General features: G+C 37.2%; 1 protein-coding gene across 1 annotated transcript; it reads left to right on the top strand.

Moving 5' to 3' along the window:
• The first annotated feature begins 34,501 nt into the window (after positions 1–34,501).
• LOC120529551 (anoctamin-9) lies at positions 34,502–131,388 on the top strand. Its single transcript, XM_039753449.1, has 24 exons — positions 34,502–34,856; positions 54,473–54,526; positions 58,649–58,744; positions 60,241–60,347; positions 60,671–60,720; positions 77,266–77,324; positions 77,430–77,509; positions 84,591–84,725; positions 84,890–84,986; positions 85,388–85,448; positions 87,089–87,171; positions 100,341–100,445; positions 101,258–101,422; positions 109,017–109,053; positions 109,711–109,822; positions 109,911–109,968; positions 113,835–113,932; positions 114,598–114,737; positions 116,640–116,792; positions 117,704–117,851; positions 118,560–118,667; positions 123,440–123,533; positions 124,013–124,125; positions 131,052–131,388. The coding sequence occupies exons 1-24, from the start codon at positions 34,806–34,808 to the stop codon at positions 131,080–131,082; spliced, it is 2,235 nt and encodes a 744-aa protein (XP_039609383.1). The 5' UTR covers positions 34,502–34,805; the 3' UTR covers positions 131,083–131,388.
• The last annotated feature ends 7,941 nt before the right edge of the window (positions 131,389–139,329 follow it).

Here is a 139,329-nt window from a genome sequence, read left to right as displayed (position 1 = left end):
TAAAAGACTTGGCATCCTTTTGTTCCTAAGACATTGCCCTGTCGATATTTGTATAGATATCCAACTTCATATTGAGATCTGATGTATCTAATGTGTTTCTTTAAAGTGTTCCTTTAATTTTTGTGAGCAGTGTATATATAAAATTAATTTGTATGGAACATTTAATTCTTATTTCAGAAAGTTTCCAATGAATGTAGATTACACTTTTTTAAATAGTAGATGGTCTTATTAAAGCTTCTGAATCTATATAATTCACTAAGGGCACGCAAGACGCATGCAAGACAGTTCTGACTGAGAGCCACTCCCTCCAACTGTATGGGATACGCACAACAGGGCCACGCCCGCCAACTCTAACACCATGGGGTACGCATGACACAGCCCCACCCGCCAACTGTAACCCTCCTCCCGCATCCACCGTCGTACTCGAGGCATGTGCACTGCCTGCTCATGTGCCCGCACGCAACAACTCACCAAACACAGCCTCAGTCGCTTTCGTCTGTGCTACAGTCCACATGCACCTCTGAGCCACGTTGACTTTAAATTGTTCTTTTCAGTTCTGGCTGCTTTTCTATATATATAATCGACCGAGTCACCCGACCATGGGGTACGCATGACAGAGCCCCGACCGCCCACTCTAACCCTCCTCCCGCGTCATTGGGAACGCACGACAGAGCCCCGCCCGCCAACTCTAACCCTCCTTATACGTCCACTCTCGCTCTCGAATCATGTGCACTGCTTTCTCATGTCCCCACCCCCAACACGTCACCAAACACATCCTCACTCGCTTTAGTCTGTGCTACAGTCCACTTGCAGCTGTGAGCCACGTTGACTGTTCACGTTGATAATTATGCGGCGTATGTTATGCCGCAGGTTGGCTAGTATAAGTGAATTTAACATGGATAAAATTTGCTACCAAAGAACTTTACTATTCTGATAAACACTTTACTGTCCATCAGAGCAGTTAAGTGTGATCTGTATAGTCTAAGGGTGTCTAACAACCATAGTTGCAGTGGTTTGTATACCTGGTATGGGACAGCCAGAAAATGTGATTTTGGTGAGAACTTTCTTATAAGTGCAATTTAAAATGGTAGTTTCCATCATAACAAGAGACCAAGTTAAAGACCGAGTTTTAACGTTGACCTTTCACCTCAATCGATAGGATGAGATTTGAAAAAATAATAATCAGACCTATGAAAAATTGCATTTTTATGTTCATAAGTTTGGCTAATGAGCTAAGTTAATTTTTTATATACATTGCATATTATTTTTTTAAGTCAAAGTAGCAAATCAGCAGTGACCCATAAAACACCAAACAGAAATTCATGTGGATATAATGAAGTGGAGAAGGCAGGTCATCACAAGTATGTATTTCTTATATATCTTAATTTCCCAGCTGGCTGCTTACAGCAGCATAATATAAAACACAGAAACCAAAGGTGTATTTCCAAGTCTGATGTTTTTACTCAGTCTCTCCTAATATACTCTTCAATGAAAAATTCCATCACAAAAGATGGATGAGTGTTAAGTACATTGCCAAGGAAACCTTTACCTTGCCACAGAGAACTCCAGGGTCATTTAGATACAGAAAGAAGTTTCCCAGTGGATTGTTACTGCTTCAGTGGATTTCCACATGGAAGTGAAGATAATATGTCTCTTAAGGGTTATAACATTATATCCTGGCAGAAGCAAGTATAGAATGAAAGCTTCAGAAGTTATGTCAAGAAGAGATGAGAACACAGGCCAAAATGTATCGAAAAGGGCCTGTGCTGCTTTGGAACACAAAGGTGACATAAAGAGTCTGATGCCATTTTGGATTTGTAATGAAAATGAATGGGAAGATAATTAAGTTTTTAGAGCAACAAAAATGTTTTGGTGTGTTCAGTCACATGACCGGTAAGATCATGCCACCATGCTATTAGTAATAAGTAATGGACACTGTGCAATAGACAGTAAACAAAAGGGTAGGGTTTGCACGGAAATATAAAAGTAAAGGCAGGTTTCAGTGAAGATTTTTGGGGCAAGCTGGAGCAGTATATAGAAAATAAAAGGGATTAAAGGTAGGTGAAAATCTTTGAAGATGTACATCTTTGTGCTGACAGAAAAAATGAATGAGGGAGTAAAGAATGAAGCAGCCTCCTGCAATAAGAACATATCACCTAAGAGGGTATTTAATAAATTAATTCTCTGAAGCAAACCCAGCATTTCTCAAGCCAAAAGAGTGATCAAAAACACATTTTTTTCACTACCTTGTTTCTTTATAATATTTTCTACAAAGCTCAGAGGCAGTTTAATGAGCACATCTGTCATTTATAACATGACCTTTATGATTCTGTGGGTCACACATCATCATAGTGACTAGACACACCAAACTAGAATACCCACGAATAATATAGAAAAGAGAAAAAAGCTTAGATACTTATTTTATTTTTTTGTTTCAATATGTATTTTGTTTATAAATTGAAGTTAAAATTTATCATGGCACCAGAGAGTGATAATATATTGCATGTCGATTAGACACACAAGGACAGACTACTCTGTATTCTATTACTTTGACTAGTAAATAAGTGACATGTACCAGTTTAGAATAATTCTCAAATCAAATTCTGTAGAATGTTAGGTTTAAAATGTATAAGAAGTGGCACGTGGTGCAGTGGTTATCATTACTGCCTCATAGATCCAGCATACTGGAAATGAATCCTCCAGCAAACATGTCTGCATTGGGATGATTTCTGATTCTGGTGTGGCTCCATATGTTATTATAGGTGGACACTATGAAGGACTGGTCAGGTTTCTGCCTAGTGCTACCAGAGTAGACAGTGACACCCAGCAACACTTGATATGGCTTAAGTAAGTTTGAGAATATTGTGTAAATGAATTAGGCCAAGAATTAATTTTGCATTTTCTCAATATTTGCAATAATAATAATAATAAAGGGTTATGAGGGGTTGTTTGAGCTTTGTAGAAAGTTGAAGGAGAGGGGCTGTGAATTTATATACCTTTAATGTGCAGCATTGTGCTCATCTAAACAGCTTCAGTGGTGGTCAAATGAGAGCAGCAGAGTTGACTTGGATACACTTAAGTAGGAAATAAAAAGATATGATTAAGATTTAAGTGGAGAAAAATAAAAAAGATAAAAGAGAAATTAGCTAATATACAAATAAGTTTAAGGGAAATAGAACTGATTCAAATGAAGTGATTTTATACGCGTAACATTTTCACAAATTACAGGCAGAACTGCTAATGTCTCCAACACAAGAAGAATCCTCCACTTGAACCCAGAGCAACAACAATGCAACAACTCTACGCAATGTCAGGCATCATCTTTAAAGGCTTGGTATCGTAAAGTTATTTATCTTTGCCAAAATAAATTAGAACTCAAAATAACCAATAATCCGCCAGCCTTTCAATGTTATATGTTCGTCTGTCTTGTAGTAATGTGTTTATGTCCTGTCTTTTATTTATATATATATATTTTTTTTATATGTATTATATATATATGTATGTGTGTGTGTACTATATCTACTGTATGTACAGTGGTGTGAAAAACTATTTGCCCCCTTCCTGATTTCTTATTCTTTTGCATGTTTATCACACAAAATGTTTCTGATCATCAAGCACATTTAACCATTAGTCAAATATAACACAAGTAAACACAAAATGCAGTTTTTAAATGATGGTTTTATTATTTAGGGAGAAAAAAAATCCAAACCTACATGGCCCTGTGTGAAAAAGTAATTGCCCCCTTGTTAAAAAATAACCTAACTGTGGTGTATCACACCTGAGTTCAATTTCGTAGCCACCCCAGGCCTGATTACTGCCACACCTGTTTCAATCAAGAAATCACTTAAATAGGAGCTGCCTGACACAGAGAAGTAGACCAAAAGCACCTCAAAAGCTAGACATCATGCCAAGATCCAAAGAAATTCAGGAACAAATGAGAACAGAAGTAATTGAGATCTATCAGTCTGGTAAAGGTTATAAAGCCATTTCTAAAGCTTTGGGACTCCAGCGAATCACAGTGAGAGCCATTATCCACAAATGGCAAAAACATGGAACAGTGGTGAACCTTCCCAGCAGTGGCCGGCCGACCAAAATTACCCCAAGAGCGCAGAGACGACTCATCCGAGAGGTCACAAAGACCCCAGGACAACATCTAAAGAACTGCAGGCCTCACTTGCCTCAATTAAGGTCAGTGTTCACGACTCCACCATAAGAAAGAGACTGGGCAAAAACGAGATTTCCAAGACGCAAACCACTGCTAAGCAAAAAGAACATTAGGGCTCGTCTCAATTTTGCTAAGAAACATCTCAATGATTGCCAAGACTTTTGGGAAAATACCTTGTGGACTGATGAGACAAAAGTTGAACTTTTTGGAAGGCAAATGTCCCGTTACATCTGCCGTAAAAGGAACACAGCATTTCAGAAAAAGAATATCATACCAACAGTAAAATATGGTGGTGGTAGTGTGATGGTCTGGGGTTGTTTTGCTGCTTCAGGACCTGGAAGGCTTGCTGTGATAGATGGAACCATGAATTCTACTGTCTACCAAAAAATCCTGAAGGAGAATATCCGGCCATCTGTTCGTCAACTCAAGCTGAAGCGATCTTGGGTGCTGCAACAGGACAATGACCCAAAACACACCAGCAAATCCACCTCTGAATGGCTGAAGAAAAACAAAATGAAGACTTTGGAGTGGCCTAGTCAAAGTCCTGACCTGAATCCAATTGAGATGCTATGGCATGACCTTAAAAAGGCGGTTCATGCTAGAAAACCCTCAAATAAAGCTGAATTACAACAATTCTGCAAAGATGAGTGGGCCAAAATTCCTCCAGAGCGCTGTAAAAGACTCATTGCAAGTTATCGCAAACGCTTGATTGCAGTTATTGCTGCTAAGGGTGGCCCAACCAGTTATTAGGTTCAGGGGGCAATTACTTTTTCACACAGGGCCATGTAGGTTTGGATTTTTTTTTACCCTAAATAATAAAAACCATCATCTAAAAACTGCATTTTGTGTTTACTTGTGTTATATTTGACTAATGGTTAAATGTGTTTGATGATCAGAAACATTTTGTGTGACAAACATGCAAAAGAATTAGAAATCAGGAAGGGGACAAATAGTTTTTCACACCACTGTATATATACTGTATATAATATACAGTTATCATATTTCTGTAATACTTGTGTTTATCAATAAATTGCATTATTCTGTTTCTTAAAACAAGCGTGCTTAGTTACCTTGATACAAGTCTAAAGGCTGGAGACCTGCATCCTACAATAGAGAAAGGTAAGGTAAAGAAAGTACCAAATTTATACTGAATTTTTGGATTGTTACCATCATTGATGAAGGCTAACCTCCTGATTCATTTCAGCAAAATAATTATAATTGAATACAATCAGTCTTCATTTTAAAAAATTAAAAGACTTTCCACTTCAGTACAAGAATCAAAGCAAGAAAGACAGAAAACAGATTAGTGGAAAAAATAAAATAAAGAAAACCAGAGATTCTTTTCAGTGTTCAAGCAATAATGGTAGTTATTGGGTTATATCCACAGTCTTAGAAGATAAATGCTTATGCTCTGTCCTGCTGGCTTAGTCATTGTGCTGATGGTGTCATCTGGCACATCCTTACCAAGCTGTGGTCTTGCAACCCATGAATGCATCAATAACTACAGGTGCTCAAAATAGCACCACCTATACCGAAAACAACATGGTACTGCAGGACAATATGTTTCATTTTCAACCTTCTTAAAAATCCATTTGATTTAAAAAACAATGTGACAACCAAATTCATTTTCAACTCTCCTAAAAACACACCAAATTTAATAAATAATGTGACAACCAAATTCTTCTAAAACCAAGTCTCCATTATTTTTAGAGGCTAAGGACAAATTGTATAAAATTACAACCCCAGACTGTGACCACCATCAGTCACAAAAGCAACATGGTGTATAATTGGTTACAGAAAAAGTTAAAAGTAGTAGATAAAGAATTGCAAGATTACTAACCATCACAACCTGCAAGGTCTTTCTCAGTTGATGGATCACACTGTGATATTTCTTGCCACTTGTTCCAATCCCAGGCTGCTTCAGGCCATAATTATCAATCAGAAACCTGACATATGGTGTGATGTACCTGTGTGGCAAATTGAAAGGCCAATCTGTTGCTGCACACGTGTAATGGGAGCATCTGCACAGCACTGCTAAGACAAGCATGATGACACCAGCACCTGGGGAAGTGCAGTTGCTGACATCCTCTCGTTTCACCTATAGAGCAGAGTACGAGTCCTACAACGGATGCTGACATCACTTCCAGCCCGGTCCAAGAGATCCAGATCTTCTTTCCTGTATTGAAAGACACTTGATGTCCATGATCTTCTTCTGGACATTTCTTTTCATCTTGGCTTCTTTTGCATTAAACAGAGTCCTGATTATTCCCCAACAATGGTATATCCATGTTGTTATTTTGTTATAGTATTTTTTTAAAGAACAAACAGATTCTGCTTTAGAGATTGTTCCTTCATCTGTAAGACTCTGAATTAGTTTAAAACTCATTTTGCATAATGCATGTTCAATTAGGTCCATCGATGTGCTATGTGATAAACATAACAGGGTCCTAAATTTTGCCTAATTAGACTCCAGCTATAAAACACATCTCCTGACTACTTTATAAATAGTTCGACAATTACCAGAACATGCAGAAGTTCTGTTTGGGTGGAAGGTCCCATTTTCTTACAAACAGTCCTTCATAATCCAGAGAAACTAATTGTGTTGTCATCTTTTAAAAACACAAGAGCAAGTTTTGATGACATGAGACCAATCAGCATGGCACAATTTAGTTTCTCCAAGTGCTACTTATAAATGCACTATTTTGTAACTGTATTTACAAGACTCTGTTCAAAGAAACATTTTCTAAATATCCATCCATCCATCCATTTTCCAACCCGCTGAATCCGAATAGGGTCACGGGGGTCTGCTGGAGCCAATCCCAGCCAACACAGGGCACAAGGCAGGAGCCAATCCTGGGCAGGGTGCCAACCCACTGCAGGACACACACAAACACACCCACACACCAAGCACACACTAGGGCCAATTCAGAATCGCCAATCCACCTAACCTGCATGTCTTTGGATTGTGGGAGGAAACCGGAGCGCCGGAGGAAACCCACGCAGACACGGGGAGAACATGCAGACTCCACGCAGGGAGGACCCGGAAAGCGAACCCGGGTCCCCTAACTGCGAGGCAGCAGCGCTACCTAAATAGCGCTTTTCTAAATATGTTTGTAAAATTTACCCATAATCCTGTCCTGAACCATCTTTGTGAATTTCCAGCGTCTGACTCTAAGTTATTTGTCAATCCTCTTGAATTAATGCCATCTGTAGTTCTCTCTTTAATTGGTTTATCCATCCATTTTCACACACCCTTAAACAACATACAGTCAACTGACCTATCATGGTTATCTTTGGGATGTGGGTGGAGCCACAGAGACATGGGGAGAATATGCAAACTCCACACAGAATGGGAGTAGCTGGGACTCAAACCAGACTCTTAAAAACATGACGCTGCAGTGGTAGTGGTACAGTGCTTTTGTCTGCCATGAGTCCCTGCTCTTTGTTAAAGGTACAATGAATGACGTGGTTACTCATTTATTTAACTGTGTTGTAAACCTCATTTGACCTTGCAGGTTGTAACTATTTGACTATTGAGCTATTTGTGGCCGTGAGAATAAGTGAGATTTCTCATTTTTTCACAGACTTGATTTACTGAGAATGACCTTGGCCATTAGATAAGCTTAGCAATTCTCATTCTCTGTGATGATTTGTTTATGTATGAAATGAACTGAAAGAGCTTTGTATCTCTTTTGATATGCTGAACTCATATCTACTGTACATATGATTTGCTTATGGAAGCATTGTATGGCTTCTTAATCTAATTCAGGTCAAATAACCTGATATACATATCTATAGGACATGGCAGAGAAAACAGAGTACATGATGTAAAGCACACACAGGCTCAGAACCACCATACAAACTCCACACAGAAAGTCTCCAGGCCCAGATTTGAACATTTGAGTCTTCAGGAGACATGCAGCAGCGGCAGTACAAACCACTGGGCCACGTGTTTATGTAAATAATATATTGATGAAAAAGGGGCCAGATCAAGCCCATTTTTGAAATCTGTGATTTAGGAAAAGAATCCTTGCCACATAGTGTACTCTTGTATTGTTTAAGACTGATGTTTCTGTATTTTGTAATCGTCAAAACCAAATTGAAAAACCTTAAAAATAATATACTGTTAGACTCGTCTTGATATCTAGTTATGCAAGATGTCAAGCATTTTGTAGTACCTTCATTTTTGTCCCTCTAGACCCCAAAACCCTCATCTGTAGGCTGTTTTTGGACCTTATTATATGCAAGAAGTTACACCCTTATGACAAAGAGTAAAACAATAGGCTTCTTTAGCAAAAATGACTTTAATTATTCTTTACATTTATATAGCACTTTCCTCATTACTCAAAGCACTCCATGTAGGGAAGACCCAGGATTTGAACCCATGCCCTCCTTACTATGAGGCAGCAACACTGCCATTGCGCCACCTGAATCGCACATTTTAAAATTTCAAACTATTCTTGTTTATTATATAGGTATACCTCATGAAGCAAATAATCTTTTCTTCTCTAATTCTTGTGATCTCTGTGAATATAGATGACTAACGTGAATTCAGACTTTTTGTTTTGGTACAAATTTCTTTATAGGTTAGATCAGGTTTTCATTGATTGGGTCTATTAATTACTGTTTCACTGACGCCTTTATCTTAAATGACTTACAACATTTGAGATACAATTGGTTACATTTGTTTTTCCAATTGGAGCACAGGCAAGTGAAGTGACTTGCTCATGGTCACACAGTGTCAGTAGCAGGATTTGAACCCACAGCCTCAGGGTTTGAAGTCCAAAGCCTTAAACACTGCTCCACATAGCCTCCCCAGTCTATAAAGCTAAGGAATATTAAAGAGTGCAATTGCCTCACAGCTCCAGAATCCTGAGTTCAGATCACATTTTGTGCACTGTTTGTGTGGTGTTCTCAAGTTCTCCCTGTGGTAGTGTGGGTTTTTCACCAGAATCGGCTCTCACATCCCAAACAAGTGCAGGCTGGGTCAGTTGGTATCTCTAAATTTCTTCAACGTTGGATGTGTGCATGGGAGTGCCATACGGTGGGTGTGTTGCCTCTGCTCCAGACTGTACTTGTCACTTTTTTCGGATTAAAGGCATAAAGTAATTACATTTGGAAGTTAATAAGACAGCGGGTGAGTAGCTTGAACTGAAAACTTGCTTATTCCTGCCTTTTACCATGAGAGGTAAATGCACCAGAAGTCTTGGCCATTGCAGAGAGTCTTCTCCTCCCAAAGTAAAACAAATTTCTCAGAACTAATAAAGGGTACCGTAAAACACGGGGCTTGTGACTATGGAATTAAGTCAAAATACCTTTGTGATCCAAAGGCAAAGTCGGAAGCAGCTGGCACAGCTACTGGCACTGTTCTGTCTAACACTGTTGCAATGTGTTGATGCCACTTGCTGTTTTTTCTTTTTTTACCCTGGATGCAGTTGTCCTGCATTGGTCTTTATTGGGTCCCATTCTATTAGAATGTTTTTATGTACTTTCTCCAAGAAAACTTGATGTTGAAATGTTATCTTGGTCACCACTATAAACTATGTGGGTCAAGTAACATTTAAAAAGCAATATCATTTTTGGGTGGAGTGTTTCTTTAAACACTGGATTAACTAGGGTCAGTAAATGGATGGTGTCACACACGTGTGCATGGGAGGCAGCTAAAGGGCTTGAGTAAGGGTAATTCCAAATCATACCGGGATGTGGCAGAGTGCACTGACTCTTTTTCTCCCTTTCCTGCAGACCTTTCACGGGAGATTCACTTCTGGGTCCGAGCCTATGGAAGAAGACCGTGCCGGCTCCGGTCCCTGTGATGTCACATCCGGGCTCAAGCCTATGCCTGAAGACCCTTATGAGCCCAACCCCTTTGATCTCACTTCCTGTCTTCCCCTTTAAAAGCCTCCACCTTTTCCCTATTCCCTCGTTCTGTTTTGGACTCGGTTTAGTGCACAATAGTGCTATCGTTTAGGACAATTTGCAGCCAGGAAACCAAATATACGGGTGAGTGCCCCAAACCTTGCTATGGCTCTTTGTGGAGTTTGTGACAATGGATACATTTCAGTGTGCAAATTTAAGGGAGGGAATGTTAGCACTGCTATTGTGAAGCTCCAGAGTCCTGACTTAGGGTCCTGGATCCTGGTTTCTGCCCACAGGAAATTTGGACAGTCTCCAAATGCCTGTATGTGAGGTGTGTGTGTGTTAGACTAACTGAAGACTCTAAAGAGGCCCTGTGTGAGAATGCCCTACAATGGAGTGGCAACCCATACAGTTTGTTGCTGCTTCACTCCCAAATGTTTACAGGATAATCTCCAGCTTGGAGATGTGACCCTAAACCATAAAACCAAATTAGAAAATGCATAGATGGGCAGATATGGAGTCTGCTTTTGAAAAAAATACTGAATAACATTTCAGTGGAAGTTAAAATGATTTATTCTGGTTGCTTATGCAAAAGGGAAGGAAAGAAAATAATTGTGAAATTTTGTATTTTTAGATAACTATTGTTAACTTTGCAGCCACAGAGGGTAGTTGGTTCATTCGGGGTTGGATTTGAAGGAGATATATTGAATCACTCAAATGCCATAAGTTAAGCAAAAAAAACCATCCATTTTCAAATGTTTTAATCGTCTTCAGGGGTTAAGAGATCATTCAGCATGTAGCAAAAGACAGAGATGAGTAAAACTTCCATGGTGGTAGAAAATCATTGTACTTTATTTGTTTTTTTCTTGGAATTAATTCAACCAAGCCCTCCAGTCGTTGTCCATGTGAAGTTTGCTGTCTGACTGGATTTATGTCCAATTACTCAGGTTTTCAATCCATATCCCTAAGGTTTATGAAATCTATGTTAATTGGCTAATACAACATGACACTGTGTGAGTGTAGGTGTGGGTATGACAGGACCCTATGATGGACTGACACCCTGTACAGGGCCGCTGCTGCCAGGATAGGTCTTGGATCAAGCAGGTCTGAGAATGTCTGGCTGAATGAATGCATCATCTCAGAGGGGATGCCCATGCACTGTGATGTATCAAGGAAGTCCTTGGGATCATCAAAAAAGCCACATGGCCTCCACAGTAGAGTTGGTCTCTTTATAACATTTTATGGACATGATACTTGCAGAAATCATGTTGGACATTGAACATCTATGGCTCAATATCAGACTTTTTATCCCACCAATTCACACCAGTTTGCTTAAGAATAAATGAGGTCTGCACTCCTCTCTAGGCTACACACAACATTTACTGCCATAGCTAGTGATCATCAGAGCATCACAAAACAGGTGAGGTCAAGTAAAGTACGGGAACATGCACTGGTACAGTGCGTTGCCGCACCCACCACATGACAAAACAGCTTGGGATCCTGGTTGGCACCCCCCCAAGCAGATGCATGGTCCAGTCCCACCCTCTGGAAACGACCATCAATCTGCTGCAGTCAGGTGTTATGTGGGTATCCTCTTGGCCTGGCCTTGGCCACTTGGGTCCTCAACAATCAGGATCCTGCACGCCGGATCAACCTCAGTGAATCTCGCCACATGGCCGTAGTGCGGTAACTGATGCTTCTTCACAATTCAGGTAATGTGCCTCATTCAGGACATCATGAGCAACTGCTAATTCAACACAAAATCAAACCAGTGGTACCCAAGGATTTTCCAAAGAGACACAGTACCAAAGGAGTCCAGAGTTTATCTCAGGTCACTGGATATCATCCATGTCTTGCAACCATATAGCAAGACAGGAAGCACCAGGACTTTAAAAACTTGGGCCTTCGTCATTTTGCATAGATATCGGGAGCGCCACACATCCCTTTCACTGCTCTCCCAGTCCGTCTATTGACTTCATAGGAAGAGTCACCAGAGACATAAATGATGCTGCTGAGATAAGTACTTACCTTATCACAAAACCATAGGATTTAAACCTCTGTTATCACTGCTCCTTAAATCAAGTGATGTCTGAAATGAAATGTGTTCAGTAGAGAGGATCGTGAGTTGGATCAAAGATGTCTATCTCAAGGCATGACAATCTTTATGGACACTTTAAACTTGAATCATATGCCTACTTTTACATAAACATTAAAAGGAGCCATAATTGTGTTCATGCTGTACCACCACAGTTGAACAAAGCACCCTGTAGGAAAGTGCAAAAAATGAGGAGTGGTTGGGGGGGGATTTCAGGAAAATCTGGAATCCCCTAATTAATGCTATTAAATAGATATGTTATATAAAGTACACAACAGTCATACAGTAAAAGTAAAGATAGATTTGGAAAATTGCTCAAGTAAAAGTTAACCACAAGAAAACTGCTCAAGTTAAAGTGTCTGGTATGATCCATCCATTATTCAACCTGCTATATCCTAACTACAGGGTCACGGGAGTCTGTTGGAGCCAAACCCAGCCAACACAGGGTGCAAGGCAGGAAACAAACCCCAGCCCACCACAAGGTGCACACACACATCAAGCACAATGTAGGATCGTCAATGCACCAAACCCTGCAAGTCTTTGGGAGGAAACGAGAGCACCCGGAGGAAACCCATGCAGATACGGGGAGAACATGCAAACTCTACGCAGGGAGGACCTGGGAAGTGAACCCGGGTCTCCTAACTGCGAGGCAGCAGTGCTACCCACTACACCACCGTGCCGCCCCATCTGATATGATGTGTATTTAAATACCCACTGCGCCACCGTGCTGCCCCGTCTGATATGATGTGTATTTAAATACCTACTATGCCACCGTGCCACCCCGTCTGATATGATGTGTATTTAAATATCAAAAGTACAAGTAAATGTAGGATCTCACCTTATTTTATACACTGTCAAAAGAGTTCCTGCGAAGTTAAAATAATTTGGGTTACCTTCTTTTTGCATATAATTTGTATTACAATCACTGAAGTAACTGCACCTTGAGGCAGTGACATTCTGCATATTGAGGTTGAGGTTGAGGCTGTGGTTGGGAGTGTTCGCTGATACAGTGCAGACATCTTAATACTAATTCAGCAGGGCAGACGCTAATAAGAGAGGCTTGCAAGCGTCGTCTGCTTTAAGGAGAAGCTAGTCTGTTCCTGAAAGCCCCTTCGTGAAGAGAATTTTCATAACATGAACATCTAATTACAATTAACTGAAATAAAATAAATATTTTTAAATGTTTCCTCACTCCAAAAATTACCCCAGTTTTTGTTCAAATAATACCAAAGTGCATGAAAATGGGCAGAATTAGTTTAATAATAATATTAGCCTTTAAAATAATAAGGCATTGCCCTTCATTGAATAATGAACTTCTTTACGTAGACTTTATCACTTTTAGTTCCAGATTCAATGGAATGACCTTTCTGTTTTTCTTGGGTTTTTCCCACAGGTTCATGAACTGTTTTGGAGCCGTGATGCCCATGACAAAGTGGAAAGACACGTGAGCACCACATGTCACATGGTGAGTGAACCACAACCCCCGAGTGCTCCTCATGGCAGCCTGCAGATCAGCCGTGCCCTGTTTGGCAGGCCTCTGTGAGTAAGCAGTGGCATCTGCTCTGAGTATGACAGAGACTGGATCTTGTGCTTCATCAAAATCCAGCCCCGCCCCAATCATTCAGCTCCACCCTGTTTGGAAGGCTGCCATGAGAACAGTGTCTGAATTCCGCCTCAGCCCTGAGAATGACTGGGACAGGTACTGTGCCTCCACAATGTCCAGCCCCATCCTGTATCTGGGTGTACTTGGAAAGACTGCTTTGATAACAGGCAGTTAGTGCCCGTGCATGCATTTAAAAATTGCCTCTGATTTTTCATATAAATGAATTTTTCTAAAGCAGGGAAAGTCTGCATATTAGGTAATTAACTGAGCAAAGCATTGTGTAAATATATCTGTATCCCATTTATTTTCTGTTTTATAATTGCAATGTATTCAGCAAAATGTATCAGTGTAAAAGTAGCCATTTGTGAAGTGAATGTAGACAGAACATTTTTATGTAGAAATATTCTCAAAACATTCCCAATTACAGCAACACAGTCCTCCTACTTTATTACCTCTCAACACTGTTACATTAAGGGAGGCTCCTGAATATAAATTTTAAAACATGTCATGTGCTATAAATCACTCCATGACCGTTACTGGGTTTGTGAGAAAATATGTTCAAATACGAATTCGTTGGTAGGGGGTTTCCTTTTATTTTAGCTCATTTTATCCTCAAAATGATGGACATGCTCTTAACTAACTGCAGCCGCAGCGCTGGTCTATGGTAGGGGGTCTTGTATTAAATTGGTCACAATACCCAATGACCTTAATCTGCAGGATGAAATAGTTTTATGGCACTTTGAAATTAATGAAAAGAAAACAACGTTCTCTGCTCATAAATTTTAGATGTACTTAAAAAATAATTCAATGGAGCAATGAAAATGTTGTAAATAGAAAATCACAGTAAGTTTCTATGTTGTTGAAGCGAGCTTCAGTACTACAAGAAGAGCACTGGGGGCTTTGGCTCTAGCACACAGGAGTGTTTTTGTGACATGAAAAGCAGCCGTTCTGTGTGATGCTGGTCAGATGTATAAGTGCCGTGACCTTTATTGGCAGATTGCACATCTGTGTATGATGCAATCAGTCTATTTATGGTAGTCCTATCTTAACTCATAGCACTGTATGCAACTAATTGTATATTCCACAGTACCAGAGTAAGACTTTGGAGTTCAGCCAACACTGGAGCACTGATGGCACTCCTGATAACCATGGGTATTTCTCACACTGCCCAGTAATAACTACCTCGTGCAAATAGGCGACTCTTGCAACTCGCACTGACTCATAAATTGGTGCCTCCTACCTTCCAATAATATAGAAGCCCCGTCATTCTCAGCATTATTTCAGCACAACATACACGTTAGAGGTGCTGCAGTATATTGTTTTTTAATTGTTTTTGATTTGCCAATGCTAAGTCTTTTTAGTTTGCTTCTTTTCACGGTGTCTGTAGTGGCACTTGATCTGTCTTGGAGTGTAGGTGTCATCACATTTGATGAACCCATTTTCAGACATCTTCTGTCCAAATAAAAATGTCATTTGTCCTATGGCAACTTTAGCCCAACTCCTGGGGTCACTTGCATTCAAGCCACAGAATTACTAATGGGACGCTATAAGCTGAAACTCCTTTAGTGGTCACTTGCATTGTTGGGCCCTGTTATGCCCTTTTAAAGCTGGAATGTTAAAGGAACATCACGGTCCTATAAGCTCCAACCTGAGACCATATGCCCTTGAATGAACATCTAATATTTGCTCTTCTTGCTTCATGCCACATTCATTGGCACCTGCTGCCTGCCCATTTCAGTCACAGGAAGAATTCAATTATGTATGGAAACAATATCCATTTAGATGCTGTCTGCACTGAAGTTTCTGCATCTCCACCAAAATAATATTCTGCAACTCATTTAAACAAATGAGAGTTTTTTACCCACTCATTGAAATCAGCAATTATGTTTTAATCTGATGCACAGCTATTGTATGTGCTAAAACCACAAATTCACACAGCTAACCCAAAAGCTGCAGTTGGACAAGAGTGATCTGAATACACATGCTCATATTTGTGGTCTGTCTTGTTTTGATTTCTCTGGCATTTTTTAATATTTCTTTTGTTGTCTTCATTCTTCTTTTATGAGTTCTTGTGCTTGTGGTTTAGTGTGCTGCTGATATCATGAGATGCACCATGATAGTGACTTCCTAAAAGCAGGTGACAGGCAGAACTGATTTGTCAGATCTTTGTGTGATCATGGATCTGTCTCTGCAAGTTTTGTAGCAAAAAGCTAGGAACAAAAAGAATAAAATAAAACAACACATTTCAACAAATTTTTGTTTTCTTTTCTTAGACAGTTTTAGGATGTAGTCATTAATGTAGGAGAACTTAAGGAGTGGACCTCTTGTGCTCGAAGAGATGATCAAAGAGTTTGGTGCTTCAGGGTTTAGAAATCATGGGTTAACATTTGAACATGGCATGTTAATAATTTCAGATCTGGTTTTCTTTCATTTTTAAAGGTTTGGTTGTTTCTTAATATCCATTTTTTGGCCCATTTTTGTTTCAGATTGTAACTTAACAGACAGACTACCTAACCCTTAACATTTGTATTGATGGAGTGCAAGATATTTTAGAAATCAGTGGTTGACAACTAAAGGAAAATGTAGTGCTGTCACCAGCAAGGAATCACTCAATGTCGTCTGTGGTGAGACATTTGATGTAATGTGTGCTCAGCAACAACCTCAGTAAAAAGGATCTGTTAAAGTTTAGTACTTTATACCTGCTTCTGTCTTTCTCCTTTAGTGATTGCAATATTTTTGTCTTCAGATATAATGCATTGATCTTTGAGAAACAATAGCCTTAATAGGTGGCCTAGGATGCCAAAAGCAGGACCATTATCCAAGGCTGCACAGTTTACACCATAGTCCAAAAATAAGGCATCTTGATGGAAAGGGTGACATTTTCCCAGTTTTATAGTAGTGTACCAACATATTAGGCCAGTCAAGTAAATTGTTTTTAAAACTAGTTATCTGGGAAGTAAGTGTGTATTTGCTTGTGAAAAAGCTACATAAAACACTTTGGTCAACTTCTGTTGTTTTTACATGTGCTCTATAGGTCAAATTTGACTTGACTTGATTAGAGTAAATGCAAATAAACAAACGATACAAGTAAGTTTAACTGTTTTATGTTTTCTGAAAACTTACTGCTGTCTTGTTAGATGGCAAGAACAGCACAAGAATGGTGCCCAGACCTCTCCCTGAGATAACCTGATATCCCTTGTGTTTAATTCTGCCAACAGAACACACAAATTAATCAGTTAGTGAATAACAAAACCGGGTTTGCTACTGGTGCAATTTAACAAATAACTAGAATGGAATGATTAAATAGTAAACAGTAAACACAGATAAAATGGGGTGTTAAAGAGAAGTTTTGAAATGGTTAAACTAACTTGCTTTGTCAGTCATATAGTCCAGTGAACATTAAACATCAAATTAAATTTCTAACGTGTTGTTGAGGCTGCCCTAAAGAAATTTTATGAAACTAAGCAGGCTGAACACAGGAAATGAAAAACAGATTAGTCAAAATTGGTCTCATTGAACCAGATGTTTACTACTGTACATACCTCTGAGAATAACCAGGTATGAATTTGCTTAAAATAGGGTGGAGTAATTAGACGGCTCACTGAGTGTCACATTCCTAAACCACTGCAGTGCCCCTAGCCCAGACAGCAATCTTCCGATTGAACCATCAACAGTCAAAATCTTCTAAATAACAATCCTATTATACATATAAATGTATGCTGCATGTACAGAGAGTGCATTGCACATTTTAAAAATAAACATAACCTGTTGCAAGTGAACAACTTTTTCTGTAACATTAGATTATACATGGACATTTGAAAATATCAATGGACGAGTAGTAAATGTGAACGGTATGTTGTCACAGGTGCTATTTGTGCTCTTTGTTGTTCAGTTACAACGATAGTGTGGGAGTCGATGTAACGTTGAAAGAACTGGCAGCTATATTTATGAAAATATGAACAGTAAAATATGCATTTTAAGTAAACAATGTGCCACACTTCTTCAAAAGGGCTGCCTTTCTGAGCCAACTCATTTCTGTTAGACAGTAGCCATACTCTTTGCTTTAAATTCCAGCTGTTGCCATCAGGTTGCAGATTTAGGTTTCCAAAGGTAAAGAGTAACAGATTTAAGATCTCTTTGATTCCTATAGGTATATGCATTTTAAATTATGTTACTTGTAAGGATGCTGCTAAATATTAAATTGTACATTATTATTTTGAGTACTGTTTGAAAGTAATTATTCTTCTTTGTATTGATCTTGAGTGTGTGTTTGTGCAGTAACATTTGATGTCAAATGTTGTCTTTGTTTATCTATTAGATCTAAGTAACAATGTCTTTAGTTTTTATACTTTCCTGCTACAAACAAATTTCTCTCTAGGATTATAAAGTCTACCTAATCCTAAACCTAAACCTAAACCTAACCCTTTAAGTAAGCTGATAAAAGAGAGCCACAGGAGATGCAGATTTCAGTACACAAAACACCCGAATTAACAAATCTGCCTAATGATCCAAGCAGATGCACAGATGAGGCTGCACAGTACCCACCTTCTGACTGCACATCTAAACGAGTAAGTAAAGGATATTATCATTATTGTCTAATTAGAAACGCAAACCTTCCATGGCAGAAACTCTGTAGCAGTTTAACAATGCTTATCTAAACTTTATCTGATGTTGTTATGACATATAGTCAAAATGACAGAAAGATAGTGTAGTAGACAGAGGTACTTCTAGTAGTCGTGATGGTGTGTGTGTGCCCTTATGCTGCTGAGATACTGAAATGATAACAGCAATTTTATCTTTTTGTTTCCTCTCATTTTTTTATTTTTTTTTGCTCTCTCTTTGAAATCCCAGAAGTTTAAACTTCACTGACAGGAGGAATTGGGGTGGTGGGGATGGGGGTTTTAGGAAGACGCCCTGTGGATGTAGGCTTTGCAGTACTGGATTTTGCTGCTATTTGCTACAAACATTTTAACAGATCATCCCCAGATGTGTATTCTTATTTAAGGACCACATCTGGCCCTGTGAGACTAGGTCAACATCAACAGATTGAAGAATCCAAAGAAATATAAAGAATTTGACTCATCATACTTCCCCTTTGGGAAAACATTAATTAGGCAATATTATGGCAAGGTAATGACTTCCAAATACACTGCAAACACAATTAAGGCCTACTTGGTGTTTAAGTCTGTAGAGGGAACACTAACAGTATTAGCTAGATCAACACAGAACTCTAACCTTAACATAACTGTAGCTGTGGGGGATAACATTGACAGAGAAAGGAATAGCACAGTCAAAGTCAAAGTGAGATTTATGGTAAATCCTGAAAGGAGCTTGGAAGGATTTACCATAGAACTACCTGGAAGTTAAATTTATGCACTAATTTACCAAAACAAAGTACTTAGGTTTTGCATTCAAAAGGGGGTCACACAAAATATTGATTTCACAAGACATTGTTGTTACTTTTTTATATCAATGCTTATTAATGTTTTCATGAACAAATCGAAGCTTACAGCCCAGATAATTAGCTTTGCAAATCATTTTCTTGGATGGCTTAAGAATGTTGCACCCCAGTGTATTACAGCTTCTGATTTGCCTCTCTTAGCCACTGAACCACCATTCTCAGTGAGTGCAGGGTAAACGACTGTACGACTGTAAACGACACATGGCTCCACAAGCATAGTAAGCCATCTGGTACCTTGTCCATTAGCAGTTTAAAGGGGGCTGAAGCATTATACAAATGAATGGCATAACTCAGAAAATTTTCAGAATTCATCCCTCTTTGTAAATGCTCTCTTCTCCATGAAGACAGTACAGTACACGTCTGAGTTAAAACAGTGAAAACTAGTTCACTCCTTTGATGATGTCCAAACTTTTATCTATATAGGGAAAAGTGTATGAGTCTTTGTGGGAGATGTCATGGACTTGACTTTAGTCCACAGGAGGGCCACTACATGATCAAAACCATGACCTTAGTGTTCACTAATGTCTTCTGTACCCTGCCCCTGATCCAGATATGCAGGTGGCAGCTGTCCCCATCCCCAAGGTATAAGAGGACACCTTAGTTGTTTTTCTTTGTTGTTGGGACCAAATGCTGTCCTACTTAAACAGGGGCCCTGGTGTTTCCCAACTGCATTTCCTCAAGGAGGTCTAAATGTTTTCTCTGGGCAGTACAGATCGTTTAGATTTTTCTCTGGTCCACAAGTATTGTACATGGAGGTGGCAACACATCAGCTGCAGCCACTGAGGGTGCAGCAGAACTCTGTTTATTTTCTTGTTTTTTGTTGTTTTTTCTTTCTTTCATTTTGTATTGTATTGTTTTTTTATTTAGCATTTTCTTGTTTGTTAATCATTTTGTAATTCCTATTGTTCTGTTCATGTAAATTTAGTTTGTCACATGCTGTGTTACACTTCTTGTTCTTTCTATGTTTAAGTAGACGGGGAAGTGGCCTTCTGACTCTGCAAATGTTACCACTGGCGAGTGCTGATCTTGATCATGTTGTTCAGCTCCCCTTTTGATAGTCCTTATTAAATGTATGTTTTGTTGGTTTTTGGACCTTTACATATGGATTATAATTTTTTAATATTTTACTGTTTCATGGCTGTTGGCTTCTGTTTTTTTCAGATTTAGTTTTCTCCCTCCTGGGGGGTGGGCAGCATTTAGTATTTAGCTTTGCTAAAGAGCCTTTTTTTGTATTTTGGTAATGTTGGTATCTTAGAATTCCTGATATCTTTTTAAAGTTTTCATTTTTTAAAACAATAAATAATTTAGTCTTCTTTCTTTGGGCCAGGGACTTATGGCCTTCTTCTACATTTTGTGTAGGCCATAGGACTGTTTTTCAATTTTGATATTCACGGTGTGCCAATAAATGAATCTCAGTGTAGTACTTTTCTAGACTCTCACAGGTTAATCTGAATTAGGAGCATAACTACTGTGGCAGTCCCATTGGGTTTATGTTGCAACCAAACAAACTGTTCCAGTTCAGATAATAAAGATCCCTGTCAAATCTTCCAGTGGAATGTCTTTTAAAACCACTGTGGACTATGGCCAGCCATTCATCCCGGCCAATACCCCCAGGCCGCTAGAGGGAGCCCTCCCTGCAACATGGAGATGCCCTGAATTCCAGCAGGGCATCATGGACTATGTAGTTTTAGTGCACAGCCCTGCTGGATAACGTCGGGCCGCCAGGTGACGCTGTAGGGAGGCTCAGAGACGTTTATTTTTCATATAGCCCGGAAGTACTTCCATGTCACGAGGGCGGAAGAAATAAAGTGCTTCCGGGCTGATGAAGAAAAGCAGTTTTCACCTGACCCGGATGACCCGGGTCATGAACTATAAAAGACTGTGGGAGATCCCAGACGGGTGAGCTGAGTTGGGAGGAAGGGAACAACTCATCTGGGAGAGGAGGATTTGATTATTGATTGTGAATTGTATTGATTTATGAGTATAGTGGAGTGGAGGGTGCTTTGTGCACATTATTGTTCAAATAAAATTAATATCTGGACTTTTACCTGGTGTCTGGCGTCTCATCTGAGGGTTCAAGGGGACGACAGCACCACCAATGTCCTTGTGCCTCTCCACCCAGCTCAGCCACTCAGTAAATTGCTTGTTCACTCAGTCCTGACCTACTAGTGGAGCTGATGAAAAATAACCAGATCCAAACGACCTTTCAGAAGCCTAATCCATCAAACCAGCTTGCTCCACCACTATGTTCCCTCTAGCCTGCACTGATGCACAGCGGGGCACCTTTTTTCTGGATGCTGTGTAGCACTTCTGAATCGTCACATTATTGTTTTTGTGCGGTTCACTCTCCCTCCCATGCAACATTTTGTAAGTGCCACACAGCTTATAAGTCCTGAAACTCCACAGGGGACTACCAACCCCCACCCATTCGTGTGTTTGCGCTTCGTGATGCCCGATACTCCATGAGACACCCTAATCCTCCCACTCATCATTTGTGTAGTTGTGCTTTGTACCATTAAACAGTAAGTACCAGCTCATATGTTATTTACATCTAATCATCACTACAAAAAATCTAAGGGAACATTGCTGCACCACTGAATAATGTGGAAAGTGTGTTATCTAGATTACTCATATTTGGTTTTGATGGCTGTACCAGCAATCTGCATGACTCCACAAGCCATATCAATGAGATTCACTCCTAATAGGTCTTTCTTCACCCCAACCAACATGTTCCTTGGGTTACTACAGCCTTCTTTTAAAACTTGCCTGTGAATGGTCATGAAATTTTCCCAGATTCCCCACATGATGACAGCTTCATATCTCAGGTCATTCATTTGACTGTCAGAGGCTGCAACAAGCAATGAGATGACAATGACAGAAAAACATACCACACAGAGGGATGTTTCACACATCACACACCATAACTTTTCCAGTGTTTTTTAGATGCATACTTCATTTACATAATGTTAGCAACTCTGGGGCAGTTATGGTGTGCTCAGATGATAGCCAGGTACTGTATGTTGTTTGACATCTCCCGCAGCTAATTCAGACCAATCTATGACTTTCCCTGACAAAGTCAAACAGGTTTGACACTTTGTCTTTGTTATGGTCAAGCTAAGGTTTCCTCCCCGTCATGTTCAAAGTGTTTCTTTTTGTCTTCTTTGTTTTCTTTTCATTATCATTCCTTGTTTTCTTTTATAATATTGTGCAGTTTAAAATATGTTTTTTAACTTTGAGAGTTAAGCATATTTTTGCCTGGTGTAGACCAAAGCCAGCAACTCAACTGAAAACTATGCTGCCTTTAAGTACACCTCTTCTGGGCTGGCTGGTGAAAGTCAGGCCAGCTTCCCTAGCTATTGTTGAAGGCCGCACACCACTTTGGCTATTTTGTTTGAGTAATCACAACAGTCTTAATTTGGGTGGGCAAATGCTGACATGTTTTGTCTGCCACTACCCGTTCTTGTTTTTGTTGTGTTTGTTGCGGGATCTTTCTTTGTGTTCCTGATTGGGACCTTTTCAGTTTATTTTTTCTTCTGAACTTTTTGGAGACCTACAATTGTTTGGAGATCTACCTGTAGTTGTTCCATTACCTTAATTAAGAACTCGTGGCTATCTTAGGGTTTGCATGAGCCCTCACTTGCTCATGACACTTCGGTCTGATCCGGTATACTGTGAGTAAGTCGTAACTTTCTTTCAGGTTTTGTTCAGTTGTCTGTCCATTCTGCTGTGGGGCTGGCTGGCTAACATGTTTTTGAACATTTATGCCAGGGTGGCATGTTGGGGAGCAGGTGACCGCATGAAGAGTGACTAGTTTTTATTTTACATCATTTCTTCTGGATCTGATCCCCTGTTCTTCAGCTTTTGGGCTAAAGTGTATGCAAGTTCATGACACTTGCTTATTCATCTGTTGAGCTGAGGAGTTTGAACTGGATGCCTTGCCTAGGAGCTGGATTATATAATAACAATGTTGCCCTAGGAATTTTAAGACGGCCCAGCTATATACATCATGGTTCTCATCAGAGGCTGTGCTGAACTATGCCCTCTGGTTCTCTGACCGTCAGTTTAATTCCTACCATCTATTCTGCTACTGGATCAAGTGCGAGGGGTGGAGGAATTAACTTTGATAACCTTCACTCACTTCAATACTCACATATGATAAAGATCAATCAAAAAGACAGTGAAACACCTTCGTGAAGATGGCCTTAATGAATGTTCGGTCCGTAGCCATCAAATCTTTTATGTTAAATTACATTTTTACGTCTTGCAACTTTACCTTTGCATTTATGTCAGAGACCTGATTAAGTGCTGGCGACTCAGTTTCTCTCCATGATCTCTCCCCTCCTGATTGTATTTTTTTTAGCTCACCTAGAATTGCTTGTTAAGATGGTGGGCTTGCTGTGGTTTTTCAGAATTGTTTTAAATGTAGACTTTTGACTGTAGACAATATTTCTTCAGTTTTGAGGCTTAACTGTTTAAAATTGATCTTACAAATCCTGTACTGTGTGCATTGGTTTATAGACCTCCTGAACATAATAAGGATTTTGTCCAGAAGTTCTCAGAGTTCCTATCTTTCATGGTGTCACGTGCTGATAGAATGCTGATTCTGGGAGATTTTAACATTCATGTTTGTTGTCTGACAAAACCCCTGGTTAAAGATTTTTTTAGGTCTTGTGCACTCTTTTAATTTGATTCAGGTGGTGTCAAGTCCCACAAATCAGGGAGTACATTCTTTGGACTCAGCTCTAACACTTGGCCTCTCGGCAAATGACCTGGGGCCTCATGTATAAACGGTGCGTACCCAGAAAAAAGTTGCGTAAGCCTGTTTCCACGTTCAAATCACGATGTATAAAACCTAAGGTAGCTCATACCCTGGCGTACGCAAGCTCTGCGCTTGGTTTTGCAGACTGGCGGCACCCAACGTCAAAGCAGTGCTATTGTTCCAGTGTGGTTTCCCTTTCTTTTTTAGATCCACATCCCTCACGCGGCTTTATAAATACACTGAAATTAAAGGCATGTTGTTTATTAGTTTAATGCATCTGATTGTAATTAATCTGTAACAATATAATGGTCCACAGAATGGTCAAACTATTCTAAATACCATAGCTGCTTTAGCGTTGTTACTCTCATTGCACCTTCTTTTTCTTCTTTCAGCTGCTCCCGTTAGGGGTTGCCACAGCGGATCATCTTTTTTCCATATTACTCTCACTGCACCACTTAGAGTATTTATATCACTGTATCTGAGTGGGGAATCACAGCTCAGCAGCTGATTGGAAAGAGAATTATCGGGATACAGCATCAAACACATGCTGCCTCAGCCATGCTGTCTATTGAACTGCTCTCATACGGCAAACGCTTCAGAGCCTTTCCTCATGGTTCAGAAACAGTTTCATCCCAAGAATTATAAACACACTCAATCAGTCCATCAAGTGCTCCTTGTAGAACTGTTTGTACTCCTTGTAGAACTGTTTGTTGATACAGTTATAATATTGTATTTACATATGATGATGGTATAATTTTTAAGATGAAATGTAGCAAAATAGGTTTATTATATTATACAGATAAAATTTTAACTTCATGTAAATAATCTATATTGTTAATAATTAAACATGTGAGGACATGATGCCGCAGCGCTAGCGAGGAGCTGGCGCTCCATTCACGGATTGTTCCTGCCTCGCGCTGTATTCTTCTAAACATGTATTACGAAGATATTTCAATGTTCCTTAAAAGTTTTGAAGAATTGGTGTTCTAAGCTTACAGATGGCTTAACATCTATTACAGAGCTGATTGTGTGGCGATTGGGTATTTGGAGAAAGAAAAGGAAGGACAGGAACTGGAGGTTAGTATGTTTGAAAGAGACAATACTGCTGCAATAAATTATTTCATCGAAGATCGTGCACGGCAAAGCAAGCATCTTTCGTGAGGCAGAAACAATCACTGCGCCACCTTTTTCCCATGTTTAATACCATGCTTTAACTCCTATAATCATGAAAATGATATCATGTATACATCTCAGTATTTTAATTATTCAGAGAGCTGTAATATTACAAATGTAATGGATTCTGTGTCCTGTTGGAGGAAGAGAAAGCCCAGAAGCACGTAGTGATTCACACACATAGAGCACATGGAAGATCAAATACAAAACAAAGCATTTACCGTGCTACTTTAGTTACGATGGCATTTGAGAAACTAGTAAATTAAACGATTTTAAGATGAAGTGCGTGATGTTCTACTTTAATAACAAAATAAACTACGTGATTAAAGTGGAAATTTCAAGATTAAAGTTGACATTTCGTGCTTTTTTTCCCACTGTGTGTCTATTTTTTTTCTCTGTACCCTAATAAGCTTTTATATGACACTCAGATGGTGGGCTACAACTCGCCTTTTCACAGCGACCTTGATATCTGACTTTTTTTTTATTTCGGGCACTGTGCAACATTGTGAAATTCAGCTTTCGAGTTTCTCCGACACTCTATGTCACTCGATCAGCTTCCTTTTGTTGTTTATACCACTTTTTAAACCAACAAATAGTAAGTTTTTCCTTGCCTCGACTTGGTATTCGCTGAAATCCTTCTATTTTCCCCCGTGCTTTTGCCATTGTCTTTTCACAGATGTCTGAGCTTAAGGGCTATTTATATTGATTTGCATATTCAAAAAGGCATAATTCTGGGAGGAGTTGGGGCGGGACAGTAGGCGTGTGCACTTGCGTTACTTTTCACGCCGACCGGGATTTATGTAGCGGAAGAACGTGGAAGTTGGCATTCACACAGATTTATGCATCTGGATTTTTTTGTGCGTATGAACATTTACGCTTTTGTGCTTACGCCATGTTATAGTGTGAATTCTACGCATGGCGTTATGCATGAGGCTCTAGGAGATCTCTGACACCGGCATTTCTGATCATTTTGTAGTTGTTTTTGAAATTAAGTTTTTGTGTACACCCATCAATTTCACTAAACCACAGTGCTTTTTGCATAGTATAAATGCTGAAACACCACAAAAATTCTGTGATATCTTCGCTGTCATTCATTTACCCTTTGTGTTAGAAGCCCTCTCTGTGTGTTCCAATATTTCTGATATGGTTAAACTTCTCGATCTCACTTGTAAGGATACTCTGGATCTGGTTGCACCCTTAAAGTTAAGGAGAGCCAAGGTAAAAGACCATGTTCAGCCCTGGTTAAATGATGCCACTTGGGTGCTCAGACAGGACTGCAGGCAGGCTGAGAGGAGGTGGAAAAAGGACAAACTGCAGGTCTCTTATGAAACTCTCAAAACTCACTGGAAGAGCAGCAAAATCAGATTTTTTAACTTGTCTAATTGTTAATGCTGCCTCGAGACCATAAACATTCTCTTAAATCCACCTGTCAGTGGCTTCCCTGAGAGTATGCCTGAGATCCGTGAGCTTTTTCTCAACTATTTTTTTAAACTAAAATCCAAGCCATTCGTGCCAGCATTACCTACAAGGTGTTGATCACTTTATGGATGACATCAGTCCCTCTAAGGCTAGTGTACAGCCAGTTTACTTTCTTTCAACCTATTTCTTCTTCTCAGCTAGCTGATATAATCCTGCATATGAAACCTTCCAATTATTCACTAGATATCTTACCCTTGCTCCTATTTAAAGATACTTTCAGAGCTTTTAGTCCAATTGTTTTTGCTATTATAAACAACTGTCTAAAATCTGGTGTAATGCCTGACAACTTTAAACATGCAATTGTTCAGCCTTTGCTAAAGAAGCCCACACTTGATCCTACAGCTCATTCATACTATAGGCCTGTTTCTAAGCTCCCATTTCTGTCCAAAATTATGGAGAAAGTGGTTTCTTTGCAGTTAATTTCATATCTGGTGGATAACAATGCATGTGATGTATTTCATTCAGGTTTTAAAAAACTTCATAGTACTGAATTGGCTTTCCTGAAGGTGACAAATGATATTCTATTAACTTTGGACTCAGGCTCTTCTGCAATCTTAGTCTTATTGGATCTCTGTGTGGCATTTGATACAGTGGACCATGGAGTTCTGTTAAAACAGCTTGAGGATGAAGTAGGCATTCAAGGCTGTGCATTGAAATGGTTTGAGTCCTACCTTAAAGGTAGATCTATGTCTGTTAACGTAGATGGGAATTTCTCTCGACCAACTACTCTCTCACAAGGCATCCCACAAGGTTCTATTCTGGCTCCCCTTGACGGTCATCTTTTACAAACATGATGTTGCGTATCATTGTTATGATGATGTTACGCAGCTGTACATCAAAGTTAGTCCTGACATCACTTCTTCTGTTAAAAAGCTATTGAAATGTTTGAGGATATTAAATCTTGGATGACACTAAATTTCTTACAGTTAAATGAAAATAAAAGAAAGGTCATTATTTTTGTCCTACCACATCTGCAGTTGAAATTGCCACTCAGTTAAGCTCCTTGGCAGCAATAATTCATAATGATGTCAGAAACCTAGATATCATCTTCAAGTCATCACTAAGTTTTGAAAAACAAATCTCCATGGTAGTAAAGTCCAGTTTTTACCAACTGAGGCAAAGTTCTAAGCTGAAATCCATTCTTTCACAGAAGGACTTGGAAACAGTCATCCATGCCTTTATTACATCTCAGTTATGTTATTGTAATTTCTTATATGTGGGACTGGCCAAATCTGCTCTGTCGTTCCTTCACCTGGTTCAAAATGCTGCAGCTAGATTCTTAATGGAATCGAGAAACAAGGATCATATCTCCCCCATTTCAGCCTCTCTCCGCTGGTACTGGTGAGGTATTGCATTAATTTTAAAATCTTGTTGTTTGTTTTTAAAACCTTGCATGGTCTTACTCCAAAATACAAATGTGACCTCCTTCATCCCTAAGTGGCACCAAGAGAATTGAGGTCATCTGGACAACTATTCCTTTTAGTTCCAAGATCTCGGCTGAAGTCTAGGGGAGACTATTGCTTCTAGGCTTTGGAATGACTTGCCTTTTCACATTAGGTCTTTATCTTCCATCGAGGTTTTTAAAGTTCGGGTTAAGACCAACTTGTTTTCTTCCACCTTTCAATATATATAATGGGATTGTGGTGGATGTTATAATTGGTTGTTTTATTAATCTGCTTCTACATGATTGTTTGCATTGTGTTTATTTTAACACTAGAATTACCAGAGCCTACGAAAAAACTCATAAATCCGTCCCACCTTAAATCGCTTATTAAAATCATTCACAGCTCTCCACCAGCGTCTGTTGTCATCTAAATGTGCTGATAAAAATCAGGCTGCAAGCAGCCGGCTATTCCATCCCCCCACTGACTTAGAACGTGCACAAACTTCTCCCAGCTCATGCCTTGATTGATTTTCTGGGAGTGAAGTGGAGTTTTAGACTGGAAATAATAGATCGTTGTTTGGAACACACGCATTTCATGTCTGTTCCGTTTCTAAAGTAATCTGTGTAAACACATTGTTGAAACAGAAACGTTTATATTCTACTAGTAGATGACAAAATGTAGGCATAAACTATATAATGTATGAAGCCTGAAGTATCAAACAAATACTTTCACAAAAGCTACAAATCTTAACGCAACAATTGCGCTTTTATTCAAAAATATAACTGCAGAAACAAAAAGCCACCTTAACAAATGACATTGACACCCATTTATTATGACTGCCTCCATGGCGCAATAGAATCAGCTACCGACTGGGAATCAAAAGGTCGCAAGTTTGATCCTGCACTATTCCATTTTGAGAAGTAAACTGCTCTTAGTCTTACTATTTTAGAATAAAAACATACATTTGAATTCAGTCTGTAACAGCCGGTGTAATTTATGATACTTGTAAAGGTTTGCTTTGGTTTTTTTTTTTTAAGTCATTTTTATTATCTCAGCCGCGTTCACGAGCCCAAACACACCACACCCCCACATTTTTTCACATAGACGCGCTGTAACAGAGGTAAACTCAGCTCCCTTCTACATCGGAGCAAGAATGCACATACCATTGCTTGCATACTAAAGTGTCAGCAGGCACTTTTCGTGGCATTACACATGTATTTTTGAGCATGCCCTCTGCACACTACTTGTGACTTGAAGCTTTAGGAAGTAAGTAAATAAATAAAGGTAAATCGTGTCATAGAATGATTTCTTCAAAACGTCGAATGTTATTTATTTGGCCCGGACATGCTCAAAAAATACATGTGTAATGCCACAAAACGTGCATGCAGACATGTCCGTGCCAAATAAATAACATTCGACGTTTTGAAGAAAACTCCACTTCACTCCCAGAAAATCAATCAAGGCATGAGCTGGGAGAAGTTTGTGCACGTTCTAAGTCGGTGGGGGGATGGAATAGCCAGCTGCTTGCAGCCTGATTTTTTTTTAGAATGCCCAGAGTGGACTGGGCGGTCTCATGGTCTGGAATCCCTACAGATTTTATTTTTTCTCCAGCCGTCTGGAGTTTTTGTTTTTCTGTCCCCCCTGGCCATTGAACCTTACTCTTATTCGATGTTAATTAATGTTGATTTATTTTGTTTTATAATTGTGTCTTTCATTTTTCTATTCTTTGATATGTAAAGCACTTTGAGCTACTGTTTGTATGAAAATGTGCTATATAAATAAATGTTGTTGTTGTTGTTGTTGTATCAGCACATTTAGATGACAAAAGACGCTGATGGAGATCTGTGAACAATTTTAAGAAGCGATTTAAGGTGGGACAGATTTACAAGTTTTTTCATAGGCTCTGGCAATTCTAGTGTTAATGCTTCTTTGTACAGCACTTTGCCATAAACTCTGTTGTTTTAAATGTGCTTTTATAAATAAACTAGCAAAATACCCGCGCTTCGCAGCGGAGAAGTAGTGTGTTAAAGAAGCAATGAAAAGAAAAGGAAACATTTTGAAAATAACGTAACCTGATTGTCAATGTAATTGTTTTGTCACTGTTGTGAGTGATGAGTGTTGTTGTCATATATATATATATATATATATATATATATATATATATTTACACACACACACATAAACATATATATATATACATATATACACACAAATACATATATATATATACATACATACACACACACATATATAAACATATATATACATATACATACATATCTACATATATACACACACAGCTATTTCAGATCAGTGCAATATGCTGTTTGTTAAAACGGTTGACTCCCGCTCTTACGTGCAATAACAAATCAAATCATTCAGTTGTCTTTGCTCATATGTCATTTTAGAGCTGGATGCCTGGCATCTTTTTTTGGCCACAAGTTCGTTTCTGTTTGGTGTGAGGTTCTGTGTTGTGGAGATTCTCAGGATGGATTGCAGGTGCTCATCAGTGAGGCGACTCCTGTGTGCTGTTTTGTTAGTCTTTATCACTGAGAAGAGCTTCTCACACAGATATGTGCTACCAAACATGCACAAGGTTCGAGCCGCATGTAGACGGACTTTTTTTGTTCTTCAAAGTCACCAAAGCGCCGTGCAAACTCAGTGCGCAATAACTCTAGCTTCGCGAAGCGCTGCATTATGGGATCTGTAGTTTATTGTGTTACCAGCGCTTCATATACCCGGGCTTTAATAACAATAATACAGTATATAAAATGATCTCGGGCGGATATAATTACACGCGGGCGGATGTGGCCCGCGCCCTTGAGTTTGACACATATGGACTAAATAGAACTTGAAAAGATATATTTTTTCAAATGTGATCGCGCAATTCAGATAGAGTTGACGCGCACTACAGCCTGCATGCCTAAATGAGTCATCCTCCCCTCGCTCTTACTTTTTACCGCTCATCTAATGAATACACTGAGTATGGCTTTACCAAAACAATCATTGATGGCGAATAAAGTATCCATTATTCGAGTATGTAGAGCGGGATATATATATATACATATATATATACCCGCGTATCGCAGCGGAGAAGTAGTGTGTTAAAAAAGGTAGAAAAAGAAAAGGGAACATTTTAAAAATAACGTAACATGACTGTCAATATACAGTATTTGTTTTGTGAGTGTTACTGAGTGTTGCTGTCATCAAGGATTTGATTATCATTATTTCTTTCAATCAGGTTCGTATTTGTAGGATGTGTTGTGTTCAAGTTACATTCCGTGTTTGTCAATCTTGTAAAGATGACAGGTTTCATTCATCGATTCGTTTCTTACTGCATCAATAAACAGCTCGTCTTCTTCTTTATCTGAGACCTGACACACTGCATGCACGGGTTTTTTACACTGTCTTCCTTTAGCGGACATTGACTTTTTCCACCGTGTGCTTTGTTTCCACAGTAGCTGCATTTATGAATATGCTTATCAGATGCTTCATATTTTTTGCTGCCTTTTCAATTGTGTAATTCGGTTTTTGTTCAGCGCTCTTTGGAACTGTTGCTTTTATCTGTGCACTGCGCCAGTTCACGTGAGCCACTCGGTGTACTTGCATCGAAGGTTCCCAGCTGTGCTGGTGCCATCTCGTGCTATGTCCATAGCTTTATTTAATGTTACCTTAGTCCTGGCACTTAAAACTTTCTCTCGCAGTTTCGCTGAGTTTGTGTCAAACACCACCCTGACCATCTCATCTTCCTCTCCATAAGCACAGTCCTTCACCCGTGAATATTTACCCGTGGCAGTTTGCTATTGGATTGCCGCTGACGGACGGCCTTATATGGGCAGGCACTAAATTACAAACGCCAGCGGCAGCCTGTCTATGAACTTAATTTAAAGTGTAGGTTTACATCGTGCTTTGTTTCAAGTAGCAGAACTCATGAATATGGTTGTATATGTCACTCGCTCGCTTCTTATTGTTTCGCTGCCTTCTCAATTATATAATGCATGTTTTCTTGAGCGCTTTTTTGAGGTCTTCCTGGTTTTCTATGTACTGCGTGATTACGTGGGAGGCGTGATGATGTCACACGAAACACCGCCCCCACGGCGTTGAAGCTCATCTCCATTACAGTAAATGGAGAAAAACTGCTTCCAGTTATGACCATTACGCGTAGAATTTCGATATAAAACCTGCCCAACTTTTGTAAGGAAGCTGTAAGGAATGAACCTGCCAAATTTCAGCCTTCCACCCACACGGGAAGTTGGAGAATTAGTGATGAGTGAGTGAGTGAGTGAGTGAGTGAGTGAGTGAGGGCTTTGCCTTTTATTAGTATAGATAATCTAATCTAATCTATGGGTGGCCTCCTGTGTGTGTAAAACCTGAAAACAAATTAATGCTCACCCAGACATACAATGCCACCAAGAAGAACGAAGAAACACAGTTGTTCTAGACTGTGCAAACAAAACATAGGTTTCTCTGTCTGCTGTCCCATTTTTGTTGTGCAATGACAGAATTGAGAAAGGAAAAAAGAGCCAGGGTTGTGGCATAACTCAGCATACCTTGAATATACTGTATTTGTACAGGCTCCAGCACTATCATGAAAAATGTTTGTGGTACTTAGGACATTTGAAAATGTATAGGAAAATCATAATAGAGTTGCATAATGTGTTGTTTCCTATGATTCCAAACAAGTCCTGGATTACTAGGGAGCTGAAATGTCTCCTGAATGAGAAGGAGACCGTTTTCAAATCTGGTAACAAAGAGGCTCTGAAGGAAGTACAGTGTGTGCTAAAGAAAAAGCTGAGTGAAGGAAATGAAGCCTACAAAGCTAAAATAGAAAACAATCTCTCTCAGAATAATATGAAGGATTCCTGGAATGGACTGAGTACAATTACTGGATTCATCCAATCCAGGGCTCAGGAGCTAGAAAGGGATGTGGACAAAGCTAACGCCCTGAACCAATTTTTTAAATAGATTTTCCCTCCCACTATCACCTTCTACCAATGTCCAGTCTCCCTAAACCAACCCTATTAGATCAGCAAATCCCACCACATGAACTGGAATGGCCAGTGACAAGTCCACCTCTGACCATCAGAGTGGGCTGTCCATAAACGAAGACCAGGTAAGGAGACAACTGAAGGAGCTACACACAAGAAAAGCTGTGGGACCAGATGGAGTAAGCGCTTGAGTTCTAAAGGCCAGTACTGACCAACTTTTTGGTGTCCTGTCTCCTGTTCAGTCTGTCCCTAAAGCTTCAGAAAGTGCCACTGTTGTGGAAAACATCCTGTATCGTTCCTTTGCCAAAGATGACAAATGCCTCTTCACCTACAGTGGCACTTATGTCTCACATAATGAAGACCTTTGAGATTCTCGTCATGGACTTTAAGAGTCCTCTTGTAGCCAGACTGGTCAGAGTTCCAATGCTGACTCCTGTCCACTACTGAAAGTGACTACAATGGGCATTTGAGCATTAAAACTGGACCATGAAACAATAGAAGAAGGTGGGTTAGTCTGAAAAGTCATGTTTTCCTTTAGATCATGTGGACAGTTGTATGTGTGTGTGTGTTGTTTACCTGGGAAAGAGATTGCAGCAGGATGCACTATGAAAAGAAAGCAAGTTGACAGAGGCAGTGTGATGCGCTGGGTAATGTTCTGTTGGGAAACCTTGAGTCCTGCCATTCATGTGGAAGTTACTTTGACACGTCACCTACAGTACCTAAAGATTGTTGCAGACCACATACATCCCTTCATGGCAATGATATTCCCTGATGGCAGAGTCCTCTATCAGAAGGATAATGCAACCTGCAAAAAACTGCTTTAAAATGGTTTGAGGAACATAACAAAGACTTCAAGGTGTTGATTTGACCTCCAAATTCCCCAGATGTCAACTGGATGGAGCAACTGTGAGATGTGCTGGAAAACAACTAGAATCCGAACCTCACAACTTATAGGAGTTAAAGGATCTGCTGCTATTGTCTTGGTATCAGATACCACAGAGCACCTTCAGAGGTCTTATAGAGTCCACACCTTGATGGGTCTGAGGACGACCTACATAATATTAGGTATGTAGTTTTAATGGCCGATCTGTGTATGTTAAGTGAATAATTTAAACGTATGCAAGTGTGACTTGTGAAGGCCTGGCACCATGGACAGGGTTGCTCACTAGCTTTTTCCAATTCCTGGACACTGAGAACCTAAACTTAGTTATGTCAAATATGTGTAAGAATATGATGGGAGTAAGCATGGCGGGAGCGGGCTGTTCCTTTAAAACAAAATGAATCTAAGGACACTGTGGCTGTGAAAGAAGTTGCTTAAGGGCAAATGCCACATAAATGTTTGAGTCAGATTCATAGAAAGCACAGTAGCTTCTGGAGTAAATGGCAACGTTGTAAATCCGAAGCAGCAGCTCGGAGACTTTTATACCTCTACTAGACTATTTTCTCTTTATCATTTAAAAGGAAATTGACCGGCATTGAGCTCAGCCGTTTTCCTCCAAGCGGTTGTGTTTTCATAAGTTTTTCAGGCACGTGACTACAGGAGATTTACAAGTACCCAAAACTGCGAAAAAAAAGTTTCAAAACCAAGTTTCGTTCACAAGACGCTGAATTTCAGTTCTGCGTGGGTGTGCAGTACGCACAGGAAACAGCGCGCTAAAGCGGCTCCTTTTATTAAATTGCGAGCGGCGGAGCTCAGGTGAGCGCGCGGACGCGCATGCCCGCCCACCTACCGACCGAAGCCTGGGCTAAACCTCTTCAGGTGCACGCGGAAGTGAGTGCTGCGTACTCGACAGTATCTAAAAAGATTTACACGAAGGGACAAAACCGATCACGGTAATTGAATGTATGGAACTGAACCCTCAGACATCATGAGCGCCGCTGCGGACGACGAGGTGGGTGCTTTTCATTAACTTTAAAACTTTCAAAAAGTCTTAAGATGTTGAATTTTGGATTTCGTTCACGGTGCCGTATTTCTGGTTTGACTGAGCCTTACTTTGGCTGGTTATCGACATAAAGGAATGCATGACGGTATTCATTGTTTTCTTTGTTTGAAATAAGTTATTTTATTTTTTTTTTGTAATTATTTTATCTCTCAGTGGTTCCTATGTCTTTTGCGGTACCGGATATCGGAATTTGTTGTATATGACACGGGGAAACAGTAGGCACTTGCGATAATCCGACCAAAGTAATTTAGGTGATTTAAGTTTATTTATTTATGGTAAAGAGATTAATTTACAGTATATAGATTAAGTGCGTCTCATAATGAGAAGACCTGAAGAGGCACAAAGGATCTGTGAGAAAATTAAAACTAAATAATTACTTCTTCCTTAAGGGAGTAAACAAACACAAAATTTGATGGGAAGGAAGAGTCAAAAGACACAAATTACCACTAAAGAGAAAAGTTTAAAAATCTAACACACAAGATGCGTTTACTTTAAAATGCATTTACACTGGGTCAACAAATAAACACCAAAATTAAGTAATCTTATCCTGTTTACTCAACTATTGTAGCGTGGTTGGATTTCCTACCTACAGTAGTAACTTTCAAGATCTCTAGAGATAATAATCTCAGTAGATAGGGGTGGGGTGTGGTCTTAGGGGCTATGGTTTTGCAGAGTGCTTACTTGGGAGAATCACAAGTAGACCGATGCGAATATCTATTTTCTGTATTGCTAAAAAGTGATATTTACTGTTTGTATGCCCTCTGGTAATTTTTTTTTTTTGCGGAAAAAGTATCAATTTTTACTCTGTTAATTCTAGACTTTGCATATTATTAACAAAACAAAAGCAAGAACAAGTAACATTCTGAAGCCCTGTTCGCAGCAGCATCCAATTCGTTTTACAGTAGCTACCTTTCATTTGAGTATGACGGTTAGACCAACTGATTCTCCAGAAATATTTAGATTGGTATACTTTACTGCTAAATAATATTAGGTATGGGATAATTAAAGAGTTAAGTAAACGAAATGTTCATTACATTTGCTCATTGGGTTATTTTACTTTGTGCAACAGTGGCGTTTTTTATCATGAGAAATTCTATTGAGACTATAGAAAATATAACATTGCTATAAAAAAATTAACTAATATCTCTCTCTCTCTCTGTGTGTGAAACATGCAAGTTCATGCACGTTTTATATCACAAAAAAAATCAATAAAGCAATAGGATGCTGGTACATTGCTTGACTCGATTGGCATTGACTGATGATGTCAGAGGATATCACAAAGTACAACCAAAGATTTTTAAAGTGATGAGAGCCTCACAACCTCCTACTGGGAAGTATATTGGCTCTAGTACTGCCTAAATTGAAATGGCAACACCACAAGTTTAGAATCAAACAACTTTGTAATGACAATTGACAAGTCTCAACAACATGGAAAGAATATGCAGACTAGGAACACTGCATGACTTGAACCACACACTGCACATCTAGTAGCAATGCTAACTACCATGTGGCTAGGTGATTTCTGGTCAGCATAGGCCAGCAAACAATTGACAAAAATATTTTTTTATAGACCTACCCGTTCTTTCTGTACCAGGATTCTGCTCTTCTTTGAAACAGGAACATCATACCATTTGCTGCTTTTGCATAAATTAAAAGGAATACACACAGGTTTCCTTGGTGACATGGTCCTCCTCATTGATGGTTGGGTAATAAAGATTATTTATTTATTTAACTCCCAAGTTGCTGTGGCTAGTTTTATAGGTACAAATGGCACTGGCATTAACTAGGAAGACCAAACAAAAACAACAGCAGATGTTTGCCATTTTTATATGAGCAATGAACTTCATGTACCATTGCTAAACTGAAAAGTTTTAGGTTGGATATGTGTACATATACCCAAAGGTGTAGGGAACACTACAGGACTAATTGTTCGTTAGCTGGAAATAGGCTTGCAGCACCCAGCACAAAGAAAATTGCAGAAAACTACAGGAAGCAATATTTTTTCCGGAGTAAGTAATTCCGTTGATGATGATGGAAAATTAAGGAAAAAATACTTCTGAAAACAAAGCCAATTGTTGTTACAAACATTTTAATAATCTTCCCTTTGTAATTTAACTTATTTTTATTTGTTTTGCTCAACATCTGTTGATGCGGTGTCCTACAGGCCTTTAATGCAGAATTACCATTGATAAATTGTCATCTCTTTCCAGGCTTTGTCTTCACATTGTATTATTTAAGTATGTGGGAATAGTAATCATCTTCTCTATGAAAGTTCATTATCAAATGAAGTTATTTTTGTGCGTATATGTCTAAAATATTTAATACATATATAGTTTTAAATTATATCTCCAATTAAAATGGCAATATATTTTATATAGAGACTGTTTCACATCAAGCCACTTATCATTTTATCTCTTTAATAATGTCTTGGGTATGTTAATTCTTAAAAATGAATACAAACTGCAAGTCATGTCATTTCTGAAAATGGTTAAAGGTGAAGTAATTTTTCATGTTTTAAAAAATCCTTTGATTAGCCGGCACTAGGCAATTGTACTTAATGTTTTTAGTTGAGCGTTTGGTGCAAGTTTGAGAGTTACTAGACACACCCAGAAAACCAGCTAGGTTAGGGTTTCTAAGAGACAGGTGTCCACAAAAGCATTATGTGATGTTTGAATAAATGTCTAGGATCAATATAAAATATAACAATACTTACTTTTTAAAGTAAAATGTCACACATTGCTTCTTTAGTTTTAATAGACGGTGCTATAAGAGCAGATTACAGAATGTTTTTGGAAAGAATGATAAAATAATCTCTTGAAAAGTTATAAATCTTGAAGGAGCAGATTACGACTAATAAACTATGTCTCATTAAGAAAGAGATTTCTTTACTCTTCCTTGAGTTTTGAAAAAAGTTACTGGTGTTTTTCCTTCTGATATGGTTTAAAATATGTAATAGTGAAAAACTGATTAAGTATATGTACAGGGTGCGTAATACTGTTTGTATAAATTTCACTCTTCTCTGCCACAATTAGAGTAACTTGAGGTGCACGGATCTCATCAATTCCTTAAATCAACATTTTGTTTGAGTTGTTCGTTTTCCATGGATATTACTTAAATTGAAAGAAGGTCCACTATAAAGTACATAATAGTGATAGATTTAAACAAAGCCTTGAAATGTTCTGTATCTTTCCCCACACACTTTTATTTTTACGGTATGTCCAAAGTTGCAGTTACATTGCAGAGTTCATACCTGCTTCAAACATTTACTCAGGTAAAGTTGGTAAAAAAAAAAAAAAATACACGTCATCCATATATGGTAATACTAACTGAGGTTTACTAGCTTGGGGCTAATCCGCCATCTGCCCTGCGTAACAGAAACATGAAAGACAAACAAAGCAGTAATAGCTTAAGAAGAATGTATTTAAAGTAATATTAAAATATCTGTTTCACAATACAGTTTCTATTTTTCTAGCTCCACATTTTCATCATTCCATTATTCTACAGTAGCATTTAAAAAGCTTTAACAAAAGGTCACGAAAGTAAATGATAGATAGATACTTTATTAATCCCAAGGGGAAATTTGGCTCGTCAGATTTAGCAGTGCTGAATCTGAACACATATTAAGCAAAGCATCTTTTAAGAAATTGTAAATCATATATATGTTTTGATATGTATCCTTCCTTTGTTCTTCACATGTCTCTTTTATACAATGTAGAAACTTTTTTTTTCCCCCCTCTTCATTTTTCTTTTTCCTCCTCCACTGAAGCACTGGGTTGTGGTACAAGGGTGCCGCTGCTTCACAGCAAAGAGACCGGAGGTTAAGTCCCAGGCCCTCCCTGTGTTGAGTATGCATGTTTTCCCTGTATCAACGTAGGTTTCCTCTGTGTGCCCAGGTTTCCTTCAGTAGTCTAAAGACATGCAGACTTGGAGGACTGACATTGCTAATTTGGCCCCTGATGTGAGTGGGTGTTCACCCTGTCTAAGAATTGTTCTTGCATTGAAGCTAATGCTTGCTAGGATCGGCTGCTGCTTACTCATAGCCCTGCTCAGAATAAGGAATTTTGGAATATGGAAGCATGGTATTATTTAGAAATCTTTAATGTGAAGAGTTAAGAATCATTAGCACTGAAAACCTTTTTTTTAATCTTTAAATTTTGACCGTATTTCTAAGTATCATAACTACCCAAAATGACAGTGGAGGTTATAGGCCCTAATACATCATAGGTAAATATCCTATACATATGTAAACCCACTGGGCAAGGTTATAATATTCAATTAACCTAAAACACATAGAGCATGTGATGAAAACCCCATGCCATTAAAGTGAGAATGAGCTACTCCACATAGACAACTGATACAAGATTAGAACCAAGGGTATCTAGTCCGTTAAATAGTCATTTTAACCATTATTCCACCAAGGCACTTCAGCTTTAAGGAGCATAATGAAACAACAAATACTTTCATATCCACAAAATCAATGTCATGTATGCTTGGAGCCTGCTCTATCATCTCTGGACATAAGGCAGAATGCCAGCATTTGCAGGCTTACTTGCACACATACACACCCACACTTGTATCAATAGAGGGTCAGTTTAGATTCACCAGTTAACTTAACCAGCGCATCTTTTGTAATGTTAGATGAAAATAGGAGTGCATGGAAGAAAGCCCACACAGAAAAGGGAAAAATGTGCCAATTCTACATGATCAACAACTAGGCAATCAAATGCCTGAAAAGAAAGGATAAGAATGTTAATGAAGCAAAGAATTAAATAACTCATTACAGTAGCAGGAACTGACTTCTAATGTGGCAATCTTTTGGTTCACAAAGCTCTAGCCACTACAGCCCTTTAGGACTATATGATAATATCCATATTCCATACAATTTATACAAAATTTAACATGTAGCAATGACAAATGCTGCATACGTATATGTTAATTTATTGTATTCAGAAGTATTGTTACATCAGAAATAATGAGACCAGCTGACAGATATGGTTTTTAATATTGTTTTTTATAAGAAATTCAAGGAGTGTTTTCTATAAATTGGATTAAGCAGGGATGGGTGGTAAGAAGAATGGATGTTTTAAAATAATTATGAAATTGTGCAGCTTATGAAAAAAGAATAAATATATTATTGTCCTATGGTGAGAAGAATTTTCTATGTATACTGCCATCCTTTCATTTTTTCTTTCTAACTTAATCCATACAGGCAGCAACCATCTTGAACTATGAGAACAATGTAGTCACTGGGTTAAGAGTTCCCACATCTTTTCAGAGTCCTATTGGAGGGCTTCTGAAGGTAGTAAAACATAAGAAGCGGGGAGTCAAGTGAGAGTTATTAGCCCTATAGCAGGCTCATCTATTGTGCCTTAGCTCCTCTACGTCGTGACTGGCTTCAGACCTTTGTGACTTGCTTTCAGTCTGAATTTTCCCTTGACATAAAAGAAGGTGGACAGAACAAGCCTAAATAGTATTTAAACCTTGTTTCTATATGATCAGCTTTTTGGAATAACATCATGTTTGATTTCTAACTAACCAGACTGATGCCTTTGTTCTGTAATGGTTCCATCTAAACCTTAAAGCCTTTGTTACTTTCCTTAAATTAGCAATACATGGAAATTAACTTTCATTTTTTATTCTTCTTTCCTGAAGGTTAAGATTTTCAACAAGTGGTTATGTAATGTGTGGTATTTATTATATAAGTGAAATATACAGTAGGTGGTGGCTATAACAGAAAATTCTTGAAAGCATGGAAGAAATGCATTTATCTAAATGGGAATATAAACTTATAGAAAGGTACAAAGGTGGTCATATTAATGATGATATCTTGTGTAATTATCACTTTAACAATTATTTAAAAAGCAGCTCAAATAACATTGTTGTTTGTTTCCTGAGTTTTTATGTAATCGAAGTAAAAAAAGAGAAGATCACCCAAGGTTAAATGTAGTAACTAAACTGTAAAAATGTTTAAGCAGTGCTGTAAGTTATCTGATTAAGCATAGTGAATAATAAAATCTAAAGTGAAACTGCTGCAAGGGTATTCAGTATACAGTATATGTACTTTGAATTGAGGCTAGGTTTTGTGTGGGTAATTTTTGATTATTTTATGAGCCATTTTTACCTGCTTTTTTAAACTGTGGCAAAACAACCAATCAGACAATATCTAAATAAAGCACAGACATTTTAACAGGTATATTATTCTGAAATGACATTGATATTCATTTTAAGAAAATCACATGGTAACATGGTAAAAGTACATTAAGATCAGTTTCCTTTTAGCCTTAAGTGCAACAGAAACGGGAAGTCATAGAAATATCAACAGGATGTAAAGAAAAATATTGTGTTTTATGTTTAGTTGGCATTTTAAACCATCTAAGTCTTAAGTAATTGCATCACTCATTTTATAGCTTATAAACTCTCATCTAAAAAAGCATTCTCCCAGGTTGCTAATTTTCAGAATGTTTTACATGTTTTTGACAAAAAAATAAGTTTTGATGATACAAAATTAAATATCAAGGTTAGAGCTGCTGCTGCTTTACACTGGCAGGAGACTTCAGTCCTATGCCGAGCTAGTCTGTGTAGAGTTTGTACATTCTCCTCATATCTGCAAGAGTTTTTCTCAGACTGATATTTTTTTTCTCCTACATCTGACAGAGGTCCTGTATAAGTAAACATGGGTGTGTTCATGAGTGCGATCTGCATTGGCCCGAAACCTCATTTAGGGTTGCTTCCTGCTTCACACCCAAAGTTGTTTAAACAGGTTCTGTCAGATATTGCATTGAACAAAGTAGATATGGTTATTGATGGAGAAACTGGCATCTAAAGTCTCTGTCCAATTAGGATTGCCCACTTAAACTGGGAAAATGGCTGAACCACAATTAGTGGACACATCTGCAAACATGCTTCCTGCAATTAAAAAAAGAAAATGTTTAAGGTAAATTTCATACTAACAAATGATAAAAGCCTGATATTTTTGTTGTTCAGCCTTCATCCAGCGTATGTGTTTGGAAAGTAGCATAAATAGGCTGTGATTTTTAGACAAATAGACCATTCCAGATAAAAATGATGGTTAGTTAGCGGTGTTTTATAAGATGTGCTTATACTGCCTCACAGTAAGGAGATCTTTATTTCAGGTCCTCCCTGTGTGGAAGTGCTTTGACTAGTGAGAAAAGTGTGATATAAAGAATTATACTGAAAACAAAAAAGTTACAAAACTGTCAAATATATTAATAAGCCTATTATATCCATTGGCTAATCTAGGAAAAACATAAAGCAGATAATGTCACAGGAAGATTCATTCCTTCAGCTGCAACATCTGCCCATTGATTTTCAAGAGTGTTTAATCAAATTTATGGTTGCAGTGTGATAGAATCAATCCAAGCAGCATCAAACATCAGGTGGGGACTAAACGTGACTGGGATACCAGTCCATCACAGCACAGGGAACACTAAAAAGATACTCGCATGAGGTCAGTATAGAGTAACTTATCAGCATAATATTATGGAGTAATCAGAGCAGGCAAATGGCAATGCATATGGAGCATGGGTTGAATGTACATGACCTGTAGACAGAACGTAAACAATCTGCAAACCAGGTTGAGGTCAGGCCTACCCATCTAGACTCCTGACACATTTCTTACATGGTCAGAGACAGTTCCATTATATGATGAGACATATATTCGTATAACTATTAGTTTAGTTAAAAATAGCACTGTGCAAAAGCATTTACCCTTCAATTGGTTTCAAGCATTGCAAGATTATAAATGATTCCTATAAATCTTGTACCAGCATGAATTTTTACTGCAAACTTGCAGACCTAAACACAAAATTAGTAAGTTCATTTGTCAACAGTTATCTCCATGTGAAAAAAATTAAGAATACAAGTTCCACTTTTTCCCAAGAAACACATACAGATTTTTTTTCTCCTTCATATTCCTACCTTTCTGGCCATCTGAACAGAGCATCGGACTTATGATAATCATGAGAGGCTTAAAAACAAATCCATAATTAAGGACTCTACTTGATCTATTACTTGTATATCTGTATTATTTAAATTAATTCATTCATTGATTTATTTTTCTTTACTATTTTTGGTATTTCATTTATTAATTTACCTAATTATTTTATGTGCTGTTTTTCTTTCTTTCTTTTGTATTTTTTTTTCTTTGACATCTTGTAAAGCACTTTGAACTGCATTCCTTTTATGAAATTGTGCTATGGAATAAATAATTTTTGTTGCAGACGTATTTAGGTACCCCACATTAATATTTGGTTGAGACACTTAAAAGTTTAGGCCTTTTTAGATAGGTGTCTACCAGCTTTAAACACTGGTTGGCAGTAACATTATTAGTATGACCTACATTTTTAAATCAAGCCACAAATTTTCTGTGTCCTTGAGTTTGGAATTTTTTGGGCATACACTAGGGTATTCTTCTTTTTACAGTTGCTTTTAGCATGTGCCTGGGATATGGTTCTACTGAAAAGGCAACATATTCCTAAAGTTAATTTATTTTAGAATATTATAGAGCCTTACAACATTCTCCTGGCCTCTGTTTCACTCCAGTTACAGAAGATGAGAAGCCACCCCTAGTGACCTTAAGATCACACAATGCTGTCACACTGCATGGACTGCATTTTTAGGACATGGGCGGTGTTAAATGTGCACAAATACAATAATCATAAAACTTGGCTGGTTAACTGTTAAGATTTTTTTTTATTTCATTCATTCATTCATTCATTCATTGAATCACAATTTATATCCCACTCCAAGGAAAAAAAAGAGAGCAACATGAATACCTGTAGGAGCCCCATCTAAAATAGTCTTTTATATTTGATAAAGCAATTAATAGTGTAAGAGGTAATCATAGGCCCACCTTGCTTGTTTTAAAATTGTATTGATGAATTCTTGGCATATTTTGAAAGAATTTTAAACAGTTCCTCTTAAAAGAGAATTTAATTTTTTGCCAATTTAAGATCATATAGAAGAATGCTTTCCTACTTATAATAGGGATTTTTTTCAGATGAGTAAAATAAGTCTATGTGCTAGCAGTTTAGTATTCTTCTTTCGGCTTGCCACAGCGGATCATTTTCTTCCTTATCTTTCTATCCACTTCATCTTGTTCTGTTACAACGATCACCTGCTTGTCCTCTCTCACCACATCCATAAACTTTCTCTTAGGCCTTCCTCTTTTCCTCTTCCCTGGCAGCTCTATCCTTAGCATCCTTCTCCCAATATGCTCAGCATCTCTCCTCTGCACATGTCCAAACCAACGCAATCTCACCTCTCTGACTTTGTCTCCCAACCGTCCCACCTGCGCTGACCCTCTAATGTCCTCACTGCTAAACCTATCCATCCTTGTCACACCCAGTGCAAATCTTAGCATCTTTAGCTATGGTATCTCCAGCTCTATCTCCTGCTTTCTGGTCAGTGCTACCGTCTCCAACCCATATAATATAGCTGGTCTCAGTACTGTCCTTTAGACCTTCCCTTTCACTCTTACTAATACCCGTCTGTCACAAATTACTCCTGACACTCTTCTCTGCCCATTTCACCCTGCCTTTACTCTCTTTTTCACCTCTTTTCCACAATCCCCATTACTCTGTACTGTTGATCCCAAGTATTTAAAGTCCTTCACCTTCGGCAACTCCTACTTCCTGCACCCTCACCATTCCACTGACCTCCCTCTTATTTACAAACATGTATTCTGTCTTGTTCCTGCTGACCTTCATTCCTCTTCTCTCAAGAGCATATCTCCACCTCTTCAGGGTCTCCTCAACCTGCTCCCTACTATCTTTACAGATCACAATGTCATCCGCAAACATCATAGTCCATGGGGACTCCTGTCTAATCTCATCTGTCAACCTGTCCATCACCATTGCAAATAAGAAAGGGCTCAGAGCCGATCCCTGATGTAATCCCACCTCTACCTTGAATGCACCCATCCCTCCTACTGCAGACCTCACCACTGCCACACTTCCCTCCTACATATCCTATATAACTCTTACATACTTCTCTGCCACTCTCGACTTCCTCATACAGTACCACAGGTCCTCTTGAGGCACCCTGTCATATGCTTTCTCCAGGTCCACAAAGACTCAATGCAACTCCTTATGGCCTTCTCTATACTTCTCCACCAACATCCTCAGAGCAAACATCGCATCTGTGGTGCTCTTTCTTGGCACAAAACCATACTGCTGCTCAGTAATCATTACCTTACTTTTTAAAGTAGCTTCCAGTACTCTTTCCCATAACTTCATGCTGTTGCTCATCAATTTTATTCCCCTATAGCTATTACAGTCCTGCACATCCCCCTTATCCTTAAATATTGGCACCAGTACACTTCTTCTCCTCTCCTCGGGCATCCTCTCACTTTCCAAGATTCCATTAAACAATCTGGTTAGAAACTCCACTGCCATCTCTCCTAAACACCTTCATGCTTCCACAAGTATGTCTTCTGGACCAACGGCCTTTCCATTTTTCATCCTCTTCATAGCTGTCCTTACTTCCTCCTTGCTAATCAGTTGCACTTCCTGATTCACTATCTAAACATCATCCAACCTCTTCTCTCTCTTGTTCTCTTCATTCATCAGCCTCTCAAAGTACTGTACTCTTTTTCCATCTGCTCAACACAACCTCCTCATTTGTGAGTATGTTTCCATCTTTATCCTTTATCACCCTAGCCTGCTGCACATCTTTCCCAGCTCGGTCCCTCTGTCTAGCCAATTGGTACAGGTCTTCTCCCTCCTTAATGTCCAACCTTTCATACAACTCATCATACGCCTTTTCTTTAGCCTTCGCCACCTCTCTCTTCACCTTGTGCCTTATCTCCTTGTACTGTTGTCTCCTTTCTGCATCTCTCTGACTGTCCCACTTCTTTGCCATCTTCTTCCTCTGTAGACTCTCCTGTACTTTCCCATTCCACCACCAGGTTTCCTTTTCCTCCTTCCTTTGTCCAGGTATCACTCCAAGCACTCTTCTTGCTGTCATCCTTACTACTTCTGCTATAGTTTTCCAACTGTCTGGTAACTCTTAACTACCACCCAGTGCCTGTCTCAACTTCTCCCTAAACTCAACCTTGCAGTCTTCCTTTTTTCCAATTTGAATCTTGGCTCTGCCCTCACTTTCTTCCTTTTCTTGATCTCCAACGTCATCCTACAGACCACCATCCTACGCTGCTTAACTATACTTTCCCCTGCCACCACTTTGCAGTCTTCAATCTCCTTCAGATCAACTCTTTTGCATAGGATGTAATCTACTTGTGTATGTCTTCCTCCACTCTTGTACGTAACCCTATGTTCCTTCCTCTTCTTAAAATACATATTAACCACAGCCATGTCCATCCTTTTGTCAAAATCCACTATCATCTGACCTTCTTAATTCCTCTCCTTGACACATTACCTATCTATCACCTCCTCGTCTCCTCTGTTCCCTTCACCAACATGTCCATTGAAATCCACTCCAATCACCACTTTCTCTCTCTTGGGTACACTGTTCATCACTTCATCCAACTCACTCCAAAAGTCTTCTTTCTCCTCCATCGCACACCCAACTTGCGGGGCTTATGCATTAACAACATTCTTCATCACATCTCCAGTTTCCAGCTTCGTAATCATTACTCTTTCTGACACTGTTCTCACCTCAAACACTCTTGACATTACTGTTCCTTTAGAATAACCCCTACGCCATTTCTCCTCCCATCCTCACCATGATACAACAATTTGAATCCACCACCGATCCACCTGGCCTTACTCCCCTTCCATTTAGTCTCTTGCATGCACAATATATCAACCTTCCTTCTCTCCATCATATCTGCTGATTCTCTCCCCCAGTCATACTGCCAACATTCAAAGTTCCTACCTTCAGTTCCACTCTCTTTACACTTCCTCCTCTCCTCCTGCCTCTGGACACATCTCCCCGCTCTTCTTCTTCTCCTCCTTCTTCTTCAGCCAACAGTAGCCCAATTTCCACCAACACCCTGTTGGCTAACAGTACTGCTGGTGGTCATTGTTAACCAAGGGCTCGACCGATCCGGTATGGAAATTTGTATTGTTGTCCGCATATTGATTTGCCAAAATTTTACACCGGATGCCCTTCCTGACGTAACCCTCCCCGTTTATCCGGCTTGGGACCGGCATAAAGAAACACACTGGTTTGTGCATAACTTGTGACTGGGTGACATGCTAGCAGTTTAGTATAAAATATTATAACCGATTTCTCATTACATACTTTAATTCCATATGGTAGTACACCAAATACTGCAATTAATACATTAAGAATAATTTTAAATTGAAGGCTATCCGAGAAATAAACAGATTTTGTTCCTCAAAGGTATGGCCTAGCAATACAATCCTCGTTGGTTAGATCTTGCCCTGGGTATATTTTAAACAGGATATATGTGATTGTTGCATTTTCTGGCAAATTCTATGCAGGCCTTAAGATCATTGTTTCTCTTTAATAACATTTTTCATACTTGTAATACAGGACAGTGTACAGAGTTCTTGATATACAATTATTTGCAGCAAAAATTAAAATTTAAGCAACTACCTGTTAGAATTCTTTGGTAGCTTTGTACAGCATCTTTTCAAGGTGCGTTTAGCGAAAGGTAAAAATGTAATAATTTAACCTTCTTGGCATTAACCCTAACTGTCTCTTGGGCTTGGAATTCTATGCAATTATGGTTTGGTCCAGGTGTCTCTCTGGTTATGTTTGCATGTGTGCGGTTAAGACTGAACAGCCCCTCTGGACAGTATTCTACTGCTGTCTACTGTATACAATAACATAGTCTGTTTAAAAAAAAAAATAAAAATAATAATGAAGATTTCTGTGTGTTTACTCCTCTGTGGTAACTCATCAATATTTATGAGTTGGGCAGGTCCTTCAATCTAAACACACAATAGTGTGTAAATTAAGACATGTAAAGCAAGTTTTAGAACAAACTGAAAATTAACCATTAGTTAAATCAAGTGATAGTGATGACAGTGTGAATTGGTCATTAGACGTTGACACAGATTGTGAACTGATACATATGGCACGTGATGTCCCTGGTGAATTCAGTTTCGTGAAACTTGTGTGGCAAAAAGATAAAATGACTGCAATCAAGTGCAATGACAAGAAAGACATCAACTCCTTAAGTACTGTTCACAATGTGCAACTGTCAATGTTCGTATCAGGGGAAATTTGGAAGTCAATAAACCCTGCACTGTGGCGGTCTACAATAACACAATGGGAATTTCCATCATGTTGGTCAGGCACTCTCCTCCTACCCTCCCCTGCACAGGCAACAGAAAAAATATTAGAAAAGTGCTCAAAGAAATGTGCTTCTACTATCCCCAATGCAACGTTGGGCTGTGTTTTGGTGACAGTCTTAAAACATGTCACATGAAGGATGTGTACTAAATCTGCATCAGTACAGCAGTAGACACTACACAAACCTTCTTTATTTATGTTGCCGTTTTGGTGTTAACATGTTTCTGTTACACACAATATTTTTTCTTGTTAAGGAAAATTCAACATTTTTGAGTTTTTCCGGGGTAAACATAACACTAAGGAGATTAAAGAGGAAGAAATTCAATGGGGTGTACATTAGTTTCCCAAGAGGAAGATTTTGTGATAAATCTCATTACATAAAATAGTTGTGTTTTATAGTCGACATATTTCTTGGGGCAGAAACAACAGTAGTGATGGAATTGTATTATAACTTTCTGCCTTTTATATGTGTGCTTTTCTGATTTACCCTATAATCCAACTATATTTGGAATTAAGTTTTCATTGTTCACAAAGTATGTTAAATATTGTTTATGATGAGTATAATAGTGTTATAAAGTTTAACTTTTAGAATTATTTTTTTAAGATTTCCAGAGTTAATTGTTTCTGCATAAACCAATCATTCCACGATTTGCATACAAAATAACTCTTCGGCAGTAATCTTGTATGATTACAGAATTTAATTCTTAAAAGTGACTTACAGATAATTTATTAATTTAAACTATACTTTTTTAAAATTTAATTTAATTTAAAATCAGGTTTGTATTTGGAGGATGTGTTGTGTTCAAGTTATATTACGTGTTTGTCAACCGTTGTAAAGATAACAGGTTTTATTCATCGAAGTGTTCACTACCCAAATCGGTACTCATGAATCTAAGATGTTTAACAGGCATTCCCGGTATTAAGTTGTGGATTTGCCTGCAAATATTTAGCGGCAGCGTGTCTATGAACTTAATTTAAACTTAAGCTTCACACCTTGCTTACCTATTGATATGTCTAGAAAGGCTTGTTCAGCTTCAGAGGGTTGTTTCTTTCTTACTGCATCAATAAACCGCTCGTCTTCCTCTTTATCTGAGAAATCACACACTACATGCACGGGTTTACCTTTCCCAGTCCTGCAAACTTTAGCGAAGTGGTTCAATTTACCACATTTTTTACACTGTCTTCGTTTAGCTGGACATTGACTTTTTCCACCGTGTGCTTTGTTTCCGCAGTACCTGCACTTAGGAATATGCTTGTATGCATCACACGCTTCATATTCTTTTGCTGCCGTCTCAATTGTGTAATGCGTTTTTTGCTCAGCGCTCTTTGGAGCTCTTGCTTTTTGTGTGCGTACTGTGTTCACAGTCAGTTCACGTGAGCCGCTCGGAGTACATGCATTAAAGGTTCTCAGCTGTGGTTGTGCTATCTCGTGTGATCTTGTGATGTCCACGGCTTTATTTAATGTTAGCTCAGACCCGGCACTTAAAAGTTTCTGTTGCACTTTCACTGAGTTTGTGCCAAACACTATTCTATCCCTGACCATCTCATCTTCGTTTGCATAAGCACAGTCCTTCACCAGCAATTTTAACTCTGTTACAAAGTGATCAAAAGTCTCGTTTATACCCTGCGTCTTCTTATTAAACTTGTATCTTGCGAATATCTCATGCGATCTTGTGATGGCCACGGCTTTATTTAATGTTCGCTCAGACCCGGCACTTAAAAGTTTCTGTCGCACTTTCACTGAGTTTGTGCCAAACACTATTCTATCCCTGACCATCTCATCTTCGTTTGCACTGTCTTCCTTTAGCTGGACATTGACTTTTTCCACCATGTGCTTTGTTTCTGCAGTAGCTGCACTTCTGAATATGCTTGTATGCGTCACTCGCTTCATATTCTTTTTCTGCCTTCTCAATTGTGTAATGCATTTTTTGTTCAGCGCTCTTTGGAGCTTTTGCTTGTTGTCTGCGTACTACGTTCACAGTCCGTTCACGTGAGCCGCTCGGAGTACATGCATCGAAGGTTTGCTATCTCATGTGATCTTGCGATGTCCACGGCTTTATTTAATGTTCGCTCAGACCCAGCACTTAAAAGTTTCTCTCGCACTTTTGCTGAGTTTGTGCCAAACACTATTCTATCCCTGACCATCTCATCTTCGTTTGCATAAGCACAGTCCTTCACCAGCAATTTTAACTCCGTTACAAAGTGATCAAAAGTCTTGCTTATACCTTGTGTCTTCTCACTAAACTTGTATCTCGCGAAAATTGTATTCGTCTTAGGCATGACAAACGCCTTGTAGCGGCAGCGTACCTATTGGATTGCTGGTGACGGGTGGCCTTATATGGGCAGGCACTCAATTACGTGGGAGGCGTGGGTATGGGGGACGCAATATAGGCAGGCTGCCAACTACGTGGGAAGCGTGGTGATGGGTGACGCAACTCCGTCTCACACGGCGACCGAGCTGCACACTATGGCCGTATATATGTACGTGAGTAGTATTCAGTTATGACCGTTATGCATAGAATTTCGAAATGAAACCTGCTTAGCTTTTGAAAGTAAGCTGTAAGGAATGAGCCTGCCAAATTTCAGCCTTCTACCTACACGGGAAGTTGGAGAATTCGTGATGAGTCAGTCAGTCAGTCAGTGAGGGCTTTGCCATTTATTAGTATAGATGTAGTGTTGCCGATTAGTTTTTCAGAATATACCATCGCCATTTTATTTTGTAAACCTATCTAGTAGTGGGTAGGTCCCTTTTTCTACCTCCAGAAAAACCTGCATTTTTCAAAGCATAAATTCAGCAAGGTGCTAAAAAAAACTCCTTGCCATTCTGGTTAAGGATAACTTGACCATTTTAACCAGTTCTGGGTTATCTTTCTTTTTTTAATGGCTGCAAGATCCAAAACTATTGGAGTAAACAGATGTCGCTGTCATGTTTTTGGAACAAGGTTGAGAATGTGCCTGTTTTATAATATTGTATGCAGCTTTAAGAAGCCTGTTTTATGCCAAAAAGAACATTTCCAATGCCATTACACTACCAACACCAGTTTGTATGGTTGAGAAAAGACAGAATGGATTCATATGTTAATTCTCATTATACTATTTTCTGATATTGCTACAGTCGACCCTTGATATACGACTGGCCTGACATGCGAACAACTTGCTTTACGACCAAAATTTTTGTTTTGAATTATGACCAACATCTTGCATTACGACCCGAATCCGGTCACGTGTATCCGCTTATGCGATTGTAAACAAACAGCCGAGAGCGTTCATAAGCGTCAGTCGGAGCCCAGATACATGTGTTTGTGGACGTAATTTCGGTCAGTGCAGTGATTTATATAATTTATTTTGATAATTTCTAAGGTAGGAAGAGAAGGTAACGAAGGTAAAGAAAGCAATCACAATCGAAACAAAGAAGGAAATTGTGTGGAAATATGAGAGTGGCTTTCTTGTGACTGATCTCACTAATATGTACAGCATGCCGAAATTCACCATCTCGACAATTTTACAAAGAAAAGATTTGTATAAGGAAACTCCTTCCAAACAATAACCACCTTCCATTTCATTCTCCTCCTCCTCCCTTCCTGCAAGCCAAAGATGTCAACTTAAATGGTGAGTACAGTATGAAATTGTTGTTTCTGGTAGGTTAGGCACTTTTTATAAATTTTTGGTTAGTACATTAGAAAAATTATTGGTGTTTTTGGTAAATTATGCACATTATACAACCCTTTTTTATTATGAAAAGGTTAAGTAAGTGTTGCTGTGGGAGGTTTGGAACGCATTATGGGTATTTCCATTATTTCTTATGGGAAAAATAGTCTTGACTTACAACCAACTTGAGTTACAACCAGCCCTTGAGAACGAATTGAGTTTGTAAGTCAAGGGTCCACTGTATTTGTATATCACAGCAGAAATAAAGTTGACCAAACCAGAAAACAATTTTTTTTCCAATAGTCATTCTGTGATTATTGGACATTTTTTAATTTATTACACTATTTTCTTTAAACTCCTTACCAACAGTTCAACCTGTAGTATGGTACACCAGAAATTATGGAGTGATGTGTGAGAGAACACAAAAAAAGTCAGGAGTGGAAACTGTGAGCGAAAACAGCGAAAGAGAGAGGAAGGACCTCCCTGCCAAAAGCCTTTGTCAATGAATGAAGGTTTACCATTAATCATGTGACTGTAATGATCATGCCTACAGTTGTGTATCCAACCACCCATTCACTTTATAAGCAATTTATTCAGTCCAGGATTGTCAGAAGCAGGTGCCTATCCAGGCTGCACTAGGCATGAGATAAGTATAGTTGGGTGTCATCCTTGCACTCATTTGTGTACAACAGTGATGAAGTGATTTACTCCATATGTTCCTTAAAATATAAAATTTATTTAGTTGGTGTTTCAAAACATCCACATTTTCCATACACTCTCATGATATACAGTAGTATGTAATGCAGTCTGTTAAAGGAAGTGTATAATCATTTAGATGTGTGGTGGAGCTGCTAAAACAGAATGATTAATTACTGAAACTGAATTAGCAAATACTACTTTCAGTTCTTCGTTTTTTTTTTTCCAACCAAACTAATATTCATTACTATAACAACTAAAATGTATCAAACATGGTGAAAGCGCAAACAACACATATTTGAATTATATGGGAGGAAATAAGATGTTTAGTGACAAATTCAGGATTAGTCCACAGGCATATGTAATAGCAAAGTTATATCAGTTATGTGAAACAGTTAGTAATCAAACAAGCATAGGAATTATTAGGGGTATTCTGAAATAATAATACTCTTCAAACTGACAAGTTCGATTTAATTTCAATAACACATTTTATAAATGAAAGGTAGCCTAAATTAAGGCATGAGGTGTGTGACATTTGACTCAAAAGTGTTATCAATAATTCTGCTCCACGCACAAGCAGTTTCACAACAGCAAATGTCACAAACCTGAAATAAAGTAATTTCCTGGCAAACCAGAGTATTGGTTTTTAAGTAGTGTTTATTTTTCAGTTAATAGACAAAGCCCATAAATGAGTACATTTAATACATGCTTATAAGGTTGGTGTGCCAAAAAAAGGTTAAATCATGGTCTTGAAGGATGGAAGTGGCTGCAGTTTTTAGATTCAACCTGTATCTTAATTTAAACCATTTTAATTGCTGTTAAAGAAATATACTTATTGGACTTAATTTTAGTTGCATCACATTTTATCATTTGGAGTCCCCAATTCAATTTTTAAATTTTGTTTTAAACTGACGCATTCATGTTTTAATTGTTCCCAGTTTTCTTAAACAGCCACCAGTTGTTAATGAAATGCAAATGACAAAGAAACTACCAATTGTCAAGTCTGAGTTAAACCTGGACATATGCAGAAACCTTAAAAAGCGCATAAGGGTCTTTGTGTCAGTCCAGTTGCTATGTCTCTGTCATTCCAAAAAATGGCACGTCACAAACATTTTTAGTAGTAAAATGCATTGCATTTGGTATTCCAGTGACGGGCAAATCACAAACATTAACACTGTTTTTACAAATTCCATACCAAATGGCATATAACAGGGACATATGCATTGCATGGTGCACTCTTAAAATGTCAACATTGAGGTCTATGTTGATTACGTAAATTTCACCCTGTCTTAGATATATAGCACAACTAGTCCTGGAATATCAGCTTTAATTGAATGATTAGAAATGAGAGAGACAAAAGAAATGCCAAGAAGTATAAATCTGTTCTGGCCCACAATGGATACTTTTCTCAGAAAAGGAGAATCTACAATGTAATAAATTTGAGGTTTGAATTAGCATAATGAAAACACTAACAAGCCATATAAATTAATATCAAGTTACACTATTGGCAAGGATTAGATTCTAATTAGGAAATGAGATTTAAATGAAAATCTGCAGTCACTATAACACTCAAGTACTGTGATTGTGGATATTAATGTTATTGTTAAATTGTAGTTGGACAGTTATTTCTGTGATTCTAGAATAGCCATGTCATACATCTTAAGGTGATAGTCATGCCATATCACATATCTTGCTAAATCTAATTATCAAAGAACAACCTAACCAAACAGACCGCATACACTGTACATGTTATATACTTTAATTTGAGCTATAGCCAAATGATTGGCTGTGTGGAGAAACAGGCTTTTTGCTTTAGCATATAGGTTTACTTAAAGTGGCCACTGGGTGTGCTATTTGTTTTATGCTTATTAATTATTTTATTTTTTTATTATTATTTATTATTTGTTTTATTTATTTTTACTCAGTTTTTGTTGCCCATATGTTTGAATTCTTCTGTAAACTCTTTTGTTTTCTAGTGCCGCATTGAGCTTGTCCCAAGGAGAAATACCAATGGCCTGCAGCCTCATCCAGTAAGGGTCATTTTTTTTAAACCTCTAAAAGGATCTTGGGGTTATCACTGTTAATTTCTGCTGTTCATCCATGCCTTTTCTGAACTTGCTTTTCAATATGGAATTGTATCCATCTGGGGGCTGCATGCTATATAGGAATGTGTTTTTTTAGAATTTCAGCTTTTCTTGAAACCATAGATATCCTACCCCAACAACCACAATTGAGATATTAAGAAAAAGAGAAACATAACAAAAAAAAGAGGATATATTTAGCTTGATTTCAGATACAAACTTCAACTCCCAAAAATATATATTAACAGTCTAAAGAAACCTTTTAACAATACAGATGCTTTATAGTTCTTCAGGGGATTCTTCAAAGATTATACATCCATGTTTGAGGAAGAGTAGATGACATTTATCCTAGGCAAAAGCCAGAAGGTGTTTTTGGTTGGTCATCTTAGTTGGTTTAGCTTCAGTAAGGCAGCCACATACTTTCTGGTGACTATTACTATATGAGAATTAGACACTGTTTTACAAATTAAACACATTCAATGAGCCATATATACTTTCTTTTGACAATGCTGTGAATAGATAAGGATATGTTCTTATCAATTTAGCACATACTTTGGCTACCATTATCACACCTGTTACACTTCTTTTGAGGTTCCTTTTTACAGTCCTCAGAGTGTAACATCTTTTTGAATTTTTTTTTGTTTGTGGCCTCAGTTAGCTTTTTAATGTTATTTATGTATTGGAGTACAGTATATTTCTGAGATGTATGCATGCATGCTAAACATACATGTTTTAAAAGCAGCAAGGCTAACAGATTGGTGTTGTATTGATCATTCATAGTTGAATGAAGAGTTTCAGCCTTGTGACAACATCTGAGACAAGACAGGAATCTCAAGTAGTAACAATACAAGGTCATGGCAGGGGATCTTTGCATAAACATATAAAATGTAAATTTGGCAAGGAACATAATATGTACATCTTTAGGTTTTAAGAGAAAATAGGAGTGTCCACAGAAGTCTCATGCAGACACAGCGAGAAATGTACTGTTACATTTTATTTCAATTAAATTCTTATATTCTAACATCAAGTGGAGCTGATGAAAAGAAAAAAAAATTGTTTTGCATCCTCCCTAACCTTAACCTATTATATAAGGGGGAGGAATAAAAGCTTTAGATTTGTCAAAAATTTTGATCTCCACACCTATCCCGTTTAAAATTATCCAAAATGTTTCCAGGGCGAGATCCAACCTGTAAATGTTGTAATCAAGCTTCAACCTCACTAGGGTACATGACATTGTGCATAGGATTTAATTCTACTGCTTTGCAACTTTAGAGAACAGTCATCAGATGCTGACATATTTTTCCCCATGTCTTCATGACTTATGTATGAGTGCTGTGGTTTCTCTCCAAATCCCAAAAACTAGCACATGAGGTTGATTTGTGATTCAGATGTCATCCCTTTTTTTGTGTGTAAATTCTGCATTAGGGTGACATGCATGAGAGTTGGCTTTTAAATGGCCGTTCTGCCAGAGGAGAGGCTACCTATCTATTACTGAATGAGTCAGCATCCAAATAATAATAACATTAATATGACTAATTAACTTGGCTCCATTTGCACCAATCTGTTCATTGCACAATATCTGTTGCAATAAAATATTTGCAAAGAAAAAAAACTTATGTTTGTCATTCCTCATCTAAGTCATTTCAACAAGTTTGTTTTTTATAAAAGAAAGTCTGCTTTGCTATCATTCACTGACATGATGTGCACTCATTATGTTGCATGGTCATCTTGGTTACCATAAGCAATAGTAGATTTCCAGTTAATCCAAAGAATATGTAAAAAATGCACAAACACCTGTGCAAAACATGCCTAGCTGACTGATATACCCACTATACATGATAATTTTCCATTTGTTTCCCTTAATCTGGTTTGGAAAGCAAAAAATGTTTTAAAAGTAGTTTTAAAACATTTACTGCTGGCAGAAAGAGAGTTTTAGCCTAAAATAGATTTTTTTTTTATGTATATCGCACCTTTCACAGTCAGCGTTATTGATAATTTATGTAATTCAGAGTGGCACTTCTTTGAACATGCACAATGTTATGTATTTGTGCACTATTTACTGTATATTTCCTTATTCACACATACGTAGGTCTTTGAATAAAGGCTCTGAGTAATTACAAGATGTGTACAACTCCCAAACTTATTTTCTGTAAACACTTCAGTTTGAAGTTCAGTTTGTTTTTGCTAAGCACATTTCCATGTAAGACTCCACTACCATTTAGAAAATTAAAAAAATTCATATAGTATTCTCAAACATATGCATAATAAACAAAAATGAAATGTTGAAGCATCGATAGAAACAAAAACTCAAGTCTATGTTTCCACCACTTGAACACCTTCCTGTGCTCAACCAGAAGTTCAAACAAAATAGTATTACTGAAAAATGTAATTCAACTAATTATTAAAAAAAGTGAAATAAATGTAAATATTCATATACCATATAAGGTAGTGTGCCTATAATGGTTGTTTGGCATGGTGGGTTGCTCCATTCACCAAATGGATAAACATCACCCTATCCCACCCAACCACCCACACCCCAAGCCCCTGTGGTTGGTAGTAACCCTGTAAAGGTTGAGAAATCCTAATATATGGGATTAAGAGAGAAAAAAAAAAAACAGTAACACTTTAAAGCTAGGTACTGAAAAAAAATGCATCAACTCATTTGTAACAAGACCTTAACATAGACCTCTTTTACACTTCACTTAACTAATGAGAGTAAATCCTGGTAGTCCTTATGGTTTGGCCATCAAAATTGTACAACATGTTGTCACTCTTTGACACCATGATAAACAAGAATGAAGTACAATGCAAATGTTAATTTTTAATTAAAAGAAAATTTAAATTGTATTGTGTGAAATAATTCTGATGGGCTGTTCTGATATGAAATAGAATGAAGACACAGAATTACCTGAATAATATTGCACTGTATAGAACAACAACAGTGGAAAGAAATGTATGTAGGCTAGGTTTATAGGCTTAAGCTTAAGAACCAGAGTTACTAAGGTGATGCCACAGAAGCAACGTTTTATTCCATTTGGTCACAATTAAATTGATCGTATACATGTAATAAAATTTTTTGACAAAAGGGCAATTATTCATTTTAATCCTGAGCATAATCAAAGTGGTGGAGAAGTGATTTGACTGCTATTAAATGCCTAGTTGTAACTGTAGTCAAATATAGTAGCGCAGTTATAACACTTCCTATCCTCTAATATAGGTCAAAAGTAACATATAGGAGTGTAAAGTTCTTTATTTAGGCATTGCTTATCACATTTGGATTTGTTTTACTTAAAGTGAAACATACAGTACATGTAACTTATTTTGCCTGTTGAGGGATGCAGGCAGCCAGTGTTTGTTGTGGCAGCAATGAGTGCAATATTAGTGGCAAACTTTGATTAGACACTAGTTCATCATGGTGTTTGTTAATGTTCACCCCCTATTCAGTTGCAAATTTACTCAACATATCCTGCAATGTGCTAATGTATGGACTTCAGCTAAGATAACGGTGAGTTTTCAGTGTAGGGAAAACCAAAATTGTCCAGTAAAAAATCTATGTATACATGGAGAGAATATGCAAACTGCATACAAAACAAGATTTGAAACCAAAACTCTGGTGTTTTGAGGTAGCAGTGTTGGCTACCATACAACACACAGTCCTTACCAACAAGGAGAAAATAGTGATGACAGGAAAAAAACAGTCTCTAATGTTTCTGTCCGTGACCATTTTTAATAGAATTCAAGCTCAATTCACCTGATTATTTACTATATTTACTATTAGTGATTACTATATACCAATCACTAATATATTTTTTATGAATAAATAGGTCCCACTGTCCACTACAAATAATATTAAATAATAAAAAATAGGTGTTGAAATTGTTATATTTTAATGTTCTGGCATTGGAATTTATTATTGTCATGTTGTTGCCATTAAGAATTTAAGAGAAATACCAAGAGCAAAAGTTAATTTGAGTTTCTTAAATAACTGAGTAGTAAGTAGGATATTTCTAATGAAAGCTATAGTATATGGAGTAAAGCCTTATTTTTCTAAATCTGTTTTTTTTATTTCAGAATGAATGTGACTATGTTCTGGTAGGTAACACAAAGTGGAAAAAGCAGCAACAGACCTTTATTGAAGCTCTGCGTGAAAAAGGATTTTCAGTAACGGTGAGCCGATCTATGGATTTAATTTTTTCTTTATTTTTCTGATGGATCTAAAGTTCAGTATTAGCAACCACTTTTTAAAATGACTACAGTTTGTAATTTCTTTACAGTATTTCACTTCATTTGAAAGGAATTCTGGTAAAGTTTTCTTGTAGTCTCTCATAAACTTTCTTTTAATTTTAACTTGGGCTCAATAATCTGATTGTCTAAATTGTCAAGGGAAAAAGCAGAATATTTTGTGTGTGTGTGTGTGTGTATAGCAGAATATCTCAAAAAGCACTTGGTTAGTTTGAAATGCCCACAATATATTCAGGCTATTAACTATGTTAAATTGTCTACAATATTTTATTAATACTGTATCACATCAATGATATAAGCCAGTAAAATAACTTGTTGTCGTTATGTTTAATGGTGGTGGGCATTTTATGGTCTTCTTTTCTACCCATAGATTAGCACAATCATGTTACAAAAAGAATTATGAATTATTGCTCATACCAGTACCCTAGAAGAGTATATAAATTCCATCCTCCGTGAGTTGACCTCGATTTGAAAATTGGTTCTCTAGAAGTACAGTGATTCAGAACAATCCAGGCAATCTTTTGAAGAATGGATTTATATAATTAACTATTATGTTCTGGAATTCAAAGTCTGGATTTGAACCTAATACAAGTCTTGTAGCAAAGTGTGGGAAGGCAGTACATACAAGAAACCCAACAGATCTAGAGCAGATGAATCCTTAAAGCAGATGTGAGACTGAAGAGTGACTATAGGAAATGTTTGTTTGTTGCCATAGCTACATGCTAAGTGATTATTGGAATAAATAATTACTTTTGCACACAGGGATTATTGACATTCTATAAAATAAGCCTCAATCAATTTGCGTGGTAAACACTCTGTGCATTTCAGATTTTTAAGGAGCCTAGTGCCTACTGTATTACTCATAAATTGGGAACAAGACAGTGACTATCCCTGATTAGACAGCTGTTTTGACTCAGGACACACACACACACACACACAGTCATTGATTTTGGTACAATTTCAAGTTACTAGTTAGAATAAAAACACAATTTTGGGATATAGGAGGAAACAATCATATCTAAAAACAAATTCCTTGTAAATATAAGCAGAATATGTAAACTCCCCAAATATAATAGCCAGGCTTGGAAGGAAACATTGATTCACATAGTGTGAGGCTGCAGTGCTTGACTAATATTTATTTTTGTGTTTGTGTCTAAATGGTCTTAAGCAGCCATACAACTCTACACACTGGGCATGTCAATCCAAGGCAGAAAAATGGTTACTTTATATAATTTATAATGAACGATTCCTTTAAGTTCCTAAAATGTTGTTTTGACATGTTTTGCTGCTGTTTTTGTGTATGTTTTTATTTTAAAAACCTATTTTAGGTCCAGGATTTGCAGTAGCTGCATCTTTTTGTGTATACAACTATATTCCTATGGGGTATTCAACATAATTATGAATTTTCTTTTTTGAATTAGGAAATTGAAGAATCTGACAAATGCTTTTATGGTATTCGAGCGCCAGACAGCATGCTTGATACTTATCAGTATCTGATGAATGATGAAATTATCTTTGAAAGGACCAGGTGAGACAATATCCTTTCTGTACTATAGATGGAGTTGAGGATTACTGATAGGCTTACTGTTAGTAAAGGTTAATTAAATAACTATCACAATTCCCTTCATCTTGTATGCAAAAGAGTATTAACCCAAAGTGACTCAACCTGTCAACGTAATATATATATAGGTTCAGTTAATCTGAATTACTGAATCTATATACAGTATCTTAGTAAAGAGTATTGTTAAAATATTTGATTTGTTAATGTTAACATAACTTTTCTAGTAATAGTTTGGATGTGTAATTTTAAGATGTTGCTCTCATGTGTTTTTTTTTGTTTTTTTTATAAAGAATTAGAGTTACTGATTTTGTGCTGAACAAAACTATAGACTCTAAGAAAGGTGAGTGACCAATATGCATTTCATTGCACCCCATATTGCTTGTTGGTATTCATTGTCTGTTTATATTATTTGCTTAATTATAAAATGTATTATTTAGTAATTCATCTATAGTGCACAGGTGTAGTGTGCTTAAAAAGACCACATTTGCCACCATAAGATTTTAAAGTTTGATCTGCATCCACACATCCAAGAAAACTGGGACGCTGTGTAAAATGTAAATACAAACAGAATGCAATGATTTGCAAATATCATAAACCCATATTTTATTCACAGTAGAACATAGAAAACATATCAAATGTTTAAAGTGAGAAAATGTACTACTGTATTTTAAGAAAAGAATAAGGTATTTAAAAAAAAAAAAATAATTTTTGAGTTTATTAAAATCGAACATTCCATACAAGATAGTCAAATTTTACAAAACTTGATTCAAGTCAACCCCCCTGCCCATGAAAAAGAGGTGGGACAACATAGTGAAACTTTAACAGTAGAAAGGATAAGTAAGTAAATAAATAGAATAAAAAGGGGAAGAGAATTTCCTTCCTCAATTTAAATGCTTATTCTAAAATGTTATTAATTGGTTCCTGCCAGGTTTTAAAAATGTTTTGCACAGATCCTGTAAGTGAGTATTTAATTTTTTCCAGTTTCAAGTAGTATATAACATAGGTTACCCACTGACTGAAAAGAGGTGAGTTAGGATTCTTCCAGTTGAGCTAAATAAGTCTACATGCCAATAGTATTAGTAAAAGCAATTATAGTTTGTTTGTCCTTTAAGCTCATCTGGAAGCACACCAAACACTCTGGATTAGGACAGATTGTGACACACAGGCTGTCTGAAAGGCATTTAAAGATCCTGGTCCAAAATTATGTTCATTTGTTGCATGCCCAAAACATATGACCCAGTGAGGCTGGAAATTGATTGCAATGTTTGCAGGTTGGATCTTGCCCTGGAAACATTTTAGACAATTTTAAACAGATGTGCTCGATAGATGATTTTAAGTTGAATGATTTTATGTGTTGTACATATGGAGTTTGAGTGAATTCTGTGCATTGCTGCCTTCCATTCCTTTTCTGAAATGTTGAGTGAGAGATCATTTTCCCAATGTACTCTGGGATCTTTGAAATGTTTTTATATGTTACAGAAATGCTGTCTGAGTCCTCGAGACTGATCAATATTTTTTCTGGAGTAGAGGTAGGTGGGAGGTGAGGAAAGTTGGACAGGTTTTGTTTAACAAAGTTTCTGTTTTGGAGGTAGTGAAAGAAATATATTGCTGGAAGATTAAATTTGGAGTGTAATTGTTCATAGGATGCAAAGGCATTGTCTATGTATAGCTCTCTAAGTGATTTAATCCCGAATATTTTTCAGACATTAAAAGCTGCATAAGTTTGACAGGGAGGAAAAACGTGGTTATCGTGCAGAGGTGCCACAGATAAAAGCTTCTCTATCTTAAAGTACTTCCTGCATTGGTTCCATATTCTGAGTGAATGAAGCACAATTGGGTTATTAGTATGTTGGCGATAACTTGTATTTACTTGGGGAACAAAGCAAGGAATATAAAAAAGTGCTGCAGGCTTTTATGTTTATTGTGGACCAGATCTGTGTATGTTCATCCATTTGTGTCAATGTCCAAGTTTTTACAGCTTGTATATCTGCCGCCCAATAATAAAACTGAGTTAGGTAGAGCCGTGCCACCTTCTGCCTTATGTCTTTGTAGGGTCGCCCTTTGGATGCGTGGATGTTTTGAATTTCCAACTAAAGGAGGTTATGTTTGAATCTAACTTCTTAAAAAATGGTTTGTTGATGTATATTGTAATACTTTGAAATACAGTGGTACCTCGGTATACGTCTGCTTTGGAATAAGTCCAACTTGGTATACGTCCTGTTTAGAGGCGAAATATTTTGCTTGGTATACGACCTTTGTTTGGAATACGACTCGCGTGCTAGAACAACACGTGTGGTATACCGGGCACGCGCCTTCAAAAAAAAAAGGGCCAAGTTTTAACCTGTACAGTAATCCCTCGCTATATCGCGCTTCGACTTTCGCAGCTTCACTCTATCGTGGATTTTATATGAAAGCATAACTAAATATATAACACGGATTTTTCGCTGCTTCTGTGGACAATGTGTCTTTTTACTTCCTGTACATGCTTCCTCAGTTGGTTTGCCCAGTTGATTTCATACAAGGGACACTATTGGCGGATGATTGAGAAGCTAACCAATCAGAGCACGCAGTTAAATTCCTGCGTGCTGAATGCAGTGTTAACCAGGAAGTCTCGTCTCGCTCATTCAGCAACAACGTGTTTCGCTGTGTAAAGAGTTAACTTTTGTGCTCTTTTGTGTTTATCTTTGTGCATAGTGAAGGCCTTCATTATGGCTCCAAAACGATCTGCTACTGCTTCAGGGGCCGTGCCCAAGTGCAAACGGAAGATGTTAATGATTGCCGAAAAGGTAAACATTTTGGATTTGTTGAAGGCTACGATTCTTTTTATTTAAAAAGTAGGAAAGGAATATAAGATCTACGGCTGCAGTGTCCTTTTAACCAGGGTGCAAAACGAGTTGTAAGTGAATGTAAGGCAGTAGTCTGGATGGAATCTGCTTTTGGGATTTGGATTGAAGACTGCCAGAAGAAGAACAACGGCAGTGCTTCACAATCGCCCGAAGAGGCTCCTTTGGAAGAGCTGTAACGCTCTCCTTTGTTGTGCAGTAAAATTAAACTCATTGTTATCGGACAAGTCATTTTCATTTATTTCATCTAATTGCTTTTTTATTTATGTCTTTTAGTATTAAGCGGTGTTTAAATTATTTTATACAACCCCATCAATGTATAATATGCCAATAACAATAGGATTTTTTTTTCATGGGAACGAATTAATCATTTTCCCATTATTTCTTATGGGAAAAATTTGTTTGGTATAACTCCAAGGATCTGGAACGGATTAAGGACGTATACCAAGGTACCACTGTAGAAGCTTAGGAAGGATATTCATCTTGGCAATGTTAATTTTTCCAGCTAAAGTGAGGTGAAGGGTGAAAGTTTTTCCAAGCAGACAGTGAAGTTTTGTTGATAAAGATCTTTGTTTACTTATGATGTTTACCCCTAGGTATCTAAACTGATCTGCAATTATTAAAGGGAAGATGTTCAATCTAATATTGTGTGCTTGAGAGTTCACTGGAAAGAGCACCCTTTTTATTCAAGTTAATTGTGAGACCGGAAATCTTTTGAAATTCTGTTAGTGCTGTTAAAACTGCAGGCACAGTATTTTGTGGATCTTATATATACAGTAATCCCTCACTATATCGCACTTCGACTTTCGCGGCTTCACTCTATCGCGGATTTTAAATGTAAGCATATCTAAATATATATCACAGATTTTTCGCTGGTTCGTGGATTTCTGCGGACAATGGGTCTTTTAATTTATGGTACATGCTTCCTCCGTTTGTTTGCCCTGTTGATTTCATACAAGGGAAGCTATTGGCGGATGGCTTAGAAGCTACCCAATCAGAGCATGTATTACATATTAACTAAACCTCCTCAATGATATAAGATATGCTTCCTGCGCGGTGCTTGATTGTTTGCTTTTCTCTCTCTCTCATCCTCTCTGACATTCTCTGCGCCTGACAGAGGGGGTGTGAGCAGAGGGGCTGTTTGCACAGAGACTGTTTGCTTAGAAGATACAGATGCTCCTCTAAAAAATGCCGCTTTATCGTGGTGCTTCGGCATACTTAAAAGCCCAAAAGCACATATTGATTTTTTGATTGTTTGCTTTTGCGCGCTCTCTCTCTCTGACATTCTCTGCTCCTGACACGCATTCTTTGAAGAGGAAGATATGTTTGCATTCTTTTAATTGTGAGAAAGAACTGTCATCTCTGTCTTGTCATGGAGCACAGTTTAAACTTTTGACTAAAGGGTGTTATTTCATGTCTAGAGGGCTCTAATAATGTTAACAGTGTGGGAGAGTTTATAAGGGCTTAAAATATGTAAAAATAACCATACAAACATATGGTTTCTACTTCGCGGATTTTCATCTATCGCGGGGGGTTCTGGAATGCAACCCCCGCGATCGAGGAGGGATTACTGTAGTACCATATCATCTGCATATAGTGAAATTTTCTCTGATAATCCCTTTTATCTCCTAAGCATTTCAACAGTGAACTGCCAGTGGCTCTATGGCGATTGCAAAAAGCAGTGGTGAGAAGGGGCATCCTTGTCTAGTTCTAGTTTGAAATCTGAAATAATATTGTTAATACAAACAAGCTTCTGGACTGGTATACAGCAGTTTAATCCATGCACATATGTTCTGGCCATACCCACATTTTTACAATGCGGTAAAAAGGTATTTCCATTCAACCATATCAAATGCTTTTTCTGAATCCAACGATAATATCTCCGGAGTGTTAGACTTTGTGGGTGAATATATTACATTAAACAGGTGACGAAGATCGGAAGCTAAGTGTCTGCCTTTAATAAATCCAGTTTGGTCTTGTGATATTATTGAAGGAATAACTTTCTCAATCTTGCGGGCAAGGACTTTGAAGAGTATCTTAACATCGTTATTCAGAAGTGAGATTGGTCTGTATGATGCACATTGTAATAAGTCCTTATTTTGCTTAGGAAGCTTGGTAATTAATGCTTGGTGAAAAGTTTGAGGTACAATTTTATTGCCTCTAGCTTCTGTAAATTTTGCTAATAAAAGTGGAGCTAACTTAATTGAGAATTTTTTTCTAAAATTCTGCTGGGTAACTATCAGAGCCTGCTGGTTTCCCGCTCTGAAGTGAGTTCATAGCATCTAGTAATTCTGATAGTGCCAGAGGTTCGTCCACTTCTTCTGCACTGAGAGTTTCTAGTTGTGGTATTTGTAATGCATCCAAAAAACGCCTTAGGTTTTGTCTTGTCTTCTTTAATCTGAGTAGAATACAAGGCCTTTCTCTAAATGTGTGAATTATATTTTTATGGTCAATGATTTTGTCTCTGACTGTGTTGGTAATTGCTGGGATTGCATTGTGAACTTCCTGCTTGTGGATTTCTTGAGCTAAGATCTTGTTAGCTTTCTCACCATGTTCATAGTAATTATGTCATGATTTTAAAATGTTGTCAAGAGGTTGAGTTCTGAATGCAAAGCCTGTCTTGATCTATTCTGGTAATTTCACTGATTAGCTCTTATACCTTCTTGGTTTCCAATTTACTTTTGTGGAGCAGATATGAAATAATCTGGCCTCTTAAGAAAGCCTTTATAGTTTCCCAGTGGATTCCTGCAGATATCTCTGAGAATGTGTTTGTCTGTAAAAAAAAATTTGCTTGAATATAAACTCTGTACAATTCTCCTCTGCTACTAACAGTGGGTTAAGGCTTCATCTGTGAGATGAATTTATGAAGCATAATGATTTTAGCTCCATGATCAAAGGAGCATGGTCGGAGATAACATGAAATTGTTATCTATGAAGAAATAATCAATGCTTGAGTAACAGTGATGCACACGTGAATAGAAGGAATATGCTCTTGAGTTTGGGTTTAGGAATCTCCTAGGGGTCTGAGTTATGATGTTGCAGTGTTAGATGTCATCACCCCTATGACAGAAGATCTATCTATGTCTGGATTTAAAACACAATTAATGTCACCAGCCATTATAATTTTATGAGTGTTCACATTGGGAATGGATGCAAATACGTTTTGGATGAAGTCCCTATCATCCACATTTGGTGTGTAGATATTTATCAGAATTATTTTACAGTTAAATAAATTACCCATGATGATCATCTTCCAGTGCAGCTAGCCTGTCTCCAAGCACTTTGCATTCAGAATTTGCAGCCATTGCTTTTTTGTCAGCTGTAGATGCCAGTTGTTCCGCTATTTCAGTAGGAGTCTTGAATGTTTGCTTAACATCTTCAAACTGAGCACCAAGTGCTCTAAGCTTATTCTCAAATTTAGATGCATTTTCCTGTATTTTTTCCTCAATTTCTTTAGCATACTTTTAAAAGCTGCCTCAAAGCAATTATTTAAACAGGTTTCCTGATCTTTAATATCCTGAAACAGCTTCTCATTTGTCTTGTGAATGTCCTTAATTTCTTTCCTTCTATCATTTATGTCCTTTTTCCTTATATTATTTATATCCTTCTTTATATTATCATTGAGCTCCTTTATGTCTTGAGCTTTGGCTGTTGCGGAGATCATTGCCTTCAGCTCGCACAGATCGTTTTGGTATTCCCTGAACTCCGCGGGTAAGGTAGCGTGCCTAGTTGCAGCTGATGTTATTGTCTCGCAAGGGGTAAATTACAACGCGGAAGGTAAGGCCATTTTCAGTTTCACTGAGCTTTCTGGAATCGGTGAATTATCCCAACCTGAATTACTTGCACTCTCGCTCTCGGCTGGGAATGATGTAGCAGCGTCAACAAGTCCCTGGAAATCTGTGTTTTCACCTATCTGTTCCAGGTCAGTCTCTGGCAGGCTGTACCTTGAGCTTGAATTTGACATCTGTTTACATAAAGCTTTAGCTGTCTTTTCTATTTCTTTCAGAGTCTTTTTTTTTCTGCCACTCATGCTTATATATGCTTGTATATACTGTAATTGAACCCCCCGAGTTGAGTAAATACAGGATATCTCTGAATTATATAAACAAAACAAAAAGCGAAAAAATAACACCACTGCTAACGCCTCCCGTAGCAGACGAAGTTATTTTCACTATGATGGCAGCAACACGTTTACCATTGTGTAGCATCCTCTCTTTTAAAAACAGATCGTAAACTTATTCTTGTCTGATATATTATTCTAGTTGCTAGTTATGTTAGGTAGAATGCCCAGAGGGTGCTGGGCAGTCTCATGGTCTAGAACCCCTGCAGATTTTATTTTTTCTCCAGCCGTCTGGAGGTTTTTTGTTTTTTCTGTCCTCCCTGGCCATCGGACCTTACTTTTATTCTATGTTAATGAGTTTTGTCTTATTTTAATTCTTGTATATTTTGTTTTTTTTCTCTTTCTTCATTATGTAAAGCACTTTGAGCTACATTATTTGTGAGAAAATGTACTATATAAATAAAAGTGGTTGTTGTTGCTCAACAGTCCTTTTTGTCGTATTTTTCGTTTCATGATGTGCTAAATGTTTTCAATTGGTGAAAGGTCTGGACTGTAGGCAGGCCAGTTCAGCACCCCGGACTCTTCTGCTAAGAAGCCATACTGTGGTAATAGATGCAGTATGTGGTTTAGCATTGTCTTGCTGATATATGCAAGACCTTCCCTGAAAAAGATGTTGTCTGGATGGGAACATATATTGCTCTAAAACCTGTATATACTTTTCAGCACTGATGGTGCCTTTCCAGATTTGCAAACTGCCAATTCAATTGGTACTAATGCACCTCCATACCTTCAGAGATGCAAGCTTATAATCTGAGCACTGATAACAAGCCATGTGGTCCCTCTCCTCTTTAGTCCAGAGAATGTGGTATCCATGTTTTCCAAAACGAATTTCAAGTTTCAATTTGTCAGACTACATAATGGTTTTCCACTTTGCTTCTGTCCATTTTAAATGAGCTCTGGGCCAGGGAAGATGGCAGCATTTCTGGATCATGTTCACATATGGCTTTTTCTTTGCATAGTAGAGTTTTAACCTGCATTTGTGAATGGCACAACAAATTCTGTTCACAGACAATGATTTCTGGAAGTGTTCTTGTGATCAAGCAGTGATTTACATGGCAGAATCTTGCCTGGTTTTTATTTGCAGTACCGCCTGAGTGCCTGAAGATTATGGACATCCAATATTGATTTTTGGCCTTGTCCCTTGCGCACAGACATTTCTCCATATTCTCTGAATTTTTTGATAATATTATGGGCTGTACAACAACAACAGTGACATTTATTTATATAGCACATTTTCATACAAAAATGTAGCTCAAAGTGCTTTACATGATGAAAAAAAAGAGAAAATAAATAATTAAAATTAGGGAACACTAATTAACATAGAATAAGTAGATATAACTGTAGATGAGATGTTCAGAGTCCATCCATTCATTATCCAGCCCTCTATATCCTAACTACAAGGTCACAGGGGGTCTGCTGGAGGCAATCCCAGCCAACACAGGGTGCAAGGCAGGAAACAAACCCCGGGCAGGGGAGCCAGCCCACCACAGGGCACACACACACACACACCAAGCACACACAGTAGGTACAATTTAGGATCACCAGTGCACCTAGCCTGCATTTCTTTGGACTGTGGGAGGAAACCAGAGCATCCGCAGACATGGGGAGAACATGTAAACTCCATGCAGGGAGGACCCGGGAAGTGAACCCAGGTGCCCTTACTGCGAGGCAGCAGTGCTACCACTGCACCACCGTGCCGCCCATGTTCAAAGTCTTCACAATTTTATGTTGAGGAACATTATTTTGAATTTGTTCCATAATTAGTAGACGCAGTTTTTTGCAGAATGGTGAACCTCTGCCCATCTTTACTTCTGAGAGACTCTGCCTGTCTAAACCTGTCTTTTATACACATGTTATTGACCTGTTGCCAATTAATCTAATTAGTTGCAAAATGATCCTCCTACTGTTTCTTTTTTAGTAATACTTGCTTTTCCATCCTTTCATTGCCCCGTACCTACTTTTTTGAGATATTTTGCTGCCATCAAATTCAAAATAAGTTCATATTTTTCATGAAATAGTAAAATGTCACACTGTCAATGTTAGAAATGTTTTCTATTTTCAATTGTGAATAAAATATGGGTTTATACGATTTAAAAATCATTGCATCCTTTTTTTATTTACATTTTACACAGCATCCCAACTTTTTAGGAATTGGGGATGTAATTAAAAATACAGTTGCTTATTTGTTCAGGAAGGATGACAAATCAATTTCCAAACAATATAAAATCCATTATCCCCTGCTAAAAATTATTTACAAATAGAGTGCAGTACTAAATTCTCTTAAATGTCTGACAGCGTAAGGCTCCTAGAAGTTCCAAAGTGTCTGACGGTTATATGTAGTTATGTTTTTCACCAAAAATGGCAACTTCTGTGAGTCCGCCATCAGTAAAATTATAGGCTTGAAAGAAGGGTAACAAGGAGGGGAACTACTTCTTCTAAAAACTTTATTGCATGATTTATAATTATAAAATACCACATGAATGAAATGGAAAACTTTTGGTACATGAGTTCTGCACAGTTGAGTTTACAGTAGAGTTACTTGCACATAGAGTGGAGTTTCACAGGTTTTGGTCAGGAGATGTGATTTTCATTAGGCATTGCTGTGGAACAGTGTTTGTTGAGGGCTTATATTTTTGGTTTTCTTTGCTTACACCTAAGTATTGTTGAGTCCACCTACATTTTACTATTCTAAGTGGTCACTTGGTTGACAGTTTAAACCAAATAAGAGACTGGTTATTCCAACCATTTTGGTAGATGTTGATTAAATTGAAGGGTGTGTGTGGGAGATAGGGTACAAGGGGTTTGGGATTCTCATCGGAGCTTTGTCTGCTTTGTTTAAAAAGAAAAAAAGAAGAAAAAAAGAAACATCAAACAGTGTGGAGGGTAATTCTCCACCTTGGAGTTTTGGGACATTTTCTTGATGGGATACATAAAACTGAACGAGATGCTTAAAAACATCAGATGAGCCTAGTTATGCTATGGGATAATTATCTAATGTGTCAAAAAAAACATTGCTTCTTTAAAAATGATTACTATGTTGGAATTGTGACATCAAAATTAAAACGAGTGTTTTTAAATCAGGCTGTGCATAAAAAAAATCCCTCAAATAGAGTTAATGAATTTTGTAAAAAAGAATGAATTGAAAGGAGAAATTCGTCAAGAAGAGCTGGAAATAGCTGCTAGGAATAGGGTGAGTGGGTCCTTTTTCCACATCCTGTTGCTACTGAAACCACCACCAGGAAAATCAGTTTGAAAGGGATGTGAAATAACCTATATACACTAGATGTTTCCATTGCACAAGAAATATAGGTGTAAAGAAGACAATGTATTTGTTCAAAGATTAAAAGCTGGACTTTGAAAGCCAAATTCATCAAATTCTAAAGCTAATTGTAACACTTTTGTATAAAATACTTTGTAACTTAATAAAAAAAATGTTCTATGTTTTTTTTTTTTTATTAATTTTATTACAATCAATACATAGCAATCAAGTTTTTAAAAAAAAAGAATTATGCTAAGAACAGATCGATCCCCACCCTTGAGAGAGAGAGCAAGCCAAATGGTGTAAAATTTAAGGCTTTAAAAATACCTAAATCAACAAATTCTCTGTGCTTTATAAACTCATTTCAAAATATTACTGATTAGATCCTGCCATGTTTTGAAAAAAGTCTGCACAGATCCTCTAACTGAGTATTTGATTTTTCCAATTTTAAATAATATAACACATCAGTTTCCCACTGACTTAAAGAGGAGAGTTTGGGTTCTTCCAGTTTATCAGAATAAGTCTGCGTGCCAACAGTGTAGTGAATGCAATCACAATTTGTTTGTCTTTCTCCACTTTAAGACCCTCTGGAAGAACCCCAAACACAGCTGTTAATGGGTTAGGAGGGATTGTGAGTCCAAGACTGTCTGAGAGGTAATTAAAAATTTTTGTCCAGAATAATGTTAATTTGGTGCAGGCCCAGAACATGTGACCTAGTGAGGCTGGGGCTTGGTTGCAACGTTCGCAGGTTGGATCATGCCCTGGAAACATTTTGAGAGTTTTAGTCGAGACAGATGTGCTCGATATATAATTTTGAGTTGTATAATTGTATGCTTTGCATATGGAGCTTGAGTGAATTCTCTGCATTGCTACTTTCCACTCCTTTTCTGATATATTAATTGAGAGGTCATTTTCCCAGTGTCCTCTTGGATCTTTGAAAGGAAGGGATTGTAAAAGGATTTTATATATTGTAGAGATGGAGTCTAACTCCTTGAAATTGAGCAATAATTTTTCCAGCGTGGATGAGGGTGCAAGATGAGGAAAATCTGGAAGGTTCTGTTTAACAAAGTTCCTGATTTGAAGATAGTGAAAGAAATTTGTAGCTGGAATGTTAAATTTGGAATGTAATTGTTCATAGGATGCAAAGACGTTGTCTATATAAAGATCTCTAAGCAAGTTAATTCCAAATTTTTCCAGATATTAAAAACTGCATATGTTTGTGAGGGTTGAAAGAGGTGGTTCTTTTGCCAGGGTGCCACAGAAAGAAGCTTCTCCGTCTTAAAATGCTTTCTACATTGGTTCCAGATTCTAAGTGAGTGGAGCACAATTGGGTTATTAGTGTATTGCCGATAGCGTGTGTTTATTGGAGCACAAAGCAAGGAATACAAAGAAGTACTGCAGGATTTTACTTCTATTGCGGTCCATGCCTGTGTATGTTCTTCTATTTGTGTCCAGGTTCTTATCGACTGTATATTTGCCGCCCAGTAATAAAACTGGAAGTTAGGTAGAGCCATGCCACCTTCTGCCTTTTGTCTTTGTAGGGTCGCTCTTTTGATGCGTGGATGTTTAGAATTCCAAATAAATGAGGTTATTGTTGAATCTAATTGCTTAAAGAACGATTTATTAATGTATATTGGTATGTTTTGAAATAAAAAGGAGCTTAGGAAGAATATTCATCTTAACAGTGTTAATTCTTCCAGCTAGTGTGAGATGAAGGGTTGACCATCTATGCAAGTCTTGTTTAATTTTTTCCATGCAGGACGAAATTTTGTTGATAAAGAGCTTTATGTTTACTTGTGATGTTTACCCGAGGTATTTAAACTGTTCTGCAATGATAAAAGGAAGGGTGTCTAATCTAATATTATATGCTTGAATTCACGGAAAGAGTACACTTTTATTCAGATTAATTCTGAGACCAGAGAGCTTTTGAAATTCTGTGAGTGCTGCTAAGACTGCAGGCACAGAATTTTCTGGGTCCGATATATACAGTACCATGTCATCTGCATATAATGAGATTTTCTGTTCCAGTCCTTCTCTGCTAATCCCCTTTATCTGATCAGTATTTCGACAATGTATTGCCAGTGGTTCAATGGCAATTGCAAACAGCAGTGGTGACAAAGGGCATCCTTGTCTTGTGCCACGTTCTAGTTTAAAGTAGTCTGAGCAAATGTTATTGATGCAAACTGAAGCTTCTGGGTTAGTATACAGTAATTTAATCCATGCACAAATGTTCGGGCCAAACCCAAACTTCTCCAAAATAGTAAAAAGGTATTTCCATTCAATCATGTCGAATGCTTTTTCTGCATCCAATGATAATAATATTTCTGGGGTGTTTGATTTAGTTGGTGAGTATATTACATTAAACAGGCGTCGAAGATTTGAAGATAAGTGTCGGCCCCTAATAAATCCAGTTTGGTCTTGTGATATTACTGAGGGAGCACTTTCTCCATCCTTCTAGCTATGATTTTAGAGAGTATTTTAACGTCGTTATTCAGAAGTGAAATTGGTCTGTATGATGCACATTGTAATAAGTCCTTATTTTGTTTTGGAAAGACAGTGATTAGTGCTTGGCGAAAGGTTTGTGGAAGAGATTGGTTATCTCTGGCTTCTGTAAATGTTGCTAATAGGAGGGAGCTAGCTGAGCGGAGAATTTCTTGTAAAACTCTGCAGGGTAGCCGTCAGGGCCTGCTGCTTTTCCACCTTGGAGTGACTTTATAGCATCCAGTAATTCTGATAATGACAGAGGTTTATCGAGTTCCTCCACACTAAAAGCGTCAATTTGTGGTATCTGTAATTTATCCAGAAATGCATTAGATTGTATATTGTCTTCTTTAAACTCAGTAGTATATAGGGATTTATAGTAGTCTCTAAAAGTGTACATTATATTTTTGTGTTCGATGATTTTATCTCCATTCGTGTTAGTAATTACGAGATTGCGTTGCATACATCTTGCTTGTGAATTTGTTGCGCTAAAAGCTTATTAGCTTTCTCTCCATGTTCATAATAATGATGTCTGGATTTGTAAATTAGTTGTTCGGTTTCTTTAGTTGTCAAGAGGTTTAATTCTGAATGTAGAGCCTGCCTCCTCTTATGTAGAGTCTCGCTTGGTAGTCTGGCATGTTCTTCATCTATTTTAGTAATTTACTTTTTATCTCTGCTACTTTCTTGCGGATTTATTTCTGTGGGAAAGATATGAGATAATCTGTCCTCTTAAGAAGGCCTTAAGAGTTTCCCAGAGTATTCCTGCAGAGATCTCAGGGGATGTATTTGTCTCTAGAAAGAATTCAATTTGTTTGGATATAAATTCAGTACAATTCTCGTCAGCTAATAGAAGCGGATTGAGGCCATCTGCGGGTGAGTGTATGGGGCTTAGTAATTTCAGCTCCAAGATCATCGGAGCATGGTCTGAAATAACAATAGCATCGTATTTACAAGATTTAATCTTAGGCAAGAAGTTATTATCTATAAAGAAGTAATCAATCCTTGAGTAGCAATGATGTACTGGTGAGTAGAAAGAATATGTTCTTGAATTTGGGTTTAAAACCTCCAGGGATCTGATAAGTTGTGATCAGTTATAAACTTTGTAATTATCTTTGCGGTGTTAGTTGCGTTCCCCTGTGGAGGAAGTCTTATCTAAAAGTGGATTTAGAACACAATTAAAGTCCCCAGCCATTATAAGTTTATGAGTGTTCAGATTGGGAATGGATGCAAATAAATTTTGTATAAATTCCTTATCATCAACATTAGGTGCATAAACATTTATCAAAATCATTTTACAGTTAGATAAGTCTCCCATGACCATCACATATCTCCCTTCAGGATCCAATACTACATCTGATGCTACAAATGGTACTGTTCTATGTATGAGAATTCCCACCCCTCTAGTTTTCTTTGTAAAACTAGAATGGAACATTTGGCCAGTCCAGTCTTTTGCAGCGGAACTGATCCTTACTTAGTAAGTGGGTTTCCTGTAAAAATACTATTTTAGCATTTAGACCTGTTAGGTGAGAAAGTACTTTCTTTCTCTTTAATTCGTGATTCAGGCCTTTAACATTCCAGCTTACGAAGTTAACTGTCCCATCATGGAGACACTGATTCTGAGTTTTTGGTGTCATATTATAGTCTTAACTGGAAGTGAAATAGTTTAGGTCTTAATTTCCTATTCCCCCAAGAGTTGTTGCCATGCAGCTTATTATTACGTTGATAGTTATAATTATAAAGATTGAGATGATAGATTAGATATAGATCAAGCCTGCTCTCTTTCTCTTCCCCTTAACCCCCACCCTCCCTTTTTGCCTCCCCAGGTGAGGCTAAAACCCACTTCATGCAGTCCCAGTCCTCTGACATACCCAGAGACAGAGCACGTCCAAAGCACATCAAGCCCCCATGCAGTGGGCTTTAAGGTTAAAAGATAGAGATATCTGTTACCAATATAGTCTTTAAAAGAGGAAAAAGAAAAAAAGAAAAAGAATTTTGCACTTAATATATATATATATATATATATACATATATATACATATATATACATATACATACATATATATATATACATACACATACACATACATATAATCTTCATCAATTTTAGTGCATTAAGATGATATCCCCAGATAATAAACCCAGGTGATGGTGTTAAAGATGTGTCCAAAACAAGCATAACAAGTCTTAATGCAGTAATAGCAATAACAGCAAACCAAGGGTATGATATTGAACAGTCTCATTTAGGGTACACATGAAATAATTAGAAAAGAAAAAAGAGGAGGAAAACGTAATTAAGCACAATAAAACATAAACATTTAGCCCTAGTAATACTAAGTAATAATAAGTAATAAGTAAGTAATAATAATAATAATAATAATATAAGAATATGAGAATATATGCTGATAAAAACCCGTATTTTAAAACAAATAGATCAGACAGTAGATTATTAATCCTAGCTTTATCATTTACCGCCATGACTCACAATTATGTATCAGAATAGTCCGGGATCAGCTTTCTTAACTCATTTTCTGCCTCCTCCTTGCTAGCGAAAACATAGAAATGACCCTGCCATTCCACTTTCAGTTTTGCGGATACAGGAGGCCGTATTTGACATTGGCTTGCCGTAGCAGCTGTTTAATATTATAGAAGGCGCGTTTAATAGCTGTTGCTGGAGAGAAGTCAGGGAAGACGCGAATGTGGCAATCTTCATATATAATATCTTCCTTTTTTCCTGAGGAGTTCCATCACCTCTAACTTAAATGATAATCGTTCAAAACGAACTATAAAAGATCTTGGTCGGGTCTGACGGTGTTTGATCAGCAGACGCTGTAAGCGCTGCTATCTCAGATTCTGCTTTAAAGTCGCCCCGATTATTTTAGAAAAAGTTCAGTTGAATTTCACGGGTTTAAACTTTCTCGATTCTCCGGCAGGCCTTCAATTCTGACATTATACCTTCTATTCCCATCTTCTAAAGCAGCCAGTCTGCCTCCAAGTTTTTCTCCGAGTTTTTTACATTCCGAACTGGCATTTACTGCTCTTTCCTCGGCACTGGCAGCTAGATGTTCGCTATTTCGATCCGATTCGTGAATGTCTCACTAAGATGCTCCAATTGATCAGCAAGCGTGCTCAGTTTAGCGAGTTTTTCTCAATGCGCTCTTCAATTTTGCCCAGCACCTGTCGAAGTTCAAGTTGGACCTCTTGACGCAGCCTTTCATTTGCCTGTTGGAATTCCTGTCGCAGCCTTTCATTTGCCTGTTGGATTTCCTGTCGCAGACATTCATTGGCCTGTTTCATCTCCTGTTTTAATTCCTGTTTCAGTCTCTCAAGTGCCTTTGCCGTTGCTTTCTCATTAGCCTTCTCGCTTTCCTTTATATCTTGCGTGAGCTCAGCGAGCAACACTTTCAGTTCAGATAGCTCAAATGTGCCTTCTTGTGCCGTAGATGAAGCAGCAGACTCTGCTGAAGCGGTGTCCCGCTGCTCCAGTCCCGCGTAATTGCGTAACTGAAGCCGCGGACCTCCCGGCCTTTTCCAGTTTCAGGTAATCCTCTCCAATCGGCGAGCTATCCACATCTGCACTCACGATCGCACCTTCGCTCCCCTTTTCGCTCTCAGCCGGCGACGATGTAGCGGACCGTGGTCCCGAGGAGTCTGTACTTTCGCCCATCTGATCCAGGTCTGTCTCTGACAGGCCGTATCTCGAGCTAGGGCTTGCTGATCGCAGCTTGGATGTAGCTTTAGTCTTCGATTCTTTCGTTCTTTCCTTCTTGTTGGCCATGTTTATATGTGTTTACATATACTGTAGCGGTCCCTCTCGGGTCGAATAAATACAGGATATCTCAGAATAATAAGCAAATAATATGAAAAATAGCACCACTGCTAGCGGAGCTCCACTTCAGACGTCCATCTCCCGCATCGGACGAGACCAACCTGTTCAAAATGTTCTATGTTTTAATATACGTATTTACCTTTTAAATAATGGAAAATTTTACAATCTGTATTTTTTAAATGTACTCTCGTAACTAGAAAGGTCCCATAGATGCCCTAACACCCTGCTCTGGTCTGTTTTCTGCCTTGTGCCTAGTACTGCTTGGGTTTGAAAATGCCCAGTTCTCTTTTGTTATTTTACTATAATTAAAAAATGTATCAAATTCACCATGTATGATGGCTTTCCTCCTGTTCTAGAGAGACTGACTGACTTACTCAGAAAAAATGTTTTTGAAACTGCCTTTCCTCTTCACCAGGTACCATCTTGTGTTTTTTTCTGAGTGTTAATGTATAGTAGTTTGTGTGTGTGTACTTATATATGCAGAATTTACTTAATTATTGTCATTTTTTTCTTTTTTTAGAAAACCCAACAAGATCATCTAACAGAAAAATGGGCACGTTGGACAGCACTTCATAAATTCCAACCTATTGACTTAGTGAAGTAAGATTATCCACTCACTCCAGTAATTTTACTTAGAGTAGCATTTGAATCTTTAATTTTAATTATTTTTGATTTTACAATTAGAGTATATTCTGTTTGCATTCAAGTCAGTTTTCTATAGTATTGGTTTAATGATCAGACTTATGACGTACCTCTAACAGCATACTGAGGTAAATGAAAATCTTACTAAGTCTTCCAAATTAGTCAGTGGTACAGTAGGAGAAGGTGACATGAGAATGATGTATGAAACATTATTTAATCAAATTTTAAGAAGGTTAAAAAATAACTCATTGCTTCCAAACACTGTGAGAACAGTATTTGAAGGCAGTGAAGAAGAAAGAAGATATTCAACAAATGAATATATAAATAAAAATCCAGCAAAGTCAGAGAAAACTGGAAAAAAAAAAAAGCATTCATGCATCATGAGCATCATACCAATCCATATTAATGGCAATTTTACAAAACTTGTAGTATAACTAATTCACTGAACTTGTGTTCCTGTTCCTAAATTCTAATTTTCCCAGGGGTTTTGCCATGAAGCCTATTGTTGCATTGGGACTTATAAGGATTAAAAGGATAAATTAGAAATAGCTTTCTCTCTCCTCCTAGTCACCCCCGCCACCCCATTTTGCCTCCCCACGTGAGGCTAGATCACACTTCACAAAGTCCGAGTCCACTGACATACCTAGAGACACAACATGTCCAAAACAAAACAAGCCCCTCAGCTTGTATAAGGATTAACATAGAAATATCTATTGACAATACAGTCCAAATGCTATAAGCATAAAATATAATCCCAATATAATCTTGAGAGAGTAAACCCAGGGAATGATGTTAAACAGTATCCCTGGATAAGCATAGTAAGCCCTAATACAATAAACCAAGGGTATGATGTTAAACAGTCCCCTAAAAAAATTCACTCATACATAAATACACACATTTAAAAAGTAAACAAGAAGTGGCCGAGAAGGAAATAGGATGTATAATTACAGTACCAGTATTATTGCAAGCCGATCCAACAGTAGGTAAGGTGGTCTTTGCCATGCCAGAACTGGATGCCACTCATGATTGTATTACAAAAAAGTGTTGGGATCAGTTTTCTTAGCTCTTTTTACTGCTTCCTCTATAGAAGTAAAAATGTAGAGCTTGCCTTGAATGTCCGCTTTCAGTTTGGCAGGATACAAGAGGCTGTATCTGATCTAATCTTTCCGTAAGGATTGTTTAATGTTGTAAAATGTGGCATGTTTACCAACTGTTGAGGGTGAAAATTTAGCAAAACGGTATCCCCTTTTTCTTTTCCTCCCCTAATTCAGAACTATGCAAGCATGTCAGTAAAATAAATCCTCCTAGGAGAGAGATGCCCAGAGTAGTTCCTTTCAATTACCTGACGTCGCTACCTTTCATTTTTTTTTTTTTTTGTGCCGATTTCAATAGTTTCTAGGACCCCAGGTTTTTTTACAGCATGGGCTTACAGAACTAGTTGATTTATAATTGTGTAAATGGCAGGCTCCACTACAGTAGTAGTTCAAATTCAGAAAGTCGCAAAGTGCCCGAAATAAAAATAGAAGTGGTCATATGTCAAAGTCGAGGTGAAAAGGCAAGTCATGGCCCTCTGTTAGTGTTATATGGAAGTATATTAAGGAACAAAGAAAAGAAAAAAAATGATGGACACAGTGAAGAAAAAAAGTCGAAATGTAGACTTTAATCTCACACCTTATTTTGTCATTAAAGTAGAACATCGTAAACTTCATCTTAAAATTGATTTTTAATTTGATTTAATTTACTGATCGCAACACTGAATACATTACATTCATAATATTACAATATTCTGAACATTTTAGAATAGTACGATGTCCCCTTAATATTATTTTCATGATGAAATGCATTAAAGCATGTATTAAACTTGTCAGGGCACGGTGTTGCAGCGGTAGTGATGAGCTGGCACCCTGTTCAGGGATTTTTTCTTGCCTCCCCTGTCCAGGGATTGCTCCTGCCTCCCGCAAGATGCTTGCTGGGAAATGTGCGAACCTGAATGGAATAATTTAATGCAACAGTACTGTCTTTATCAAACGTATCATCCCCCAATTCCCGTCCTTCCGTTTTCTTTCTCCACTTAACCGATCACCACCCAATACATGTAAAGCCAGCTGTAAGCTTAGAATGCCTATTCTTCAAACTTTTATTGAACATTGAAAAATCTTCATTATATATGTTTATTTATTCCATCCATCCAGGGTTTGTGCCAGTCCCAGCAAGCATCAAGGCAGGAACAAGTTCATATAGATTGCGGCATTGTTGAGTGGAATCCATGTAGATGCTGGTGCAGATGCTGCATGTGCTTTCAGTGTTCTCCAGGGCTGGAGGATCTCTTTGTGTAACTGTAGCTGAGCTGGACCTGCTGTTGCTAAGACCAACAAACTCTTGCCTTTCAGCCAGATAGGACTTAAACCACCGGAGGGCAGTGCCAGAGATACCCAGAATATTCTTCATTCTGGACAGTAGAATGTCATGTCTGACAGTGTCAAAAACTACTCTGAGGTCTAACAGAATTAATATGTGTGTTTGTCCAGAGTCTGCTGCCATAAGCAAATCACTGGTTACTTGAAGCAGGGGAGTTTTGTAGCTGTGCTGCACTTTGAGACTGAAAGGGTTCCATCAAATTATTAGAAGCTAAGTAACTAATGAGTTGGGAGGCTACTATATGCTTAAGAACTTTTGACAGAAAAAGTAAATGAGAGATGAGCCAAAAATTAAGATTATCTGCATCATTTAAGCCAGGGCTATTCAATTGGCGGCCCGCGGGCCAAATGCGGCCCAGAATCAACCTCCGAGTGGCCCGGCCCGTGGTTCCGCCCATAGATAATAAATTAATATTATTCATAAATTGTTATTTAATATAATTTAATACATATATTATATTAATATAAATATATAGTATATTAATATAAATATAAAGTATTTATTATGTCTATGGTCCCGCCAAAAACGCGCATTCCTACGTAAATTTCGTAGCCTGCAACACGCAAACAATGCAGAGCGTACCGATAGTAGCTTAGATTACTATCAATATGTCTTTCTCAACACTGAAACGTAAAATTGCCAATGAAAACCGTAAGTTTAACCCTGCCTGGACTGACAAATACTTGTTTATTTTTCCGCCACATCCAAACGCCAAACCGATGTGTTTAATTTGTAATGAGTGCTTTGGAGTATTTAAAGATTACAATGTGCGGAGGCATCATGTTGAGAAACACCACAATTTTCGCACCAATTTTCCAGAGGGATCTCAAGAGAGGACTGCAAAATTGCAGAGTTTGATTGCATCTTACAACCGGAGCAGTACTACCATGGTGCGGTCATTCACAGCCCAAGAGAGAGCTACTGTAGCATCCCTTCGTGTTTCCTGGATAATGGCAAAAAAGAAAAGGCCATTCACAAACTGTGAAACCGTGAAGGACTGTATGCTGGCTGTCGTGGATGAGGTGATAAATGACGATGAAATTAAAATGAGCGTGGTATCTGCTATAAAAAACGTGCCCCCGTCAGATATTTCAAACATTCCTAGGGTTAAAATTCTTGCTGCAGATGTGTATGAAACGCTGTTAGGAGACCTGATGAAAGCTGATACTATGTCTATAGCAGTAGATGAGTCCCCAGACAGAACTGATACTGCTCAGTTGTGCATATATGTCCGTTTTTTTGATGGCAAATGCTTCCGAGAGGAGCTGCTCGGTCTACTGCCGTTAGAAGGACACACAACTGGCGATATAGTCTTTGGGAAAATTTCCGCCTTTTTTTAAGACAGTGGTCTGGATATGAAGCGTGTGTGCATGCTTGTGAGAGATGGGGCTCCGTTCATGACAGGGAAAGTGAATGGTTTGGCAGCACGTTGGTCCGCTGTTGCACCTCAGTTGATCTCCTTACACTGCATTGTGCATCAGGCGGTGTTGTGCGCAAAACTAAGCGGGGCGCTCAAAACGACAATGGACAGCGTTATGGCTATAATTAATTTTATTCGCTCCACATCAAGCCTCCAACACCGCTTATTCCGCATGCTGCTGTCAGAAATGTCTGCTGAGCACCACGACCTTCTCTTGCATAATGACGTGAGGTGGCTGTCCAAAGGCAAAGCACTGGAGCGTTTCTGCGGTCTCAGAGAAGAGATCATAACTTTCCTCCGCGGCAGCAAGCAAAAAAGGTAGAAACGCACATGAGTCGTATACTGGACGACAACTTCATGGCCGATGCCTGCTTTCTGAGCGACATATTCAAACACCTCAACGATCACAATTTGGGACTACAAGGCAGAGACAAAACTGTCATCGACCTTGTGGAACAGATACGCGCTTTCCAAGTTAAACTGGATCTTTTCGCAAATGATTTGAGCACATGCCGAATGCTGCATTTTCCGACACTCCGCAAAGGCGTCTAACCCCCCGCACAAATCACAGATGTGATGACAGATTTCATTGCGATGTTGAAAAATAACTTTGCTGGTTGATTGGATGGACTTGATCTGCCCACTGAGTTGGTCGTTTTTGTCAGAGACCCGTTTACTGTTGAAATAGAAGGGTACTTATCCGCAAGAGCTAAGAAACTGGTCCCTTCCATTGACGAGGGGAAATTCACACTCGAACTTGTTGACATTTGCAGTCATCTGTAACCATGGCACAGGAGCTTTCCACTAACAGGCCTGCAATGTTTTGGACTGATGTCAACGCACATCAGTTCCCTAACATTAAGAAAGTAGCTATCGTCATGCTCAGTATGTTTGGATCAACATATACATGCGAGTCAAGTTTTTCACACATGAACTCCATAAAAAGCAACTCTCGTTGCTCCCTGACTGACCATACTCTCCACCAATGCCTTTGAATTGCATTGACAACTTACAAGCCTAAAGTCACTGCTCTCGTTCAAAACAAAAAATGTCACTTCTCCCACTAAGTCAGCAGGGTAACTGTAGCCTACAATACATCAATATAATGTGGGATGTGTAACAGAGGCATGCCTAATCACACATGGTGATTTAAAATATATTCCCTCAGTGTTGTTATAGTTGTGAATACTGTGCACTTTTTATTTTATGCACTTTGAGATGTTCCTGGGTCAAATGTGTGCAAGTTGTTTATTTTGTTTCAAAAGGAAAAAATGTTATTTCTAATAGCCTACTACTGTGCACTATTTTGTTTTATGCACTTTGTGATCAGATAGGTCAGATATGTAGCCTAGGTCAGTTTTTTTTCTTTTGTAAGTATATAAATAGGGGCTACCTCAGATTCTGTTAATTCAGCTCTTTCTGTATGCACCTTTTGCTCTGCAAACTGACCAAATTTAAAAGAGAAACAACGAATAAACCTTATGTTTTTCAATAAATTTGTTTGTGTTGGTTTTAAAATTTGTCATTACCAGCTGCTTTGCCGCTAAAATGACTGGCCCAGCTAACCTTCTTGGTTTGACAATCTGGCCCAACTGAATTTGTAATTGAATAGCCCTGATTTAAGCGATTGTCTGGGTTAAGGGATATATTTATTATTGTTGTAACAGTCAGGATTATGGTATGAAGGCAGAAGTTAAGAGCTGTGGTGGGGATTGGGTCCAATACACAGGTAGTTGGCCACATCATACAAAGCAGGTCATTAACAAATGCAGATGTGACTTGTAAAAATTTAGTAAAAGAGCTGGATCGAGTGGGATGACAGAGATAGATGTAGATGGATAATGGATGTATGTTAATTGAATTATTTAGATCTTTAATTTTATTACAGAAAAAGTGGAGGAATTTTTCACGGGCTTCAGTGGGGGAGGTAATTAGGCCAGATACAGGTTGAAGTAGTTTATTAACTACAGAGAACAAAACCCTCTGGTTCTTATGGCGACTTTCTATTACTCTGTCATAATGTGTGTTTTTGGCTGTGGTTAGTGCATCCCTAAAAGCCCTTTGTTGGTCAGAGAAAGCCTGGATATGCACAATAAAGCCACTCTTACGTGGCATTATCTGAAGGCACTGGCCAGCTGCTTTCATAGACCACAATTCTGATTTTATACCTTGGACCTGAATGCTTAAAGGACATTTCCTTATGTTTTAACATAGCTTTTTTGTCTAGTGCTGAATGAATATGAATGATAGCAGCAGAATCTGGAGGTTCCAGCATACAACCACATACATATAGCGCTGGGTATTACAGGCGTGTTTGCCACATGGCTGCAAACATCAAATCACTTCTCAGTCATTCCCAGTCAAAGTTCATACAGAGAGAATCGACGGCAATCCAGCCTATCCATTATAATCAAGGAGACAGAATATCCCCAGCTCCTAGATCTCTAAGGTGCAGAGACAAAAATGTTTGTACGGCAAGAGCAGGCAATGTAAAGAAAGTCTTGTCCAGTGAACCATAAAATGATTCAGTTGTCCCCAAGACTGTAAACACAGTCAAGGCAAAGTCCACAAAAGTAAATCCAAATTCTATGCTATTCGGGTTGATTGCATCCATGAACTATACATACAATAAAAAAAATTAAAGAAGTGCAAAAAGTACAGAGTTAATATGAATTTTAATTTAGTGTTGATAATAGGGAGGAGTGGCAGCAACATATGTGTACCCATTTGTTATGATTAAAATAAAATCTTAATATTTAAGTGTAGTACGAAAACAATAAAAAAAAAAAATCTAAGTGACATTGAAAATGTGTTTTTGAAAAAACCTTATGAAGAAAATGGTTTTCATTTTTGAATTCTGTACCTTAAAAAAAAATAAAATAAATAAAATTATATATATATATATATATATCTCAAATGACATAATGTATACCTTTTGACTTGCTTGTAACAATCATGATTTAATTAACGTAAATTCATGTAATATAGCCACAAATATTTTGAGTTGCACTATACCATTTGGTCTGTCTGATTTCAAATAACTAAATAATTATATATATATATATATATATATATATATATATATATATATATATATATATATATATATATATATATATATATATATATATATTTTTTTTTTTTTTTCTGTTTGGATGTCTTGGGTTAGGCTTTAATTTTCAGGTGTTTTGTTTGTTACAGGAATTATTTGGGAGAGAAAGCAGCTCTTTATTTTCTCTGGCTTGGTTGGTATACATATATGCTAATACCAGCAGCAATGGTAGGAATTGTGGTCTTTCTTTATGGACTTGCGTTCTTTGACAAGAGCCCTCTTATGTAAGTTCAATACAAGTTCTGGCATTTAATAATACAATGCTGATTTTGACTTTTTTGTTCAAACAAATTAAAATGTGATTTTTGTTTTAAAATACACATGATTACTATGAATAAAAAAAACTTCAATTTGCAATGACATGTTTTTTTTGTGTTTGTGATTTCAGTAAAGAAGTCTGTGAAGCAAATACCACAATTATGTGTCCACTGTGTGATACACATTGCTCCTTCTGGAAGCTGTCTGACACATGCATGTATGCTAAGGTATCATTAGATTAAATAAGTGTTATCTGTTTCTTTTGGTACTATTAAATTCTGCTACGTACTTCTAAAATTTTTATTTGTACACTGTATTGAGGATTTGTTCTGTTCTGTGTATTGTATTGTATTGACCCCCTTCTCTATGACATCCACTGCATCCCCAACCTACCTGGAAAGGGTTCTCTCTTTGAACTGCCTTTCCCAAGGTTTCTTCCATTTTTTCCCTACTGGGTTTTTTTGGGAGTTTTTCCTTGTCTTCTTAGAGAGTCAAGGCTGGGGGGCTGTCAAGAGGCAGGGCCTGTTAAAGCCCATTGCACCACTTCTTGTGTGATTTTGGGCTATACAAAAATAAATTGTATTATATTGTATTATAGAGTAGTATTTTTATTTTTATTATTTTTAAGGTTACCAATCTTTTTGATAATGAAGGAACAGTATTCTTTGCCATATTCATGGCATTGTGGGGTGAGTATTTATCTTTCAAATACACAACTTTTATAGATGCCTATTAACTGGTATTATGAGTTAGAGTAATTTTTCTGTCACTAATAATATCTAAAAGCATATGTTTTGTTTACGTAAATGAGATCTCTAGCTTCTTCAATTTTTTTTATCGTAGATTCAATATAACTAAAACTTATTCTTCAAACAAGCTTTCATAGAATGTAATATAGATGATGAAAGTCAAACAAAATAAAAAAAATACTTTAGTTGTTTTAAATTTTCATTCTGACAGAAGATTGGAAAAAATAATGACTGCTGACAAGGTGGTAAAGAGCCATAAATGTACGGCCTATTCTCACCACTAAACCAAAAATGATTAATATCATGTTGATGTTTTAGCTTTATCGCTGTTCTTGATAAAGTTGTGCTCTCGCCTCGGTGGCTACTGATCATCACAAGGTGTTCTGCTCTCTGAACTAGAAATTTTTGGAAATTTTTTTAGTTGAACATATATTAAACAGCTATGCCAAAAGTAAATATACAATAAATTATTATAAAAACAAGCTTTTTTCACAGAACACTTCAGTCACCCTGTGTGTTGTTTTTATGACAAGCATTTCTCTGTATTCTTTTAATATTTCTAAAGATCAGCAGTCTGGTCACTAGATGCCTATATGATCCAAAGCAAACAGGAAATTTGACTTTTGCTAACATGCTTACAATGTGGTATGATCAAAAGTTTTTATTCTTTATGAAAACATATTGTACATGGGTTTCAGATCATTTTCTTAACCTTATATTTTCTCTCCAGACTCCCCACTCTGTTGCAACAAAACCAGTTTACCAGCCTTTTGATCACACTAATTAAAGTTGTTTTATCGCTGACTTTTTGCAAGGCCAGATTAAGGCACCCATGGGCTCCAGGGTGACAAAGCTCAAAAGCCCTCTCCTCAACTTTCTTTTGATATTACAGTTAGAGAACATTTATTAAATATTTATAAAAAGCCTATGTCACTTTGTTTGAAAAAGGTGATAACTTTTTGGATAAATTAAATAAAAACTAGAAAGAGCATCCTTCATTTGAGTTTGTATCCTTTGCTGCTTACACACTGTGACCATGGATACAGTTCTAATCGTAAAAGAAGCAATGGCAAAACCTTAACAACACTTCTGTTTTATTCTCAACAGAAAACACTGCAACCTTTTTAATGCATTTTATCTTCAACATTTGTTAATTCTCCTTGAAATATGCAGCAAAACTTTCAAGATGAAATGCCAGTTATTTGTCAGTTCATAAAGCCAGATTTGTTTACTATATTGACCTGCAATCAAAAATGGAAAAAAAATCTAGTAATATGTACAGTCATACCAAGATGATGTACATCAAAATTATTTGGTTGTACTGGTGTTTCATGAAAAGCTTAAAGAGTTTATGAAAGGAATCAAAGACCAAGAAATATTTGGTGCCATTGAATCCTAAATTTACATTATCAAATTTCAGAAAAAGTGCCCTTCTTCATTGTTATCTTCTCATCATTCTTAAACAAAAACACAAGAGAAAGGGAAATCAGTCACACTGATTCTATTGTTTGCCCTTTTAATGTAAATTTTTGGCTATTACAAAATCATAAGTGACATTTTTTTTTTTTTATAAACCCTAGCAACAATATTTTTGGAGCTGTGGAAAAGACACAGAGCTCGGGAAGCTTGTCATTGGAAACTTTACAACTGGGATAAGGAAGAGGTAAGTATATAGCTTTCACTCATTTCACAAAATGTTTTTGCTCATGAAATATTCTACAATTATAAAACCTCAACTAGAATATTCATATAAGAACACAATGTCATATAAAAATAAAATTTAAATTGCAACTTTTAAATTAAGGCACCTAGAGATAATAAAGGTAGAGGTAGAGTCTGGAATAATATAGGGTTGTCCAGATCTAATTATACAATTTTCATTACACTATAACTTAAGTTTATTACGTAGAAAATCACCCAAAAAATCCCAGACCATTGAGAACTGTGCGAACTGACGACATGAAGAATCATCTTCGCGCCGAACTGGAATCGCCCCCACATAAATCAAAGTCATCCAGACAATCTGGATCTGCATAATTAGATCTGGACCACCCTGTATATGTAAAGTGATGACAAAATTTTATAAAAAAAGTATTAACACACCTTTAACACTACACAACTTTTTCTTTAGTCATACCAAAATTTTCATACCCACATCCTTCCAAACCATACCTGTTCTGAATAACAGTAGTTTTAAATGATCTGCTTTAAAAAGGATTCAATTCTCTGTGGGTAGAAAACTGGAATTAACCAAAAAGGGTAGAATGTAAGAAATGTTAGGTTTAAATAATAAGGGAGCCCACAGTAAAGTATCTACACCAACATTAATGCGTGTTTTTCATTCTGTGCAGTAGTTGTATGAATACAATATTTAGGAGTAAATAAGAGAGAAATGAAAGGATATAATAATTTACTGAACATTTTTCAGATTTTCTGAAAGAAAAGAGAAGAACACAGAGCTGGGAATTTCTTATTTGATAACATACCTCCAAAAATTTCACATGATTAAATGAGATCATTATTAACAAGAATGCTTGGCTTGGCATTTGATTAAGAAACACAAATGGGCCTTGGGAACTCCTGACATAGCTCCTACAAGTCTGTGCCTAAGACTATAGTTGAGCTGCAGCGTAACAGACTAATTGCAGTCAACAGTATCCAATAATCGCCAGCATAAGTCTTTTAAATCATAACCATATACAGTATGAGATTCGCAGTGCCCGGAAATCACAGTATTTCTAAATTTAGCACCAGAGTTTGTGTTTTCTATAGTCATTATGGAAAAGTCTCTACTTGTAAAATAAAATTGAATTGTTATTAAACTTATTTTATTTGTTTTGGGCTTTTTCTAATTTTACTGCACTCGCATACCCATCTGTCTCTCAATTTTATGAACCTGAGCTTTCCATAATAGAGTAATGAGTAGCTGGAACACCACCAGCTGCAAACCAGGTACCACCCCTAGATGGGACAGTTGTCTATTTCAGGTCAGCTTCATGTACTTACTCACACTCTCTCATATTGGTACAACTTCAAGTCACCAAAATCATAACATGAAAACTGGAGTTTCCGGAGAAAACACCAAGCAGACCATGGCCAGTGCAAATTGAACCCAAGTTCTGGAAGCTGATCCATATCTTTCAGCAAGTGAAGTATTTCCTCAGAATAAAACCAACAATCATCTTTCATTATCTGAGCTTTTATTGCTGAAGTTTGCACACAATGTGAGGGCTAAAATTTGTAAAAGTGACATCTATTTAGCTTCTGCCATTTCTTGCCTTAATCTTGTCGTAGAGTGTCCTTTTTGAAAATTAAGGGTAACGCATTGGTTTATCAATGTCCATGACCATAAAATGATTAATTTTTACCAAAAGATAATCAACTTCTAAATTATTCCCCTGTTTAGATTGATGCCCACTCCAGGCAGTTTTCCAGACTTGTGTCTGATGATTACTGGCATAAGCTCCAGCTGCCTTGCAACCCTGCCCTGAATGGCCATAAAATGGATGGATGGTTAGAACCAACCAGAGTAAATATCACCCACATGGTGTCCGCACCTGTAGCTCTTGGAAGAGATGCTGCCAGTATTCTACACAAGTTATGCCCTCAAAGAAATATACTGTATTACCATTCTAAAATTAAATGATCTATTCTAACTCATGCTGAAGTCCTTTTTGTAAAATGGACACCAAAACTAAATGGGTATTTCACATGTGGCAAGTACAGACACACACACTCACATTCTCACTCATGCTTTAAATGTCGTCTTATGGTTTATATGCACTAGATATGCTCCATTGACAAACATCCTATTAGCCTTTCTCATTGTTTGTTTATTGTGTCTATTTATTGATAAAGACAAGTTAATTATGTTTTCTAGGCATTACTTCTAAGCTGTATAGTACCCCCTTAGTAGTATAATTAAATGTTTTTATGCTCAAGGCTTCACACTGACTTAATAGACTAAGCTGTCTGTGTTTTGTGACCCTGGTCTCAAGTGGTGTATCAACTAGCATATTATGATCATCCAGAAAATGGCCTCCCTTGCATCCATGCATCAAACAGGACTGAAATTATACTGATCTCATCTACAATTTTTTCCAGGATAAAACTGCTTTATCCCTTATTTTATTTTATTTTCTAGTATATAGGGAAATTTACATTTAGTAGCTAAAGTACACCTCTCAACAAAAATTATATTTTACCCAAGTGCTATTTTGCATGTTATGTGTTTCTGTATCATAGATTAAACTGTCAGATGCATTTATAATTCTGTCCAATTTTGGCTTATTATTGCTTCCCTATGCAATGTCAGTAGTGTGAAATTTAATTTTTACATGCCTTGCGCCCTACTGGTAATGACTGACATAGCTTACTCTGAAATCAATAATTTGCATAGTATTGCCTGAGTGAGCTAGTAGAATTATAAAATTATTGGAGTGGATTCAGAAAGTATTCAGATCCTTTTGCTTATTAACAGTTTGCTATGTTAAAGCCATGTAATAAAACCATTTAAATGAATTTGCTTTACATCATGCAACACTCAATGTCCCAGAATGACAAAACAAAACCTCAGAAATCTTGAAAATTTATTAAAAACAAAAACTAAAATATCACTTTGACACAATTATTCATATGTGGACATGATTAGGAAAGGAACACATTTGACTGTATATGATCACACAATTCATGATTTGTCCATCCATCATCTTACGCTTATCTGAGATCGGGTCACGGGGGCAGCAGCTTGAGCAGAGATGCCCAGATTTCCTTCTCCCTGGCCACTTCTACTAGCTCTTCTGGGGGAATTCTGAGGAGTCCTCAGGCCAGCCAAGAGACATAGTCCCTCCAGCGTGTCCTGGGTCTTCCGCGGAGCCTCCTCCCAGTTAGATGTGCCCGGTACACCTCACCAGGGAGGCGTCCAGATCAGATGCCCGAGCCACCTCATCTTACTCCTCTCGATGCGGAGGAGCAGTGGCTCTACTCTGAGCTCCTCCCGGATGACCGAGCTTCTCACCCTACCTTTATGGGAAAGCCCAGACACCCTGCGGAGGAAACTCATTTCAGCCGATTGTATTCGCGATCTCGTTCTTTCAGTAACTCCATAGCTCATGACCATAGGTGAGGGTAAGAACGTAGATCGACTGGTAAACTGAGACCTTTGCCTTTCAGCTCAGCTCCTTTTTCACCATGACAGACCGATGCAGAGCCCGCATCACTGCGGACGCCGCACCAATCCACCTGTTGATCTCCCACTCTATTCTTCCCTCACTCGTGGACAAGACCCCGAGATACTTGAACTCCTCCACTTCGGGCAGGATCTCGCTCCCAATCTTGAGAGGGCACTCCACCCTTTTCTAGCTGAGGACCATGGTCTTGGACTTGGAGTTGCTGATTCCCATCCCAGCCTCTTCACACTCAGCTGCGAACCGATCCAGAGAGAGCTGAAGATCACGGCCTGATGAAGCAAACAGGACCACATCATCTCCAAAAAGCAGTGACCCAATCCAGAGCCCACCAAACCAGACCCCTTCAATCAATCAATCAACATTTATTTATATAGCACATATTCATACAAAAAAAATGTAGCTCAAAGTGCTTTACAAAATGAATAGAAAAATAGAAGACACAATAAAAATAAACATAAGTCAACATTAATTAACATAGAATAAGAGTAAGGTCCGATGGCCAGGGTGGATAGAAAAAACAAAAAAAACTCCAAAAGCTGGAGAAAAAAAAATAAAATCTGTAGGGGTTCCAGACCAAGAGACCGCCCAGTCCCCTCTGGGCAATCTACCTAACATTAGTCAAACAGTCCTCTTTGTATTTAGGGTTTTCATGGAAGGACCTGATGATGATGGTCACTTAGACTTCTGGCTTTCAGTCCATCAATGTTGGTGCATCATGATGCTTTGAGTAGGTGGTGGTGGCGCAGGCCGCCACCACAAAGAAACCGGAAAAGAAACAGAAGAGAGTAGGGGTCAGTATGGATTTTGGAGCCACTGTGAATAGTTATTATGAAGAATTGAACATACAGAGTATCAGTATTAAGTTAAAGTGAAGTTATAAAAGGCCATGTTAAAGTAATGTGTTTTCAGCAGTGTTTTAAAGTGCTCTACTGTATTTGCCTGGCGAATTCCTATTGGCAGGCTATTCCAGATTTTAGGTGCATAACAGCAGAAGGCCGCCTCACCACTTCTTTTAAGTTTAGCTTTTGGAATTATAAGGAGACACTCATTTGAAGATCTAAGGTTACGATTTGGAATATAACGTGTCAGGCATTCCGATATATAAGATGGAGCAAGATTATTTAAGGCTTTATAAACCATAAGCAGTATTTTAAAGTCAATCCTGAATGACACAGGCAACCAGTGTAGTGACATCAAAACTGTAGAAATGTGTTCGGATTTTCTTTTCCCAGTTAGGATTCTAGCAGCTGCATTCTGCACTCGTTGCAAGTGATTGATGTCTTTTTTGGGTAGTCCTGAGAGGAGTGCGTTACAGTAATCTAGTCTACTGAAAACAAAAGCGTGAATTTATTTCTCCGCATCTTTCAATGATATAAGAGGTCTAACTTTAGCTATGTTTCTTAAGTGAAAAAATGCTGTCCTAGTGGTCTGATAAATATGCGATTTAAAATTCAGATTACAGTCAACGGTTACCCCTAAATTTTTTATTTCCGTCTTAACTTTTAAACCTAGTGCATCAAGTTTATTTCTGATAACCTCATTGAATCCATTATTGCCAATTACTAAAATTTCAGTTTTCTCTTTATTTAGTTTGAGAAAATTACTATTCATCCATTCAGAAATACCAGTAAGACATTGTGTTAGTGTATGAAAGAGTCGGAGTCATCAGGTGCTATTGATAAGTACAGCTGTGTGTCATCAGCATAGCTGTGGTAACTCACGTTGTAACCTGAGATAATCTGACCTAACGGAAGCATGTAGATTGAGAACAGCAGCGGACCCAGGATAGAGCCTTGTGGAACACCATATCGGATATCATGTGTCTTTGAGATTTGATTTCCACAACTCACAAAGAATTTTCTACCTGCCAGGTAGGATTCAAACCAATTTAAGACACTGCCAGAGAGGCCCACCCATTGACTAAGGCGATTTCTAAGAATGTTGTGATCAATGGTGTCAAATGCAGCACTCAGATCTAAGAGGATGAGAACAGATAAATGGCCTCTGTCTGCATTTACCCGCAAGTCATTTACTACTTTAACAAGTGCAGTTTCTGTACTGTGATTTGTTCTGAAGCCTGACTGAAATGTATCAAGAATAGCATGTTTATTGAGGTGGTCATTTAATTGCAAAATGACTGCCTTCTCTAGAATTTTACTTAAGAAGGGCAGGTTAGAGATGGGTCTAAAATTTAGAGGGGAGGCAGAGGGGTCAAGATTATTTTTCTTGAGCAGGGGTTTAACTACAGCAGTCTTAAGACAGTCTGGAAAGACCCCTGTATCTAATGACGAATTAACTATGTCCAGAATATTGTCAATTAGCACGCCTGATATTTCTTTGAAAAACCTGGTTGGTATTGGGTCAAGGACGCAGGTGGAGGGTTTCAGTTGAGAGATTATACTATGTAATTCAGGTAAATCTATCCTGGTGAAAGCATTTAATTTGTTTATAATGGAGTACCGGGGCTTTGGAGGTTCTGCAGTGTTGGGGAGATATACTATGTTATCTCTAATATCATTAATTTTTTGATTCAACGCCCTGGCTGCGCCTACAAATTCTGTCCATAAAAGTTATGAACAGAATGGTGATGAAGGGCAGCCCTGACAGAGTCCAATTCTCACCGGAAACGGGTTTGGCTTACTGCTGGCAATGTGGACCAAGCTCGGACACCGGTTGTATGGGGACCGAACAGCCCTTATCAGGGGGTCCGGTACTCCATACTCCTGGAGCACCCCCCATAGGATTCCCCAAGGGACACGGTCGAATGCCTTTTCCAAGTCCACAAAACACATGTACACTGCTTGGACAAACTCCCAAGCACCCTCCAGGACTCTGCCAAGGGTGTAAAGCTGGTCCACTATTCCGCGACTAGGTCAAAAACCACACTGTTCCTCCTGAATCCGAGGTTCGACTATCTGCCGAACCCTCTTCTCCAGGACCCCCAAATAGACTTTTCCAGGGAGGCTGAGGAGTGTGATCCCTTTGTAGTTGGAACACACCCTCCGGTCCCCCTTCTTAAAGAGGGGGACCACCACCCCGGTCTGCCAATCCAGAGGCACTGTCCCCGATGTCCATGCTTTGTTGCAGAGGCATGGAAACCAAGACAGTCCTACGACATCCAGCGCCTTGAGGAACTCCAGGCATATCTCATCCACCCCCAGGGCCCTGCCACCAAGGAGTTTTTTGACCACCTTGGTGACCTCAGTCCCAGAGATGGGAGAGCCCACCTCCGAGTCTCCAGACTCTGCTTCCTCATTGGAAGGCATGTTAGTGGGTTTGAGGAGGTTTTACGAAGTACTCCCCCCACCGACCCACAACGTCCCGAGTCCAGTTTAGCAGCGCACCATCCCCACCATATACAGTGTTGTCACTGCAGTGCTTCCCCCTCATCACCGGTGTCCACCAATGGGTTTGGGAATTGCTGCCACGACAGACACCGACCACTTTATGGCCACAACTCTGGTCAGCCGCCTAAACAATAGAGGCACAGAACATGGCCCATTCAGACTCAATGTCCTCCACCTCCCTCGGGACTTGGTCGAAGTTCTACTGGAGGTGTGAGTTAAAGCTATTCTGACAGGGGACTCTACCAGACGTTCCCAGCAGACCCTTACAATACGTTTGGGCCTACCAGGCCTGACCGGTATCCTCCCCCACTATCGAAGCCAACTCACCACCAGGTGGTGATCAGTTGACAGCTCCGCCCTTCCCTTCGTCCGAGTGTCCAGGACATGTGGCTGCAAGTCCAACGACACAACCATGAAGTTGATCATTGAACTGAGGCCTAGGGTGTCCTGGTGCCAGGTGCATATATAGACACCCCTATGCCTGAACATGGTTTTCATTATGGACAATCCGTAACAAGCACAGAAGTCCAATAACAAAACACCACTCCGGTTCAGATTGGGTTGGGGGCATTCTTCCCAATCACACCGTTCCAGGTCTCACTGTCATTGCCCACGTGAGCATTGAAGTCTCCCAGCAGAACGAGGGAGTCCCCAACATGTGCACCCTCTAGCACACCCTCCAGGGACTCCAAAAAGGGTGGGTACTCCAGACTGCTGTTCAGCACATATGCGCAAACAACAGTTAGGATCCATCCCCCCACTGAAGCTAGATGGAGGCTACACTGTTATCTACCTTGGTGAACCCCAATGAACATGCTCCAAGTCGGGGGGCAATAAGTATGCCCACACCTGCTTGACGCCTCTCACCGGGGGCAACTCCAGAGTGGTAGAAAGTCTAGACTATATCTAGCTGGAACCTCTCAACCTCATGCACTAGCTCAGGCTCCTTCCCCTTCAGAGAGGTGACATGATTTGTATCAGAGCAAAAACCAAACTATAAGGTTGAAGGAATTGCCCACAGAGCATAGAGACAAGATTATGTCAAAGCACAGATCCAGGGGAAGGCTACAAAAATTCCTGAAGGTTCTCAAGTGCACAGTGGCCTTCATAACTCTTAAATGAAAAATGTTTGGAACCACTACAATACCTCCTAGAGCTGGCCACCCAGGCAAACTAAGAAATTGTGGGAGAAAGCCAGGGTAAAAAAAGTAATCAAGAACCCAATGGTCACTCTGGATGAGCTACAGAAAACCTGTGCGGAACTGTGACAGTTTTTCAGTTTGGCAACCATAACTGCAACACTTCACCGATATGGGCTTTATGACAAAGTGACCTGACAGAAGCCTCTCCTCAGTAAAAGACACAATTAAGCCCGCTTAGGCCTGTTTGGAGAATGGCCACCTAAAGGCGTGTGAGAAAAAAAATTATCTGGTCTGATGGAACCAACTTTAGTGTTCTGTCTGGAAAAAAACAACCACTGCTCATCTCTGTGCAATACTATTCCAACTTTGAAGCATTGTGTTAGCAGCATCATGCTGTGAGATTGTTTTTCAATTGCAGGGACTGGGAGACTAGATTAGGTTAAGCGAAAGCTGAATGGAGCAAAGTATACTTTATGAAAACCTGCTCTATAGTGCTTTGGACCTCACACTGGGCTGAAGGTTTACCTTCCAACAGTACAATGACTCTAAGCACAAAGCAAAGACAACACAGAAGTGGTTCAGAGATAACTCTGTTCTGTTCTGAGTATCTGCATGTGGCACTTGGTGCCACTACTCTCCTGCATATGGAAAAGTCATAACGGATAAAGGAACATTGAAATCATCATATGTCAAGATTCCCTCATCAGACTGAACAGCCAGCACAGACTTGACGATAGAAAATCCAGGAGTGGGTAGGCAGCCAGATGACCAAGGTCTCCAGGACTGTGACTTTATTTTTGATGTTCTTTTGTATGATTTTAATCTCCACCCTTGTCAACTGGCCATAGTTCAATAATTAATTGATGGACTTATTGTTTTGGTTTCCACTTACAGCATGTTTAATCCATTGTTCCAGTTCTTGCATTTTAATTGAGAACTGTGCTCTGTGAATGCACTCAGTGAAGAGTACTGTACAAAAAGTAAATTATTGTATTGTAACTCCAGGAATGTCTTTGAGTAACCCAGCCAGAGCACAGACTTGAACCCAATCAAACTCCAGAGAGACCTCAAAATAGCTGTTCACCAACAGTTTCCATCCAACTTTACATAGTTTGAGAAGAATGGTAGAATATCACCCAATCCAGTTGTTTAAATCTTGTTGTGTCATACTCAGGATAACTCCAAACTATAATCATTGCTAATGGTGCTTCTGATTCAAGGGTCTGAATACTTGTGAATGTGAGATATCAATTTTTTTTTATTTTTAATTTTTAATTCAGTGTCAATGTCAATTTATTTATATAGCACATTTAAAACAACATAGGAATGCTGTGGTCAAAGTGCTTTACAATAATAGAATAAAAGAAAAACAAAAACAATTATAATAAAACATAAATAGTAATAAAATATATGAACATAAAATAAGATACATAATAAACAGAAATAATGTTATATAATCACAAAGAGGAAGTCATCAGTATTACTGAAGGGCACGGAATGCAAGTGAATAGAAGTGAGTTTTTAATCTTGTTTTGAACAGTTCAATTGTAGACGACTCCTTTATGAAATGAGGTAAAGAGTTCCACAGGAGAGGGACAGCAGCTGCAAGGGCCCTGTCACCCTTGGTTTTACATTTTGTATGAGGGAAAACCAGAGACAACTGACCAGAAGATCTAAGAACTCTGGATGGTTGGTGTAAAACACACAATTCAGATAAATAGGCAGGAGCGAACCCATGTAAAGATTTAAAAACTAGCAACAGGATTTTAAAATCAATTCGAAAACTGACAGGAAGCCAGGAAGTTAAAATAGGAGAAACAGAGTCATACTTTCTTGCCCCAACCAGAAAGTGAGCGGCAGCATTTTGGTCCAGCTGTAAGCTGTGTATCAGAGATTTGTAAATCACAGAATACAGCGAGTTGCAGTAATCGAGGCGATAAAAAATAAAAGCATGAGTAGCTTTCTCAAGATCTTTAGAAGATAAAAAAGGCTTTATCTTGCCTAATAGACGAAGTTGGAAAAAGCCACTCTTGACTACAGAATTTACTTGTTTCTCAAAAGAAAGGTTACTATCAAAGGTAACACCAAGATTGCGGACTTGAGGGTTGGAAAAGACAGAGAGAGCCGAGAAGTCCAAGACCAAATTGGGCTTTAGCTGATGGACCCACTATAAGCACCTCCATTTTATTTTGATTTAGATCAAGAAAATTATGAGCCATCCAGGATCTTAGTTCGGACAGACAGTTGTGGAGTTGATTTGTTGCAGAGTTGCAGACGGGAATATAAACCTGAGTATCATCAGCATAGCCGTGAAAAGAAATGTTAAATTTCCTAAAAATAGCTCCAATAGGATGAAGATATATAGAGAATAAAATAGGACCCAAAATGGATCCCTGAGGAACAACATATTTAAGAGGAGCAGTAGATGCAAAAGAGGAATTAAAAGTCACTGAAAATTGTCTACCAGTTAAATATGACCTGAATTAGGTTAAGAGCAGCCCCTTTAAGCTCAACAAGATGTTCAAGCTGCATCAGCAATATTTCATGGTCAATTGTGTTAAAGGCAGCGGACAGGTCAAGGAGGAGAAGGACTGCCGCATCACCTGAGTCAGTAATAAGAGAGATGTCGTTGAACACTTTCAGGAGTGCCGTTTCAACATCTTGATAATGCCTAAAGCCAGATTGGTAGATCTCAAATAAATTATTGGAGCTAAGGTGATCGACCAATTGATTATAAGTAATTCTTTCTAGAATTTTAGCCAGAAATGGCAGTTGGGAAATTGGACGAAAATTGGTTAAAACTGCAGGATCTAATTCTGCCTTTTTTAGATGGGGACGGACTGCAGCATATTTAAAAAATGAGGGCACAACCCCCGAACTAATAGAATCATTTATAATCGTTAGTAAGGATGGGTCCAAAACATCAAAGGCTTCCACTAAGAGACATGGTGGAACAATATCGAGGGGGCTGGAAGCTGGTTTAAGGGTGTCAGTAGTTCTTTTTAGCAGTGAAAGTGAGACTTGATCAAAGGATGTTTGGGGAAAACAAGTCTAAAATCCTGTTTTTGCTTTGTTGTTTTATAGTATTTAGTGTTGATTGATTTGGAGAAAAAATATTTAAATAAAAAAAAGTTAAGGGGTCTGAAAACTTTCTAAATCCATTGTAACTATTTTTAATATTGGAAATCATTTTGTATGTAATTAATCCTCTAATGCAAAAAAAAAAAAAAAAACGTCTTCAGAAAAGTTTGCAAATTTAAAAAATCAAAAACTGAAATCTCCCTTTTAGTAAAGTAGTCAAACCCTTTGCTATGGGCACTTCAGATTTTGGTCAGATGTGTTCTGTTTGTTTTAAATATCTTTTGAGATGTTTCTAAACTTAATTGAATTCCAATTGTAACACACTGCATCCAGCAAGGGGTGCATGCTCCCTGGGAATATGTTTGTTACAGAGTGCATCTTTTACTAAAGTAAAAGTCTATATATTTATTTATTATAAAATATTATAGCCTTCTCTAGTGTTATGGCAGCGGTTCTAAGATGAAGAAAGGAAAAATAATAAAAACTTCACATAAACTACACTCCACTTCTTTTAATATCGTCTGGGAACACACAATAATCCAATTTTCAAAGGAGAGATACTAGCAAAATCTATGCAGTTGTGGGGTTTCTGCAGCTCTGGCCTGGTTCAAGAGAGTGCTAGAGACACGTTTGTTAGGAATGGGCTGCAGCGATGTTTCCATCCATCTGTAGGTGAGATCTAATGTTCCATGCAGTGCCAGAGCTTTATATATTCTCATGGTCTTTGTTTCCAAAATAAGAACATGCATTTGCCAAACATGGAATTCATTCATAGGGAAACTCTAAATAGCAGACTGTAGCCCCCTGAAAAAAAATATATATACCAAAATATTGACCACAAATAAAGAGCACATCAGCACTTTTAAATATCTTGCCTGAGTTCTCTCCATTTGTCTCTTCACATCTCCCTGCCATTTTGCTTGCATGGTGGTAATGTTTCTTCCTGTCAGCTGGTTTGCACATTTTAGATATTTTCAGCTGTGTCAATTAAGGGCCTTGGTTTTGAATTAAATCATGTACTATGCAGGACTGAACCTCACAGGTTAGAGTGACACACTTCAAATATTTGTCCATACAAATTGAATTTATTGAAGCATACAACCAGGACAATTCTGGAGTGACTTTGAGACAATTTTTTTTATTTGAAGATTTGTTTAATTCATGTAACTACACCTACCACAAACTCAGCGTTTTTTGCACAGATGATTATTAGTAAAGCATAGCAGACTTATGGTGTCGATAGGTGACGAGATGTTACTTGATTGCGCAGATTGCAAAATGGAGAATTGGAGAGAAAACAAATGCAGCATGCTATCCAATACTGGCAAAAGTGACAAAGTCCTTTTTATGTATTCCAGCAACATCCATACCATCAGAGCATTTCTTTTCTGCAGCAGGAAACATTGCTTCAAAGTGCAGAGCAAGCTTCAGTTCTGAGCATATTGATATGCTCTTGTTTCTTCATTGCCACCAACACATGCTCCTTTTATAGGGTTATGCACACAAACACACAGCATATACAGTATACCTCATCCATGGAATACAATCCTGATAGAACTGTTTTTTTTTTTTTGCCTTCCAAGAAGATACTAAAGGCTGAGTTGTAGTTAGGTTGAAACTTGTAGTTCTGAAAGTTAGGTTGGACAACTTTAAAGGCAATTTTTTGTGTTAGTATCATCATTATTATTATTATCATTATTAATGTATGCCTTAGTTTAGGCTGTATGTATACTTTTTTTTTGTTTGTTTTAAAGTTCTTTGTGCAATAATTGATGTATTATTTTCGTATCTATTCGTTTAAAACCTAGAACGTAATATGGCACTTAAATGCACTTAATGGGTTTAGTTTTGACATATAATTTTATTGTATGCAATTTAAGGAATAAAGATGTTTAATCATCTAAAAGGGAAATCAGTTAGCTGTTTTAAGAAAGATGTCTTCTATCCTCTTTTGTATAAGTTTAAGCTTTTATCCCTTCTGTAAGTATTGTTTGTTGAAATACAAAATGTCCACCATGTGGTATTAGAAATGACTGAATTTAATTCTGTTTTTTTTTATATATATATGTATAGGAGGATCTTGTTCTTGAAATAGTCAACAATCCACAGGTCATGCCTGAAAAATACCAGCATTCTTACGTTTCCAGTGTCATTGTCATGTTTCTTGTTTCTGTCATGGTGAGCATTCACAGCACGTGTATCAACTTTTCAGAAATGACAATAGAGTAATGATTCAATGAAGTGTTTGTTGAATTAATCAGATACTAAGAGATACAAAAATGTTAAAAAATATTAATTTAAATTTATTTCTAAATGGGGTATAGGTTAGTTTATAATTTGTTGCAATGATTTAGAAGTTTGTTTCTTTTGCATCCCCCAATAAATTTTAGAAAGTGCTATTTTGAAATCTGTAAGTGATGTATTATTCTATTGGGTATGTACACACTGGATAGCACTGTTCATTAATGGAATCAGCATCCTGAGAAGGAATCCCATATCTGTGTGGAATGTACAGTTTTGTCCTTTGTCTGCATGTTTTTTTTTCCCTCCTACTCCAAAGATTTGCACTATATTTTAATGGGTGATTTTTAATTGGCCCCTGTGTACAGTAAGTGTTGGGGTGTGTGCATGTGTGTGATCATGCATTGGCAAAGGTGGGGTTGTTGGACAGGAAGGGAGATAATATGGGGGCCAAGTGGGCTTGTGACAGCCTACTGTCTTGCCCACCACTTTTCCTGTCTTGTGCCAAGTGTTGTTTTGATCAGCTCCACGCCCCCATGGCCCTGAATTTGAGAATGTTATGTTTGATGCATTATCTTATCAATCCATTTCTATTTCTTTATCATAATCCTTTCCTTCTTTCTTGAGATAAAAAATTATGTTTCATAATGACTTGATGGTGTTTATTTGTTAGATGTAAATGCTGACATTTAGACTGATTTGCTAATTGTTTTGTGCTATCCAAATTTTTTTTTTCATTTAAATCCCAGATTGTTATTTTCATTGGCCTATCCTTGGGTCTTGTGGTGTTTCGAGTTTTTGCAACAGTAATGCTGTCAGAGAGTGAATGGAAGCTTCTAAAAGAAAATGCCAACACTGTAGCTGTCATGTTAGGGGCAGTGGTACACTACTTGACCATTACTATTATGACAAAGGTAAAATTGATGTTTTTTTCTGCCATAATATGTCTCTTGTTGTACACCTCTACTATAATTCTGTTTTATTTTAAAGTTGGTTATCGGTACATAGTAAATGCAAATTGCATATGAAAATCTTGTCCAGAGTGTGTCACAACTTTCTCCACTCCATCATTACTGCTGCTAGTATCACATCTCTGATGAATGATCCACATTTATAAATAAATTGTCAGAAGTTAACTCTACATAAGCACCTTCTAAGTGCCAGGGACTGAAGATCCATGAAAAGTTCTGCTGTGGGCATTTCAAAGTGTTCTTGTCGATTGTTTACATTTTTTTAAAAAAAAAACATCTGAAGCAAATACTTTCAAATACTTACAAACATTTTCATTCACCACTACATTATTTTGTAAAATTAAAATATATATGTGTGTGCGTGTGTCTGTATTCCACCTTAATAAAAGGGTAAGTATCTGTGTGTGGCAGTACAGTGGTTATGTCTGTGTTACTCCAAAAGAGGACGCATCCAAAACATTTTTAGTAATAAAATGAATCGCAGTTGTCATTCTGATAGCGCACCACAAACATTAAACTGCTTTTACTACTTTTTACCAAGTGGTATATAACAGAGAGCTATGAATTGCATAGCGCTCAGAAAATGTGTGTGTGTATATGTATGTACTCCAAACACTGAGAACTGTGCTATTTTATGGTCACTTGACCCTGGTGGTTCAATCAGTTCTACACCTCAATTCTATCCTGATTATTACGAAATACTAAATCTAGACAGGCTTCATCCCATGTTGGTGCTTTAACATACTGTGTTAAAAAATAGCCACTGATTATATTTAAAAACTCCTGGTCTTGTGCTCCGCTATTTGCAAGGTTATTCAAGATAATATTCAGGTAGTTAAAGTCCCCCATGACTATAATATCCCCCAGTAAACTTGCCTTTTTAATATTATGAAAAAAGATGTACATTGAAATAATTGCCTGAATTGATCAGTCTACAACATGTTCCTAAAATAAGGCCTCTTTCCTTAATGCTTTTCAGACAAAACCACTTGTCCTGACTAAGATGAGGCTCATTGTCCAACAGCATTACCACCACCTTTTCTGTTCTGTCTATTCTCCCTGAAAAATGTGTAACCCTCTATGTTATACTTGCTCCCATCTTTGTTATTTAGCCAGGTTTCTGTTATTGCTATAATATCACAATCATGCTAATCTACATACAACTATAAATCTTGTTTTATTTTCAATACTTATATAATTATGGCAAGCTATTTTAATATGTTACTCATTTTACTTTTGTGTTTAAACATTGGGTTAGAATTTACATTTCACACTATTGTTTGTTCCTTGATGTACAGTTCTAAACCTGGCCTCTCTTAAGCTCCCTGACCCATGCCATACCTTAGTTTAAACAATCCTTGACTAACCTACTCCTACACCTCCCTAACACTTTGGTGCCCCTCCGGTTCAGATGTAGCCCGTCATGGCAGAACAGGTCCCATCTGTTCCAAAAGGAGTCCCATTGCCTGGTAAACCTATACCCTTCTACCCTACACCAATATTTGAGCCTCATGTTAAGCCTTCTAATCTTCTCTGTCTTACCTGGACTGGAGTGTGGCACAGGCATAACTTCAGAGAATACTACCTTGTCAGTTCTGCTACTCGGCCTCATGCCCCAATGTATGTCATTTGTTCCAAAGTGGATAATATCCACTGGTTCCAATCCAGCTGTAGCCAAGAGCCAATCCACCCTTCCAGGGAGGTCTCCCACCTCTGCACCCAGAATGCACAGTGTGATACTTTCTGTCTCTGGAGCAAACCTGCACTTCAGTCTCCCAAATGTTTGAGTCACCAACTATCACTGCCTCTGTCTTTCTGGAAGCTGATTTTGAGGTGGCCCATTGGGGCTCCACATGCCTGCCTAACACCTCAGAATCTTCAGAGACACCATTCTGCTCCACAAGGACCTGAAAATGGTTGGACACTTCCAATTCTGGGGTTGATGTGCCCAGACAGTGTGCACCATTCACCTTGTGACCGTGACCCACCTGTCTGGTCTGGAATCTTCACCCACACCACCTTAGGGTACACCTCTAAAGGACACCTGGGCCAGGTCTGCCAATTCTCTACTACAGCGCAGGCCAACCAACTCCTCCTTGAGTTCAGAAGCTCAAAGCTCGAGGTTCTGGATCAGCTAACATATCCTGCAGATGCAGCCCTCCTAGAAGACTGGTTTCTCCAAGTAATCATCTAGAAAGGCCAACAGGACTTGTATTGCACTGGCCCCGTTATTAAAATACGAGTTAGGATTACTAAAACTGCCTTAACATTTTTTTAATATTTTATTTAGATTAAATGTTTAACTTAAATGGTAAAACTAAAAAAAATTAAGCCAAAGAAAATAGACTAAAGAACTGCTACAGTTATTTGACAGTTTCTGGCCCCTTAGGCTCCTGTAATATTCTTTCTCTTGACTGCCTGTTGTTTTTTTCTTTCTATGAGGTTAACTTTATTTTTCTCTGCCTGTTCTCCTCTTATTCCTTACTTAAAAGCTCTCAACTTGCATCATTTGTAATCCTTTGTATTAATGAACCCTTAAACTATTGCCCTCTTAACTATTCTACTTTCCTAACCACTAAAACTAAAAACTGTTCAATATAGAAAAACTTGCTTACTGAATATCCACTGACAGTTAATTTCTTACTGTCTTGCCTGCTCCGAACACCGCTAGTCCCTGATTGGCGCCTTAACGCTAGCTGCCTGCCTATGTACTTCTGAGCATTAGCTTGAATATAAATAACAAGTACAAGTAACAAGTAACTTTTCAAATTGATCCCCCAAACACTCGGCTGCTTTTGCTCCTGTGCGGGTGAAAAAAAGCAAAAAAACTCTTCTAAAGGGGAAAAAAAAGAGCTTTAAAAAAGTTTTAGGAGCGAATGATGAATTTGGCATGTCAGTACACCTTGTGTATATATGTATATATGTGTATGTATGTGTGTATATATATATATATATATATATATATATATATATATATATATATATATATATATATATATATATATAAGCAGTCTATAATGTGTCTCGTTATATATAAGATATAGGTAAATAACGTATAAATAAACAATACATACAATAAGATTTTGAAAAACTAAAGTGGTTACTTTGGTTTAACTAAAAAAAGGTAGAGGGACAAGAGTTAAAATAAAGAAACTTTATTGCCTTTGAATTGATTTCTGATCTTCGTGGAGACAGCATTTTAAACCAAACTATTCACAACAAACATACCATATATAAGCAAACCTCTCAGGAAAGCAAATTCATGTGTAGCTTTTCCTCTTTACTTCCTAAATTACATAATTACAAACTAGTTTTAAACCCCTCAATGGACCTATACTTTTGTCCTGACATTTTTGTCTAAATCTGCTTCATTAGGTAAAGACTCATACATTTTTGGTTTCTTTTTAAATGTTGTATTGATTTTCATATATCTGCAAGTTGTCATTCAGGGAATCAGTTACATTTATATTATTTACACTATCATACAGCCATAATTAAATTCCTCTTCCCCACTAACCTGGTGAGAGCAAGTATGAAAGAGTATGTTAAATTTATAAAAGTTAAGGCTTTAAATGGCTTTTAGCATTTGATCTTGTTCCCTAATTTCTAGTAAGTGTCCTGTCTGAGGATATCATTAATAAAGAGCTGTCATGTGCTGAAAATAAATCCATTGTTTCTTTTAAAAAGAAAATGTTATTTTCTCTAAGTGCTTCAGTACTAGGTTGTTGTACTGCGTTAGCCAATATGGATGTAGTGAAGAGTCAAGCAAAATGACACCTTTTATTGGCCAACTAAAAAGATTACAATATGCAGGCTTTCGGGGGTGAAGAAGGGGCCTGAGTTGCATCGAAAGCTTGCATATTGTAATCTTTTTAGATAGCCAATAAAAGGTGTCATTTTGCTTGACTTCTCACTAAGTGCTATAGAGCATAATTTTTTCATTACCCTAGGGTAGGTTCATTTGCATTTTTCCAATTAAGCAGAAAAATAAAAGAATAGTGTAGCGTATGTTATGACTACAGAGTAACACCAAAGATTGTAGTGTTCTATCTGCTATACCCCCAAACAAACTACTAACTGTGAAGGATTTGTAGTAATTCTGAAGCTTTCTGATAGGTAGGCTGAAACTATAGTCCAGTAAGGTTTAGGCAGGGGATGTACCTATGTTTCTGAGGGTGGATGTTGCTTGAAAAAACATCTTTGACAAGTAGGTGTAATTTCTGGTATATTTTTGACTGTGTAAGTCAAATATGGAATATACCTTATAATACCTAATTAGACAGTTTTGTGAACTGGAAGAATGTGGTCGGTCAAGGGACTATCTACAGTCTAACAGTAGACTCTATTGTAGTCAATTACAAGTGTTGTTTCAGATTATCCAGTCTTCTTCTGTTTTAGAAAACACTGGTGTAGTCATTATATTTTTTTTAAAAACGATATTAATGCTTTATAATAGAGCTTCCAGAATGGGTAAAACAGGGAAAGCTGATTATATAGAAGTGTTCGATTTGAATGTAATGGAAGAAATATTTTGGTGACAAAGGAAGCAGATATGCTGTTAGTATACAATTCTCTGAAGGTCTCTGTTCTGTGTACTTTCGTATTTTAAGTATTGTATACTGAAAGGAGTGGAGGAAGCATTGATAATTTGTATAATGACAGCTTCCTTCAGGTATTGTTTAACAAATTCTCATTGAGTGTTTAGTCATCAAATAAGAGTGTGTTTATTAGTGGTGACACACAGAAGAAAGCAGGATACAGTAGTCTACGGTCTTGTTAATGTAGCTACCCCAGAAGATGGGAGCTCAGCATTATTCAAAGTATCATTGTTCTATGCAAAGTAGTAAAACATAAAATTAGCCATTTCATTATGTATTGAACTTTATTTTTAAGTGAATGATAGTAAGAAAAAAAGAAAAGTGACCTATGATATCTTAATGAATATACTAGACATTAAGCCCGTTACAATAACGGGCGCTAGAACAGTAGTGCATAACATTTTTTTCAAGAAGCCTAAAGTAAAATAATAATAAAAATAAAATAGAAACGTACATGACAATACAGTAAGTATAATTAATATTACCTTAGTGTAAAACTTTGTAACAATCTGTAAGACACAATATCTGAAGAAGATATTTAGGTAAAATTTTCAATTTTTTTACCTCATGAAATTTTTCTGTACAATTTCATTATAGACAACATTTCTTGTAAAACTTCTGTCTGAGTTTGGCAACAGTTTGCCTTGTTCAGGAATCTCTACAACCTTGACAACATCTGGAAAACTTCTAACTCTTGATAATGCAACATAAAACTGACCAAGGCTGAATACTGGTTCTGGCAAGTAAATGCCAACCTTTTCTAAGGTTTGCTCTTCTGAGTCTTTCTCTTTTAGCGTTTTTCTGGCAGTCATTTTCTTTTTCTTCAATTGATCTATTTGGTCATATTTTTCTTTGTCTTTCAGCGTTTCTTTTGTTGATGTTTACTTGTTGAGCTGACCATTCTTCCAGGAGATGTTGCTTATATAGGATTTGATTGTCTGTGTCTTTTGTCCTACTTGACGTGTCCTTTTTTTGGGTGGCATGTTGTTAGTAGATACGTCCGTAATATTTTCTCCTACAGTAATACTGGCTTGTATGTGGCTGTAATATGCATCCTTTAATATGTCTTTAATTTTCTCTCGCAATAGTACTGGTTTGTATTTCCATAAAATGCCTGTAATTTTCCCTGACAGTAATACTGGCTTTGATGTCCGTAATATAACTTTAATTTTCTGTCACAACAGTGGGCAATCAGCAGAGTGTCCCCAGCAACTGATGTAATGTGTGGCGTGCTGCTTATAATCGTGCCTGTGGCGTCTCCCCAGCAAGTATTTTAATCTGTGGGGGTGTGCAACTGATTATTTTGTGTGGCGTCTCCCCAACAACGGATTTTATGTGCGCTGCCGCAACTACCCAATCAGCACTCTCCCCAGCAATGGTGTCCTTTATATCTTATCATTCGCGGCCGTCCACTGTGTGCCCAGCTTCCAGTGTGTCTGCTTTATTTGCTTATCGTGCGTGGCGGCGGCTAGGCCATTCACTGCGTGCCCAGCTTCCAGTGTGTGTGCGCGCGTCCACGTGCCGAGCGCATGGGCGGGGCACAGTACAATGTGCGGCGCGGCCCGCACATGCGCACTTCACCAGAAAACACACACGGACACTTGGACGCACATAGGGTTTTTTTTTTTTAAAGAGGATATGGATTCAACTCAAATGCAGCAAGGATAAAGGCCTAATGTGGAAGTCTGTTGTACACTCCGTAATGCAGATAAGCATTAATAGGCAACTTAAAAAAAAAAAAATATATCAAAAATGCAAATTGACATGGAAATGTTGTATTAATAGAGGACTTTACTAACCAAATATGAACAGTGAATGCTCCACAGATAGCAGAGCACAGAAATGGGAATTTATAGATGTGATCAGTTAAAACACTGAGGAGAGAAGAAGCCTGTTTAGATATTTTATTATATGATAATCAGGATAGAATTCAGGGGTAGAGTTAATCAGATCACTAGGATCTAAAGATTGTAATGTTTTATAGTATTTTGGTAAAGAATGTATTACTGTACATCAGCTAAGTCATTTGAGTTTAATTTTAATTAGACTATTGTTGAGAAAATATGTCTAAAATAATATGTCTGAGTCTAAAAGAGAACAACTGGAGTAAACAAGTGTGAAGAGCATGTGAAGACATTGGATTAAAAGTACATAGTATGTAATGCTGAACAAGATCATCCCAAAGTTTTGAAATATTTGGAAATTCTGAGAAGTTCATAATCTGTAAATATTAACTCCTGTATTTTACCATTTGGCATATAATATATATTGAAGCAATAGTTAAAAGGTCATTAGGAAAGGTCAGGAGCGTTAGGAGAGGAATTTTGTGGAAGGCAGTTAGTGGTTATGTATATAAAGCATTAATGCATATTTTTCAGATTTTCATTCACTGGGAAAATTTTTAAATACAGGAAGCTAGCAAAGTTGAGATATTAGATCTGAATACTCAATGGATATTGTATATATTGAAAGTACTACTTAATGAGGAGTACTACCTGCCACTCTCTGCATTCAAGAAGTGTATAGAAGCTACTCGTAAGCAAGCTGTTTAAGAGTTTGTGCAAATGTTTAAAAGTGTTGCTTGACTCAGAGATCCATAGTTATGTGGACATATAGGGTACTAGATAGTAGTACTTTGTAGACCTACAGAACTCAGCTAGATGGTATTTTGTACGAGTTAGTTAAACAGGAATTCATAAGCTACGTTGGACTGAATTACCCTTTTTGTCAAAACTGTTTATATGTTCTAAAAACAAATGAAGGATCTCATTTTTTAAATTAAGTATGCAGGGTGTAATGGGATAGATGGGTAAAAATTTTATAATTTACTTCAGCACTGTTTATTAAAAATCTCTGCTACTACTTTAATTTTATGTTGTTGATTAATTTACCCTTTTATATCCAATATGCAAATAACTATTAGATTTTCTTTTTTTTAGGTGAACAGAGAGGTAGCTATCTTTCTATGTAAAATAGGTATGTTGGTAATTCTTTAAAATGCTAAATATAATGCAAACCCACTGCTTCCTTATGTAATCCCTGTAAATTTATTTTTGTATGGACAATACATACATACTACACATACTGTAGTATAGTTTATTATTTAAATTTGATAAATTCAATATTTAAATGTAAATATATTAAAATTTTAATATTTTTAATACATTTTAAACATTTAAGTATTAGGCCTACATCCATCGATTTTCTTTTCTTGATGGTTGCTTCTATTTCTTATTTATTTTATTTCTGTTTATGTTATTTATGTTAATTGTAGGATTTTGATGTTGTTTTAAATGTGCTATTTAAATAAATTGACATTGACATTCTATTTATGCAGAATCTTGACAGTATGTAAACCAGTTGTAAAGTACAGTCTGTCATATAAACAGATGTGAATCTTGCCACTTTTACACCATATCTCATTTGCAGCAGATTTTATATTAATTTGAAATTAATTCTGAAATACACATTTTTATATGCAAAGTATACTGTGTCTAGTATGTTTTTAAAATACTTTTTAAAGTTATTTCATTTAGATTTGTTGCAGTTTCAGGGTTTTTGTCATTAACATTTTTTGTAGCAAACAAAGTTTGTGTTCAGCTGTAACCTACATGTGCTTGGCTATGTTTGCAGAGAGGAATCCTTTCTTTGAAGATAAGGAATGCAGCTTTACTGTGAAGATGTTTACCTTCCAATTCTTCACCCTGTTTTCATCCCTGTTCTATGTGGCTTTTTTTCTTGGAAGGTTTGTCAAATCCATAGTATTGCTGTGCTCATCATTTTCCTTGTTTTTGTTTTAATAATCAGCATAATTTTCTTTTACGTCTATTTAGGATTAATGGTCATCCCAAAGAATATGTAAAGATTGCACAGCAGTGGCGGCTGGAAGAGGTGAATTACATGTTGTATGTATAAAGTGCTGGAAACTATGAAAACTAAATCACTAATCACACCTAGATATTCCTAGACTTTATGTAATACTCTTCTTAATGATGCTGGCTTTGACTTCTGCAAAGTAGTATAATAAAAAAATTAGATAATGTAATCAGGAAAATAATGTTTTAGCTTATGCCAAAAGTTACAAATGGTTGCATACATTTTAAGAAAATGATGGGCCTAAGGCCAGTTGGCTACCCAGTCTATCTTCAGATATTCCAACAAAATGATTTTAAGTGTGTAGAAAATCATAATAAATTGTTTTATTATGCTTAGTGTTGTTACTTTTTGCATTGCTGCCTGGATCTAGTTTTCTTGTTTTGAATTCCTATCCTTCTAACTGTCTGTGCAGAGCTTGCATAACTTTTTAGTTGGGAGCTCTGATTTTCCCTTCCATATCTCAAAGATATGTATGTTAGATTAATTATTTAATTATAAATTTGCACCTGGGAGTGTAACTTTAATTGAACGAGCACTACAATGGATTGACACCCTGTCTGTGGTTGACTGACTCTTCCAGATAGACACTGGACCTGCACAACATTGAACTAAATTACTCAAATGTGTTATACAATGCCTGCGGTGGGCTGGTGCCCTGCCTGGGGTTTGTTTCCTGCCTTGCACCCTGTGTTGGCTGGGATTGGCTCCAGCAGACCCCTGTGACCCTGTGTTAGGATATAGCGGGTTGGATAATGGATGAATGGATGGATGTTATACAATGCTTTTAATAGTTGTGTTCAATTTTAAGTTTGTCAGATTTTTTTCTCTACCCCATTATTTAGTGGAGTATGTGATGTTTCAGAACTTGCAGCCGAAGGACACTAAAGTATAGTTATTTAATTGCATAATTACTTATTATTAGGATCACATCTGTAATTTGGAAGTTACACAGAGATCATGTGCAGCTTCTCTTTTCAAGATACACATGTGGTAACAATCAGTGTAATTCCGTACAAAGTCATATTGGTTTTGGTTGTATACTGAATTTTTCATCCATCCATTCATCTTCTAAACCTGCTTATCCAGAGCATTGTCGCAGAAAACCTGGAGCCTATCTCAGCAAGCATCGTGTGCAAACCAAGAACAATTCCTGGGTTGGGTGACAGTCCATCGTAGGGTGAGCACACTCACACAAACACATTTGGGCCAGTTTAGCAATGCCAGTTCACCTAACTTTTAATGTCTTTGGACTGTGGGAGTAAATATGTGGACATGGAGAGAACATGCAGTGACCACCTGGAACATTAACCCCGTTCTCTTTGTTGCAAGGCAGCAGCAGTAGCACCACCACTGTGATACCATGTCACCATTTAGATTTTCTTTCCTATTTTCTCTTAAGAGACAGTAATTTACACAATATACAGAAGCTTTTTCCTGCCACTCAAAAATTATAACTTTATTTTGCAAAACTATTTCATTATTTTGCAATACTTATTGGATTATATTTCACAAAGATACTGCTTGCTGCTGCTGGTTACATTGTACATGCGCATACTTCAGTCATCTAGTGATAGCTATTAAGGGAGTAATAAAGCACACATGTAGCTTAAAATTAAATGACTGGAACTGAGTAAAAGACATCTACTTTTAGTCAGGTTAAAGAAATAGTAAGTTTAGTACAAATGTTTTAACATTGGCAGAGTGACATTATAGAGCGAACATTCAGGTTTTAAATGGGGTTTGCATGTTCTCCTTATTCATTTTTGGATTGATTGGTATCAACAAGTGCGTGTAACTGTGTACGATTACCAGTTTTAACACTGAATACGAAAGTATGTCAGTAATACTTCTCAATAAACAAAATATGTTTAGTTCTTTGTGTACTGTAAAGTAAATAACATCCATCCTCTTTTTTTCATCACCAACCCGAGCCTCCAAAGATTTGTGATATGAACACTGGCTGCTGCATCACCAAATCATACTGTTTCAAAATATCAATAGCAAACACCTGTATTAAAACTAAACAACAACTTTTATTTTTAGGTTTCTGTTATTTGATTGCACATAGAAATGGCTGTGTGATTGTGCCTTACAAAGGACCAGCATACCATCCCCTTGTTTGCTTCTTGCCTTACACCCAGTGCTGTGGCAATAATCGTTGGCTCACTGTAACCCCAAACTGGGCAGATTAAATTTATCCCTCAGAACATGCAGAATTAAATGTATACCTATCACATCTGTTCAGTTTTTGTCACTACACGCATACTTAACCTCTTACTCATTATCTGTCACTGGGCTATCAGAGCATAAGCATTCATAGTTTTATAGACCACAGCATGCATTATCATTGTGAAATAATACAATACTTTTGTTCAATACCACAATAATTTAAAACACCCTAGTACTATCCTTGGTTGGCCAAATTATTCAGTGGTCAAAAAAGCCTCTGGATATAAAGAAGTACATTGAGAAACACTGATTTAAATTATTATTATTATTATTATTATTTGAAATACTTAGTGGTTCGGCAAATAGGCATTATGCCCAATATAAACATGTTTGTTTGTTTGTTTTGTGCATGTTAGCTATTGCAGAGGCACTCTGTCCAAAATTCTCTTTGCATATATTTAGTTTAATTAACAAGATTTTATGTGCTTTTTTTAGGTTTCTCTCCAGCAGCAGCAGTTATTTATTCAATAAGTGTGTCCAAGAATTTGTGCAATTTTTATTTTTCTGTATAGTGTTTTGACAGAGTGTGTTTTTCATGGTAGTGCTTACTTCCTATACAGTAAATACTATTTGTCCTCACATACTATTTGGCCTCACATTTTATTATTGAATGTGGAATTTTCAATCTATTCAATTGGGATTTGCTGCTAATAATCAATAAACCACACTTATAATACATTTTATAAATATTCATCTTCCTTGCTATCTATACATACACAGACAATCAATTCTCTATAAATGTTACATAATAAGATAAACAAAACTCTCATGTTGGCTCTTAAGAAGGCAAACATGAGTTCAGATCTTAGTTATCACAGTCAGTTTATTGTATATATATCCTAACAAAAGCTACATCAAAAAGTCAAGGGACAGTCCAAAAAGGAAAAAAAAAAATGTAAAATAGATTTTGAAAAACAAATTATTTTTTAAATGTTTAAGACAATTTCCAAAGCAAATTTTTCAAAGCAATTCAAAACACAGTAAAATATGTTAAGAAAAAGAAGAATATAGCACCAGTGAATCTGAGTAAAGCAGAGCATTATCTTATTTTAAGTAATAAACACCAAATAAAAATGTGTTTGCTGTTTCCCAGCAGGAATTAATTCTATACTATTCTTAAAATGATTTTTTTTGAAAATCTTCCTTCATTATGCCTCTTTTGTTTCTAATGCCATTGGCACTTGCACTTTAGATCATTTGGAAAAAAATCCACATTCTATACCAAAATGTATATTTAAAAGTGGTTGAGACCATTGTGGAGAATTTGTATTTGTTGGAGGTCTAATAATTGGTTCAGTCGTCCATATAAATGTTTTTGTAAACCCACTATATTGCAGTATTGATAGTAAACTTAATCAGTAAGTGATGAATATCAGTTATAAGAACTGCAAAGTCAAGGGAGTGTTTTTTAAAAATGTTATTGGTACATCCATGGGCTGGTAAGACAGGCTAATGGATTGTGTGTGTTTATGTGTGTTTTCTTCACTATTATCCCACCTTTTAGTGGTGTTATGCTTTGTGGTGCTGTTTTGTTCCAAAATATACAGATGTTTAGTTCCAACTTTTTGAGCAAATCTTTCTTTGGCTGTATATTTGAAAAACTCACCCAGCAATATTCTTGATAGATCCATTGTGTTTTTCTTTGTTTGCAGTGCCATCCCAGTGGCTGTATGACTGATCTCTTTATCCAGATGGCAATCATTATGATTCTGAAACAAACTCTTAGCAATATTGTGGAGTTTTTATCACCGTGAGTTTTATATTTTAATTATATTACTATACATCGGAACTTTAATGAATATTTCCAAACTTTTTTGCTTTGTTACATATTAAGTAAAATATTAATTCAGAAGGTTTTTCATTCTTATTGCATCTTGGACTATTTTTCACCAAACATTATAGCCTTATCTCATCCAGTTGAATTGTACTTTTTTGCTAAAGATATAAAAAATTGTTGCAGTGTTAACAGCTTATTTTCAATGGAATAAACCTCCTGAATATAGTTATATTTTTCACAGTTAATAAGTGGAAATTATATATATATATATATATATATATATATATATATATATATATATATATATATATATATATATATATATATATATATATTTATTTATTTATTTATTTTTTGAGGATGTTCTCATTTTACACTTTAGAAAAGTGACTGGAATCTTAATGGTATATTGCATATATTTTAAAACTAAGTCTGATAAGCTGTACTTATGACAGTGTGATTTGGAATCTAAACAGTATTATATAAACTGTAATTGAATTGTTTTTCAATAGAATAGTTAAAGATTCTGTTTAAAAGAATGTACGTTTTAATTGTTGTCTTGTAGCATTATTTTGTGTTTGAACAATTTATTAAACTTGTACTTATGATTTTCTTTTCAATATGTTTTACATCTGCAGCTGGGTGAAAATGAAAGTTAATTCTATTAAGTATCGTTCAGCGAAAAAAAAAACAGATGGAGAGATAGATAACTGGCTACGAAATTATTACTTGAATAATGTCTCCTACTTTAGTTTGTTCAATGAGTTCCTGGAGATGGGTAAGAACTGTCTGTATGTTGCATAATTTTACTTTTTTGTTGATTTATTTTTTGTGCAATGTAGTAATAGATGATAATGATTTATATACTATAGAAAACTTCTCTCATTGTAGATAGATAGATAGATAGATAGATAGATACTTTATTAATCCCAAGGGGAAATTCACATAATCCAGCAGCAGTATACTGATACAAAGAAACAATATTAAATTAAATAGTAATAAAAATGAAAAGAATTAAAATAAAATTAATGTTCGTGCATTTACTCCCCCGGTGGAATTGAAGAGTCGCATAGTGTGGGGGAGGAACGATCTCCTCAGTCTGTCAGTGGAGCAGGACAGTGACAAAAGTCTGTCACTGAAGCTACTCCTCTGCCTGAAGATGATCCTGTTAAGTGGATGCAGTGGATTCTTCATGGTTGACAGGAGTTTGCTTAGTGCCCGTCGCTCTGCCACAGATGTTAAACTGTCCAACTTTAATCCTACAATGGAGCCTGCCTTCTTAACAAGTTTGTCCAGGCGTGAGGCGTCTTTCATCTTTATGCTGCCACCCCAGCACACCACCGTGTAGAAGAGGGCACTCGCCACAACCGTCTGGTAGAACATCTGCAGCATCTTACTGCAGATGTTGAAGGATGCCAACCTTCTCAGAAAGTATAGTCTGCTCTGAGCTTTCTTACATAGAGCATCAGTATTGGCAGTCCAGTCCAATTTGTCATCCAGCTGCACTCCCAGATATTTATAGGTCTGCACCCTCTGCACACAGTCACCTCTGATGATCACAGGGTCCATAAGGGGCCTGGTTTGCTTGCGGTATCAATTTATTTGTGTGAATCCGAGAGACATGCGGGGGAGGGGTGTGGGGCCCTCCTCACTCACCCACCAGCCTTGGGCATTCCTTACCTCAGTTTAGCTATCAATTGAGAGAACTACTTCACGGATTTAGATTGGGTTTTTTCTATAATTTGCATGAACATTCCTGTTGATTTTGCGACTTCTCTCATTGCGATAATAATCATAGTTCGCTTGCAGGAGCGATATTTTTTTGCTAATCCGAGACAGAGGCTGCGGGCTAAGGGGAGGGGGAAGCATAACGTCAGGAGTATGGAGCCGGGCAGAGCCCTTCCCACTGTCTTGTTCCACTACTACGCGGATGGAGCCACGTGGGGACGGCTAGTACAATATATAAACAGATGCTATGCTTAATTCTTCCATTAATATTGCAAGTTATGCCCTAACCTCTTTTCCTCAAAATAACATAACAGAAAATAGAAGACAAAGATCTGAAGGCTAAAAAAATTAAAACCACTTTATTTTTGTTGATAACCGTTTGTAGAGTACTTTTAACTGAGTAAAAATTAGCCAGAAACCTAGTAATCTAGCAAACGCAACTACAGATTGTGCATTTCTTATCTGGAATGCTTGGGACGAGAAGTATTTCAAATCTTGGATGTTTTTGGATTTTGAAATATTTACATATACATAATAGGATATCTTGGTGATAGTAGAGAAAACAAGGATGAAAAAATGCGAAGTCTGTGTTCCATAACTGTTTTGCACATTTTATGCTGGATTAGATATGAATGGAAATGATAATTGTAAAGCTTAGCAGAATCAACAAATGATTATTTGTTTTCATGTGCCATAAGTATAAATATAAAAAAAGATAATTTTAAAGAGGTGCATTTTTTATTTTTCATATATTATCTATGAACAGTAATACTTTAATAATTAAAAAGGTTAATTAGATTTCATGTTGGCTATGTAATCATCTATCCATGGCTACTGTATATTAAAATCTAGCTGTTTTAATTTTTCAAATACTTAATCAATACTGATTTGCAGCTTTAAATTGTGATTTGTTACTCAGTGCAGTAGTAAACTAAGAAATTTTGTGTTGCAGTCATCCAGTACAGTTTTACCACAATATTTGTGGCAGCATTTCCACTGGCACCTTTCCTGGCTTTGATTAACAATATTTTTGAGATTCGCCTCGATGCAATCAAAATGACACGTTTGGAGAGGAGATTGGTCCCACTTAAAACAAATAATATAGGTATGGAAGTTTACATATAATCTTTCAACATGAATTCCCACTTAAAAGTAATCATGTAGGTGGCATAAACACTGCAAGTGTCTGAAATCTAAATACAGAAATGCAGAATCATTCTTGAAAGAGAAATTTCATCATTTGGTGATTTGATGATAGGTAGTGTCAAGTGCCACTCCATAATTTCTTAATGTGTACATAATGACATGAAGATGCGGTTTTTGATGTAGCTACTATACATACTTCATATCACCATGATACTTTTCAGACCATTCATTGGCAGATAACGTTCTGTGGATGAGGATGATGTTGCCATAGGGGATTCCACTACACTCGGAACAGAAATACTCCACCATAGGAAGAAAGTCATCACTCAGAATTGCTTTTTATTACCTTTCATTCATCATGCCCTCAGAGAGAATAAATGGTCCTAGATCATTTCAGGAAGGAGTACCCCACACTAAAACAGAGCAGGTACAGCCCTTCGCTGGAGGAAATACGACTTCAGCCATGCAGATTTTTTTTTTGATGAGCACCTCGCAAATACTTGTCCATTCATTGATAACAAGGTGTTCACGTGTAGACCTTGTCAGATTTCTGCCACAGTTCACTTACAAAAGTGCATTCCTGATGTACTAAGGTATTTATACACCGCAGCCTGACAGTAGATAGATTTCTGTGAAATTCTCAATATTGAAGTTTCTTGATTAAACTTTTTGTTCAAGCTACAGATTGTCATTTGTAGTGAAAAGAATAAATTATTTTTCTTGTTTATTCTTGCACCTCAAAATATTGTGCATACATCACTTTCAAGGAGTTTTACTTGCATATTAATTTGTTAGTGGTTATATTGCTCTATTTGTTTATTTGCAACTGCTGGTGTTTATATGTATTTACTATTGTTATGTTTATTATAGGTATTTGGTTACAGGTGCTGGAGGGAATTGGAGTTTTGGCAGTGATTTGCAATGGATTGGTAATTGGTATCACGTCTGACTTTATACCTCGATTGGTCTATAAATATCGATTTGGACCCTGTGCTTATTCAAATGCCACAGATATTAAGTAAATGTCCTTTTTGCTTATTTACATTTTATGGTTAATTGGGTTTATCAATGTACAGTAATCACTATATCTTATAAAAATCCTTTCCATTCATCTTCTACTGTATACCTGGTTTGTTCTGATCAGGAATAAAGGGAGCCAGAGGCTCTTTTTATAGACCAAATATCAGAATGGTATTTTTAAAACTGCACCATGTTTTTCCTTTTTTATTAATTATCCAGAGCAATGTTTTTAAATTTTAAGTTTCTTAATTATTGACTTTATAATTTAAAATTTTCTTAATGGGGTGTTTTCATCTTAATGTTAGTGTTGTTATGTATTTGGTAATCAAGTATCTAAAACAGATTTTGTCACTCTTTCTTACATTACAAAAACCCAGCACAGCCATTTGTGAACCAAAATGCAGCCATCTTTCTGTCAATATGAAGAATTTTGACTAAAAAATAAAAATCCTAAACCTAAGTAATGACCCGATAATCTCAGTTTATACAATTTTTTTCTGTTTTATTTTAACCAGAAATTCTCATTTATAAATCATAATTTGTAGTTCTGTTTTGCATAAGCTTTTAATGCAGCATTTTTTATTAATTGTGTTTTTCTTAAATTATATACTTAATATTAGAATGAAGCCCTAATTGGCTAATTTTTGGAAGGCATTTCCATATAGGTATACACATATGATAGGTTTGTATTTGATATCTTTTGCAGCTGCATGGTTGGGTATGTTGAAAACAGCTTGTCTACAGTTAACTTAGAACATCTAGACCCAAAACATCTACAGAACAATTCCAATTTTGTTAATCTCACCTACTGCAGGTAGGCCTTAATTTAATTTTGTTATTTAATAATATTTTAAGAATTAAATATAATGCTTTTTATTTTTTTCTGGACATTGGAAATTTCTCAGGCAAAGCTCCCAATAACAAAGACAATGGACCTCAATTAAAGCTCTGTTGATTAATTGAATGTTTCATAATTACTGTGCAACTATTGTGTACTTTTTTGTACACAATATTTGTAGTCTTTTTCACCAGGGGCTAATATTATTAGTTCACTGGAGCTCCTTACTCTTGAAAATGCTACATACATTTGCACATTACTAAAATATTCCTGTCTTTGATCAATTCTTGCATTTCCTAGTTACTAGCCTTGACTTTTGTTGATGGTCCTGCAAAACACAGCTTTAAAGGAAACTGTGTTCCTTTTAATTGAAACGGGTAATTAGTAAGCATATTTAAAAGTGGGAGTTTTTACTATTTTATTATTGTTACTATTATTGTATTTTTACGATTTTCATTTGTTTATTTCATTCACTCAAGCATCACTTTTCATGTGTTTCATTACTTGTCAGTTCAAGCTTCTATACATATTTTTTTTGGTCCAGCTATAGTCAGACATACCTGTAACATTGAATCATGTTGTACTTTAAATTATTACAAGCTGCTCTGTCGTTTTGAGGCTGCAAATTTAGGCGGTGCAAAGAATTGAACTTTTAAATTCTGTGGTTGTTTTCTGTAGTGGTTGTATTGGAAGAAATAACTGCCGATACTATGACTTGAAGGCTTCTTAAGTGATTGTAATTGGTGCGTACCAGCCCACTTCAAGCACTGGTTTTCTCCGTGTAAATATATTATAGTGACAACTTTGATGGCAGAGAAAACAGGATGCTTTAGTCTGAAATATAAACAACAAAGGGAAGAACTTTTATGAAGTTAATATGTATATTATTATAGTTAATATGTATATATGAAGTTAATATGTATAGTTAAGTTAATGAAGGTAATATGTACATATTTAATACATATAGATATAATACATATGTATATTATTTAAATGGCGGCACGGTGGCGCAATGGTAGCGCTGCTTCCTCACAGTAAGGAGACCCGGATTCACTTCCTGGGTCCTCCCTGCGTGGAGTTTGCGTGTTCTCCCCGTGTCTGCGTGGGTTTCCTCCGGGTATTCCGGTTTCCTCCCAAAGACATGCAGGTTAGGTGCATTGGCGATTCTAAATTGTCCCTAGTGTGTGCTTGGTGTGTGTGTGTGTGTGTGTGTGTGTCCTGCGGGTGGGCTGGCGCCCTGCCTCGGATTTGTTCCCTGCCTTGCGCCCTGTGTTGGCTGGGATTGGCTCCAGCAGACCCCAATGACGCTGTAGTTAGGATATAGCGGGTTGGATAATGGATGGATGGATATTATTTTAAAGGCTGTATAGCAGCTGTCCTTTTGTCTCACTGCCTTGTATCGCGGGATGTCAGATTTTCTTCCAAGAAGATCACGTATCGTCTCCTTCCAAGATTTTTATAATAGATATATATATATATAGTAAAAGGTACTATATTGGTGCCTGACCTGACACAAACTCACACCCAGTGCATGAATAAAACAAAATAAGTTTTTATGTTCTTCACCTGTAGGGCACGTCTTCCCTGTGACCCCCACAGGCACAACACAGTTCCCAGTACACAAATAAAACACTCCAAACAAATTGGTTGGATTAGCTCGTTAATCTTTGAACTTCATAGACAGGTGTGTCAATTCATGAGAAAAGGTATTTAAGGTGGTCAGTTGCAAGTTGTGCTTCCCTTTGACTGTCATCTGAAGAGTGACAGCATGGGATCCCCAAAGCAACTCTCTAAAGATCTGAAAACAAAGATTGTTCAGTATTATGGTTTAGGGAAAGGCTACAAAAAGCTATCACAGAGTTTTAAACTGTCATTTTCAACAGTAAGGAATGTAATCAGGAAATGGAAGGCCATAGGCACAGTCACTGTTAAACCCAGGTCTGGCAGGCCAAGAAAAATACAGGAGCGCAAGATTGTGAGAATGGTTACAGACACCTCCAAAGACCTGCAAGAACTTCTTGCTGCTTATGGTGTATCTGTACATCGTTCTCCAATTCAGCACAATTTGCACAAAGAACATCTGTATGGCAGGGTGATGAGAAAGAAGCCCTTTCTGCACTCGCGCCACAAACAGAATCGCTTGTTGTATGCAAATTCAAATATTTATATATATAGTATGAGTGAAAATCTGATGATGTTCACAAACTTTCAAGCACAACTATATACACACACACACATACAGTGGTGTGAAAAACTATTTGCCCCCTTCCTGATTTCTTATTCTTTTGCATGTTTGTCACACAAAATGTTTCTGATCATCAAACACATTTAACCATTAGTCAAATATAACACAAGTAAACACAAAATGCAGTTTTTAAATGATGGTTTTTATTATTTAGGGAGAAAAAAAAATCCAAAACCTACATGGCCCTGTGTGAAAAAGTAATTGCCCCCGAACCTAATAACTGGTTGGGCCACCCTTAGCAGCAATAACTGTGTGAAAAAGGAATTGCCCCCTTGTTAAAAAATAACCTAACTGTGGTGTATCACACCTGAGTTCAATTTCCGTAGCCACGCCCCAGGCCTGATTACTGCCACACCTGTTTCAATCAAGAAAACACTTAAATAGGAGCTGCCTGACACAGAGAAGTAAACCAAAAGCACCTCAAAAGCTAGACATCATGCCAAGATCCAAAGAAATTCAGGAACAAATGAGAACAGAAGTAATTGAGATCTATCAGTCTGGTAAAGGTTATAAAGCCATTTCTAAAGCTTTAGGACTCCAGCGAACCACAGTGAGAGCCATTATCCACAAATGGCAAAAACATGGAACAGTGGTGAACCTTCCCAGAAGTGGCCGGCCGACCAAAATTACCCCAAGAGCGCATAGACGACTCATCCGAGAGGTCACAAAAGACCCCAGGACAACGTCTAAAGAACTGCAGGCCTTACTTGCCTCAATCAAGGTCAGTGTTCACGACTCCACCATAAGAAAGAGACTGGGCAAAAACGGCCTGCATGGCAGATTTCCAAGACGCAAACCACTGTTAAGCAAAAAGAACATTAGGGCTCGTCTCAATTTTGCTAAGAAACATCTCAATGATTGCCAAGACTTTTGGGAAAATACCTTGTGGACTGATGAGACAAAAGTTGAACTTTTTGGAAGGCAAATGTCCCGTTACATCTGGCGTAAAAGGAACACAGCATTTCAGGAAAAGAACATCATACCAACAGTAAAATATGGTGTTGGTAGTGTGATGGTCTGGGGTTGTTTGCTGCTTCAGGACCTGGAAGGCTTGCTGTGATAGATGGAACCATGAATTCTACTGTCTACCAAAAAATCCTGAAGGAGAATGTCTGGCCATCTGTTCGTCAACTCAAGCTGAAGCGATCTTGGGTGCTGCAACAGGACAATGACCCAAAACACACCAGCAAATCCGCCTCTGAATGGCTGAAGAAAAACAAAATGAAGACTTTGGAGTGGCCTAGTCAAAGTCCTGAACTGAATCCAATTGAGATGCTATGGCATGACCTTAAAAAGGCGGTTCATGCTAAAAAAACCCTCAAATAAAGCTGAATTACAACAATTCTGTAAAGATGAGTGGGCCAAAATTCCTCCAGAGTGCTGTAAAAGACTCCTTGCAAGTTATCGCAACGCTTGATTGCAGTTATTGCTGCTAAGGGTGGCCCAACCAGTTATTAGGTTCGGGGCAATTACTTTTCACACAGGGCCATGTAGGTTTTGGATTTTTTCTCCTAAATAATAAAACCATCATTTAAAAACTGCATTTTGTGTTTACTTGTGTTATATTTGACTAATGGTTAAATGTGTTTGATGATTAGAAACATTTTGTGTGACAAACATGCAAAAGAATAAGAAATCAGGAAGGGGGCAAATAGTTTTTCACACCACTGTATATAATGTGTGTGTGTGTGTGTGTATATATATATATATATATATATATATATATATATATATATATATATATATATATATATATATATATATATATATATATATATATAAATTTATTTATGTATGTATATATAGTGAACTTCTAATACAGACAGATTGTCTCTATGCGATTATATTTCTACACTTGTGGGATGCCCCAAACATTAGTAAAAAAATGGCAAAACTTTTCTAGTAAGCAAACAAGTAGTATTTGGTGGCATATCACCAATAAGAATAGTCAATAATAACACAGTTGTTTAGAAAGAATTAGCTATGAATGGACAGACATCATCAGACCCTGCACTATGCCGGCTATCTCATTTGTTGCACTTTAAACAGACAGAAGGTATTACTAAGCAACTTTCTTTAAACAGTAGACATAACTCTGAAATTAGAAGAACATGGCTGAATAAGACTTCAAGTTATTAATGTAAAGGTGTGTGGCAGAATTAAAACAAAAAAAAACACAAATAATTGCACAATATCAAAAGTCTTCCAGAACCTGTAATGCCTGGCTTCTTAATGGCGATAAAACATTTCTGCATTAAAAATATTACTGAAGTTTTAAGTGTTTTTCAGAATGTTGCTGTTGTTGCAATAAGTATTGGTTATTATTAATGTTCTATTTTCGAAGGATGTATTTTTTATATAGTTGGTAAACACTATTAGTAAACACTACATGTTCAAATTTAAACAGAGAAGAAAATGACCAAATACACAGATATCTTTGCTTGAATTGAAACTGTTCCTTTCTTTTGTCACAGCTGGAACTTTGTTCTTTTAATTTTTTCAGATATAGGGATTACAGAAGTGAAGAAGACTTTACTTTGACTGCTCAGTTTTGGGAAGTCTTTGCTGCACGTTTTGCTTTTGTACTTTTGTTTGAGGTAATGTCAATATGTTGTCATTTTTGTAAGTATTTATGTACACAAAAAGATTTGATATTTTTCATTTATTCAAGTTCAATGTTGACAATGCATACAAATTCGCCTTAATCTAAATCTAGACACTGAAAACTGGTTGAAGCCTTTCCCAGCAGCACTGAATGCAATGCAATTGTCAGTCCTGGATGGGGATCCAGTCCATCATGGAACACACTCATGCACAAACATTTATTTTTATCAAATCACAAGTGTAGTGTAAGATACTTCCTGCTTTACAAAAACTGCAGTTTAACTGTGTTTAACAAAGGGAAATTTTATTTAGAATAAAAAAAACAAATAATTGTTTTCTTTAAATGTGTTCAGTTTGTATTTCATTGTCATTTTAGAAACAAAAGGAACAGATTTTGATAATTAATTCTAGTAGTATAAATTAAAGTTTCATTGGTTTTAAAGTTTAAATGTAACTTCTTCATCTCTTGCAGCATGTAGCAGTAGTAATCAAATTTATTGCTGCTTGGTTTGTTCCGGATATCCCAAAGCAAGTGAAAAACATTGACCTCAATCACAAATTTGCTAACCTAAAAAAAAGACTATGGTATGTATATATTACACTGTTAATTCCATGATTTCACACATTACATGATGTATGAAGCCTTCTTTTAATTTTAGTTCTAGAATATTGCTGTAACATAATTTATCTAATCTGAAAGGATTTTTCTTCAAATGCAAATTTTGGAGGAAAACTCTCTTGAGAGGGAGGAGTTAAGGTTAAGTGGTGTGTGGTACATTTGACAGTTGTTCCATAAATTGGAACTACTCTCAGAAGTAAATCTCAGATCAGTTCCATTCCAAACTAAATATTTTAAAAACCAAAACTAGAATGGCAAACCATAATGCTACTATTCTTAGCTAAAGTCAGTAAACTTTTTCTTTTTTATAATGGATATATCTGGCAGTCCATAATTAGACATGAATTTTCTATAATCTGTATTTTGCATTTTTCCTTAATAATAAAAACAACTGACACAATTTGCGAGTAAGAAAATGTACATATGGTGTAAAATTTAGATTTGTTCATAGACTTTATTAGCTGGTTTAAAAGTTGGGGCGTAAAATTTTCTAGTAACATTATCAAACAGGTTATTAGAATTTTATTACATTTTTCAGTTTTTAATAAATTTTTAATTTTTGAAAACGTGTATTCATTTTGTCATTGGAATGTAGACTACTGGGCAAACATGGCACATTTATTCATTTAAAATTAAATCTACAACAAAATAAAGTGTGCAGAAAATAAGAAGGCCTAAATCTTCTTATATAATATGCTACCGTGGCTGTTTGTTTGTCTGTCCAGGATTTTAAATCCCCTGTAGCTTGCAAACTGTTTGACCTATTGACCTGAATTTTGGTACACTTATACTACGTGATGCCTACTGTCTGCTTACGGGGTGTGACAGATAGGGGGCGCTATCGTCCCCTTGAACCCTCAGACCAGACGCCAGACACCAGATAAAAGTCCAATTTATTTTCGAACAATAATAAAATGCACAAAGCACTTCCACTCCCAGATGCGTTGTCACCCTGCCACCGATTCAGCTCGCCCGTCTAGGATCTCCCACAGTCCTTTATAGTTCATGACCCAGAAGTGCTTCTGATCCCTCAGTCCATTTGATTATCCAGCACTTCCGGGTCAGGTTAAAAAACTCCTTTTCTTCAACCCGGAACTACGTCATTTCTTCTGTCCATGTGACTGGGGCGTACTTTTGGGCTGTACGGAAAATAAATATCTCTTTTCCTTCCTGCAGTGTCCCCTGGCAGCCCCGACGTTATCCAGCAGGGCTGTGTATTAAAACTCCATAGTCCATTATGCCCTGCTGGAATTCGGGGCATCTCCATGTCGCAGGAAGGGCTCCCTCTGGCGGCTTAGGGGTATTGGCCGGGATAAGCTGCCGGCCATAGTCTACAGGGGTGATGATTGACCTCCAAGGTTATTCCTCTTTTTTTTATTTTATTTTATTGTAGAATCAAATCTCGGCAGCGGCCAGCAGGGCTGTGCGGCGCATGCGTACGGATGCTGTTCTCATTCCCTACCACCTTTGCCGTCCCTTCCCCTACCTCTTCTTAAATCATTCTTAACGCAGAATGAAGACTTAAGTGCCTGATTAAGTGAAAAATTAAGGAAAACAGACTAAGTAATTACAACAGCAATACTGACCTAATCAGTTTTAATGCAAAAAATTGCAGACGAAAGAAGAGAAGAAGCGGGCCGCTAGGGTGGAGAAAAGAAGAGCTGCTTAGGAAGCAGCAAGCGCATCAACCTCTGAGCAAATGAGTGCTAAACGTACAGAGAAAGAGAATGAAAACTATGAATGCTCAAGTCAGGTGTATTCACTGCACGTTATTGTGCAGTGTGCCATAACTGGTTTCTAAATAATCATCTTTTAGGTGATTATTTCCTTTATTCAAAGGAGAACATTTAGTTCTGAGTGAGGCTTAATTTTGAATCCTTGGTAATTATGTTAAAGTTAAGGAAGGAGTGATAAATTTTAAAGCGATGATTTTCAAATTCAGTCCTAAGGGACTGATTTGGCTGCACATTTTTATTCCAACCAGTCTTGCAATCTCATTGTTAAATTAGCTAGACTTTTTCTGCTATTACTTGATATTCTAAAGTGTTGCACTGTGAGATTTGCATTTGTAGGAAATTTTGAAAGATTTGTTTTTTTTTTTTTTTTTTAAAGTTTATTTTGTAATCTTCTTTTTAATTGTTTATTTTTTCTGCTTCCTTATTTGCATTCTATTATTGAACCTACAGTTAACAGCGCAGAGCAGACACCAATACATATGACATAAATCAGCTACTTCAACTATGTCCTATATATAACACCTGTATGCTCATTAGTAAGCAATGATTTAAACAACCAGATCACTGAATAAGTAATATGACTACAAAATCTTAAACTGTTCCTGATAAAAAATACTGTATCTAATTCATCCCTAAGTAACAGACAAATTTTTTGCAATATTTTTATAAAAATTTCAATATTAAAAACCTCTAATAAAGTACTTAATATACTTTGCATATTAAATAACAGGTTATAGTAAGCACAAGTATACATACACACTTTAATGAACTTTTTTTTTTTTTAAAACCTTAGGAAAACTTCTCTCCCTATCCTGAAAGCCACAGAGTGATTTGTTTTGAACAGTGTTTACCAATATTATGGCCATAATAATATTTAAAAGGTTTAGGAGAAAACCAGTGAGTGTTGTAATTTCTATTAGTTGTTAGCATTTATGAGAGCATGTAAAAAGTCAGTTTTGATTTTAGTTTTCGTTAAATGTAATAACCTTGCAATGGACTATGCGAGGCAGACAAGGTCTCATCCTCTTTCTAAAATATTAACCAAATTCACTGTCAATGCCTAAGTGGTTAGGTTCAACTTGGAAGTGAGGTATCTTTACCAAAATCACATATTATAGAAATACTGCCTTTGTTATGAATATATTTATTTAAAGTTCTATCATCACTGAGGAACAATGGTACATAATAGAAAAGACAAGCAGTGTGCTTTAAAGGAAGACATTTTATCCCACAAAGTGCTTTTATTACACTGTGTAGTTGATTTGAAGCACAGTTCATGGTAGCATGTTTACCCAAAAAGAAAAAGAATTTAAATCTGCATTGTCCAAATATATATATTCTGCAACAATGCTATCCTGAGATTCAAAAGCATGAGGAATTGGCACTAAAGAATGTGGCAAGGTTCTCAGATGACTAAAGTTGATTAATTGCATCCATCACCAAAGAATGTCTGTATTCTATTCCCCAAGAATCTGAAGTTATGACATGTACCCAGTACTAAGGGTATTCCATTAAGTACCTTTACAAAACCGAAACTTAATCTGAATAAGTCTGAAATGAATTATCCTATTGTTACAATTGAGGCTCTGTTGGTTCCACAAACAAAAGTGTTTTTTGTTAACTCAAGACAGACTTTGGCAGTCCCCAGTTATGTATACACTCATTTGGCGTGAAGATGGGATGTATAGTGTATAATAAATAGTTTGAAAAAATACACGTTCAGATTGTCTTGTTTGAAGATTTATTTTTTAATTTGTTGATACAATATGTAAGAAAATGTTAGAGTGGCAGTCTTTTCAGCAGATGAATAAGGACTAATGTTTAAGTTGTACGAAAAGTATAAATCAATAACTCAAAAAAGGAAATGCATCGACTTTTAAGAAAGTAAGATTTTCTGACAGTCTATAACAGACTGTTATAGTTTCTGAGTAATTAAATAATTACAGTAATTGTTTATAGCATTATTCAAGTTAAAAGGTTTCTTTTCAGTTATTCAGTTTGATTGTAAAAATTCAAGGTTGTGAATGTTTTACTTAAAGCAATGTCAACGTTATGTATTTGGTAGAAATATGAGTGGTGTGAAATGCAGCTGAAAATACAAGATCATACTTCAGAACTACTACAGTATACATATATATTCAAAAATTTGCTGAGCTTTTGGAAACCAAAAAGAAAACTGCATCTTCTTGCACTAGTAGACATCTCTTACTTCAAATCTCAATCCTGCTGTGGAGCTTGCTCCAGAATTAGAATGTACAATACAACTGGGCATACACAGCAATCTTATATTATAATTACTTACTTGTACATTCAGTGATGTAATTCTGTTTTTACACTTGCATCTATAATGTTTTGGAAGCCTATAGAACATTATGTAGTACCACTGATAAAACTTTGGTTAATCATGAGACTGATATGCGAACTGGAGCAGCAGTAACTGTTCTGCAGGCACTGAACCAGTCTGTGATGATGAAATGGGAGTGGAGTCTAAACACAAAACTGTTGGTTTGCTAGTCATTCTATATCACCCTTTTCACCTATGGTCATGACCTGTTGACCGAAAGAATGAGATTGCAAGTAGAAGTGGCAACCACTTCAAAAAATCTTCCTAGTTGAATGAATGTTATAATGTCCAGGAAAAGCACCACAAAAATATTAAAGAAAAACTTTAGCATAAAGGAATACTCTGCAAACCAAGGTTCTTTGCATTGCCAACACTGTTCAGAAACATGCCAGAAGCAAAGAAGCACAAACTGGCAACAATGGCCAGGAATTTATTGTGACTAGCTGACCTGGCAATGTATGTTTTTAACTAATTGCATATGGTGTAAGGTTGTTTTTTTGCAAACCTACTGTATACCTTTCATAGAGACAGTCATCGGGAAATGGCAAGGAGTCTCTCCTACCTTTTAAATGTCTTTTCACTGGTGGTATAAAATCGCAACATACAATCCGAAAGAAATCAGTTTGATTTTTCAAGTAATGATCACACCAAGGATAATCCTGCAGGGTTGTTGCATGCATACTGACTTTTTCTATGTTTATTCTATCTAAATATATCAGATACCATTCATCATTACAAATACCAGACCAAAACTGCATGGTTTTATAAGAAGTGTTTCTATTTTACTATGTCCCTCATTACTATTATTCATACATTTTGATCTTTGTGCACTTTAGATATGTTCTACTCCTCCACATTTTCTGCAGAACTTTTTTTGTCTTCTATAATAAATTACTTCTGTCCAGTCTCCTATTTTGTATAGCAAAATAACAACAACATTTATTTATATAGCACATTTTCATACAAATTATGCAACTCAAAGTGCAAACTTTACATGATGATGAAAGAGGAAAAAGACAAAATAAATAAAAATTAGAATAAGGGAACACTAATTAACATAGGAAAAATAAAGTAAGGTCCGATGGCCAGGGAGGACAGAACAAAACAACAAAAAAAAAAAAAAAAAACTGGTGGAGAAAAAAATAAAATCTGCAGGGGTTCCAGGCCACGAGACCACCCAGCCCCATCTCGGCATTCTACCTAACATAAATGAACTCAATCAATCCTCATGGTATTCAGGGTTCTCATGAAAGAACTTGATGATGACAGTCATGTGGACATCTGGCCTTTAATCCATCAATGTAAGGACATCACAGTGCTTTGATTAGGTGGTGTTGGTGGTGGCGCAGGTTGCCACCCCAGAAAACCGGAAAAAGAATAGAAGACAAAGTAGGGGTTAGTATGGATTTTGGAGCCACCATGAATAATCATGATAATTAATTGAATATGCAGAGCATCAGGATTAAACTAAAATTAAGTTATGAGAAAGCCATGTTAAAGTAATGTGTTTTTAGCCGTTTTTTTAAAGTGCTCCACTGTATTAGCCTGGCAAATTCCTATTGGCAAGCTATTCCAGATTTTAGGTACATAACAGCTGAAGGCTGCCTCACCACTTTTAAGTTTAGCTTTTGGTATTCTAAGTAGACACTCATTTGAAGATCTAAGGTTACGATTTGGAGTGTAAGGTGTAAGACATTCCGAAATATAAGATGGAGCGAGATTATTTAAGGCTTTGTAAACTATAAGCAGTATTTTAAAGTCAATTCTAAATGGCACAGGTAACCAGTGTAGTGACATCAAAACTGGAGAAATGTGCTCAGATTTTCTTTTCCTAGTTAAGATTTTAGCAGCTACATTTTGGGTAGTCCTGAGAGCCAAAAGGCAAGAAAATCTAAATAGCGCCATGAAAATTTGAAAATTTATAACTATTTTTGATATCACAAATACATATGTAAACATGTTAAATAAAAAGTGAAGAATTAAAAAATATATACAATCTTGCAAATGATAATGGAGTCAACGAGCTGACATAGTTAGCTTATGGAACTGCAGTTAAATCAATATGATTACTTATAAAATATCCAGGTACCAATTTATTAGAATGTTACAAAAATAAGAATCCCATAACAACAACAAAAATAAAAATCTTTTAATCATAACTATTCTAAACTAAATCATAAGAGAGAAGAATTCTCTTGGTTAAAAAAAAAAAAAAAGTCAAGTACATCACACAACATCGTTATTTGTCAGTTTTAAAATTGAATAAATTGGTATCATCTGTACTATGTAAACTATTTAACAAAACTTTTAAAATAACAGTTTACAAAAAATAGGAAGAAACTGATATAAGCACAAAAATGCAAGTAGGGAGCAATAAGTAAACATCTGGCAATCGAGGAACATATAGAATATAATAGAAAATTGAGGTTTTAAGTAAAGTATACAACACAAAAATACACAACCTAGACAACTGAAACTATAAAACACATATACCCTGACTACATTTCGTTAAAATAAATGAATGCTATTCACTTATGCAGATATTTTAAGATTGTTTTATGCACAAAGTAATATCAACTGATAATTAAAGCTAGTTATTTTAAATTTACTATATGTGATAAATTTTTTATTCTGCACCAATAAAGGGTACACACGGCCATGTACACGGATGCCTTATGTTTATTATTTTCTTTTATATTAAAATTTTTGGCCCCAAAATCTAGTTATCTTTTTTCTTTTCTCATGTTTTACAAGTCTATACGTATTAGTATTTCTGCTAAAAGAATTCTGACTCTTGTTTTACCTTTTTCAGCATGATGCCTCACAGGACAACAAGTTTATGATACTTCAGAAAATTACAGTCCATCTGAGTATGAAGAGAATATGCATAATACTGCAAAAGCCTTTGTTGCTGCCAGTTTTGGTGCTCAGCAGATTTTACTTGCAAACTCTTGGTTACAGAAACATTTCTGCCACCTGCATTGTGAGTGAAGCCAAACATTCATTAAGTGCAGTTCGTGTCCATCTGATTTGCTTAAATATCATTATTAACATAATAAATCTGTATATGCCCTTAATCACAACAGGCATATATACACCCAGGCCAGCTGTTCTGTCATTTCCTTTTATACATGTATATCAAAAAAAAAGCAAGATGACTACACATTGATACAAGATGCAGAATGACTGCATATGTGACTGAGCTAAAACAGTTCTTTGTTAAAAAAAGGATTGTTAACTTTTGAATATAACTTGCCCGTGCTGTTAAGCAATACAAAAACTGTGAAGGGTAATTGCACAGACTTTTTTTTTTTAAGAACTTGCCTTTTGCAAGTTGCCTTGAATGTGATGTTCCTATATTTTTTCCCTTTTAAATGTTAATTTCATTATTTTAATCTTTTCACTGACGTTAACTTATAATATTGTTTGTAACTTTTTTTTATAAAGTGTACATTTAATTCTTTCATGAAATACAAAATGTACTACAGAGAATATTAATTTTATATGAACTGACTTGTTTCACAGTAGAAATTGTAGCTTTCACAAAATACTGTAAATAATCTTAAGTGTATATGGTGTTACTTGTTTTTTTATATATGATTTTAAACTTTGACATTTTCATTTTGTTATATCTATAATGTGGAATCAGCACATTTTAAAATCATATACTTGTTTTAAAAATGATGACAATAAATCTTCCAATTTGATACATTTTATTTTTCTTACTAAGCTAACACCACTATAGTTTTCCAAAATATGTTGTATAGAAGCAATCCCTGATTTCTAGTTCACTAGATGATAATGGCCCAGTTGAGCTGCTCTTTATAGTGTTTTCAAGTTAAGGATGTTAAGACAAGCGCAAGAAAAAAAAATTCAACTTTTCGTGATTTTTTGTTTGGTTTATATGTTAGGAAATGTATTTAGAAGAAGATAAATCTGATTTAGGTAGCACCACAATGCCTTTAGTTTACCAGGTATTCTATACTGTGATGATATAAATATGTAGGAATTCTATATGTTTTGTAGGTAAAGCAACAAATCATTTCTTCAAGATCTGTTGGAAATGACATTTATCAAATCCAAATGAAAAGTATCTCTTAGTAGCACAGCATGATGTTACCTATTGAAATGTATGAACATTCTGTTTTCATTATAGGCCTTTTTATTGCCACATAAAATTTGCATAAGACACTTTCTAAGCTTTTTGAAAAAAGGGCAATATTGAGATATGTTTTACAGTTTACCTAAAAGGTACTGTTACAATTTTCTTGTAAAAATTTGAAAATGCATAAAATGTTTACTCAATTTTGCAGTTGTATAAAGCTGCTGATGTATTTTGAGTTGCTTTTATATTTTAGAAAGCAAAGTGCACCCATTCATTCTCGTGTTAAAGAGAAATCCTAAAGTTTCTTGTTTATCTTTATTTTGCAAATGTAGTGCATTGTCACTTAAAACAGGAAAGTGTAACTTATATAGTCATTAAATTTGGTTTATACCAGCCCTTCCTATCGCCTCTTTTCTGTCTCTTTTCTTTTTTTACTCCTACTCCTGAAAAGTCTGCTGTGTGCACAGTGCACAATGAAGAACTCATTCTACATCACTTCCCAAATGAATTGGCTTCTCAAAAATGTAGTTTAATTACCACAAAGTAGTAAATCTCAGCCCTCCTGCTTTCAGACATTCTCTGGAAATCCCGGTTAAAGCTATTGGACTGAGGACCGCTTCCTAATTTCTCTAGTTACTTGCTCTTAATAGTTAAACTTACTCTTTAATATTTTTGTGCAAATTTTTATTAAGATAACCAACTTATTGTAACAAAGTTCAAATAAACAGTAGATCAGACTGATATGTCTCTGGTAAATAAAATGAACACTGCTCTAAGATGGGTGATGGAGGTTCAGGTACTGTAGAAAAGCCTTTAGATGCAGAGAGATGGAATTTTCTGTGTATCTGTTATACTTACTTTCCCCGGTTGTTGAAGTAAGAATAATAAACATTACCTCATTACATCTGTTGTCTTCTGTTTTATATAGGAACACTGTTTTCCTTAAGGCAACTTTAGGAAAGTGCTTTGCATCCTGTTTAGATCATGATTTTATATGTTATTGTTCAATTTTGTGCAAGGCTGTCACTAGGAAGTCAAACTGGTGTTTGGGTCTTTTCAGAAATTTTTTGGGGACTTGGGTGTGTTAGTTTGGAAACTCATGAGATCATTATTGCCCATTGACTCAAGTACTCAGCCTCCAGGATGCTGGGATTCCTTTTTAAATGCTGAAGACACTCAGGTAATGGCATTATGTCCTTGGGTATTCTGCTTAAGGGCATGAAACTTTTATCATTCTCAGAAATAGTTTGGCAGGGGTCACATCTTCACCATGGCTGCTAATATGCTATGATGCCTTAGGAAGGATCGAGAAACGGTTAGTAGTGGCCATTTCTGTTACATCCTTACCAGCAAGTTGAAGTGGTGCATCTTCGACCAGCTTCTCTGCCATGACCATGACTATGGCCAGCAGTCCTTCTGTCAGCCTTCAATTTTATTTTTATTAATAGAAAACAAAATGGGGACTTGAACACCTTTTGGTGGGGAGGAACTATGGGGAAATGGCTGAGAAAACAAACAAAATACACAGCACACACAAAATAAACAAAACCTATGCCCTTTTCTTTAAGAAAGTAAGAAATTTGACAAATGAGAGGAGACCATTTAGTTTATCTGGCTCATTTACTTAGGTAATAGCTTAGCTGTCCCAATATCCTACCCAGATACTACTTCTATTACAGCAGATTGAAAATTAATCCTGTGATAGACAAGAGCATATTTCATTGTGTGTAAGCTTTGTTCTAAAAGCCTTAAAGTGAAGGAGATGATAACGTTACCAGAGATTTATTATCATCATCATCATTGATTTAACTGATATTTTTCAGGTTTACCCAGGTTAACTAATTGACCCTCAAATCTTCACCTCCATTCTAATGGTTCTGGGCATCATTTGGGCAGAATTTTCCCTTCAATGCCAGAGAAACTCCTTTTAGAAGCATGAATGGAGGACAGCTCCCAAAAATTCTTCCATGTACCTCTTACCTACAACTGCTGTGCCCCAACACCTCTATCTGCACCCAATAAGTAACAGAACTTCCTTACATTCCCCACAACTACTTCATTGCTAATAATCATAATTAATATAGATCAACATTGTGCACCCCTCACACATTTCCTACAAACAGAGGTCACACTTAACACTCCTAACTTTCTCAATGCCCACATCACCATCTTATTAAATGCTTGGTCCAGATCTACAAATGTATAATGAAGCTTATTTTCCCCTGCCTAATGTTTTCCTACTTTTGCCTGACTATAAAGGTCAAATTTGTGGTTCCCTTCCTGGACACGAAACCAAACCACATTTCATTACTTTTCACAGTGTTTTTTCCAGGACACTCTTAACCACTTTCATTGTCTGCTCCACAAGCCTCATTGTGCCATGAACCACCTTTTCCTGAACATATTGGAATGAGCACACTTCTAATCTTCATGAATTCTCCCGAAACACACAATCATGTTGTTCACGTCTGTCCACCATTCAACTCTAAGACCTTTCACTGTCTTTACCATCTCCAGCACCTCTCTATTTGGGCCTGCTGTTCTACCAGTCTTCATGTTTTTCAACATTTTTATTACCTAAACTTTTGATAACATACGACTCAGCCCTTCTACTTTCTCACAACATACAGTACATGCCAAAAGTTTGGACACACCTCCTCATTCAATGTGTTTTCTTTATTTTCATGACCATTTACAGCACTCCATCACTCTCCTTCTTGGTCAAATAGCCCTTACACAGCCTGGAGGTGTGTTTGGGGTCATTGTCCTGTTGAAAAATAAATGATCGTCCAACTAACCTGACTTCTGCACAACACAACTGCTGGTCCCAACCACATTGATAAAGCAAGAAATTCCACTAAATAACCATGATAAGGCACACCTGTGAAGTGAAAACCATTTCAGGTGACTACCTGTTGAAGCTCATCGAGAGAATGCCAAGAGTGTGCAAAGCAGTAATCAGAGCAAAGGGTGGCTATTTTGAAGAAACTAGAATATAAAACATGTTTTCAGTTATTTCACCTTTTTTTGTTAAGTACATAACTCCACATGTGTTCATTCATAGTTTTGATGCCTTCAGTGAGAATCTACCAATGTAAATGGTCATGAAAATAAAGAAAACACATTGAATGAGGAGGTGTGTCCAAACTTTTGGCCTGTACTGTACATCATGATGTTATTCATCCTCCTCATTCAACAAGTTCTCCAAGTACTTCCTTTGGGTATTTGTAAACTCATTACTAAAAATCACGATGTTCCCTTTAGTGTTTGTTAAGCAATACAACCAATTTTATTCCAAATTTTCTTTTCCCAATTGCTTCATAATTCTGAACACATTTCTTTTTACATCCTCATTCTACAGCGCACTTGCAAATTCCTGTTTCTTTGCTTTATTAAATTGCTCTTGTCATCTTCTGCATTTGCATTTTCACACTTCTTGTAACATCTCCTCCTTTCATTAATTGTCATTGCTACCTCAGCATACCACCATGTTTCTACGTCTTAGTGGTTACTTTATCCAAACACTGACTTCTGTTTTCAATCAGACATTCTACATCACTTCCCACATACCATTCACACTTGATTCTTCTTCTCATTTGCTTTTGCTGCCGTTTTAGTAAATTTACTTCCCACACACTGTTCCTTCCACTTCCAGACCTTCAGTCTAGGTATATACTTCCTCTTGCTCTTCTTAAGTCTCCTGACCAAAAGTTCTCTCACGACTAATAAATATTGTGATACTCAACCTTTCTCCAGGGATCACCTTCACATTTTCCATCTTCTCCCAATTAATCTCCCTCACCAACAAATAGTCTGTTTGCGTCTTACACCAAATTCATATGTCGCCAACTTGCTTTCCTTCTTCTTAAACATAGCCAAGATGGCACCGACTGGTGTGGCAGGCAGTCGACTTGCCTCATTGATTTATGCTTTAATTTTGTTTTTATGTGTTAGTATTTCCCATTGGCTACTGTCCTATGATCATGTTTCCTTACTTACTATCTTTTATGGTATGTTATCCTCTTAATTTTCTTCTTCTGATGGGACTGTATTTGAACCTCCATCCTTGTTTTTTTTTTTTCATTTCCTAACTTCTGTACTTGGATGCCAGTGTTCACCTGTATGGCAACACCGGGCTTGGATTCTCGATGCTTGAGAGTTGTCTTTGACCCATCCTCTCCTTTACAGGATGCTGGCTGTGACCCTCAGGAGCTGTAAACCAGATTTAATCTCCCAATCGCAAGGCAGCATCACTTTTTGTCTGTGTGTCCTAAAGGAGTTAACGCTGCTAATCGTCTCAGTCACACCACAGCTCGCCCCACAACAAGCTTTTCTATGTCTATCAAGGTTGCTCTCCTTAACGTGAGATCAGTGTCTAAAAAAAAACTCTTCTCCTGCCAGACTGTTACCTCAAAGAAACTGGACTACTTTTTCATCACTGAGACTTAATGGTTAATGGTGACTCTTCTTGTTTTACTGACTTGGTACCTCCAGGTTATTCATTTTTGAAGTTGCTTCAGGTGTCTTGTCGTGAGGGTTTTGCCACTGTTTTAAAAAGTTTGTTTCTGTGTCGGAAGTGTGTAGCTCTTCCTTTTTGTTGTGTGCTGTGGTTTATAGGCCTCCTGTAATGAATGCTGCCTTTGTTTCTGAATTTTCTGAACTTTGCCCGATGTTGCATTCTCCTATGATAAAGTACTTATTGTTGGTGATTTTAACACGCATGTTTGCTGTCAATCTAAACATTTGGGTTTTTTTTTTAACATGCGTGTGTTGCACAAAGCCATTTCCATTGCATCATTACACTCTAGAATCATCTCAGCCTCAGCATTCCTGGCACCAAAGCTAAAGCCCCATTGGACTCTCTTCATAACCATCAGCTTTCGCTCCTTCATGCCCATTCAAGATGACTTCAGTTGCAGTCATCTCCCCATGGGGCACCCCAGACACCACCTCCTTCAACCTGTCCCAAATGTTTATTTGCATTGCTTATGCAAATCTGAAGGGTACATACAGTAATGTAGCTTTGTTCATCAATTGTTTACCAACATAGATATTAACAACTAAAACAGGCTTTCTTACCCTTTTCATGCCCACCATCTTGTGTACCATTTTTCTTGGCACAAATACACTAAACTCAGAACTTCCATCACTACTCTCCTGTCAGGAAACCGTGTACCTAACACCATTAACATTACGCATTCTCACACCGTTACCTTTCCATATTGTCTCCTGTAAGCAACACAAATGTATTCTCCTTCTGTTCAGCGTTTTCACCACTGTGTCTGATTTTATTCTGTCATACTCTCAGTATGTCAAGTTGTAATCATTAGACTCTGTCCCTCACATCCCTTACTGACTGCCTCCCCTTTATCTTAACTGCCAACAAACCAGCCTCCCCAGAGCACATCTGTTTTAAGACCACCATAAATCAAGTTTCCCCTTCTGTGGTTTTTGCCGGGTTCCACAACTTTCTGTAATCTGGTGTTTTACTATGGGCTGCACCCCACCCATACTGTGTACTTCTTGTCTTTCTATCTCATCATCAATGGAGTATCAGAGCACAGTTTTTTAAGGCCAGATGCCCTTCCTGATGCAGCCTTCTTTAGTTGCCCCAGGTCACAGGCCGTTTACCCAAGATGTCAGGATATGTTTATGTCTAGCTCCTTACATGTTCACAATTTTTACCAACCTCTTGAATATAAAGTAGCTCAACTTATTTTGTAAGCAGTCCAACAGCTACAATTTCTGCTACCTATAGCAATAATTTGTCCGTGACACATGCACTCACAGTGGTTTGCACTGCTTTCTCCAACTCCCCGAGTTCTGATGTTGAATCCTAGCTTGATCATTGCCCAAATGGAGTCTGTAACATATCCCTGTGTCTCTTGTGGGTTTTTCTCTCAAATCTGATTTGCTGTGGAGTGACTGAGTTTTCCCTACAGAAAGAAGGCAGGTGAAGATTCCAGGATTTTTTGTCGTTGAGTGTGATGATATAGGGATTGATTCTGCTAGCCTCATCCATGACCCGCAGTTGGGATAAGTGTGCTGGGAACATGAACAAATGTCCAGGAGATTTTAAGAAAACTTTACGGTTTCAGGAACATTCCTTATCTTACAAAAAACAATCCTGTAGTAATATCTGCCCTAATGTCTTTGGTTCATTATACCATAGCTTCATGTATTTTAAATTCAATTACAATTTACTTACTGTATATTATCACTAGTTAGTGCCTTAAGGAAATGAAATGAGTATGTTTATCCATAAATGTATATTTTGGTGGCACGTCCTGTGTATCATATCAGGAAGTGCACAAAAGACTCTGCCCCTACCCAATTGGAAATATAATATTTATAAAAATACAGTTGATGTTGCTTAATTGTTTTTTTGCATTTTAAGGACCTTTCTTCAATCTTAGATCTCATCTTATCTGTTTGTTTCCCAATGATGTAGAAATGGCAGAACAAATGTTCACAAATTTTTGCATGCAGGTTGCCATTGGTCCAACTTACAATAGGCTATATAGCTTTACAAAACATTTTTTGGGAAGGGTGGCTGTATCTCTCCAAAATGGCTGAGTCTAAGCTCATTAAATTTTGCATGCACGTTACAGTTGCTACAACTTAATATCTAACATTTAAAGCTTTTCATAAGTTCCAACAAGGAATGAGTTGTAATTTGGGGGTAGGGGTAATAAGGGTGCAGAAAAACTTGAGTTCAAAAGATACACAATGCCTTAAAAAAATTATTAGGAAAGCCTGCTCCATCAGAGGACTAAACCCTACGAACGCTGGAAGCTGTTGTGGAAAGGCCAACAGTGCTGAAATTAGATACCATCATGAAAAATCCCATCCATCCGCTCCAGGAGGCGCTCTCTTGAAACACTTTTATCCACAGGCTCATTCCTCCACGGTGCGCTAAGAAGCACCTCTAGAGATGTTTCCTGTCCACTGCTATCAGGCAATTCTGTGCTTCCTTGCAAAGTCA

This window comes from Polypterus senegalus, chromosome 1, assembly GCF_016835505.1.
Source record: "Polypterus senegalus isolate Bchr_013 chromosome 1, ASM1683550v1, whole genome shotgun sequence".
NCBI classification, from domain to species: domain Eukaryota; kingdom Metazoa; phylum Chordata; class Cladistia; order Polypteriformes; family Polypteridae; genus Polypterus; species Polypterus senegalus.
The sequence above is the reverse complement of the archived record's forward strand: the minus strand, read 5'-3'. Positions and strand labels throughout refer to the sequence as shown.

Coding starts and splice junctions, on each gene's coding strand:
- LOC120529551 (XM_039753449.1), top strand. CDS start 34,806: ATGTATGGAACTGAACCCTCAGACATCATGAGCGCCGCTGCGGACGAC. Junction 109,969..113,834: donor AGCAGTGGCGGCTGGAAGAG/GTGAATTACATG, acceptor CTTTGTTTGCAG/TGCCATCCCAGTGGCTGTAT. Junction 117,852..118,559: donor TCAAATGCCACAGATATTAA/GTAAATGTCCTT, acceptor TATCTTTTGCAG/CTGCATGGTTGGGTATGTTG.